At 37.7% G+C, this 144,179-nt stretch overlaps 1 protein-coding gene, 1 long non-coding RNA gene and 1 pseudogene across 2 annotated transcripts; 1 reads left to right on the top strand and 2 right to left on the bottom strand.

Annotated features, from left to right (window-relative positions):
- Positions 1 to 19,971: 19,971 nt before the first annotated feature.
- LOC145688737 (large subunit ribosomal RNA) lies at positions 19,972 to 20,954 on the top strand (annotated as a pseudogene).
- A 13,107-nt stretch (positions 20,955 to 34,061) lies between these two features.
- On the bottom strand, positions 34,062 to 34,799 carry LOC145687535 (uncharacterized). The gene has a single exon (XM_081760994.1). The coding sequence runs from the start codon at positions 34,797 to 34,799 to the stop codon at positions 34,062 to 34,064; it is 738 nt and encodes a 245-aa protein (XP_081617120.1).
- Positions 34,800 to 35,310: 511 nt separating this feature from the next.
- LOC145687785 (uncharacterized) lies at positions 35,311 to 132,839 on the bottom strand. Its single transcript, XR_014131763.1, has 2 exons — positions 132,355 to 132,839; positions 35,311 to 35,947 (listed from the first exon to the last, which is right to left on the bottom strand). It is a non-coding gene; the product is annotated as an uncharacterized LOC145687785 (long non-coding RNA).
- Positions 132,840 to 144,179: the final 11,340 nt, after the last annotated feature.

Below are 144,179 nucleotides of genomic sequence, written 5' to 3'. Positions count from 1 at the left end.
ATTTCTTCCCGAAATACATTTTTAAATGGTTTCTTTGGGATGATTTCTGTCGAGTATTAAAAAAAAAGACAACTGAGTTGTTTCATACTTGTAGAACTCCTTACCAGACTTGAAACTGCTATATATATTTCCTCCTTGAATTGTTAACGTCTCTCGACCTCAATCCATTGTTTCAGAGGGTTTATTAATTGTAGTGCTATACGTTCAAATTTTAATTTTAACTAACTCAGAATTTTTGTCCATTCAAGGAAAATTTTGTACCATTTAAATAAACGACGGAAGGCCATTTCAAAATTTGGGCCACTTCGATCACCTGTCGTACGACATCTCCAAATTCAAATTTTAACTAGCTCAGAATTTTGTCCGGTTTTTGTACATTGGTGAACCACGAAGAAAATTTTTTTACAATTGAAATAAACGAGAGAGGGCCATTTGAAATTTTGGCCACATCGATCACTTGTAGTGCGACATCTTCAAATTCTAATTTTAACAAACTTAGAATTTTTTCCAATTTCTTACATTCTTGAACCACCATAAAAAATATATACCATCCAAATGAACGAGAGAGGTTCATTTGAAAATTTGGCCACTTCGATCACCTGTAGTGACACATTTGAAATTTGAATTTTAACTAGCTTGATGGTACAAAACTCTACAAGAAACAGTGAAAATTCTAAGCTAGTTAGAATTAGAATTTAAAGATGTTACACTACTGGTGAACCAAGTGGCCAAAATTTTGAAATGACCCTGCTTTCTTAATTTGAGCATTCAGATTTTTTCTTGGTGGTACAAAAATGTACAAAAATTGACAAAATCCTAAGCTAATTAAAATTCGAATTTGAAAATGTCACACTACAGGTGATCGAAATAGACAAATTTTGAAATGATCTTCCTCGTTTATTTGGATGGTACAAAATGTTTTGTTTGTGGTACAATAATTGAACAAAATTCTAAGCTTGTTAAAACGCGAATTTGAGCATGTCATACTAATCAATGTGGCCAAAATTTCAAATGGCCCTCCCTCGTTTATTTCAATTTTACATAATTTTTCTTGGTGGTACAAAAAGGTACTAAAACCAGAAAATTATGAGCTATTTAAAATTCAGATTTTGAAAACGTCGCACTACAGGTGATTGAAGTGGCCAAATCTTGAAGTAGGCCTTCCTCGTTTATTTGAATGGTACACAAAATTTTCTTGGGTGGACAAAAATAGACGAAAATTGGACAAAATTGTGAGCTAGTTAAATTTCAAATTTGAAGATCTTTCACTGCAGGTGATCGAAGTGGCCAAATTTTGAAATGGTCCTCTCTCTTTTACTTGAATTTTACATTTTTTTTCTTAGGTGGACAAAAATGGACAAAATTCTGATGTAGTTAAATTTCAGATTTGAAGATGTCACACTACAGGTCATCAAAGTGGCCTAAACTTCCGAGATGGGTGACGTGGAAATTTTGTTGTTAGTGATTTGACATCGTTATATATATATATATATATATATATATATATATATATATATATATAAAAGGTGTAAATCATGCATCATTGCCGGGAGGATGAATCACTCACCCCTTTTTTATTATCCTTTTACATGACCTTGGAAGATATTCCTAACCGACAACAATGAACCATTTCAGGGTCTTGAGTATTTACATTAGAAACTTGGAATTCCATTTATGACGAAAGTTATTGTACATTAAAAATTATCAATTTGGTCGTTTCTTTAAATATGCATTTATATGCAATAACGACATAAACATGCACTAACGTCCGAAATATGCAAATATATGCACTATAAAACTCTATTATTTTACCCCAAAACAGCTGAAACGGATTTCTGTTTAAAGAGCATATCAATATCACACCAGGAAAAAAACATGCAAATATGCAAAAACCCGAAGTCTACTTATTACAACCAGGTTGGTTAAACAATAATTACTTCAACATATATTCTAAAAGTATGAATCAGCCAAAGTATGAACAATTAAAATAACAATTTGAAAAAGAAGAACTAAAGTTCAAGAAGCAAATAGCAACGTTCTTAAGCAGTAAAGATTGTATTGTACCTATTGATGAATGTGAAAAATACTCTGTCGTTGTGTTTGATGATTACATTTTAGAGAAGCAAGATACTGTTAGAAATTACTTTACGAGAGGTAGACATAGACATTTAGACTGTTTCTATCTTGCACAGATATATTTAAAAGTACCTAAACAGCTTATAAGAGATAATGTTGACTTCCTATGCGTATTTAGACAAGATTATATTAATCTTAAACATATGTATAACGAATTTGTTGAAGGAGATATGTCTTATGATAAATTTAGAGAGATATGTTCAAAATGTTGGCGAGAAATTATGCTTTTATAGTAATTGATACGACAAGGAAGGTAAACAATGGAAAGTATAGGAACAAGATAAAACACTACATAAACGTTTGACGTTTTTTGACGTATTTGACGTTTGTTCGTTTTCTATATAATAAATTTATGAGAAAGAAATTAATAAGAATATTAAGTTGAAGAAGTTCTTGATAAAGTGCGTCAAATCTTCGAAGAAAGAAAGAAAAGGTATATATGATAAATTTAAGACAAAAACAACCTGTAATTGATGCTATCCAAAATTTAGGAAGTGAGATCAAAGAAGTAGCAGAACAAAATAAAAATCTAATAACTGAACTTGTTCCAGCTGTACATAAGACGGCTTCAATAGATCCTAGTCTACTAGAAACACCTAAAAAGATAACTTATGATAGTCCTCCAAGTAGTACTGGTACACCTATAACAGGAGAAATAAAGCAAATAAGAAAACAAATTAAAGACAAAGTCGAAGGAGTAGAACATTTAACAACAGCACAATCATTTGGTAAGATTGTAACAAAATATTATAGTGGAACAAATGATCGCGTATTTGGAATAAGAGCTTTTGCAGAAGATGGAAGAATAATAAATAAAATTGTAATGGAACATTACAATTTAATGTAATGATATTTTGATGGGAGGATCCCAGAAATTTTTGCACCGACTGTACTTCCTATTTAGCAAAAATTTCTTTCGATCCATATAAGTTATCTAATTGTTCGTTATTTTATTCCAAATTAACATGGAAGACGGTAAAAAAAATCTTTAGAAATCATACTTTTGGGGATTCATATCTTTATTTATATATTAAATAATTATAAATCTCATATATACATATTTTAAATGGACGATTACAAATCTCACGGTGTCAGTGCTATTCGGAAATATAGTCCCACCATTGGATGGAAGTTTTAGAATAAATAACCAATCTAAATTTTGGCACAATATTTTAGACTCTCCTCACCCCTCTTTTGGTACCAATTTTCCTCTACAGATCCGGTTCAATCCAGATTTTACCATTTTTTATTCGTTTTAAATACTCCACCGCCAAAAAAGCTTTACTTTGATTGGTGCAGTTACCCACGCTACATATTAAGGCGCAATCGTCTTCACTCTACATCGCCCAGCAGAATAGTCAAGATGCGTGTCTGATCCGCCAGCGAATTGAGAGGATTTGTAGCAGAATAGCCGAATAAAACAGGTCAATTGTATCTCAAGGTTGAAACTACACTACCCGGAAGCACAGGAGCTAAAATTTAGAAAATCTCCATAGTTAAAACAGACTAAAATTCAGTAAAATGTAGCTGTCAACACAGGACTCCAGGCTGGACGTAAACAATTAGTGTGGACAGGTTCGGCATTTAGGTGCATTAAATTTGGTGTTATAAACTTTTCATTTGCTTTGACTAAGAAATTTCAATACAGTGAGTATCCCTTTCACCCGAGTAATGTTTCTTGCGTGTCGGTCGGGACGCGATTTATAGATTTTTTAAAATATATGATGAAATGAATGTATAGTTCGGGCATAGATAGAAGAAACAGGGTGTCTAAAAAGAATACTGCGTTGTCAGAAATGAATAAATATATGAATAAAATGATAATATTAGTGAAATATAAATGTAGTGTAGTAAAAGAGAATAGATGATAGGACACCCGTATAGTGTATACATGGGCCCAGTGTATTTTAGCCATATGTTGATATATAGATGAAACGTAAATGCGTGGTGAGAAACGTTTCGAGTTCTGACCCCCACGCTGAGACATCACTCGACAAGGTAGGCGAGTTATATGTCAGATTATATTATTGCTTCGTAGTTGAGTATGCTATAACAGTAGTATTTATTTATGACAATCTCGTCTGACAGCAGGGTAGGGATAGCATCATATAATGGCTAACTAAATGTAATTGCTCATCGATCATGATACCAAATAGTTGGTGTTTTGGGCTGTTGTAAATTATGTTTACAGTCGGTTATGAAAGAGAAGATCCTATGACAGATTTTTTTCTTCACATTACGCTACCATACAATGTTTGTAGAGTGAGTAGGACAGACGGGGCAAATCAAATTAATATCTAGGTCAATCGCGTACCCGGACGTCGACCAATGATCCTCTTAAGTATTTCGTTTCTTTTCTTAGTTTAATTAGTTGATGGAAATTAACGACGTCCCAGACTTTGGCATGTCTGCGCAGGGTAGCCATCGGTGATGTTTGGTCACTGAAATCATCGATCCAAAATTCAATTTATTTACTTTTTTTTATTTTGGCAAATTACTAATTAGGGACATCTTAGCTATTTTTTCCCCTCTAATTTCATTACTATTCTGGATTCTTTTACTTTCCGAGAGGTCGGATGATTTTTTTTTCCTTTTTGAAATCCTAAATTAGCGCCTTCTCTAACCTTCCGGTGGATTTCTGGATCTGCAAGCGCGTTGACCGGATATGGTGCGTGGTGGGATTTTACTAAAGCCTTTGTCTTTCCGAAAATCCCATCGAAGACACAGACTCCTCTCGACTTTGCAGACATCTTGTTTTTCGGATATTTATTTGGTAAGCCGAATCCCTTTTGGCATAAAAGAGAATATTTGGTTATAGTATGTTGTATACGCAAATTCGACCACTTATCTTTCGTAGTTGTAGTGTTCTGTCTCCTCTCTTTTACCTATTCTTTCTACTCGTTCTCTAAAGTTTTTTCTTTTTAAATTTTCAACCTTCCCCCCGATTTTTAAAGTATTATATATCAATGAATTAATGTATAATATATATTTTTTAACCGAAATGACCAGCTGAGACATCTCGGGACACGATTCGTTTGATGAAATAGTTAGGGACTGGGTTTACATTATATTTGACCCATCGCCGAAGTGAGTAACGATTCGGTACACCGTAATTTTCACACTTTCATTCCTTCACCATTGTCCGTCTGGGATTCTCTTTTGATCCAGTGGTCACTTTCCATTTATTTTATTTCCGTGAATGTTGTTGTAATATTGGGCCCAAAGTTAAGATAAAAATTCTTTCGTTTATACATGTTCATGTATTTAAGAATGTTCTGTGTTACGTGCCTGCCTCACATTTTTTTCTTTCTTTGTTCTACCCTCCAATTAGATATGTGAGAATTTAAAATTAATAGATGTGCGGTATAAAGGAAAATAATGTTTTATTATGATATGTCGGAAGTTTTGTTTCTTGGTGTAATGTTGCAACCTTCTTCTTGGACAAATTATTGTTGGGGTTATGTAATTAAATGTGTGCGCGTGTATTAAATATATATATATATATATATATATATATATATATATATATATATATATATATATAGAGAGAGAGAGAGAGAGAGAGAGAGACGTCGAAATGTAAATATGTATGAAATATAGAATATTAAAGTGAAATGTAAAATGTTAAATTTATAATATGGATATATGTAAGAGCACCACATCTGCCCCATACGTTTATTGGTTGCCATGGGTTTTTAAGTAACGTTTTCCGACGAATGGAATGATGTAGCCTAATTTTTCTTTTTTAAGAATACCGCCGCGAATTTAAAAGATTTTCTTTGTTCTGAATAAATGTAACTAGTGATCAGTAATGTAAACAGTTTCAATGGCATGCATTTCAAAATAACGGCAGGTCTAAAACGTAATCCAATCCCTCAATAAATATTATCCTTTAGTGATCTATCAAAAATTTCTTTTTTTGGAAAGTGTACCTAGATTCCCCCCTGTTTTCCAGTGTGTATCCTATGACTTAACCAGTGTTTGCCACGATATAAATCACCATAATCCTTCCAACTATTAACGATCTTCTCAAATATGAATACTATGAGTAGCAGTTATACGTAATTCACGAGTAAAGTGTTATGATGTGTCCCAGTGATGAATGACTACCTAGTAACCTGAAGTTATTAAATAACGAATTCAAAAATGGACTGAACCGAGAGGAGAATCCTCCTCTGACCAAATGTTGTTGTTGAAATACCTAGATGGGTGGAACTTCCAGTACGTAAATATAGCAACAAACAGGGTAGTTCGTGTATACTTGACAAATGGTTATTCTAAATCAATATATATATGCGTATAAATATAAACTAAATTAAATCGAGCGAAATGTGTTGGACACTACCTTTAGTGCATTAACAGTGATCTTGAATGCTCGAGTTTGATATACGCTACAGGACGTATAAGGATACTTTTTTTAATGTCTCGACATGAGATAGAGACTCGTAAAGATTTTCATTATATATAAAAGTTTGTTTTTTGCTTTCCTCTTTGTTCAATTTTTTTAACTATAAATATGAATGTCTTCTTCGTTTATGTTGTGAATTATAAATTTGATTTAGCATGCCTAAAACGTGGTATATGTAATTATATTAACATTTTTTCTTTCTTTCGTCAATGTAATTAAATATATGAAGCTAAATTCCAAGAAATGACTTATTAAAGTATAACTTTATGTATTCCGTTGACACATAAGTAAGAAATTGTTCTTTCAATAACTTGTTTTTTATTCTTTATTCTTTTCCTCCTTTAATGTAATAAATATTATGTAAAATTGTAGCTAGATGTTTTTTTTGCGATATATACACTGTCCTGTGTGAGTGAGCGTGTGAATGTATGATAGAATTTTGTTTAAGTTATACTGTCTTGTCGTATTAACGTTTATAACGTATTTGTCATGATTTAATATGTGTGTTAAGGTAAATAACCGAGGTCATGAAAGACTGCTAATAACAAATTTAAAGTCGGCTCTAGGAGTGAAACTAAAATAACAGGATGCGCCAGAAAACGACATCTTTCTTTCAGAGAAATTGAAACTCCTATTTATGCAATATATACATATATTGATTTGATAACTTTGATTTTTTTTCTTCGGCTAATTCATATGTGGGGTCGATCTCAGATCATGGAGTTCAGATATTGGATAGTTATAAATTATTGTTTGAGATTAAATTACAAAGAATTAAATTTCATTTTTCTCCACACCTGGACTGGGTTTGGGCAACCGATCGGAGCGGTTGCTTGGATCCAGGTCGTGGTTGTATGTATGAACATGTGTCTCTTCCAAATCACTTCAAAATTGATTCTCCACTAATAGTATTTGGAATGATTTACCGGATAATAACCATTCGAGTTCATTACTATATCTCCTAAATCATCCCGTAATCCATCCTCCTTTAAAATCCTCTATCTTTCCTTTTCTTTTCTTTTCTTCTTCTTCCTACTTCCTTCCCCTCCTTTTCCTTCTCACTCTTTCTTTTCTTATTTCTAGCAAAACTGAAAACGGGGTCGTGACTGGTAGTAGTCGCTAACAGCACGGTGAATAAATTTGTTTCGATAAGTTTCTTCGGAAGTCCGATGTAGGATAATTACCTCTAAAATGAATATATACAGAACGACTAAGAATAATAATATAATTTATTCAAAATTTACTTTACTAGAAAATATTTATAGTTTCAATTAGTAGCAGATATTTCATTATCACTCTTTTGCTAAGTTCAGGCGACTCCTCCTTCAACCACGATGTTAGTTATCACGCCCAAGCCGTTTACAATATAGGAAATTCTGAAGTTAAAGTGAGTGGCGATGATTTGATAATTAATGGTAAAACTTATAAAGGAACAGAAGGTCTATGGGAATTGTTAACGATGAGTACTAATAAAACCATTGAAGATTATGATGATGACGATTTTGAACAGTACAAGGAAATAATAACAATCAGATGCTGCCTTCCAAAAATATAATCGAGATAAAAAAAGTAGCATCTAATAGAGGTTTTAAGTACATTAATATTATCAAGCCTATTTGGGATGATTATATTTAGCCATATTTACCTCCAACTCCAACAAGAAAGAAAACACCAAAATCTGGGGAAGGAATAAAAATATACAACGAATTACCTAAAGAATATACATGGATGGATGATGTGAGAAAGTTAATTGATCGGTTAATAGTTATAGATGGAGAAGAAAAGGCTGGTAATTATAACTTTTATAATGAGAAAGTAGGTATAGTGAATATGATTAATAATAAACTTTCGCAATTTATTCATAATGATCCGAGAGGTTATAGGTTATTTGATGAAGATCTTAAATACATTACTACTACGATTCTGGAATGATGAGAAGCTTGCAAAATGATTAGTAAATGACTTAATTAATAAATTACCGTTTGAGCTAATATTCCTAGTATGTCGTTTTGTGGTCCGGGCACTAAGCTTCAAGAAAGATTAGAAAGAGGTGATAAAGGTATTAACCCATTAGATGAGGCTTGTAAAGAACACGATATATACTACAGAGACAAAGATACAGAGTCAAGGCATGTTGCAGATAAGGAACTAGGAACTAAAGCATGGAAAAGAGCATTTAGTAGTGATGCATCAATTGGTGGATGCATCAATTAGCTGCTTTTGGAGTTGGTACTACTATGAATGATAAGGTTAAGTTAGGATGAGGATTATACGTTTTTAAATGTTATTATATATAATTATTTTATGTGTACATCCCATAAAAGCGCTGTTTCAAGATTTTCTTTATAATAAATGGATAGTATTGAGAGTTATGAGTTACAGAGTTTTAAACCTAACACAACAACATTTTATAATTTGAATGAAGCTAACAAATATATTGAGTTTGATTTCGATGTGGGGGATGGGTTTATACATCCACACAAAGCAGATTGTTATATGATTTTGAAGTTGTTGGTGCATCAGCTGGAGGAACATTTGGTACGAATGATACTATTAAACTTGTAGATAACTTGTTACCATTCTTCTTTTCTCAAATTTAGGTTAGAAAGCATGGAGTTGTTATAGATTAGATTGAACTACCTGGAATAACATCTACAGCTATTGGAAATTTAATATTTCCAAACCAGAAGTTGAATATCTAAAACAAGCAGGATTTGAAACAGAGAATAAACTTAGTCTACGAAAGGACTTTAGCGTTTTGTATCCATTAAGATTAATTCTAGGCTTTGTAAGTGATTATAAAGAGGTTATGTGGAAAGGTGGATTGAGAATAACATATACAAAAGCTAATAACAATAACGATGTATTGTACAAATGGGCTGGAACAGAAGCAGGTGCAACAGCTCCTTATGATGGAAAAATAGCAATAAAGAATATAGAGATAAGAATGCCTATTATTTAATACGAATCTAATTACGAAAACCAGTTAAAGTTGAATATTCTTAAAGAACCTAAAATCATGTTTTCATTCCATACTTATCAGTGTGTTCAGAAAACTGTCGTAGGTTCTATCTTGGAATTCGATGTTACTACTCAATTTAATTCTAGACAATTTGATATGCCTGATTTCGTAGTTGTAATGTTCCAAACTGATAGAAGTGGAAAACAAACAGCAGATCCAAGTAAGCTCGATCATTGTAAGGTAAAGAGTATCTATCTTAAGAATGGAAGGAATGAGGTATTTCCAAAAGAATCAAGAAACTTAGATATTGCTAACAGGGATTATTTTAAGATGTATGAAGATTATACTGCATTTAAGAGAATAACGTGTGGTAATACCGAAATGTACTATGATCTTAAAGATTTTATAAATTACAGACCAATGTATGTGATTAATTGTAGTAAGAGAAACAATGTATCGGTAAATGAGAGAACAAACAAAGATTGTAGTAGACTTTGCAGAAGATGTAGCTAATCATACTATATGTTATGCGGTTTTAATTGGACAAAAGAACTTTATATGACCCTAAGAATGAGAAAGTAGTAGAGTTTTAGATAGTTAAATATATTTTTGTAATGTTTATGGAGGTTTTCCATAAACGTTATTCTAAAATTAACAAAAAAGATTAAGAAGTTTTTGTTTAAGATAAAAATTGAAGAGTGATCATTGAAGAGCTACCACCAGCGGTGTTTGCAGGTCTTGACCTTAAGCGTGGGCTCTGTTTCCCGTCAAATTTTAACTTTCTAGAACAATTCACAGTCTCTTTTCTTTTAGAAGAGTGGAAATACAATAGTTCTTTATACCTACTCGAACGCACAATATCCAGGTAAATTCGTGTAGAAATTGCACTTCACAGTTTTGTATAGTTTCCTTAAAGTAGTGCAAAGCTCAGTTTCGAATAAAAGCGACCACAAGGGTAGAGAGAGATGTAAAATTTCTCTAATTTACTTTCTTACTCTATTATTGTTCACCCATTGAAAGAGTGAAGTATATGATTAAATAAAATTTATGTTATTTTTTCCGCTTATCACTATTTTTCTTCTTTCCACTTTTCCGCAAAATGTCTACACATCTTCGTGGACAGGTACACCTGTCTTCGTCGAAAACTTTTCAAACCTTCGGTAAAAGACAAACTGAATTTTCTTTCTTATATATATATATATATATATATATATATATATATATATATATATATATATATATATATATATATATATATATATACTGTTGGTTAGCTTGGAGCTTCGCCCACAAAGCCCCTCCTTTTGAAGGTATTTCGGCCTTGCACCTCTTAATCTCACAATTCTAAGGTGTTTCAAGTTTACTTTCCTATTTCAACTACTTAAAAGATAAGACTTTGGATCCCAAGAAAACGCCTATTTAAATAACATGGGGATTACTTCATCCCCTTTAGACCCGTTAAACATTAAAAATATTCACTTTTGGCAATTTTGCTGTAGGTTAGGCCCGAAAGGCTACAGTCGTGCCAAATTTCATCATTTTAATCCTGTTGGAAGTACCTAAACATTTTGGGGTGAAAAAGACGTCCCATATAAATGACATGGGAAAGACTTTTCCCTTACCCATAAGACCACTCTAAACTTGGAAATATATAATTATACTTATCCAATTAGGTAAGACTAACGAAAACATACAAGCATACCGTAATTCAAAGTTTTATTCAAACTCCAAGTACCTAAAATTTCAGATTATAGGTCCGCAAAACCATCCATTTAAATATCATGGGAAATTTCATCGCCCCTTTAGACCAACTAAAAATTAAAAATATTCACTTTTAAAAATTGTTCTGTGAGTTAATTCCAAACAACTACAGTTAATTGAAATTTAACCATTATAACTTTAGTGGAAGTGCCTCATAATTTGGGGGTGTGAAAGGTGTATAAATAAAGCCTTCGTTGCTTTTTTCTTATCACATTTAGTAATCTTCTAAATTATGGCGGCATGTATGAGAATTTTGACATCAAGAGTGAGAAGTTTGATGGCTAGCGTGAACCATCTGACGGCAACTGTGAGCCCTATGTCAGCAATTAGGAACGAAAAGCCGGTAACTATGAGCGATTTGACGGCCAGTGTGAGCTTTTTTACGGCTTGCGTAAGGATTCTGACGCCAACTGTGAGAATTTTGACGGCAACCATGAACCATTATGCTGGCGACTATGAGCATTTTGACGGTAAGTGTGAGCATTTTGGCGGCTCGTGTGAGGAATCTGACGGCAACTGTTAGAATTCTTATGCGATGATTCCTTCCACCTACTTCGGTGAAAAAAGTTTGCGAACATTCTCGGTAGAAATTTTTGTACTCTAGTTTCACTGATTTTCTTTCCGTAGTGAACCGAAAAAAAGTGATATCAAATTCTCACCTACTATCACCGGCGGTGTTCGCAGGTTATGACTTTAAGCGTGGGCTATGTTTGCCGTTAAATTTTCAACTTTCTACAACAATTTACAGTATTTTCTTTTAGATAATTGGAAATATAATAATTCGTTATACGTGTTCGAATGCACAATATCCAGGTACACATCGTATAGAAATTGCACTTTTCTGCTTTGAATACTTTTTTGACAATAATGCAAACACGTAATTTGAAGACAACCATGACCACAAATGTGAGTAAAATCTAAAATTGTCAAATTTCTTTCTTACTCTGTTACTTCTCGCGTATTGACACAAATAGTATAAGTAAAATAAATATTTGAGTTGATTGTTTTTTTTTATCATTTTTTTTATTTTTCCCCTATAATATCCACACATCTACGCGGGAGCGAATCCTGTCTTAGGCGGCAGAATTTCGACCCTTCGGTAAAAGTTAAACTGAATATTATTTCCTAGAAATTTATATATATCTATTAAAATGTTACAATAGCAACTAAAAGCGCCTGAGCTCCAGCCTATAACATTGGCTTTCATATCTTTCATTTACAGTTATGTGTGATTTCACGTTTAACAGAGACAAACATTTTAAGTATTTGTACTTCAAATATTCTAAATTAGTTAACTATATCTTTTTCATAAAGTTCATGATATAAAATTATTGTTCATACCCTTTGTATTTTAATAAGCCTTCTCTAAAGTCAATGCATGTGAATTGTGCTTCCGTCTTCCGAGTTCTTTAAACTATGTTTATATGTTTGTGGTCAATCCTTTCGACAATGAAATCTCGGAGACTAAGGCTCTAGAAAGATGACGTTTTCACTGATCGATTGGAAATTTTGCGTAGATTGTCCAGTTCTAATTCAATATTTAAAAAAAAAAAAAACATGGCCATTATTTCTTTATTACATTTTTTAGGGTACACTGGAAACGTTGTAATGAAAAAAAACTAAAGCATCATATCCTATGCGTTACACATTCCAAAACCACAATGTTGTATAATGGGGTTGTATATGTCTCATGCGTTTGTTCCACTGCCAAATAATAGTGAAAAAGGAAGGATAATCATTTCTCGAGTCTAAGATAAATCTTTATTTTTTGTGTGTTTTGTTCAATGAACACCATATATAACTGACATTATAATTAATTGTGTATGTAATGTATTTGCTTATCACATACTACATGGAAGTAGAAAGAAAACACTGGACATACATGAATTAGAAACTCCAACCGGAAGTAGGCTCAAATCATGCAAACGGCGCGAGATATTGACAAAAAATGATTTAAAATATCGGCAAGGGGTATCATAAAGAGGAGCTTTTTTCGATCAAGACATCTTTCATTTGTGTCTGTAAAGAGACATGTTCATATGTTGTGAGGAATGAGGAGGAGTTTTATCCTCATTGCGAATGATGCGCTAAGAAGTGGCATACCATAAAGAAGAGGCGCTGTGAAAAAATCGGCAAGGAGTATCAAAGTTTTCTCAATATCTCGCACCGTTTCCAAGATTTGAGCCTACTTCCGGTTGGAGTTTCTAATTCATGTATGACCAGTGTTTTCTTTCTTCTTGCATGCGTATGTAATAAGCAAATACATCACATATACAATTAATTATAATGTCAGTTATATATGGTGTTCATTGGCCAAAACACTCCAAAAATAAAGATTTATCTTAGACTCGAGAAATGTTTATCCTTCCTTTTCCATTATTATTTGGCCATGAAGCAAATGCCTGAGACATATACAACCCCAATATACAACAATGTATTGTTGAAATGTATAATACGTAGAATATGATGCATAAGATTTTTTTTTTTAAATTTCAACACTTCCAGTGTACCCGTAAAAAAAATAAATAATTAATTGAATTGTTTCTTTAATATTGAGTTAGAACTGGACAATCTACGCAAAATTTGCAATCTATCAGTGGAAACGTCATCTTTCTAGAGCCTGTTATTTCCGAGATCTCACTGTGGAAAGGATTTGCCACAAACATATAAACGCCCACAAACGTATAGTTTAAAATACTCCAGAGATGGCAGAAAAAAATATTTGCATTTATTTCGGAGAAGGCTTATTAAAAAGCAAAGGCTCTGAACACTAATTTAAAAAGATAAACTTTGTGAAAAATCTCTCTTTAAGTACACCTTTTAAAGTACACCTTTTAAGAAGTACACCTTTTAAAAAAAATTGTTTTTGTAATAAACGTGAATTCACTTATAACCGTAAATCAAAGTTTTGAAAGATAAAGCTACCGGTTGGAGCTCGGACACTCTTAATTGATATTGTTGCATTTTAATAGATAGATGGCAAGTATGAGCGCTTTGAGAGCAAGTGTGACCACTCTGACGGCTTGTGTGAGGATTCTGAAACCAACTGTGAGCCTTTTGACAAGAACAATGAGCCATTTTGTCATCCACTATGAGCCGTATGTCCGTAATTACGAACGTAAAGTCAGCAACTATGAGCATTGTGATAGCGAGTGTGAGTAATTTGAAGGCTAGTGTAAACTTTTTGAAGGTAACTGTGGGTACTTTGAAGATAAAAATAAACAAGATAAACATTATATAGGTGGGAAAAAAGTAGCCAAATGCCTCTTCATCTAATTATTGACGCTCATGAATGAATTAACGTGATTCCCACTGTCCCAATCTACCGGCGGAAGAAGACCAGAAGTCTTCGTCTCCTAAGAAAAGAGCAGGTATTGTAAGCGGGTGGGGTGTATGTTTCGCACTGCCCAACGAAGGTTCTTGTGCATGGGTGTATAGAGCGATTAGCTTACACCAATCTTTAGAAGGAGTAGTACTTCATTGGGTGTGGGTTTAGCACCGCCTAATCTGGTGAATCCTTGATAATGGACGAGACTACAGCACGCTAGTCCACGTCGGTTTCTCCGGGCAACAGCTGTAGGCCACAGCTGGCAGAGTGATTAGCGTCCCAGTTGGGATATTTTACGTAGATGGGTGCGGGAATCAATGCACGAGAGGGAAGTCCTAGAAGTTCAACTATGGCACCCTCAAAGGGGAAGCCAGAAGATAAGGGAAAGAAGATCCGAGTCACTGGCAAAGAGTCCCCCAAACCGAATCCGAAGGCTAACCAGGCTGCTAACGAAAGTGGCAGCACCAGTGCTCCAGACGAAGGAAATCTGGAGAGCAAGCCAATGGCTACAAGGCAGCCAACGAGCAGGCGACCTGAACCACCCCTCAACGACAGGGATGTCAGCGAGAGTGACTCGGAGGTAAGCACTTCCTCGTCGGGTTCTCAACCGTAGGAAGTGGAAAGGGTACTAAATACCCACAGTCTGCTAATGGAGAGTGCGTATTTACTTGATTCCACTCTCAAAGTGGGATAGCGGGTAACTGAAAAGGCAATGCGTCGCCTAAAAAAAGGCTGATACAATAGGCCATTGAGCGGGGCAAGCTCCTGGGGAAGATTGAGCAATTGCAAATCACGAACCAGGAGCTAACGCTGAAATTGGTTACCACAACGAAGGAGAACCAACCACAGCCTGTGTCTTTTGCACAGGTAGCCGCCGGGGCTGTCTCGACCATGCAGAGACAGACCGCCACTGAGAAAACAGTTGCGCAGCCTCGACATGAGGTCTTCATCAAGCCAAAACTGGTGAAACTCCCAAGGACATAAGGAAAGCCCTGACGCAGGTCCTTAATCCTGCAAAAGACGCAATTAAGATCGGAGCGGTGAGGAACGCAGAAAACAGCGTGGTGATAGAGACTCAATCGGCGTCAGACCTGAGGAAAATCCAAGACAATCAGCAATTCTCGGCGAAGCTTAGGGTTGAGCTTCCGCGCAAACGGGATCCACTGGTCATCATCATGATGTACCGGAGGGCAAAAGTTCTGAGGAGCCCATTGAAGAGGTACACAACTAAAACTTCGGTGATGACTTGCCCCACTCTAAGTTTAAAAGGCACTTCAGGCCGAGGTTCAAAGCTGGAACAAAGGGAAAGTCAACAGTCCATCACGTGGTCGAGGTTTCGGCCAAAATGCGCCACCATCTACTGGTCCTAAAACACATTTATATGTTTTCAGTCCATGGCAGTCAAGGACTACCTTGTCGCGCCTCAGTGTTACAAGTGTCGAGACCTAGGTATCGTCACAAAACACTGAATTTCGGAGCAGGTGTGCTCCCACTGTGGAGATAAGACCACAAAAAGGAAGCATGATCTCGCAAGGACCGTGAAGCTACTTGCATCCCTTGTAAGAAGCGTAACCGAACTTGCTCCGGAAACGACAAGGACTGCGCCACGTAGAAAGTCTTGTTGCACAAGACAGTCGATCACACCGACTATGGGCTGTAATTTGGCTAACAAGGCAACACAACTGGTAAATCGAGTGGTCGGAGCATGTAATACCTACAAGGCTTTACAATTGAAGGCAATGCGATCGAGATCAGTTATGTATGAGGTCCGTAAACTTCCGGAAAAATGTCGCTAGACTTCGTCGCTCTGCAAGAACCCTATACAGAGTATGGGAAATTGCAAGACTTGCCTCTCATGGCACAGGTAATGATAAAAGGACAGCAGCCAAACGCTTCACTCGTGCTGCTGAACCGAAATCTTCGGATGAATGTATTCTCACAATTGTCGGATGAGCACGCTATCTGTGCAGAGGTACAGAACCTGCAAGGGACGATTATTCTACTGTGCATGTACTTCCAGTTCAGCCATCCCATTGAACCTTTCTTAGACAGGGTGCGGGAGATACTAGTTTTATTCCCCAGAAGACAGGTAGTCACATGTCTGGTGACAATGCCAAGTCCCCCCTCTGGTACCCTCGAGTGCCGGACAACAAGGGTTAGTTGGTAGAAGAGCTCATTCACGAGTTTCGGCTGGCTGTGGAAAACATGCTTTGTCATGTTCCCACGTATTCTAATAGAGTGGGGGCTACTGGGAACATAGACGTTACTCTAGTCAATGAACCAACCCATTGGCGTGGTACAGGACTGGAAAGTGCATGACGCTATCACGGATAGCACCCACAATGTGGTTACTTTAGCACTGACAATTGAAAGGAATGGAGTCCAAGGGGCAGAAGTTCCCGAGAGACCAAAATACAACCCTAGGCTCCTGAACTGGGAAATGCTTAGAGATGTACTGAATCTGACTCACGTCATCGCACCAACGCTTGAAGAGTCAGCTCGTAGACTACAAGAAACCATTGTGAATGCTATCGAACACAGCCAGCAGCTGCCTCGCCCGCTGGATGTAGCTTCCATGCCCTACTGGACGCGACGCCTTTCAAGGCTACAAGCGAACAGCAGAAGGGAAAGGAGGCTGTACTAGTCTACACCAGACCCGGACGTCCGTTGGGACAGATTTGTTAGGTACAAGGTAGCGAAGGGAACTTTTGAAAAGACTCTCGACGCTGCTAGGGCTCCCTCATGGGAGAGTAACGTCCAGACCAGTATGGAAACCGATCTCGGGGGTGCATCTTACAAAATTGTCAGCAAAAAGATTGGAGCGCCGGACGTTATGCAAACCGCTCACGGAGGGAGGGCAGTAGACTGGCGAGCTCCTGCTTAATGTTTTCCTCCCGGATGATAATCCGGAGGAGGATGATGCAGACAAGATAAGAATGCGTGATGAAATCACCAATGACTATGATGCAGAAGAGGACATCCCCGTGTTCTCGGAAGCAGAAATAAAGGAGGAGATCTCAGGACTGCGGTCCGGAATGGCTGCAGGTTCGGATGGGATAAGGCCCGAAGTCGTAAAGCAATGTTCTAACGAACTTGCTGAAACGCTGAGAGCTCTGTACAACGCGTGTCTGGAACAGAGAAGAGTGCCTGCTATCTGGAAGAACGCAGAAATGGTCGTCTTGAGCAAAGGCGAGGATAAGGGTTCAAAGATCCGAAATCGTACATACCAACTTCCCCTACTGAATGTCTTGGGCAAAGTACATAAAACTTACTTATCCGCAGGTTGACTCTCCAATACCAGAGAACTGGGATGGTTGCCAATTATTATGGTTTCCGTCCGCGGAAGTCAACTGAGGACGCAGCTAACCATGCGCTCAGCGTGATCAAGGAGTCTCCAACGAAATATACCATAGGTATTTTCGTTGACATTTCTGGGGCGTTCGATAATCTCTGGTGGCCAACCCTCTTTGGGCGCCTCAGTGAGATGCGATGCCCTAGAAACTTGTATGAGATATTCCTCCATTACTGCAGGGACAGGAACGTATGTTTCCAGACAGAAAGTGATCGCATCTCTAAAACCTGCACCAAGGGCTGTCCCCAGGGATGTGTGCGGACCAACATTTTGGGATGTGGCGACTGAACTACTCCTAACGGAGTTACTGGGAATGCCGCAGACACTTGATCTCGTGGCATTCGCGGACGACTTGCTTCGGTGGTGGACTCCCACAGAAAAAAAGGCAAAGGGGAATGTTATTTTAGCACGACTCGATGCCTGGTGCAGCAGATATAAGTTGACTGTTTCAGTCAACAAAACGGTCTAAACGCTGTTCGGGGATAGGCTCCAAGGTATCCAACCCTTAAACTTGGTAGACAGATCATCAAGAAGGTTAGGCATACAAAATATCTCGTAGTGTTTCTAGATGAATCACTCAATATGCAAAGCATATTGAGTATTCCTGCAACCGAGCAAGTAGCATAGAACAGAGGATCCTCTCTCTACGAGGAAGGAAGTTCCAACTCAGACCCGGCCACGTCAAAGTGTACAATGACAGTTTGTGGACCTCAGTGTTGGCCTATTGCGCTAGCACTTGAGCACAAAGGCTTGTCGTGCGCGATGACAATATCCGGAAGGTGTGCAGAGTGCAATGCTCGATCCTACTGCGGTTGAGTGGAGCATACAGGGAATTCTGTAATCAGGGAAGGACTTCTCGGACACCCTGTATGTCACTTACTTTCTTCAATATCTGAGTGACTTTTCGTAAATTTCGATCTTCCAAATTACTAATGAGTACTTTCCTTAATTAAAAAAAACGATTGAAAGACGATCTCTGGAAACGCACTATGTGCAATTCTGGGAATAGTATCTGTACATCTGAAGATTCTTGAACGAGCTGCTAACTACTGGATTAGGAAGGGAATTCCTGAAAAGACAGTGGATATACTCGGACGTCTGTGCCTAACCAAAGCAGAGACGAAAACCCGCAAAGTGAGCAGGTGGCAAGCGGAATGGGATGATTCCGAAAAGGGGAAGGAGGACCCATGACGTTCTCCCGGATATGGCTGAAAGGCTGCAAATGGGGTATTTGCACGCAGGGAAAGGTCTAGTACACTTTGTAACAGGGCACGGCCCGTATAATGCTAAGCTCCACTCTCCGTGCTTAACTAGAGTGCCACATTGTGACTGTGGGGACGCTCCTGGCTCAACTAAACACACTGTCCTCGATTGCGCGCTTCTTGAGAAGGTTCACCAGGCTGAGCAAGCAACGTTGCCGCATATACCGCTAAGGCATGAACTGCATACTAAAGCCTATGCGGCGATCTGTTTAGGCTCACCACCGTAGTGTCTAACTTTTATAAAGAAATATACTGCGAGATTCTGAGACAGAGGCGTGGGGTACTCCCACAGGAACATAATGGAATTGACGAACGTCTGCAGTAGGAGTGAACCCTTAGTGTAAATATCGTGTACCAACGAACTCCAACTCGAAGGGATCCGGATGACGAGCTCCAATTCACAGGAGGACAATTGACAAGGAATGAATGCATGCCGCTGAGGGAAGGACTTCGAGTCTTCTTTCTCCCCCAACCCTGCCAGGAAACGAAGGATTCTCATGGGTCTCCCGCTAGCAGGACCGCATCCACCAGTAGGTTAACTATTAGGCACTCAGGACTTCCGTCTGGTCGCGCAGTGAGAGTATCCCACTCCCTCAGAGAATGGGGGTTACACACTTAGGTGCCAAGATTAAGGGACAACTCCTGGCGGTGCACTTGTGTACGAAGACTTAAATACAAGCACGAGCAACCACGTGCGGGGTGCAACACTTTGGAGCGGTACCCGTCCATCAAATAAACGGAACGGTCGCGGGCATGCTCTCCATGCATGCAATTAAGCGAGGATTACTAAACCACTAGCATCAACCTGTCCCTATCTACTATCTAGCGAAACCACAGCCAAGAGAACGGGCTTGGAAAAAAATAGTTGGGAAAAAAGACTCTGTTGAGCTTGACTCTAGTCTGATACTGTGAGGAGACATGAGAGATGCAGCGGAAGTGGGAGACTCTTTACGGGGTTGCCGGTGAAATACCACGACTTTCATCGTTTCCTTACTTACTCGGTGAGGCGTAGCGCTTGCATTGTTCTTCGTGTTTGGCGTACGGTATTCCTGAACCAAGTCCGGCAAGTTTCTTTTCTCGCACGATCCGAGTCGAGGAAACTATCACGAGGGGAATTTGACTGAGGCAGTAAATCTGTCAAAGCATAACGCAGAAATCCTAACGCCAGCTCAGCGAAGACAAACCTCGCGTAGAGCAAAAGGGCAAAAGCTCGCTTGATCCCGATGTTCAGTAAGCACAGGGACTGCGATAGCACGGTCTATCGATCCTTTTGGCTTGGAGAGTCTCCAACGAGAGGTGTCAGAAAAGTTACAGCCAGGGATTACTGGCTTGTGCTGGCCAAGCGTTCATAGCGACGTCGCGTCTTGATCCTTTGATATCGACTCTTTCCAGCATTGCGAAACAGACTACGCCAAGCGTTGGATTGTTCACAAACTAAGAGGGAAAGTGAGCTGAGTTTAAACCGTCGTGAGACAGGTTAGTTTTACCCTACTGATGCGCGATCGTTGTCATAGTAATCCTGCTCAGTACGTGATAGTAGTAGAAAATGGATTGATCTGGAACATACTATGCCATACTGGAACATATTAGGCCAACTCAGGAGCCACTGGGAAATCGAGCACCTTGAACTGTGAAACCAAGGTCTTTTACGACCTCCATTTTAAGGGTGTATTTGTTCCCTTTTATGAGCACTTTTTAGGGAGCGTACTCGTTCTCTTTTATGAGCACTTTTTAGGGGTGAACTCGTTCCCTTTTATGAGCATATTTTCTAACCCCTATTTTAATTACGAACACATAGCAGAGCAGATAACACATAAGACTCGTTCCACCACTATTTGAACATAGCACAGCTAATAAGAGTATGGCTCATTTTTCAACTATTATTTTATCATAACACAGACTACGAAACATAGCGAAGATTAAACATAGTTCATTTTAGGGGTGTACTCATTCCCTTTTATGATCACTTTTCAACCCTATTTTAACAAAGCAGATAATACATAAGACTACGTACTTTTTCACCCCTTATTTTACCATAGCAGAGAATGCATGGAGACTACGAAACAGCAGGGGTGTACTCATTCCAGAAATAGCAGACAATGAGCGCATTATAGCAAAGACTACCAACATTAACACTTCGTTCCCTTTTATGAGCCCATTTTAGGTGTATATTCCTTCTCTTTTATGAACACTTTTTTCAACCCCTATCTTCCAACGGTCTATTTAACATAGCACATATTACATAAGACTAAGGGGGTGTATTCATTCCCTTTTATCAGCATTTAAATTGCACCGAGACTAAGAACGCAATACTCCTATGTAACATAGCAGTTGGCATATTTTTCCAGCCCTATTTAAACATAGTCCATTTTAGCGGGGTGGACTCTTTCTCTTTTACGAGCATATTTTCCATCCTCTATTTTAACATAACGAACATAGCATCGTTTCCAATCCCTATTTTAACATAGCAGGTGTGTATTCATTTCCTTTTATGAGCATTTTTCAACCCCTGTTTTTAACTATTAACAGCAGAAATGACACAGAGACTACGAACACACAACTATGTAACATAGCAAAGACTACTAAGACAATAATGAGGGTGTACTCGTTAACTTAGCACATAGCAGAAGTGTATTCATTCCACTCCTATTTTAACATACCACTGATTTCGTTCCCAACCCTTAATTTAACATAGCGGAAATGACACAAGCATGTCCCCAAACTACTGACCATCGAGAACAGAGGTCAAACTCTTAAACGGAGCAACGTATTGAGGTGGTGTTTCCAAATCTAGTAATTGGTCACCAACAACTACAAGTTCCAAAATAATGACCATCGAAATCAAAGGTCAAAATACTTAAAACCTAATACCTCGAAAACGGAGCCGCACATTGAGGTGGTATTTCCACATTTAGTAATAGGTCATCAAAGACCACATGTCGCAAAAGTGTTGACCATCGTAGTCAAAGGTCAAAATACTTAAAACATAATAACTCGAAAATGGATCCGCATATTGAGGTGCTGTTTGCACATTTAGTAATTGGTCACCAACTACTACAAGTTCCAAAATAATGACCATCGAGGTCAAAGGTCAAAATACTTAAAACCTAATAATTCGAAAACGGAGCCACATATTGAGATGGTCTTTCCACATTTAGTAATTGGTCATCAACTACTACAAGTTTCAAAAATAATGACTATCGAGGTCAAAGGTCAATCTCGTAAACGAAGTCACATATTGAGATGACGTTTCCTCGTTTAGTAAATTTGTGTTATCTATTCAATTTTGTACCAAACAGAAAAAAAGTGAAGAAGGAATAAATTTGAGTGGCTTATTTACTTTTGTATTAATGAGAAAGAAATCAAAGAAACACAATTTTAACTAGCGCAGAATTTCTGTACCTTTTTGAGCTATTCAAATAAGCAAAAATTAATTTGGATGGACTAACAAGAAAGAAAGCAAAGATATGCCATATTAACTAGCTGAGAATTTTATATCACCTTTTATTATTTAAACAAAACGAAGGGCTAAATTTGAGAAAGCGAACATGGGCCATTTTACTCAAATTTGGATGGAATATTTAGCTTTGTATGAACCAGAAAAAAAGTGAAGAAGGTTCATTTTAACTAGTTCAATATTTCTATACAATTTTGTACTACCCAAATAAACGAAATTTTTTTGTACCAATCAGAAGAAAATCAAAGAAGGATCATTTTAACTAGCTCAGCATTTTATACCTTTTTGTGCTATTCAAGTAACAGAGGGAAAAAATTTCAGTGGTCTATTTTACTTTTGTACCAACCAGAAGAAAAGCAAAGTTATGCCATTTTAACTATTTACACAAACGAAAAGATAAATTTGAATGACCCATACAATTTTGTACCAACGAAAAATGCCATTTTATCTAGCTCAGAATTTTATACCATTTTGTACTACTCCAATAAACGAAGGAATAGAGTATTTAGCTTTATACCAACCAGGAAAAAGAAGTAAAGATTAGGTGGATTATTTTCTTCTGTACCAACTGGAAAAGAGAAGAAGAGCTACTTTAACTAGCTTGTAATTTTATACCATTATGTACTGTTTAAACCCTTTTAACTAGCTCAGAATTTATGTAACTTTTGAACTACTGAAATGTTCTATTTTTGTATCAATCAGAAAAAGCGAAAAAAATACCATTTTAACAAGCTCAGAATTTATATATATTTTGTACTAATCAAATATACGAAAGAATAAATTTAAGTGACCTATTCAATTTTGTGCCAATGAGAAATGCTATTTTAACTAGCTCAGAATTTTACTACTCAAATAAACAATGGAGTATTTAGTTTTATACCACCGAGAAAAACAAGTAAATTGTACCATTTTGGAGTATTCAATTAAACAAAGGACTTATAATGTGTGTCAACTCTAAAAAGGGCCATCTTAACTAGCTGAGTATTTTATACAATTCTGTATTATTTCAACAAACAAAAGGAAAAAGCAAAAAAGGACAATTTTAAACTAGTCTTATAACCGAAGGCATAAATATGAGTGAGACCAGAGAAAAAACCGAAGAAGGTCCATTTTAACTAGTTCAATATTTCTGTACAATTTTGTACTACAGAAATAAACGAAAGAAGGGCCATTTTATACTTTTTGTACCATTAAATAAATGAGGATAACTTGAGTAATCTAAGTTTTTGTACTCCTTCGAAGAAAAGTAAAGATGATACATTTTAGCTAGCTCAGCTTTTTCATACCTAATGTTGCCATTTAAATATGGGTGTTCTAACCATTTATAACATGCTTAGATTTTTATGCCTTTTTGTAATATGTATACCAAACAGAGAAAAAAGCTACACAAATAAACAAAGGAATAAATTTGTAATAACCACAAAAGGCAAAGAAAGACCATTTGAGTGGCCTATTGAATTTTTATACCAACGAGAAATCTCATTTCCAGGCCATGTTTTACTATTTAAACAAACGAAGGGATAAATTTGAGAAAGCGAACATGGACTCAGAATTTTATATCATTTTGTAATACTCAAATTTGAATGGATTATTTATTTTTATACCAAGCAGAAAAAGGAAACAAAGGTATAAATTTGTACTGACCAGAAAAGCGAAAACATTTTTTAAAAAATCATTTTAACTGGCTTAGAATTTTATACCTTTTTGTAATATTTGTACCAAACAGAAAAAGGCGAGGAAATACCACTTAACTAAATAATAATTTTTGTGCTAACCAAAAAAAGGAAGAAAGACCATTTTAAATAGCTCAGCATATTATAACTTTTTGTGCTTTTGGTCTACCCAATTTCTTGACCGTGTTGTACTATTTAAACAAACAAAGGAATAAATTTGTGAGACCTATTCACTTTTGCAACAAGCAGAAAAAAGAAAGAACTAACATTTTGTACTAATCAAATTTGGGTGGCCTATTTAGTATTGTCGATTCTTTAACTAGCTCAAACAAACGAAATAATAAATTTCAGTGGCTTAAGCAAAGAAGTTTAATTTATACCTTTTTGTGCTATTAAATTTGATTGACCTATTCAATTTTGTACCGAGTAGAAAAAAATGAAGAATGAATAAATTTTCTCGGCAATTAAAAAAGCAGAGAAGGTATATTTATGTACATTTTGTACTACTCAAATCCTACTTTCTGTACCAACCAGAGAAAAACAAAGAAAGGCCATATTCTGCTATTCAAACAAACGAAGGAATAATCTCAGAATTTCTATACCTTTTTGTGCTATTCAAATAAACGAAAAAACGAAGAAGGATAATTTTATATATTTTCGTACTAATCAAATTTGTGTAACCTATTCACTTTTATAGCAAGCAGAAAAAGCCCCTTTTAGTTTTGTACCAACCACGAAAAAAGGGAAAAGGCCCATTATAACAAGCTCGGTATTTTTATACCATTTTGTATTACTCTAATAAATTTGGGTTGAAAAATGAGCCATAGTCTTATTAGCTGTGCTATGTTCAAATAGGGGTGGAACGAGTCTTATGTATTATCTGCTCTGCTATGTGTTCGTAATTAAAATAAAGGTTGGAAATTATGCTCATAAAAGGGAACGAGTTCACCCCTAAAAAGTGCTCATAAAAGAGAACGAATACACCCCCTAAAAAGTGTTCATAAAAGGGAACAAAGACACCCCTAAAATGGAGGTCGTAAAAGACCGTGGTTTCACGGTTCAAGGTGCCCGATTTCACAGGGGTTCCTGAGTTGGCCTAATATGTTCTAGTATGGCATAGTATGTTCCAGATCGATCCATTTTCTACTACTCGAGAGGAGCCGCAGGTTCGGACAATTGGTTCATACACTCGGTCGAGCGGCCGGTAATGTGACGCTACCATCCGCTGGATTATACCTGAACGCCTCTAAGGTAGAATCCGATCTAGGCAAATCAACGGTATCTGGAGTCCGTCATTTGAAAGTGTATTTACTACGCGAAGCGTAGGGGTAGGCTCGTCCTACTTTACAAGACTCACGGTTTGCAGCAGATGTATTGTAAGGACAATATTGGTCCTTCGAATCTCTGCCGTGAGTTACACCAGGAACATGTTCAATCTTGGGACGTGAAAATCTCTGTAAACGATTTCGCTATTTTTATGTCGCTAATTAACCACCCTGGGTGGTAATGGGAGATTAATTGGACTTTAAGGTAGAACTATTACCTAAGCGACCACGAAACTATGGATTCGATACTAATATCAGTTCTTTTCTAGCACTCTTGATATGTATCCCCACAGTACTCTTTTCCAGATTGTAAGAAATATTGTTAAAAATTGTTCTAGACATATTAGACTTATGTTGAAACACACACATTCATCCACTTTATATATATATGTATATATATATATATACAGAGGGAGCAAGCGAGAGAGAGAGAGTGACCCACGCATCACCACTGCCACATTGCAAAAACATATCAGGAATTGGAATGAAAATATATGTAAAGACTTTCTGCTGTGGCATGCCTCATAAGGACAATTCCAGTCTGCTCACGTGACCTTTGGTGTTCATGAATTTTTTTGCGAGCGTTCCGACTTTGGATTCTCTGTTTATACCCTCTTTTCATGCCTCGGATAATTTTTCGAGAACATCAATGACATGCTGTAATACGAATGTTGAGAAGTAACCTCTATGACAAATAGCTGCAAATAAATACACTACATAATTTATTTATTGCTATTAAACGATTTTCTTAATTTGTATTTAACATTCTGATAAATAATACCGACGTACTGTGAAAATCTCAGATGTTATATTTTAACCATAATAATTACTATACAAAGATTATGTTATATATATATATATATATATATATATATATATATATATATATATATATATATATATACATCCTCGCGGCATTGTCAAGGCTCTATATTGGTATTTTACATTTAAAATTGCAACCGGATGTTCCCTGCTGCCGTATACGGTTGTCCGATCATCACCCTTGTTCTTCGCGCGCACAGTCATTCGAGGAACTGAAAACGTACTCTGTACACAAATAGTTTATGGTTGTGAACTCAAAAAGCCTGGTACTTCTACTTGTCAAGGTAAAAAGTAGGGGAAAAGGATGTGTAGAATGTAAAGAGGGTGCAACAGTGACTGATACTTGTAAGCAAGGATGTTATAAATACAGGATCTGCCCATATGTATCTTCATCCTATTAAGTAGATGAAGCCGAAAAGCAACCGAGCACCGGCACGTCTGATTGGCTACTTTCGTTTCCGCCATGATTGTTGGCTCAAAACATTGCGATCCTATTGGGCGGAGTGGGCAGAGTAGGGGTGGCGAATCTGTGACGTATGGCTTCAAGATTTTGTTGAAAGGGCACATCCTCTATTTTATAAGATCTTTGTTTGTAAGAAACATATTCATTTGTAGTTCGTGCACATTCCGCCTGTAGCGCTACTGTGGCACAACGTATATTAAAATTGTATAACTCTTCTATACCGCTTGTAGGTCTATTGGCGTAAGTCACGACCGAAACTATGTTGTCAGCTCTGACTGCGATAACGCACTGCTGTGCTGCTTTTTTTCTTTTCTTTTTTGTCATTTGTGAGACGCCAAACATGTTGTTTTTGCTTGTTGCACGCGCTGAACGGGTTCCTGCGGTGCGAAGTATTTAAGATGTTGACTACATATTCTTGTTTACGATAGAAATAAGATAAGTACTTTGAATTATGATACAGTTTTAAATTAGTTAACTGTTGAAAAAATACGAAAATAAAGCTGTACTTGTAAATGTGTATTAGTTGAGGACGTAGATACTGACAGTGTTGATTACAGATTTTCTCCTGGAAGAATTTCATTACACTAGAGGTGAAAAGCAGACGTCCATTATGAGAGCCCGCCCCCTCCTTTTCAGACTTAATCGGAAATGGTCTCAATCGTTTGTACAGAAATATCCAGGCGAAATTTTTGTTTGTACATAACTAGGGGCGCCGCCAGAACGAAAACAAAGTGGAGTCTGTCTAAATGGTGGCCCCCCACCATGTCCAATTCAATCACAAATGGTAGCAATCGTTTGTACATTTAAAATCGTTGTACATCGTTTGTAAGTACTGGCGGCGAATTTATACATGTCCATTACTGGGGTGTTTAAAAATTACAATATAGATGAAACTAACTTTACAATAGTAACGAATAAATTATATTGTTTTCCAGATTGGAAAATGGAAATTATTAATGTTTTAATGATACTATTCAATGCGCACATGTGTATTGGAATAGTAAGTAAGAATTAAGTAACAAATGAACAACTTGGGATTACGGTGACAGAGTATTCATTTGCTGCGCACAATGCGTGTACAAAAATTTCATGCGGCAATGTGGAGAATCTACGAGTGTTAATATTTAGAAAATATTAGTAAAGGAATGCAAAACAATGAGATTTTGTTTCAAAATAAGATTAGAGATTTGATTTCTTGTGCATGTCAATATGTAAATTTTTCAGTACACTTCCAACATTCAGTTCGATAAAGAAGATATATCTTCTCGTGGATTTTAGGATTAAGTTCCATAGGATCATCAATCATCATTTAATTTTGTTCAACAACAGAAATTAAAAAAAAAATCGAATTGTGCACTGGAAGGACATGATGAAATTTTAACATTTGAAATTGAAAGGTTAAAGAAAAAACATGAAGAATGAAATTTGAATAGTGAAAAATGGAAGTGTTAAAATATTTTAGCACACTATAAAATTAAACTTGAGTTCGCTTTTTGTAAATTGCAACATTCACAACAGTAGTTGTTATCTAAATTTCTAATGCACGAAAGCCAACAAAACATATTGGAAATGAGGGCCGCGGTGGTTCAGGGACAAAGTGTTCTCCTCTGGTTCGTGTGATCAATGGTTCGATCCCAGTTCTCGCCAAGTGAAGTTCGTGGTGAAAAAACGTGTGCGTTAGTTTCCTTGGTGTTCTCCCATTTTCTTCCACTTCCTTCATTCCACCACTTCATTCATTTCTCATCATTACCGTCTTCTTTATTCTAAATACCGTAATCGTGGGAAATGATTAATAATATGATGACTGAGGGTCCACCTCATATAAGTAATAATCGCGGATTACAATCTTTGGATGGTCATATTATTTTGAACATCGCTGTTTATAAGAGCGACATAGATTTATTTTACAAATTATGACCAGCGTATTTAATTAAATTTAATTTCGATACGAATAATATCGATCATTTGTTAAAAATAGCAATTGTGTATGAAAATAGTACTTCGAAAAAGTAGGAAGTAAAATAATTAGCATTCTTGCCACGAACTAGAAGGTGGTGGTATGATTTACCGAAAATTGAATATTTGTCAGAACGAAAAATCTACAATATTGACTAAGATTTATCTCTGAAAGTAATTATTGCATTTTTGTTACTCATCGACAATAAATGACTGAACAGTCATTGTCTTCATAACATTGTATATTTAAGAAAACACTAAAAAGTCGCATCGTACTTCCAGAAAAAAAGGAGAATTTTATATTTGAATATACGGATTCCGGTATTTTGCATTCATCAAAATTTTCAGGTTTCGATTGATTGATTGAAAGGGATTATATGGGCGCGTCGACATCGAGGTCTTTGCACCCTTCTCTGACAGGAAAAATGAAGTACCCAAGAACAAAAAAAGCATAGTATCACAGATATAATAAAGTAAAAGCAAAGTCTGGAGTACGTAAAAGTGTTCGGTCATTTGTGAATTAAAATGTCATAGCATTCAAGAAATGTGCAAACTCGATACACAAACACGAGGACGGGTTAGTACACAACAGCATGTTAATCTTCTCTGCCGGGGCAGCTCGGCAATAGGTGCACACACGTGGGGCAGCCCATAATTAGTAATGGATATGACAGTGCAGTAAAGAAGATAAAAGCAAGGAAATGCTATGACAAGCTTAAAAACACCATGAGAAAACACAAACGGTAGATAAAAGCAGAAATAAATTAATTAAAAGACATGTGAGAAATGCACTCACAAATCACGCAAGACGTGCAAACGCTGCAAGTACGTGAAAACTCGCTGGTTCATCTGGACATCGTCTCCAAGCAAGGTAGACAGATCAGCTGGTAAGCCAAGGCGGGCTCGCTCAGGAGCAAGAGGAAAACATTCCACAAGAAGGTGGCGGATGGTCAGGAATGCACTACAAGGGTGCAGGAAGGCGGGTTCTGACGACGTAACAGGTAGCCATGGGTCAGATATCTGTGCCTGATACGTAATCGTGCCAATCGTCGTTCTTCCAGTCTTGAAGGACGAGAACTCGTGGCCCAAACACCAAGTCCCGGCTTGACAGCATGCAATTTATTCTGAAGTTGCTCATCCCAGTTTGTCTGCCAGCGCTGAAGGAGAAGACGGTTGATTACAGGGCGATTATCAGAGCTGGGGAGCGGTGACGGATACTCAGGTCATGTAACGGCAGCTTCTTTGGCAACACGGTCAGCACGCTCGTTCCCTGGAATACCAGCATGGCCAGGCACCCAACAAAATTGGACATCGCAACCTGCAAGTCATAAGGAATTGCAAGAGAGTAGACTGCTGAACTATAGGGTGCACAGTTGACACATCCGTGAGACTATGTAAAGCGCTGCTGGAGTCAGAGCACAGGAGAACATGTCGGAGATGGCGTCGACGAATATAATGCAGAGACTCCAGAATAGCAACCAATTCAGCAGTGAACACAGTGGAAGTAGGATGGAGCTTCAAGCCAGCGCTATGATCATCCGTGACGAAGGCGCAGCCAACAAAATCTTCATGCTTCGAATCATCCGTGTAGAAGACAGCGTAGGTACGATACGCATCCAGAAAAGAGAAGAACTCCTGACCAAATTGTTGATTGCTGGTAACAGACTTCTTAAATTGCGTTAGATGAAAGCTGACAACTGGTGGAAGAGCTGTCCATGGAGGAATGGGCAGGAGGCCTAATGAATAGATGGCAGACATATCGAAGCCAAGAAAAGCCCCAAGGTCTCTAACACGAATGCCAAAAGGCCGGGTAGCAGTAGGTCGTGCTTGATATGTCGTAGCGAGCACCAGCCTCAAGGGCAAAGGCCGAAGGATGGTCAGGTACGGCACGGATATGAATGTAATAGCGCAGGAGCAGGCAGTCCCGACGGTGGGAAAGAGATGGTTCATGAGCCTCGACATAGAGACTAGGAATAGGGCTAGTTCGGAAAGCTCCAAGCGCCAAACGAAGGCCAAGATGATGAACAGAATCCAGATGACGTAGGATGGAAGGTCGAGCAGAACCATATGCAACACAGCCATAATCCAATTGGGAGCGGATGAGGCTACGATATAGTCGCAACATCACCACACGGTAAGCACCCCACGGAAGATGGGACACTAAACGTAGTAAGTTCATGGAGCGGAGACAGCGGTACTTCAGGTCTCGAACGTGAACAGCCCAGGTAAGTCGTCGGTCAAACTCCAAGCCCAGAAAACGAACATGATCCGCATAGGACAATCGAGAACAGCCAAGGAACAGCTCAGGATCATAGGCACAGTGACGAAGGCGACAAAAATGTACGCAGTGTGTTTTGGTGAGAGAAAAGCTGAAACCAGTAGTGGTAGATCATCGGTGAAGGCGGTTGAGCGCTAACTGCAACTGGCGAGTAACTGTACGGAGATCACGTGAGCGACAGTAGATAGTAAAGTCTCCACATAAAGCAACCCATGAACACAAGGGGAGAGCTGCGACGTCAAACTGTTCACTGCAACAGCAAACAATGTGACACTCAACACACTACCCTGTGGAACTCCATTCTGTTGTGGAAACGGAGCAGAGAGAGTAGCTCCAAGCTTGACTCTAAAAGAACGTTGTTGGAGAAAATTCTGGATGAAGAGAGGCAAGTGGCCACGTAAGCCCCAGAGATGGAGTTGCCGCAAAATGCCATATCGCCAAGCGGTGTCAAAGGCCTTTTCAAGGTCAAAGATGGCTATTAGATGTTCTTGATGACGAAATGCATCCTGAATAGTACTTTCAAGATGCGCCAAATGATCAGTAGTGGAACGGAAGCGCCAAAAGCCGCACTGAAGATTGGAAATTAGGTCATGGTGTTCAAGAAACCAGACTAAGCGGGTATTGATTATCTTCTCCAAAAGTTTACACAAAGAGCTAATCAAGGCGATCCGGCGGTAGCTTCCACTGAACGTACAATCCCATCTGGCATCAAAATAGGAATAATGTATGCTTCACGCCAGGCATCAGGGAAGGAGTCTTCAGGCCAGATGGGATTGTACAGGTCAAGATGATGTTGCTTGCCATCGTCAGGCAGGTGCCTGAGCATAGCATAACAGATGCCATCAGGACCAGGTGCCGTGTTCTACGTAGAATCCAAAAAAGCAGCAAGTTCAGCAGTAGTAAAAGGCAGATTATAAGCTTCAGCGGTTGCAGAGCGGAACTGAAGTGGCGTACGTTCGGTGCGTTGTTTATAAGTGAGGAATCCAGCTGAGTAGTGAGTAGAACTGGATACATCCGCAAATTGACGACCTAATGCAGCAGTAATTCTGTCCTGATCAGTGACCATTACACCATTGATAATAAGGGATGGAACCGTAACGGAGGAAACATGTCCCTGTAAACGGCGAATTTGCGACCAGACCGCTGTCATGGAGCTGCCAGCAGTAAGAGAAGAAACATAAGTGCGCCAGCTATGACGCTTAGCTTGCTTAATCAGATAGCGGGCTCGAGCACGAAGAAGACGAAATTGAGCCAAATTATCAGCTGTAGGAGCACGATGAAAAGTACGTAGTGCTCGACGTCGGGCCAGAATAGCGTCACGAATCTCCTCAGACCACCAGGGAACGGTGCGTTTACACCGGGAACCAGCATAGATAGGAATAGAGTCGTGTGCAGCTGCCAGGATACTCTGCTGAAAGGCCTCACAATGACCATCAACAGTAAAACGAGGTTCTAAAGTTAAATGAAAAGTAGCGGAAAAATGATCCCAGTCTGCTCGACGTAGATTATATGCAGTGAACGGAGCAGAATGGATGAGCGGAAGACCATGCATAAGAATAGGAAAGTGGTCACTGTCACAGAGATCATCATTCACGCGCCAAGTAAGATGGGCACCAAGTTGAGGACTGCAAATGAAGAGGTCCAAATAAGAGTGGGTACCAGTAGCAGAATGTGTGGGACTGCCATCATTGAGGAGTAATGAGTTTGTGTTGCCAAGAAAAGTGGCAATCTCTTGACCTCGCGGCTCAGTACGAGGAGAGCCCCATAGTGCATGGTAGGTGTTAAAGTCACCCACAAACAGAAATGGGGATGGAAGCTGTCGGGCAATCTGTTCAAGATCGACAGCAGTAAATACGTCATGACGCGTAAGGTAGATACAACAAAAAGTAACAGGTCGACTTAAGAAGACACGAACAGCTATAAGCTGGAAAGCACTATTCACATGGAAGAGAGCAGAATGGTAAGCATCGGTGACCCCGATTGCCACACCACCTGCTGCACGACCTGCAGTAAGCTGATCATGACGATATACAGTGTAATCAGAGAGAACTGAGTTGCCAGTAGAGGTAAAATGCGTTTCCTAAAGACAGAATATGGTAGGATGAAACAATGTCAATAACTGCTTAAATTCCTCGTAGTGAGTGGAATAGCCATTTAAATTCCATTGAAGAAGAGACATGTTAAACGAGCATCGAGAACAAGAAGCGAGGTACTGCGCTTGCCTTTTTCACGGCCTTCCACAAGGGTAAAATTATCGAGATCCTCCGCCACCATACCATCCATAAGAGACTCTTCATCACTAGGTGGACTACGTGACGTGTGCTTCTGTTTCTTCGCTTCAGGTGGGCTAGAAGACTGGGTGCGTGAAGATTTCTTCGATGCCTTGGTAGAAGAAGCTGTGGAGGAGGGAGAGGCAGCCTTGAAAGCTTGAGCCTGGAGCTGTTTTTTTTCCGTTACTTCTTCGTGAGAAGTTTGGTAAAAGGCTGGCTGTTTGACTGCTTCAAAAACTGGGTTATGGAGTGATTAGAGGCAGACGAGATAGAGCCAGCTTCCGGAGCGGCAGGACGCTGAGAAGCAGGAATGGGCTTAACGATTCGTGGAGGCGAATGATCATTCAATGGAAGCTTAGGCTGCGAAGCGGATGATGATCGGTGCTTCGTGCGGGATAGTCCTGGGTTCACAGAAGAAGCAGTGGTACGGGACGCCTTGGAAGAGACTGGCGAACTGGGAACCTCAACGTCAGTCTGTGTAGCAGAATTGACTGTCTCAGTACCCTGTGATCTGCTGGTCTTTAGAAGGGAAGAGAAACTGGTGCCGAAGGTAACTTTTGGCTGTAGCCTTCGTTTAGCCTCAGCTGCGGAGATCTTCTCGATTACCATCAGTTCACGGTCTTCTTCTCAGCCATAAAATTAGGACAGTCACGTGACCAAGCTGGGTGGCCACCTTTACAACTACCGCACTTCGATGGGGCCACACATGGGGCCGGACCATGAGCTGCGGAACTACAATTGCCACAGATGGCAGAGGCATGACAAGAAGAAACTGTGTGGCCAAAATGTTGGCAGTTAAAGCACCGTGAGGGTAGTGGTATGTGCGGGCGGACCTTCAAACGGTGGTAAGCAACGTTCAAATGCGTTGGAAGGTCAGGTAGAGCGAAAGTATTGATATAGGAATCCGTAGGCTGTACTGTACCATTTCTCTTCGTAGTAATTCGATTGATATCTGTCACATGGCTATCCGTAAGTTCGGTACATATTTCCGCCTCTGGTAACTCTCTCAAATCGAAGCATATGATGACTCCTTTGCTAGTATTTAACTGCCTATGAGGCTCAACCAGAATAGGAACAGGTCCTAGCTCAGTACTAGCTAAAAGTAATTGAGATTGTTTTTCTGATGTCGTTTGAACAAGTAGCGTCCCATTCCGTAATTTACGAATATGTCCAGGAGGAAACTTTTCTGTGGCTATATGGTGAAGCTGACGAACTATAAAGGGTGACAATTTACTTAAGGCTCGAACTGTGTCAGTTGATCTGTCTTTGATAATTAAATATCTTGGTGCAAGACCAAGCTTTTCCTCTCTCACTCTATCCTGGGTGGGTGGTTGATGCGAAGCCATAACTGAAGAAAGCCCAAAATCCTCTCAGCTTCCCCGTCGTGGTTCGAAGCGGCCAACGAGGCTGGCAGGTCCTACCTGCATGACCCTTGTCAACAAGCTAAGCTGTGACACCAAGTCAAAATGACAAGGAGGCAGAGCCACTTGCACCGCCGACTGATGGGTACTTTTGAGGGGACCCACGTCCCACCGTGTAAGGGGAGGGACCAATGGTTCGTTGGAGATTCCCGCACCGCAGACTCCCAGCATTCCCTTTCAAGGCATCACTCCTTCCGGTCCTGGTGGGTGCGCATGCGCTGCACTCCTCCGTCCCATGGCCCTGGGTCCAGCGTCATCCAAGAAAATCCAAAATGAAAACCAGTCATTACAAGGTTGTCTTCTAGAAAGAGCAGTCGATATCCGAGGCTTATATTTTAACGACGCTCGATCTCAGGTTTTAAATGCCGGGTGATCGGCCCGGCACAACCCACAACCTGGAGGACCAGTGGCTGATTGCAGTTCCGAAGAACTTGGCGATGAGGGCGCCACATCCCGACGCCGTGTTTTCAGGTTTCGAATCGTTATTAGACAGCGATAATGTGCTACTACCAAAGCAATGGCTTGTTAGTAAAAATGGATAAAATTTTATTGCATATTAAAATTTCACGCATGTAACCTTTGCTGATACAGCGCTATCGACGAGGGAAATAATATTGGTAAATGGTTCGAACAAAATGCTACATTTTCTACGGGACTAGCAACAATTTTAACAAATTATACCCAAACATTAGATAAATTTAAGAAAAATCTAATGAAGATTCATATTTCAGACAAAATCAAATCGTTACGTAAACAAAGATTTTATAACATTCATTGTTAGTTCAATCATAGTTGTAATAATAGTAGTGCTGTTAGGGTATATGAAAACAAAGAAACGCATATTGAAAAAAAAAATAAAAAAATACTTGTACTCACCAATTAGAAGAACAACAAAGTCAGAATCTTTAACGGAATATCAAAGTAAATTTGTGTTGAATGTAAGTAGTAGTAATTTAATATACTGGCAGTATAAACGAAACAGACGTTATGCTGGTCAACGCCAACAATTATAATGTATAAATAAACCTCTTGTAGGATATTTTAGTAAGTCCAAGTACATATGCAACACTTACCTAAAAGATAAACGAGAAGAAAACACCAATTAATATTTTGCTTAGCTTTGTGTACATTAAACTGTACTATTATTTTGTTGATTAGATCTTAAGGAGAATTTCACTTATTACTATACCATATGCGGTTTTCATCAAGGAAAATGACCAAATGAACATTGCAAAATGTATCGTGATTTACTAATATAGATCGGTGTGGTCTAAGTTCTCAAAGGTCCTCTGTGTCCAAGTTCTTAGAAAATGATTGGTTGATGAAACAATTAAGTCAAGGAAAAATCGTTATATATCAACATATTGGGCAATGTGAACTATAAGAAATAATACTAATAATACTAACAATAATTTCTTAATAAGTAGAACATTACCTACGATCTTAAGAACACATGATAATAGTAATAACATAAGGTAAATACATGAAGGATATATGATACTATCAGGATATAGGTTAATTGTTATAAAATAAGAAAGAATGGAAAAGGGAATAGTCCTTGCTTCTATTTTACTATCATTATCATGTCATTCTTAATGTATGAAGCATACACTTGAAACGAAGTGCATTATTATATTAATAAAGAAATTACTTGAAATGCAATAAAACTGAAGGCTTGAGTGTTTTAGTAGTTTTAGTTTAGACTAGGAAAATTCAATGTGGATTTTTAAAAAAAATGTGAAAAGCTATTTTTAACTGTCAATATTAACTGTAAGAATGTAAACACTAATATGATTATAGAATTTAGTCAAATATAAAAATAGTACATAATATCAAGATGAGTTTGCTGTGATGGCGAAATATAGAGAATTAGGTGTCGTGGGGAATATCTACGAGTCGAGTGCATGCATTGCAACATCGAGTGTGCCGTAGCGGACACGTACTGTATCCCTCTGAACTGTATAGAGTGTTAAAAGCCCGATATAATATTCTACGTACTTTTGAAGTTTAGGAATTTGACTTGGTTGGCTCTGAGGAGGATAATTCGAATAGTCTGTTCGGGACTTACGTGAACTTGTCTTTTCAAATGATGCAGAAGGTTTCCGGTTTACCTCCTTGATGTCAAGCGAAGAAGAGAGGGGAAAATATAGCATCGAGTATTATGGGTTTGAAGGGATTCTGTTAAATCATGGGAACATCAGGAAGTACTGGGGCCTAGGGGTGAAAATATTCCTCAAGGTACTTTTTTTTTTTTTTAAGGAAAACTAAGTCAAAGAACTGATCTAGCACAGTCAAAAGTTGTTGATATTCCGAAAGGTTTTCGGCTATCTACTGTCACCGTCATATAAGGAACAGAGAGAGACATATGTTCACCACCGCTAGCTCTTAACTACGTACAATGGCATCGAACAAAAAAAAAAAAAAAAAAAAAAAAAAAGTACTGGAATGTATTTACAAAATTGCAATCAGAGTTTGCTCAGCAATCGAAACGCTAGAAGTCATGCACAGACTTCGGCTTCACGAACTGCTTACGACTGTAGAATCCTAAGCAATATTGTACTTGGAAATAGACATTATGGTGTATGTATCATGGGGGCAAAATTGCTTTATCAGTTAATGGCAACTGCTTTGAAACAAAATGCAGAGTATCAGAATTAAATCTCTCATATCTGTAGTTTGGTTTGAAGAAAAAATAAAATTGTGAACCACCGGCTGAAGAACAAGTTATTAATATAAATTACACCAAAGATTGACAGAGCATGAAAAGGAAATACAAAATAAGTTTTGGAGCGAATAAAAATAACGTAGATCTTTGTAAGTGGAGACCAAGAAACCAACATAAACACACTAAAGATGAATCATTTAGCGCGTAGTGATCGTAGTTCATTCGTCAAGGCGCTCGACCAGTAATCTGGATGTCCTGGGAACTACAGTGAAATATATATTTTACTTTACTTTAGAATTTTTGGTGGAAATTGATTGCCAATGAGAGACGTTTTATTATCTTTCGATGTTTAATATATGGATCAGGCCTATCTAATATCATCATCTTGTAAAATTAGGAGCTCACTATCACTCAGGTATCAGCATTACAAACAGAAACGTGACATTTGACAAGAACACAGGAACACATTGTGATCAAATTTGAACCGACAATTTGAGGGCCTGTTTATATGCCCTGTCCAAATACAGTAATAGATGGTACAATCCGCGGCAAAAAACCTGCAACATGAGGATGTAAGTTTATTGTGAAACTACGCCTAACAGCACAGGGAATGAACATAACGTCTAAGTGGAATGAATCACGCCAGCATTAACCTCGGCCTCCTCCCGTGCACACTTATTTTGGAACAAAAGACTTCGTCATTTCACAATAAACTTATATGCTCATGTTGCAGGTTTTTTGCCGCGCATTGTACATTCTATCGAAATTTTGTTCACGTTTTTGAAGTTTTCGCGGTCTGAAATTTTCAACACTATTTGGGACCTCAAGAATGCATTGTGATCAAATTTGAACCGAAAATCCGCGGGCCCGTTTACCTACCCTGCCCACATGTGCAGGGGCGTCATTTAGGGGGGCAGGGAGGGGCAATTGCCCCCCCTGAGTTTAAGATTTCTATAGATTTTATGAATTAAATAGTAGTAAATCAGTGAAATACGCGAAATTTTACTTATATCAAGGGGTCTTGCCCCTCCCCCCAAGCAAAATCTGAAATGACGTTCCTGCACATGTGGCAAATTATAATATAACGTATTTTTTTTCGCCTTTTTGAAGTATCGGAGGTCTGAAGTTTTCTGAAAACACTATATGGGACCTCATGAACACATTATGATCAGATTTCAACCGAAAATCTGAGGGCCTGTTTATCTAGTCTCCTACCAAAAAAAAAAAAAAAAAAAAAAAAAAAAAAAAAAGTTGCAGTAGCGTAAAGTAAATTCGATGTTACATCTTTTTCCTTGTTGACTTCTAATTTTGCGTATTTTTAATTTTAAATAGCAATTTAAGAACCTGACCATGACCAAGTAGACAATATTACTGATCTGTAGACTTTCGAACATATATTCTTGATATATTCACTATACTGTATCTAACTCACTCCTCACTCTATGGCCTATGGAACCCGGAGGTTCAACGCCACGTTCACAAAAGCTCTCCACTGACTTTTGAGTTGATTTGAGTTGATTTTAGTTTAGCGTCCCTTTCAGCAGCGAGGCTATATGAGACGTGGACCTACTGATTAACGTGGAATCCAAACCACATGAGCTCCCGCCGGGAATCGAACCCGGGTCTCCCACGCCAAAGGCGCGTTCGCTAACCGCTTAGCCACGAAGGAGCTCTCCCACTGACTTTTATCCTTAACTAACTACATCCAGTTTCTACTTTGTATTCCAATCTCTGCAAGATCCATCTTAATATTGTCCTCCCATCTGCGCCTAGGTCTTCCTAATGGTCGTTTTCCGATGAGTCTTCCAGTCAAGACTTTGAAAGTGTTTCTACTTTCTTCCATTCTAGCTACATGACCTGCCCACCTAGACTTGCCGACCCTAACAATGTTGGGTAAACCGTATAAATTATGTAGTTCCTCGTTATGAAATTTCCGCCATTAACTATTCCCATTCCTCTTGGGTCCGAATATTCGTCTCACGATCTTGTTCTCAAATACTTTTTATCTATGTTCTTCCCTCAGAGTAAGCGACCATGTTTCGCAACCATACAAAACAACAGATATGATTATCGTTTTGTATATTTTAAGCTTTAAATTCCTTGACAGAATTCGCGACGACAAAAGATATTGAACTGAATAGTAACACGAATTCCCTGCTTTTAGTCTGCATTTAATTTCTTCGTGAATATGATTTTCATCTATTAATATTGATCCTAAATATTTTAAAGTATCCAATTTATCAAAAGTATTATTTAACATTTTAACGCATCCATAATTTGCTGTATTACGGTCCCGAAGCACTTCCATGTATTTAGTTTTCTCTGCATTTACTTCTAAACCCATGCCCCTGCAAGCGTTTAATAATATATCTGCATTTCTTTCTATTCTTCCTATATCATCCCCTATTAAATTTACATCATCATCATATGCCATAACCTGGTGAATACCGTTCAACTCTAGGCCCTGGTTGCTATCTTTGATTTTCCTTATAGCGTATTCCAGAACGAAGTTGAATAATAATGGCGAAAACGCATCTCCTTGTTTCAGGCCATTTTCGACGTGAAAGCTCGTGGACAAAAATTTTCCTAATCGTACTTTACTATGGGATTCATTTAAACATATCTTAATTAATCTAATTAGCTTTCTCGGTATTCCAAGTTCTGTAAGAGCGCTGTATAATGTTTCTCTCCTAACCGAGTCGTACGCCTTTCTAAAATCAATAAACAGTTGATGTACAAGGGTATTGTATTCCCATTTTTTTTCGATTATTTGGCGAATGGTAAATATTTGGTCGATAGTTGATTGATTTAGTCTAGATCCGCACTGATAATCTCCTATAATTTCATCTGCGTATGGGGTCAATCTTGCTAATAAAATATTTGAAATTATTTATATGATGTCGACAGAAGAGAAATGCCTCGATAATTATTAGTCAGTTTTGTCGTCTTTCTTGTGAATTGGAACAATGATTCTTTCCACTCTTGTGGCAATTCTTCCTTGTTCCAGATAAGGAGAATGAGTTTGTGTATCTTGTTCCACAATTTTTGTCTCCAGCTAAAATTAACTCAGCCGGAATTGCATTTACATCCTGAGATTTGTGTTTCTTTAATTTCTTTATAGCGGTTTCTACTTCTATTCGGTTGGGTTTTGGAATATACGGTTCTGCGGTGTGTATCTCTTTTTCTCCACGCTCACTAGTTTTTAGATGCATGGTAAGCAAATCGTCAAAGAAATCTTTGCATCTATTTAAGATGCTATCCGTATCAGTGAGAACTGTTCCGTCAGCTTTCTTTAATATATAAGCACGAGGTTGATAGCCTTTCTTAAATTCGTTGATTCCCTTATACATGTCCCGGATGTTTTTATTTTTACTATTATCTTCAACTTCCTTAATTTTAGCTTTCAGAAAATCGCGTTTCTTTGTTCTAAAAGTTTTGGAAATTTCCCGCCTGATATCTGCGAAATTTTGTGTAGTTATTTCATTCGGATTTTGTAGCCAGCGTAATTTTGCCTGTTTTCTCTTCTCTGCTAGTTTTATGCATTCCTGGTCGAACCATGGTTTGTTGCTACGTATTTCCGCGTGTTTCAATTTTTTCTTTTGCTGAAATTTTAATACTATCTCTAATTTCAATCCAGGTGTCCTCAACACTAGTGCACTCCGAATCTTCTAAAGGCGAGAATCTACTCGAAACTTCAATCTGGTATTTCACTCTTACCTGGCTCTCTTCTAATTTCTTTAAATTTAATCTCTCCGTTTTCGGACCATGAATATTACCTTTATTCAACGATAACCTCTTTCGTATTATCGGTGCTACCAGGTAGTGGTCAGTGTCACAATCAGCCCCTCTAAACGACCGAACATCAATTATGCTAGATTCCTTGTTCCGCGCTTGAATGGTCACAGGAATGAAGCTAAATGTTTAATAGTAGATGCATAAAATCTGCTATCTGTAATGAACATCATGGTAGCCATATTGAAAGTGGCCATCTTGAATTTGGATTCACAGTATAAACGAAAAAGTGGGTCATGTAGCATATGAAATAGCACTGAAATTTCACCAGGGATACATTGGTGTTAACCATTCTGTAGTAACTATCGTGAGTTCAGAAGTAACATGGAAGAAGGACGCATATGAACTGTGATATAGACTCATTAGTATGACGTAAAAGCTAGAGCTTGGAGAACGCTAGTTTGTATACAGACCAAAGGAAAAGTGTGTTTACGTGCAGAATAGTTGCGAGTAAGGGAAAGATGGTCATTGACAGTCGAGATAGAAGAGACCAAAGGTGAGTTCGTGCCACCTACTATGTGTCCAGTTTGCATACAAAAATACGCGAGAACGCTCATTAGCTATTATCTGCGTTATCAGTGAAGTAGTCAAGTAAGATAGAGTGGTTGGTTTGAAGGTTAATGTACCCTTGGTCGGTGAGCCACTGTTGAGGAAGTGCTAGAAAAAGACAAGGCATATTGTAATTCATGATACGGAAAAGTTATTTCTTCTTGTGAGCATGAATATGAATCTCCAGGTAGTTGTGTCATCATCAGTGTTTAAGTTTGGGAAGCGCAACAATAATCCTTGCGCAGTAGATCAGAAATATAGTTTTTATTGAATATTGATATAGTGGTTGAAGAATATCAAACGTTAGAGATAGATGGTAGCGTGTCAGGTGAGAACAGCTCTTGTGTTATCCTCACAACCCTATACTCTTCACATCAACTGTCCTTCAAAGACTAGTATGTGTCTACCTTTATCAATATACTTGCTTATGTGATCATATATGTTATTTTCTTTTAGAATAACAATGCCGTAATTGCATCTGTAATTCCCAGCCCTTCTTTTTGTCGGGTGTTTTAACGTGACAACAGCCATACGTGACAACAATCTTTAAGACTGCACTATTACTAGCTCTTTGCACGTACAAATGCTCTTTGTAAATTTGTTCTAGATGTGCATCATGTGCCAACATTATTTCGACAGGTTATTCCACAGTTTGTTCAAATATCCCCCCACGACTTTCTTGCACATTACTTCTCAACTCACAATAAAGTTACTACAAAATGGTTAATTGCAATGAATTCCTCGTAAAATTTCGGTGCTACTTCATATGCCACATGACCCACTTTCCCTTTTACATTGTAAATCTAAATTCAAGTTGGCCACTCAATATGGCGGCCATGATGTTAATTACAAATATAGCAGATTTTATCATGCATCTACTACTAAACATTTGACCTTAATTTCTGTGGCCATTCAAGCGTAGAACGAGTGATTTCTTAGCTTTCTCTGTTGCTGGGTGCTACGCTCGGAGATATTTTCTCCGGCTCTCCTGCTTTTCCATGTTGCCCTCAGCCGCTATAAATTTGCATATGTACATAGTTTCACACCCTCTTTCATATCTGATACATGTCGTTCGGCAACTCGAGTGCCCCACTCGGATGCTTCCCTGGAAAGTTATCAACCCTAAATTAATCTTTTAGTCAGTGACATCGTCATTGCTGTGCTTTACGAATTGCTCCTGTTTTATAATGATGTCGAATAAAACATTTTATTTGTTTATTTATTTATTTTTATACAAAACCAGAATAAGGTGCTGGTATAATTTAAGCGCACCATATTTTGAAAGATATGCAGGTAAAATACGAAACCAGACATATGACCTGACCTATAAAGAGAACATAATATAAAAAATATATATATAAATGCAGTACTATTTACACTGATAAAGATTTTTGGTTTGTACCATATTCTCTGCAGAATGAAGAACCGTTTAAATAGCAACTGTGCTATAGTTGTATTGAGATAAACCCACGTTATACACCAATAACCCCACCCATGCCCTTTTGTTCTCTATTCCGTTCTTACGGTGTCATATATATTCTCCTTTGTTTTGGGGATATAACTCCTATCTAGTATTTTTCAAGCTACATTTTGATTGTGTACTCCTACCAGTATGTGACTTACCAGGAGGATGAGAGGGAAATCCCACTCTGAAGAATTGGATGTCTCCCATAGTTTTGAACTTATCCATGTTAAATTTCTCGGATGTGCACTTTACCTCCCCCATAAAATGTCCTTTAATTCGCACACTGATTCCTACCATCTTCCATGTCGGTTTAGGGGACACACAACTTCACAACAGAGTTATTTTGGAGGACATTTTTGTGTATTATCACTAATTCCCCTCTTCACATATCACGGAACAATATTTATGATAACTATTGATACACTTGCTTCATTCTGCAGAAAATTTGATACAACTCTTGATATCAGGATAAATAGTACTGCGTTTATACTTTTATATTATAATTTATTTATATGTCAGGTCATAGGTTCGGTTTTTTATGTACAGAGCGTATTGGTATACAACCTTTTCCTTCAAATCTATTCCGTTTATCAAAACGAAACTTCGTACACTCATTTCCTAGCCCATGAAGTATTTTTTGAGACACAGTTGGGTTGTGTACTTACATTTGGATTATGTGCTTTTACCACTGTTGGGAGTTAAGGTAACGCAAGTAACGCGTTACTTTTTCAGTAACGTTTCCTAGTAACGCGTTACTTTTTTCCAAAGTAACTGTAACGGTAACGCGTTACAAATTTTTGAGTAACGTATCTAGTTTGCGTAACATTTTCGAGTTACATTTCGGGAGAGTAACTACAATATATGTATATTATTTTTCGGAAACAAACGTTTCTTTTCTGTAAGTGAATTTTTCGGAATGGGGCAATGGAGCATGAACGATGTCACTGACCGACAGTCAGTCACGCACTCAAAGGATCAGATAAGATCATAGTACCACTTGCTGTTTTTGGAAGATGAGGACAGCCTCAGAGAAATCACGTGTACTGATTGCAAGCATCTGGAAAGTTTTGTCAGATTTTGACAGCTCCAATCCATTCACTGAGTGAACTACAAGTGTATTTGTACCGATAGTCTATTTTACTTTGATTGGTGTTGTTTTTATAAAGATGGAGACAAAAATATTTTACCGTTCGAACATTTGAAAGGTACTTTTTCTTAAAAGCTGAAGATGGTGTAATACGCATAATTATATATATATATTAACTACATTCATTGCAAAATTATATATATTATTTAAGTACATTCATTAAGGTTAACAAAGTATAAAGAAACAAAACGGCTGCTTACATCCATTTTTTTTCTCCTTTAAAAAAAGACCGAAGATAGTCCTTATTATTTTACGGCCACACACGAGAAAAAAATAGGGGACAAGCTTGTAAGTTTCGTGGTTTATTCCATGAAATTTTAAATTGTAGCGTCTTTACCACCCCGGAGAGGAATTTTAACATAGATAAACCAGTGACTGATACGAAACAGACCCCTTGTCTAATCTATTTTAAGATTGTTACTTGTAGCTTGTCACCAAGGCACTTTCAAGAAAATGACCATAGATATAACAGACGAACTGCGGTTTTAAACCGTGGGTGAACCATTTCCCGAAAGTAGCTAACATGCACACAGTTCAGACTAACTGGGGACAATACTAACAGGAACAGAAGTGTAGAAAACGTTGTCACATTAATAAGAGCAATAAGCACGCGAAATTTTAATGTATAAATAAAGCTTCGCTACTAAGAGCATATAATGGAATAGATAACATTGCCGCGAGAGGGATAATACAATTTAGTAATGAGACGAACGAGAATAATGAGCTATATAATGGATTATTAGAATTAGACGCGTAGAGATGTGGCAACAGTTAAACACATGTTAGAAAGAAGCTGCCCCAACGCTATGAATCTGACACTTCGCTTCAGAAAAGAAGAGAAACCAACACAAAATCGGCTACGTAAGGGGTCCAGAATGGCTTCCCATGACGCTAGAAAAATATTTTAATTATTCGACACATAAGCGGAAAACACAAACCGCATGGTGACAGAAAGTAACACGACTAAGTTTTGTGGTCATTTTAAGAAATTTTCTCAACACTCTCCGGCGTCTCTCAATATTTATTAAGACAAGTAACATGTACCACAAGAAGACATAGTCCCCAAGAGCGGTCAGTCTGCTGCCGCAAGAGAGAGGGAAAAAGAAAAGAAAAGGTCTTTGAAAAGCAACCCTAAGAAAAAAAAATCACAGAACAAGGAACGTAGAGAAGAGGTGGTAAAAAAATACAGAGGAAGAAAAGTGGGGTAATTTTCTTAACTAAAATTACTGTAATACGTAACAATGATCGAAATTGAGTGTATTTTATACGCAAATCTAAACAAATAAATGGAGCACTATTTCTTTGAAAGGATTTCCCTACGTCTGTCTGTCTGTCTCTCTCTCTCTCTCTATCTATCTCTATGTATATGAGATCTATATATTACGTATAATCATATAAGTATTAACAGTATCAATTTAGTGCTAGGCAAAAGATCATTCCTAAACTAGTTAAAAGCTGTACATAATCGGTAAAAATATTAAGAATAAAATATGATTATTATTATTATTATTATTATTATTATTACTGGTAACTAGTATTTGCATAAAGAATTAGTAAAAAGGAGGATCATTTTAATTGTGTATAACATATTCAAGTAGATATAGACATTTTATAGGGATACCATAATTATCATTAGTCTTATTTAACCAACAAATATTATAATTATTAACACTATCAAAGATAGAAATATTGTTTTATTCAACATTATTAATACCACCACTATTATATCAAGATAAGATTGTCATAGAAATATAAATATTCGTATTCCAATAAGTAACATTTGAGAAAATCTAATTAAATTGTCACAAAAGAATATAATATGTAATAAATCGGGTTCAATGCATAGTAAAATCTATATTTGAAAATAAGATAATATCGTAAGGCATTCACATTTGTCACTGGAGGTTCATTCAAAATTGGTAGCGCGGCAACCTCAGCGAGGTGTCTCTGGCTAAAGAGGGTGACTTTGAAAAAAAGAAAAGGGGAGGTCTTTCTTAAGAAACAGAAGAAAAACCAATGAAAAGAGAAGGTGGTCAAGAAAAAGGAGAGAAACCAATAAGGCAGAAAATGAAACTTACCGAAACAAAATGAAAAGAAAAAAATATTGGTTAGATTAGACAAGGGGTGTGTCAAAATGAAAAAAAAATGGTCAGAATGTGTAAAGGACAAATAGGAAAGGAGAAACAAAAATGAATAAGTAATTAGTGTGAAATGATAAAAGAAGAGGACAGAAAGAGGACAAAAAAGTTTTTTGGTTAGGTTGAGAGAGTCAAGTTGTCGAGATCATCGAATCGCGAAGTCCAGGAATTCAGGGGTAACAACCCGCCGAATAAGACATCTTCGTGCCCTGAGCGTTGAAAGACAGTTTTAGTGGGGCAACTAGCGGTAGATATGCGGGAGGCCGCAAGAGTACGCTATTTTCGGGCTGTCACAAAAGAACAGTATTGCAATTCTTTCTTATACCAGAAGACCGTATAATAAGTATAATATTTTAATCAACGTTTTATGTAAGTGCAACATCGCCCGTAGAGATAAAACGCAGTAAATGTAGTAAGCATTTGGAACTCTGAGGACTTTCCAGGAGTGTGACCCGTCTGAAAACTTTCCGGGGAACGAAACAACAAAGCAACACGGAAACCTTCCACGGAGAAACAGCGGAGCTACCTTGCTAGAAGAAAAGGAAGATGTTCAATGGACAGAAATCAAAAGGAGGTAAAGTGGCAAACATTTCATTAACTGAATTTTGAGTGCAGTGCGCGATAAAGCTAAAATTCCAAATGACACACCCTCGAATTAAGGTCATTTATAATTTGAGTAAAATTAAATTTCCTCCCTCTTGTTTTGCAAAATAAATGTAATTATTGGTGTTAAAGAAAATGCCAACTTATATTTTGTGTTAGGTGAAGTATAAAATAATGTCAACCAACCTGTAAATTTAATAAGACTTAGACGCAATTCTGCAATTAATATAAAGTTGATATTCTACAAGTAACATTTATCATTCAACAACGTGATAACTGTATTTATATTTGTAACTCTTATTTTATTTTTCATTTCAAGTATTAAAATAGCTAAATGAACAATAGAGTTTTCATTAACCAAAATTTATTGTTGAACAAATAAACAGTTATGGTACAGGTAACTTTAGATGGAAGGCTAGAAGCAAACGGAGGCTCGACAGAAGCCCGAGGCCACGAAACCCTGAGATAAGAGTAAGTAATATTTTAACTTTAAAGTTTCAGAAATATTTCCACTTTTATTACACAGTCCGCTTCCAGTGCGTGCCCCCCTTTTTTTATTACACATGGAGCTTCCATCTTTGGAGCCAATGAGCTTCTGTGCAGAGTGTTTGCTATTAGTTTTCCCTCTTAATCATGTTGGCCTAAGTTGTTAAAAAAAACTGGTCCTTTTCTTTAGCAAAAGTCACTTCTCAACGTCCAGTACCCCGTGTGTAGGATTTTGCTCGTAATTTATTAAATAAGTAGCATGATTTCTGATAACTTTGGTATTGATGCAAAGTTGATTTTCTCAGATGTACTTACTATTTAAGTGTTATTTAAGTGCTATTTAAGTTTTATGAGTGATTTACGAATTTGAATTTTGTCATTTTTTCTCATTTTTCTCTGCTCTTTTAAAGAGATTATTCGTTTATTTGTTTATTGTTTATTTTGTTGAACTTGATTAGAACGAAATGTTGCGTAAGCCTAGAAAAGTACGTGAACGGCGAACTCAGAGACGGTCAGCTAAGAAAACTAGTTTGTGAAGGAAGGAATGAACTACACAACATGGATCAGGCAAATAGTAGTCAGGGAAGTAGTGGTCTCAGGTTCGAAGCTAGTGGTTGTGTGGAGAATAATAACGTTACGTTAGATAATTCGGTTGGCCAGGGATTGACTTTATTTGATTTAGCGAAAAATTTTCGACAAGGTATTGCTAGATTGGAGAAAAAATTGGATGACGCTGTACAAAACCTAGATTGTAAAATAAATAGTGTGCAGATAGAATCGAGGGAATTAGTAGAGACTCAAGGGGTCGAGTTACGGGAGTTTTGTTGTATGCAAACAGAAGGGCTACGAGAAGAGCTAATTGAACGTTTCGACACCATAGTTCGCGAAAATACAAGCGCTATGAGAGAAGAGCAAAATTCGTTAAACACGCAAATTAGTTCCGTAAAAGAGCAAGTAGAAACTTTGCAAAGAGATTGTTTTTCCGTACGATCTGAAATCAGGAGTTTGAACGTATTACCAGTCATACGCGCGGACGATTCAAATCTTGGTAACCATAGTAATAACATAACACAAACGGTTGGTAATCCGCCTTCATTATGTCAAGATAACAGCGCGAGTATTTTCTTACATAGAGACCTCAAACTCCCTATATTTTATGGTTGCGGACACGAAGTGCAGGCCTTTACCTTCATTCACGAATTAGAAACATACCTGCATTTAACGCAGACACCGCCTGAACAAATGGTCAGTGTCAGTGCACACTCATTACGAAAGGACGCAACTTCTTGGTACAGAATAGTGAAACAAAATATTTCGTCTTGTAAGGAATTCAAGGCAGCATTTATTTCGGAATATTTGGGGGAGGACAAAATGATCGATTTACGAGCGGAAATATTAACATCTCGGTACCAACCTAACTCCTGAAAGAAATTAACGGAGTATTTTACGGAGATCTTACAAAAGAATAGTGTTTTAGAAACACCGCTGGATGACAGGACACTTATAAAAGTGGTCAGTAGGAAAATGCCGTATAATATAAGGCGGGTATTGATAAGTGTTCAACCACAAACCAAAAGTGAATTACTAAGACTACTCCGTGAATTGCAAGAAATTCCCACCAATGGGGGAGGGGGGAGTAATCAAAACAATGCGCCTCGACAAAGAGGACATATAAATCACGTACAATATCAGAGAACTAACAGAGAGAATGGGATGAACTCAAATAATTCTCGTGACTTACCGCGCTCCGCTAATGTCAACAACAATTACAGAAGACAACCGCGTAGGGTGGACGATTATCAGACAGGGCATAGCAGGAATGAACGAAGAAATATCAGGAATGGGGGAGAGAAAACCAGTCGCAGCATAATAATCAAAATCGGTTTTCAAATAATGGCCGAGGCCCTGAGGTCAATCATGTACAATATGGAAGACAAGAAAGCAGGGACTATGATCGCGATCCAAATAGTAGAGAGAACGTATCACGCGAAGAAAATGCCCAGGGAAGATTTGCGGGAATCGATCCGGGACCGCCGCAAAACACAAACAGAGCGTGACTAACGAGACCGCAACAGCAAAATACACCTGGGGGAGAAATTAATCGAACCGTGATATTATATAAAAAGGAATCGAACCAAGAAAACAAAATTGATACCGAAGAAGATAGGGAAACTTGTTTGAAAACAAGGGAGCAAATAACTTCAATCTTTGATGAACTCATTACCGAGAATGCGGAAATTCCCAGGCAACAAAATGTTTCAGTGTTGCCAGAATTAAAAGGGGAAATTAGAGAAATAGCTGTAAAAATTCTCTGACACGGGCGCCAGCATTTCTTGTTTAAGTGAAACCCTATGGTCACAAATATTAGAAAAGGATCCTAATGTACCACATTTAAAACCCAGTGCCTTAAAGATTCTTTCTGCTTTTGGTAAGAGAGCTGCAAAAGTTATAGCACAGACGTTTTTGTCAGTTAATATAGGAGAACATTTTGATGTTGTAGCGCTAGTAGTGCGTTCTTTGGTTAGGCCATTCATTTTAGGGGGGACTTTCTTTGAAGAATATAAGGCTGTGATGGATTATCAGCATGGTTTGTTGAAATTAGAGAATGGAGAAAAGGAAGTTACTGTCCCTCTCGTTCAGGAGGATACGTCTGAAGTGGTAAATATTTTAAATGAACTTACCTTTGTGTTCGAAGAAATACAAGAAGAAGCGAGATTATTGCCCCTTAGAAATATAGAGGGATTCGATCCCTGGACCTCAAAGGGAATGGAATCCATAACATTAATGACAAACATAAGCGAAATGGGAAGTTATTATAATAACATGGACCAAAATAATGGTAGAGAAATTAAATGTAGTATGATTGAAAATGTAAAGGGGGGAGGAAAGAACACTGTTGCCAACCCCTATTTACCGTTAGAATACGCGCAAAATATGGGAAAAGGAAGAGAAATTAACGTAATAATGAACTCCTCCTATACACATGAGTATAGTGAGTATAATAAGTTGTGTTTACATAATACGTCTTTACCCAGCCAAGAGGTGGGAGTAGTTAGTAGTAGAATGTTGCGTTTCAACGAGTTAGAAAGTGATGTTTGTCCCACCGGATCGTGTATTCCTGTCTTGGCAACTTCTGTTACTAGTAGTATCAATTGGTCCAAAGTTCCCACAAAGGCTACCCCTGAACAAATTCGCGAACACGTTATGCAGGCGGAAAATTTAACTGCGGAACAAAGGCAGCAGTTGGAAACACTGCTGTTGTCACATCAGAAAGTTTTCGACAATAAACCGGGATTATTAAAGGGATATGAACACCAAATAGAGCTCACAGACCACAAGCCATTTCAAGCAAAATTCTACCCATACCCTTTTAAATATAGGAAGCAAGTGAATGAGGAAGTGAAAAAATTATTAGCTTGGGATATAATAGAAAAACAAAGTACTGAATATACGTCACCTCTTGTGATTGTCCCAAAGAAAAACTCTGAAGATATACGAACTTGTTTGGATATGCGTAATCTAAATGGGCGAATACGCGGTATGAGCGATATTCCCCCTCAGCCTTTTGAAGTACTACAAAAGTTTGAAGGAAAGAAGATTATTAGTAGATTTGATCTTTCGTGTTTTTTCAATCAAATTTCAGTGCGAAAAGAAGATAGAAAATTCTTAGTTTTTTTGCATGGTGGTCAATCGTACGTATATAAAAGATTGTGTTTCGGATTAAAGACAGCCGTATCCTCGAGTATTAGAGCACTAAAGACATTATTAACAAATGAAATTGATGAGTTTTGCGAGGCGTACATAGATGATGTCATATGTGGGTCGGATTCGTTTGAAAACCATTTAAGACACTTAGACATTGTGCTGGGAAAATTAGAAAAGGCAGGCCTAACAATAAAGCTATCCAAATGCAAATTTGCCAGGCACACGGTGCCTATATTGGGTTATGTTCTGACTCCTTCTGGAATCGAAAAGGATCCTCAGAAAATACAGACAATACACGAGTTCACTCCTCCCAGAAATGTAAAACAGCTGAGGTCTTATCTGGGATTCCTAAATTTCTACAGGGCGTTCCAAAATAAATATGCAGATTTAGTCTCGCCACTTTTGCCACTTTTGCGCAAAGGAACGCCGTTCCGCTGGACTCCTGAATGTCAAACGGCATTTGAAAACGTTAAAAGAGCATTTTCAGAGGAGGTCACACTACATCGTCCTATGATGGATAGTGTGTTTTATTTAGCAGTTGATTCAAGCAGTGTTGCCATCGGAGCGCAATGTTTCCAGTATGACGATAATGGGGACATTAGAATAATAGGATCTGCGAGTCGAACGTTGAATAAGCATGAGATTCACTATACAATTACCGAGCTCGAATTTTTATCACTGATATATGACATATCGAAATTCAGAGTGTACCTAGTTTCATCAAAATTTATTATGTTGTCTGACCACGCGGCGCTTAAATTTATTTTAAAGTGTAAGCTAGGAAATGCTAGGCTCTCTAGGTAGATATTAGCCATCCAAGACCTGAATTTTGAATTTCGGTTTGTGCCTTCAAATCAAAATATGTCAGATTATCTTTCGAGATACCCAATCAATTCTGATTCTGAAAGTTATAAACTAAATCAGAATCCAATTTCACCTGAGGTGGAGGCTGAGTTAACATGTCGGATACCAGGCGAGTTACGCAGGCAGTTAGCTAATTTGTCGACACTGCAACAAAACGACGAGGTCCTAAGTGAAATATTAAATGAGATAAAAGACGGAAAGAAACAACAGAGCAAGTACTATAGATATTTTGTACAAAATGGGTTGTTATGTAAAGAAGATAATAGGGGGACGCGAGTTTGTTTGCCCAAAGAAATTAGACTTCCTGTGATGGAATATTTTCACAATTTAGGACATTTTGCATACGAGAAAACGTTGGCTTCAATTAGTGAGTATTTTGTATGGCCGGGGATGAGGAGAGAAGTCAAACAGTTTGCCGCTTCGTGTGACATATGTCAGAAATCAAGGTACCCTCAGAAATACAAAGCGGGTCCATTAAAGCCCATCATCACAACAGGCGTGGCCCAATGTGTAAGTTTGAATTTCATAGGGCCATTGCCGCATGGAAGAGGAGGTGTTCAGTACTGTGCAGTGTTTTGCGATCTCTTTAGCAAATATGTAGTAATATACCCTTTAAAAAGGGCAACTACAGAAACTGTATTAAACAGGCTGAAAAATGAATATTTGCTCGTCAACCCAGGGGTGCAAATCATTCTCACGGATCGGGGGACACAGTTCCTAAGTAGGACATGGAAAAATGGATTAGCGGAACTAGGAATCGGAACACAGAACTACTACACCTTATCATCCTGCTGGAAACCCAGTAGAAATTTGCAACAAGACTGTAGGACGAATTTTAAGAATTCTGTGTCACGAGAAACATAGCAAATGGCCGTTGTGTGTTAACTTTGCAGCCAATTGCATAAATTTAGTTGTTCATAGTTCCACGGGGTGCACGCCCTTTGAGTTGCATTTTAACAGAAAACCAACAAACGAGCTTTACAAAATTCTAGGGTTGGAACCGCCCCCTCAGGACACACAAATGAGAATAGAACTAGCACGCGCCAAACTGAGGAAGAAGGCAGAGCAACGTAAGCGTGACTTTGACCAATCACACGCTCTTGTGTCTTATAAGTTGGGACAGAAGGTTCTTTTGCGAAACTTTCACCACTCAGATGCCTTAAAAGGCGTGAAAAAGAAACTCATATTAGTTTACATAGGACCGTACCGCATTTCCAGAGTCGTAAATCCCAACGCATACGAACTCACAGAGGTCAATTCTGGCAAAGTAGTAGGCGTATACAATGCCATTCACTTGAAAGAATATGTTGAGAGGCGAGAACCATAAAAAATAGAGAGAACAGACGAGGAAAATAAACAGAGTATACATGTATGTAGAAAAAACAAATAGAGTACCCAAGTTATTTACGATTTTGTATCATTTCTTAAGTGTAGATAGAGAAGGGATGTAGATGATTAGAAGTAGGACCAGTGTTACAAAATCACGTTTTCACATTTTCGCCCATTTTCTAAAGTGATGAAAAACTAAAAACGTAAGGGGGGAAATATGTTATACGCATAATTATATATATATATTAATTAACTACATTCATTGCTAAATTATATATATTATTTAAGTACATTCATTAAGGTTAACAAAGTATAAAGAAACAAGACGGCTGCATACAACCAATTCTTTTCTCCTTATATAAAAAAAAAAACAAGACCGAAGATAGTCCTCATTATTTTACGGCCACAAACGAGAAAAAAATAGGGAAGAAGCTTGTAAGTTTCGTGGTTTATTCCATGAAATTTTAGACTGTAGCATCTTTACCACCCCGGAGAGGAATTTTAACATAGACAATCCACTGACTGATACGAAACAGACCATTTATTTATTTTAAGATTGTTACTTGTAGCTTGTCACCAAGGCACTTTCAAGAAAATGACCATAGATATAACAGACGAACTGCGGTTTTAAACCATGGGTGAACCATTTCCCAAAAGTAGCTAACATGCACATAGTTCAGACTAACTGGGGACAATACTAACAGGAACAGAAGTGTCCAAAACGTTGTCACATTCATAAGAGCAATAAGCACGCGAAATTTTAATGTATAAATAAAGCTTCGCTACTAAGAGCATATAATGGAATAGATAACATTGCCGCGAGAGGAATAATACTATTTAGTAATGAGACGAGCGAGAATAATGAGCTATATAATGGATTATTAGAATTAGACGCGTAGAGATGTGGCAACAGTTAAACACATGTTAGAAAGAAGCTGCCCCAACGCTATGAATCTGATTATTCGCTTCGGAAAAGAAGAGAAAACAACACAAAATCGGCTACGTAAGGGGTCCAGAATGGCTTCCCATGACGCTAGAAAAATATTTTAATTATTCGACACATAACAGGGACCCTCGAATTAAGGTCATTTATAATTTGAGTAAAATTAAATTTCCTCCCTCTTGTTTTGCAAAATAAATGTAATTATTGGTGTTAAAGAAAATGCCAACTTATATTTTGTGTTAGGTGAAGTATAAAATAATTTCAACCAACCTGTAAATTTAATAAGACTTAGACGCAATTCTGCAATTAATATAAAGTTGATATTCTACAAGTAACATTTATCATTCAACAACGTGATAACTGTATTTATATTTCTAACTCTTATTTTATTTCTCATTTCAAGTATCAAAATAGCTAAATAAACAATAGAGTTTTCATTAACCAAAATTTATTGTTGAACAAATAAACAGTTATGGTACAGGTAACTTTAGATGGAAGGCTAGCAGCAAACGGAGGCTCGACAGAAGCCCGAGGCCACGAAACCCTGAGATAAGAGTAAGTAATATTTTAACTTTAAAGTTTCAGAAATATTTCCACTTTTATTACACAGTCCGCTTCCAGTGCGTGCCCCCCCTTTTTTTATTACAATGGTGGACAGAATTAAAAGTAAAGTGGTGTACCGGCGGGAAATTTTGTCAACAACTAGAGTACCATAATTAACGATATAGAGTAAGGGGTTAATGTAAATAATCTCTGTTCTGATGAGCAGGCCTACTTTATTACGAGAAAATAGTTTGTTGATGGTTTGTAATATTGGAGTTCTTTCAGATCAGTTTGCGCATCTTAGAGTCCCGTGGATTATAGAGTTTGGAACAACTAGCTTTAAAAAGCATGTATCGATTTTAGAATTACTGGCAAGTTTTGATTCGCCTTCAGTTAATGTGTTATCATTGTATTAGTTGTAGTGTAATGTTTGTTAATATTCTGTATTTTCAATATTACATAACATTATTATTATTATTATTATTATTATATAATTAGTTTAACAAAACACTAATAAGCAATCATTTTTTCTAACGCATATTGATGGACAAGAGTCGAGCTAAAACTCGACTCAGATTCAAGTCGAGTTTTGGAGCTCCTCCGTGGCTAAGCGGTTAGCGTACGCGCCTTTGGCATGGGAGGTCCGGGTTCGATTTCCGGCGGGAGCTCATGTGGTTCGGATTCCACGTTAATCAGTAGGTCCACGTCTCATATAGCCTCGCTGCTGAACGGGACGTTAAACTCAAAATCAACTCAACTCAACTCAAGTAGAGTTTTGAGTTGAGTCGAAGGTAATATTGTCGAGTCTAGTTCCGAGCCGACTCACTGTTTTTGGCGTCTAGTTTCGACTCGAGTTGAGTTTGATAAATGGCACACTCGTTTTAACTCGTTTTGAAATAATGGGCTGATTACACTGGAAAGCGAAAGCGATGATATATGTAAGCTAAGCAGTAATATGGAATAGTTTTAGTGTTGCTCACGAGAAGGGACACTGCTCGCATCTCTTCTCGCCTCAATATCGAGACCGGCTCGGTTCAACTGAGCCGATAGCTCGAGCCGGCTCTCTTGGGCTGAACTATCGGCTCGAGCTGGCTTGGTTGGGATGAGCCATTTGCTCGGTTCGGCTCATCTGGGCCGAAGGCTCTAGCCGACTCGGTTGGGTGAGCTGTTGACTCGGCTCTCTTCTCGGCTTGGGTCGATAGTGAATGAGCTGTGAGCCGAGCTGCTCAAGTCGTTGACAATTCTAAACCTGGGCAGAGCAGTTTTGAAGATATTTGGCCAATGCCCTATAACTTTAAACAATGTTTGACTCGAGGCCTAATACTCAACCTAGACCCTCAACCCAAATTCAGAAGCTCGTAAACAATGTCCTTCACTCTTAAGACTTCACGACTACCGAGGTTGGCAATCAACTAGCTTTTTAGTATTCAAATACAAACCGCCTACCTTTCATGGTTAAACACAGTGTTATTAAAATATTATTATTATTATTAATAATAATAATAATAATAATAATAATAATAATATCATTAATAACCTATATTGTCTATGCAAGATACTTGAAGAGAGTACTCGAAACTACACACCAGATTTGTTTCGATTCCCCTTGAAACTCGACCCGAATTCGAGTCGAGCTGGAATAAATTTCTCGAGGCGAGTTCTCAAGTCGAGCTCAAAAATCTCTGTTTCTAGTCAAATCGAATTAAAAAAATCGCCCATTCTAGAGTGACCAGATTCTAACAAACGAAAAGTAGGACACAGGTATAATAGTATATGGTAGTTTACTGCGTCGGCAATACGCATATCCTTGTTTCATTTAATGTTAACCTTAAGTTAATCAACATTGTTTTAAAATGAAGCACTGAACTAAAGTATTCCAGGAATACAACACAACTCCAAATGCTTTGATGAATGACAAAATGGTTTATTTTTATGAATATACAGTGAAACTTCGTGTTGGGCTAAAAAAATGATTTTCGAAGCGTGGTGTTATTTTAATAAATGAGAGAAAATTTAGACCGGCACAAGGAAACTTCTACAGGTACTTAACTTGATCATCACTAACATAAGTTGAAAAATAAACTTTTCCTACTTTACCGATATATCAACAAGCCTTTCTTAGTAAAAACAATGAATGTATTGTAAAAAAAAATGGTTTGTCGATTATTTTCCATCCCTAGTCTTTTGAGGAGTGTTTAAAAAATGGTTCATCATTCAGGAAAAGAGTGCCTTTGATTCAAAATGTGAATAAAGAATGAAATATTAAGATATTGCAAATAAATTAACTTTGGACATTTCGCAGAACATTTAAAAGAAGGATATTTCTCGACTTTCTAGGCGTCTTCGCAACACGCAGAACATCTCTTTGAAAAGCAGTACTGTACTGCGGAAATCAGTACGTCTCATCACCGTAGCCCATCCCTATGAGTAACGCAGTATGGCATTTTAGTCAATGTTACATTATATGAAAATATTCATATAGCTGTCAAGTAAAAATTTGTCCTTGCATTTACATAAAGCAATTCATAATGTGCAATAATAATAAAGTAGCGGTAGTAATAGTAGTACGGAAAATTGAAGTAATAAGATTTTTTTACATATTCAAAGTTTCCGACCTAAAAGTAACGCGTTACTTTCGAAGTAGAGTAACAGTTACTTTCGTGGGGCAAGTAACGCGTTAGTAACGCGTTACATTTTAAGAGAAAGTAAAGTAACTTGTAACGCGTTACATTTTTACAACTAAATTACCGAACACTGGCTTTTAGCCGGGGCCACTCCAGAGGGGACGAAAGTTGATGAGAGGGATTTTTGGGTAGAATTTTCCCAACATTATACCCATTTTCCTTGTTCAAGTACGTTATACGACCCAATACATAGCACCTCTGGAAAGCTTCTTTCATGTGGAAGAGAACGAACTAAAAAATATGAATTTCCAATGAATAGTGTTCATGCAACAGCTATTTCACTGTGAGTCTACGATTTTCTTTATACTAACAAGGTTAATGGGCCCCAAAGACTTACTCCATTGTCCATGTCATCTTTTTTTTTTTTTTTTTTTTTTTTTTTTGCGTGAATATATCTTTATCATGTTTATCGAATGGACTAGGTTTGAGTCAGACGTCTGGATGATATGTAAATGCTCTTTCCTTGTTAGATGCTGCTGTTCGTTATACACATTTGTAAGATAAATAGCATCTTGTATAGATGTTCTATACTTCTTATAGTAACTGTACTTATTTTGTTATATGATCAAATAAATCAAATTGTATCTATGAATGTATTTGCAAGCCTACCAACAAAGTTCGTAAGACGGAACAGGAAAATGCACACTGAGATTTCCCGTTCCTCCTTACATCAAGATGGAAAGTAATAGGTTTTACATGTAAATTTCATTGCTAGAGGTCGTAAGGCGAAACGAGAAAAGACGAACAGTGCAGGAATCAAGCTTAAGTTTGGGATTTACGTTTTAATGTAGTCTTAAAAAAAGTAGTTTTGTTTTCTATCACAATTCTTTCTTGCAATTGCCAAGCTTTTCATAAACAGAATAACTTAAAAATTAGTTGTGTCCAGATCCTAAAAGTACAATTGTGTTGTATTGTAATACTCACTGCTGTTCTCTGTATACTATGAAACGTTCTATTACATATATGTAATTTGTTCTTGTGCTACATAAGTCGAGAACAGATTACACTCCAGTCGGGACCCCTTTAGGTGTAAGGTTGAATTCGGAGCAATCGCTATAATTGACTTGCTCGGTACCTCTGCCTAATGCTAATGTTCAGACTTTTGAACGCGCTATGGATGTACCAAAAAATGAAATATTTGAGTTTTATGTCGCCGGCTAGACTAACGGGGACCGTGATGATGAGAAACGAATGAAGTGGTGGAATGAAAAAAGTGGGATAAAACTGGAGAACCCCGACGAAATGCACGTACACGGTGTTTGTGGGTGGCATAAAAGCCAAGCACTGAAAATTCCCGTACACTTGGGCGAAATTCCCACTATCGTCTACAGCTTCATTTCTCCAAATGAAATGAATCTACTTCTTATGGCAAACATATTACTTGATATTTGTTCTACTTGTGGAGATAAATTGAAACAAAAAAAATTGAAGTCCAATCCTGTTGCTGTTGGAATGAACACTCTTGTGTAGTTTGATCTGAAATGACTTTGCCGAGTCTGAATAAATATTCTGCCACTTCAGGAGCGTAGGAGGAGCAGATACCCCCCTCCATCAGTGTGAAAACACATACATTTAATCAAATGCTTAGTGAGAGTGAGCCTATTGGTATAGCATTTTTATGATTTCAATCTTTGCTCTCAAGTCATCTTATGTCATAGCTGATGATCTTGGAAAACGAAAGATGCAAATATGATTAAAGAGACACAGTCACATGCGCAAATTTAGAATTTGAGACAAAATGATCGGATAGCATCCATATTTTGTCGAAAATTTTGATTTGGTAAGTAGACATGTAAAAGCTCACCCAAACCTGAGAGCATCCCACTACCAATTGTTGAATTCAAGTGGAGAACTCAGTTGAGAGCATCAGATGATTACGGAGGGGGAGAAACATCTTCCGATATGGAAAACATATATTAAAAAAATTGGACTACTCTGAGCAGGACTCGAACCATGAAACTTATGATTACTAAGCAACAACTCTACTCACTCATCCACGGAGCTACACTGAACGTTAGACAGTCATACGTCAGACACAGAACGTTTGTTACTTACAAAAAGTTTTTGTAAGAGGGAAAGCTAAGGAAATTCCCCGTCTCTAGTTTTTCTTTCCCTGGCACTAACTTAATTACTGTTCTCCCAACCTGGGAAGAAAATTTTCCACCCCTCCATAAACTTTCCTAACAATTTTCATACATTTATATATATAGCAGCACAAAACATTTATCCATGGCTGTTCTGCACAATCATACATACACAAATTAATTCTTTCCAATTCTATTAATCCCAGTACCAAGTAAACAGAAATACGGAATATGAAATTCTATACTTTTGCAATAGTCTTGCAGAAAATATAAAAAAATATATCAATTTTTATATTGGGAACAGGGGGACCATACACGCAAGTTGCGCCCATGAGATTTGTTTCGCGGAGGAGGAGACAGAAATTTACATTGAAAATCGCACGTTTAGTTATAACAATTTTATTTTTAAGAATGCCAAATGCGAAGGAGAACGAATGTATTCTCTTTGGCTTGAAATAATTAAATTATGGCTGAAATGAGAAGTGAACAGAGACTGATGAAGTTTAGGAAAAATGCATGATACCAATCAGTGGCGCAGCCACGAGGTCTGGAACATCCGGACATTTGCACAAGTTGTTCAAATAAGACCCAAGGGTAGAAAGATACTGAAGAGACCTCGCGATCGAGGTTGAGGTGTCACTCTCGATACTGGCACAAACACTTAGATTCAAATGGGTATGCACATGCGGGTACGCTACATTGCGATCCAGAGGTCGACCGCGAGGGTTAATCAGTGTTCGCGATAATAAACAACCGAGTTTGTTTTTCGAAGTCCGAAAAAGTGAGCCTAGATCCGTCACAATTTCCGCAGATCTATACACAGGGAATTGCATGTTCCCGCCGTCCTTTATATAGACACTAGCTACAAATCGTACTGTCATCCGAGCGATGTGAAAATATAAAAACAAAATCAAACTACTTTTTTTAAGATTAATATTGATTGCACACCTCATGCACAGTTCCAATATGTAAAACCAACCATTATCTTAAGCAGAAATTGCTGAAAACGACTGAAAATGGATATTTAAACATCCAAGTGGAAACCTGTGCTGGAGCATTTCTATTATCAATATTATAATACAAGCTCTTGCAAGTTGAGTCTGTGGTCAAGCGGGTTTAGTACTACTATTGACATTTCTGAAACGAAGGGCGACGGTTCGAGCCTTCGTGCGGAAAGTTTTTTCTTCCTTTTTTTAAAAAGATGAGAACTTTTTATAAACATAAATTTCTACTGTGAAATGGTTGGAAACACATTATCCGACAAACTGTCACTTTTCAAATCCCTGTCCCATTTACTAGCCCGCCATGTCCATAATTCACATACGAAAACGCTAGAAATGATAAATGTGAACATAGTTGAATGCCTAAAACCACACTTCCAAAACGAAAATTATTCATAAATATATTTCGGGGGTTTTGCTAACTTCATTCTTGGAAATGTGAACATTCTACAAGATATTTCATTCACTTTACAATATTTTATTTCAATAAACAAAATTTGCGGTGATCAAGCCCTGAAGTCCCCTAAAATACACCTATATATATATCTATACGCATATATATATATATATATATATATATATATATATATATATATATATATATATATTCATCCTCACGGCATTGTCAAGGCTCTATATTTGTATTTTACATTTATTATTGCAACCGGGTGTTACTGACTTCCGTATACGGTAGCCCGATCATCACCCCTGTTCTTCGCGCGCACAGTCATTCGAAGAACTGAAAACGTACTCTGTACACAAGCAGTTTATGGTTGTGAACTCGGAAAGCCTGGTACTTCTGCTTGTCAAGGTCAAAAAGTGGGAGAAAAAAGGATGTGTAGAATGTAAAGAGGGTGCAACAGTGACTGATGCTTGTAAGGGAACATATTCATTTGTAGTTCGTGCACATTCCGCCTGTAGCGCTACTGTGGCACGACGTATATTGTAACTGTATAACTCTTGTACACCGCTAGTAGGTCTATTCGCGTTAGTGACGACCGAAACTATGTTGTCAGCTCTGACTGCGATAAGGCACTGCCGTGCTGCTTTTCCTTCTCTTTTTTCCCCCTTTTCCATTTGTGAGACGCCAAACATGTTGTTTTTGCTTGTTGCACGCGCTGAACGGGTTTCGGCGAGCGAAGTATTTAAGAAGTTGACTACACATTCTTGTTTGCGATAGTTTTAAATTGGTTAACTGTTGAAAAATATACGAAAATAAAGCTGTACTTGTTAAGGTATATTAGTCGAGGACGTAGCTACTGACAGTGTTGATTACAGATTTTCTCGAGGAAGAATTTAATTACAGTAGAGGTGAAAAGGAGACGTCCATTTAGACAGCCTTCCCCCCTTATCAGACTCAATCGGAAATGGTCTCAATCGTTTGTACACAAATGTGCAGGCGAAATTTTCGTTTGTACACAATTAAGGGCGCCGTCAGAACGAAAACAAAGTGGGGGCTGTCTAAATGGTAGCCCCCCAACAACATGTCCTATTCAAGCACAAATTGTCGCAATCATTTGTACATCGTTTCTACAGAAATGTGAAGGCGAAATTTTCGTTTGTACACAATTAGGGGCGGAGTCAGAACGAAACCAAAGTGGGGGCTGTCCAAATGGTAGCCCCCCACCATGTCCACTTCAATCACAAATTGTCGCAATCGTTTTGTACATCGTTTGTACAGAAATGTGCAGGCAAAATTTTTGTTTTACACAATTAGGGGCGTCGCCAGAACGAAATCAAAGTGTGGCTGTCTAAGTGATACCCCCCACCATGTCCAATTCAATGACAAATTGTCGCAATCGTTCCTACATCGTTTCTACAGAAATGTGATGGCTAAATTTTCGTTTGTACACAATTAGAGGCGCCGCCAGAACGAAAACAAAGTCGGGGATGCCTAAGTGGTAGCCCCTCCCACCATGTCCAGTTGAATCACAAATTGTCGCAATCGTGTGTACTTCGTTTGTACAGAAATGTGCAGGCGAAATTTTCGTTTGTACACAATTAGGGGCGCCGCCAGAACAGAAAAAATGGGGGCTGTCTAAGTGGTAGCCCCCCACCATGTCCAATTGAATCACAAATTGTCGCAATTGTTTGTATTTCGTTTGTACAGAAATGTGCAGGCGAAATGTATGTTCGCACGCAATTAGGGGCGCCGCCAGAACGAAAACAAATTGGGGGCTGTCTAAGTGGTAGCCCCCGACCATGTCCTATTCAATCACAAATTGTCGCAATAGTTTGTACTTCGTTTGTACAGAAATGTGCACGCGAAATTTTCGTTTGTACATAATTAAGGGCGCCGCCAGAACAGAAAAAAATGGGGGCTGTCTAAGTGGTAGCCCCCCACCATGTCCAATTCAATCACAAGTTGTCGCATTCGTTTGTGCATCGTTTGTACAGAAATGTGCAGGCGAAATGTTTGTTTGAACAAACTTAGGGGCTCCGCCAGAACGAAAACAAAGTGGGGAGCTGTCTGAGTGGTAGCTCCCCCCACGATGTCCAATTGAATCACAAAGTATCGCAATCGTTTGTACATTGTTTGTACAGAAATGTGCAGGCCAAATTTTCGTTTGTACACTATTAGGGGCACCGCCAGAGCGAAAACAAAGTGGGGGCTTTCTAAGTGATAGCCCAATCACCATGTTCAATTCAATCACAAATTGTCGCAATCGTTTGTACATCGTTTGTACAGAAATATGCAGGCAAAATTTTCGTTTGTACACAATTAGGGGCGAGCTCAGAACGAAAACAAAGGGGGTGGGCTGTCTAAGTGGTAGCCCCCCACCATGTCCAATTCAATCACAAATTGTCACAATCGTTTCTATATCGTTTGTACAGAAATGTGCAGGCTAAATTATTGTTTGTACATAATTAAGGGCGCCGCCAGAACGAAAACAAAGTTGGGGCTGTTTAAGTGATAGCCCCCCACCATGTCCAATTCAATCACAAATTGTCGCAATCGTTTCTACATCGTTTGTACAGAAATGTGCATGCAAAATTTTCGTTTGTACATAATTAGGGGCGCCGCCAGGGCGAAAACAAAGTGGGGGGCTTTCTAAGTGACAGCCCAATCACCATGTTCAAATCAATCACAAATTGTCGCAATCGTTTGTACATCGTTTGTACAGAAATATGCAGGCAAAATTTTCGTTTGTACACAATTAGGGGCGACCTCAGAACGAAAACAAAGGGGGGGCTGTCTAAATGATAGCCCTCCCACCATGTGCAATTGAATCACAAATTGTCGCAATCGTTTGAATATAGTTATAAAGAAATGTGCAGGCGAGATTTTCGTTTGTACACAATTAGGGGCGCCGCCAGAACGAAAACAAATTGGGGGGCTATCTAAATGTTAGCCCTCCCACCATGTTCAATTCAACCACAAACTGTCGCACTTGTTTGTACGCCTTTGTACATAAATGTGCAGCTGAAATTTTCGTTTGCAAATAAATGTGTCCCCGCCAAAACGATAACAAACTATGGGCTCTCTAATTGATAGGCCTCCCACCATGTCGAATTCAACCACAAACTGTCGCACTTGTTTGTTACGGTTTTGTACAGAAATTTGCAGGCGAAATTTTCGTTTGTACACAATTGCGGGCGCGCCAAAACGATAACAAAGTATAGGCTACCTAATTGGTAGCACCCCCTACGTCCGATTCAAAATAAAATCATCTCAATTGTTTGCACATCGTTTGAGCAGTAATGCGCAGGCGAAATTTTTTTTCTAAGCTATCAGATGCGTGGACAGAACGAAAAAAAAGGGGAGTTGTCTAAGTGTTCGATTGAACCACAAATTGTCGCGATCGTTTATACATCGTTTGTGCAGAAATGTGCAGGTAAAATTTTCGTTTGTATTAAATAATATACGGATGTGAGTATTTTTAATATCTGCGATCAACATTAACCGGTTTGAATAACGGTTTATGAGTTTGAAAATGGTTCCTATTGCACTAGTTGAAAAAAAATCTTTTTCTCTGGCACACGGAAGAAAATGCCTGATTCTAATAGAACTTTTCACGTAGAATTCGAATCTGCAATCAGTTTTTCTCCATCACCCTCAGTTTTCCCGTGACAGAGGTGTTTTCGGAAAATTTCCCCTCAAATTTCTGTTCTTTTTCTTTTTTTCTTTTTTTAAAACCATTTTCATACTTGTTGCTTGGGTACCTTAGGTATATAAACGCACAAATTATATTGTATGTTAGCCTGATTTATACTTAGTAAGCCCTCTAAGTTTCATAAGAATAGCATTATTCTATCTAGAGAAATAAACATATTTATATAAAAAATATGCTATGTGTACTGTTCATTTTACAATATTCATTAGTGCAGATAAAATCACATATAACTTCCACGAAAATTACAATATAAGCACGGTTTACATCTTATTGGATTTGAAATAAAACATATTTTCAATGATGTATACACCGTGTCACCATTTTATATCTACTTAATAAATAATACAAAAGAAGTGAGTGGTATCTTCTTAATAAATGGACACTTACTTACCTCAACTAATATGTTTTAGTTGTCGACTTTCTTCTGTGTTTGGTTTCTGGAACATCTCTTTTAAGTGTCCAACAGTAATCAGCTAGCATTTTTGAACTACACTGTCACTGGTACCTCTTCTCCATGGAGGAAATGTCCTGATGAAAATGTTCCCCATACTCATCACTAACAGCACCAAGCTTCTCAGGAAAGAAATGCAGGTGGGAGTCTAGAAAGTGAACTTTAAGGGACATGTTGCAACCCATTTCATTGAATGATTGCCGGAAATCACTCACAATTTCACGGTAATTTGGGGCTTTCTTGTTTCCTAAAAAAATCTCTGTTAAACATTTAAATGGACACCAAGCTGCTTTCTCAACCAGAGTTAAGAGATCCTCAAATTTTTGGTCACGAATCAAACATTTTATTTGGGGGTCTACAAAAATCCCTAGCGTCACTAACCCGAGGAATTTTTTCCTTGAGGTAACAAGATCCTGCATTACTTTTGTCCATTGTCCTAACAAAGTTTTTGAAGAGCCCCAACTTTATGTGAAGAGGAGGTAGAATTATCTAATCAGGGCTCACCAGTGAGGAATAAACAGCATTCTTCTGTCCAGGAGTTAATACATGCGTTGGCCATTCCTTCTTGATGTCATGTTCCGCTTTGTTCCTGCTGTCCCATTCGCAGAGGAAACAACAATATTTCGTATAACCAAGCTGCAAACCCATTAACAAAGAAATGACTTGTAAATCACAGCAAACGGTCCACTTGTATTTCTCATACTGAATTTTTTCTAACACTATTTCGATGTTTTCATAGGTTTCCTTCATATTAGTTGCATAAGCCAAAGGCACTGAAGGAAATTTGTTGCTATTGTGCAAAAGGACAGCCTTAAAACTAGTTTTCAAAGAGTCAATAAGCAATCTCCACTCTGTACTTATATGTGCATGTCCAAGTCTATCCATCACAGCACAGACATTATTACAATACACTAAATCATTTTCTTGAGAATAGTAGTTTTGAAACTCTGTATGAAGGTTTCGAAAAATACACTTTAGTGTCACGATGGAGCAGATTCCAGCCTTAAGTTTAGAATCAAGAAGTTCTGTATGTGTATTGGAGAGTTTTAAATCCCGTATGAGGTCATTTAGTTCACCCGGAGTTATCAGATGGGAATCCAATGTAGATGTGCTTCCTACATAAGTAGGATCATCATCTTCATTTGGAACTTCAATAGTTGCCTCAAGTACGTAATCCTCATTTACCGTAAGATGAGGAGGAGGTACCGGTACAGGTAATTCTGCACTGTGTGGAACTGGCCTAATTGCTGATGCAAATTAGGGTACTGTACTGTGTGGTTAGATTTACTGCTTATTTCTTTTATCTGTGTCATACAAAAGTAGCAGTCTGAAGAATGACCTTTTGGTTCCCTCCAGATCATCGGTACTGCGAAGTTCATGTTTCGTCCACCATTTGCCCACCCAGTCAGACGTTTCACGCAAGTACAACAAATGTAGTGAGGAACCCAGTTCTTTTCCTGGTCTCCTACACAGCAACCAAAATATAACTGATAACACTTCCTCACAAGTGGAGTAAAACATCGACGTTGTGATTTAAATATCAGCTCCCCACATACATAACAGAAATTGTCCGGTTTATTTACACACTTCCTCGACATCTTGTATCCTGTAAGGTATCACACACACACATACATACATACATACATACATACATACATACATACACACACACACACACACACACACACACACACACAGGAATCTACACTCCATCAAATTCCCACAAAATCCCTCTAGACATTCCCTCATACAAAAATGGTGACATGGTGTACACATCATTGAAAACGTTTTATTGGAAGTCCAATGAGGTATAAACCGTGGTATATTGTAATTTTCGTGGAAATTATATGTGTTGAAGACCGACCCGACCCCACCCGTGACCCAAATTGACTGACCCGACCCGACAACCCGACCCGAGCTGACCCGATTCGCCGGACCCAAAGTGACCCGAGTGAACCAACCCGAGGTGACTTAACCCGACAACCGACCCGAGTGACTTGACCTTACAATCTAACCAGTTTGAGAGAGCTAGAACTTTACAAAACTGCCACCAGAAAAAAAATGCTGACCAATTCTTATGCATAAACCATTGTTTTGGCTTTTTTTACTTGTAGTATAATTATCCTCCTCCTCCTCCTCAGTGTTCTCCCATTAATAAACAGGCCAGTTTCCGTGAATTAGGTAAGAAGCTTCCATTTTTGCGATTTCCCGCTAATATCTGCCTCGCAACCCAACATAAAGTACCACCCTCCTTATTACAATCTATCAATTCCAACCTTCTTACACACTCTCGCTCTCCTGATATCACCCCCTTTACTACATCCCTCAGAATGCAATCCCTTAGCAAGATCAAAACTTGTGATCCGTCCATTTTTCGCTTCCTTATATCGTCTAATATTGCTCTCGTCTCTTGCATTTTTTCAGCATTTCCTTATTTGTTTTCCTCTCTACGCTGCTAACCTTCTTTATTTTACTCCACATCCAAATTTCCAAGGTTAAAATTTAGGCAATCAAGTTCAAAAGTCAAAATAAAATTTGACTGAGTTCTGAAGACAAGTTCTGAAGGTTAAAAGAATAAAAGTTCTGAAGACAACATTATTTTCTAGTAACGAATGTATATAGAACTTCTTTTAATATTTTTTGCTGTGTAACAAACAACAATTTCATCACGTTAACATTCCGATTTTTCTATTTAAAAACAGCGTTGCTGTCTGATAGAATCATAAGGAACTAATTGCACTGAAATATCATTCTGTAGGGAATTACCTTTTATTTTTTCTTGATTAATTTATCTAGAAGATATTTGCAACGTTATATAAAATTAGCAAGTATTTTATTGCGGAGAAAGTCAAATCACTACCCCAGCAATAATAATAATAATAATAATAATAATAATAATAATAATAATAATAATAATAATAATAATAATAATAATAATAATCTGAAGGTGACCAAGAAAGTTCTGTCTCTTTGTGGAGGTCTGTGTTCAATTGGCCCTCACACCGTGAGTTGAATGCGAATGGATATAAGGTGAAGGTCAGTTGTTGGACGAGACGAGACGAGACAGAATTTTCATGAAAGGGTACGAGATGAGACAGAGCTCTTTCAATAGAAACATATGCACTTTTCCAGACGAGACTACCTTCACGACACATTTTCGAAACGAGAATGCCCCAAACCAGGTCTCGTGAGCAACACTAGTAAGTATATCCAACATACTACTTGGTTGTGGCTGTTTAGATACACCGTGAACGTGCGTAAGGACTGAGTGAACATGGGGCCTTCACAGAGCGTCATAAGGGCTTGTTTGCTGTACGAGTTCAAATTGCTGCTCCGCGGAGCGGAAGATATGACAGGCCTTTGGTGAGGGTGTCGTGACTACGCGGAGAGTGCAGTGGTATGACGGTTTAAGGACGGTGACGAAACACTCGAAGACGCACCACGTGCCGGAAGACAAACAGATGTTCAAAATAAAGATCTTCGGGCAGCAATTGAGGCGAAGACAGACATGTGAGGAACTGGTACTACCTTTCAGTGTAAGTGGAGAAACCATTCGGCACCACCACCATCAACTTGGGAAGCACTGCAAGTTGGGTTGATAGGTCCTACATGGTTTGACTTGGAGCCAGAAAGCAACGCGAGCAGACACCTGTGTTTCTTTGGTGTCTCGTCTGAGGAAGGAGCAATTTCTGAACAGGGTGTTGACATGTGATGGGAAGTGGGTCCTGTACGAAGCTCCACGGCGCCGTCATTGTTGGTTAGCATCCCATGAACCGGTTCAAAAACAGCCCAAGCCAGCACTACGCCAGAATAAGGTTCTCCTGTGCATTTTGTGGACTGCTCGAGGCATCGTCCATCGGGAACTGCTACCAGCTGGTCAGATCATCAATGCAACTGTGTACTGTCATTGTGTACTGTCTGGATTCAGCAGTTCTGAATCGCAAAGGGGTCCTCTTGTTACAAGGCAACGCTAAGCCCCACGTGGCTAAAATGACCCAGTACATCATTCTACGCCTTGGATGGAAAACACTATTGGATCCGCCATACTTCACGGACATTGTACCGTCCGATTATAACCTGTTCCATTCCTTGGACAATCACCTTAGAGAACGCCAATTCAAACAGCTAGTAGAGGTACAATATGCACTTGATACCTTCTTCACTTCACGTCCCACCAAGTTCGACTGCGATGGAATCCATGGCCTTCCAGAACGTTTTCAGAAGGTCGTCGAGGCTGATGGAGACGATTTTTGATATTCCAGGTACGTCTTAGGTTACATACCAATGTTCGAAGGTGTTGGTGAAAAGGCGGCGGAACTTTCTTGGGCACTCTTAAAGTTATAATAATAATAATAATAATAATAATAATAATAATAATAATAATAATAATAATAATAATAATAATAATAATAATAATGTGTCCTGCCCAAAGGCAGATGTTTGACCCGAAGGTCCATGGGTATTGATTGATTCCAGCTCGTACCAAGTAAGTTTTCTGGTGGACAAAACCCATGTGCATGGGTTTTCTCGGTGTTCTCCCATTTCCTCCCACTTTCTTCATTCAACCACTTCAATTATTTCTCATCATCACTGTCTCTCTTAGCGTTGGTGCATAACGTGGGACGTTAACTAGATATTTCCTTTCAATTTCACTTAATGTGACATTTAACTTGACATAGAAACGCAGAAAGGAAAAAAGTCAGTAGTAATATTAATTACAATTACAATACCAATTAGTTAATATAGGGTAAAATTAAAATTTTATTACTATTTCACCTTCAATTAGTCACATTTATCATTCATTCACCAACTTCGAATTGAGTTCCACAACAAAGCTCTTTATAGTATTCCGTATAGAAAATAAGTGAAGAATGTGACGACCCGACCCGAGTGACCCGACACGAGCTAACCCGACTGACCCGACCCGACAACCCGACCCGTTTGAGAGCACTATCAGAGGGGTACTATTTACAGTACAATTTATTTTGTATGGTTTAGCATACTTTAAGGCTACCATACTTTTTGAAAACAGAAAAAACGGGACATCTTACAAATTAGTAGTAAATATTGCATTTTGTATTAATTTTATCTTTCGAATTTTACTACAGTATCGCACTAGTTATACAACTTAAAATAATGTATTAATATAGTCCATACTCAGTGGCGTATATAGGGGGAGGGCTTCCGGGCTCAAGCCCCCCACCGAAATCTTACTTACTATAGTAAAGTATATGAAATATCTTGCAGAATTTTCATATTTTCAGGCAAAGCACCCCCGGAAGTTAGCAAAGCCCCTCCCGAAACAAAATCGTAAATACGCCACTGTCCATACTTAATCAACAGTGCTAAAAATTATTATAGAAGCTAGAAGCTGTTATACAATATAAACGCAATCAGTGAACATACAATATTTAGGCAAAAATTATATTTTCAATATTATTACGCATACCACCTTTACATGCTCTACATGTCTATAAAGAAAAATATCCAGATTTATGAAGTTGTTTCAAAATTTCAATAGGCTGATTTATTTTTGTTAACCTAAAATGCGAACTAAAAGAAAGCAATTTGCATAATTGTTTTTCTGAAGCAGAAAAAAAAATGTGTTTTCGGGGCTGGTCTGCAACGTCACAAGAATTTGTTGCCACCTCGGGGTATACATTCTTACTTTTAGTGATAAGAGTGCTACTTAGGAGGATTTAAACATTGCATGTTATATCCGGGGAAGCAGCGATTGCAATAATAATAAAGATTAGAATGAAATTGTTCCTATAGTATTGTCGGAATTGAAAGCAAAAGGAATAAGTCGATTTTATTATCTTTTCAGAAATTTTGATATGTAATTAATAATAATAATAAAGAAAAAAACAGGACAAGAAGGAAAATTTCTGCACACCGGGACAAATTTTAAGAAACCGGGGCGTATGGTAGCCTTACATACTTATTTGCATGCGGAGTGTCAGTACGGAGCCACTACGTAGCAGAGTTGAAACAAAACCTCGTAAATAGGTTGCCAACTCAGGAAAACAAAATTACCGGCATACCCTCAAAATTCTCTGTACAAATGAGAAACTGAAGACTGTATTGATCGTTATTGTATTTACCAGCAATTGCCACTTGTTTAAAATTATCGAAACAGATGAATAATACTGGATATTAATCTTTATGTAACAATAGTTGATTCATAAAATGAAATTTATTCTATAAACTTCACTTCAAACAAAGGAAATTGCTTTAAAAAGTCATTTTCTACTCTCAATAAATGAATAAAATTCTTTTACAATAAAATATAAGTGTTATCAAATTTGTTATGTTAAATAAATAAAAAAAACTGCCATACGTTAAATAAATATCGATAATGTATAATACAACGGAAATTTGTGTTTGTAAAGACACTGTTGAAAAATTTCGATGTTCAATGTTATATTCTGGATTGCAGATTCCAAAATACTGGTCAGAAGGGGTCTAATAAGAAGTTTGTACCGGTCACCGGCCTTAATCAAAATTACAGCAAATACCGGCCAGTTAGCAACTCTACTCGTAAATCAGAATGCTGAATGCACCAAAATACTTCACCATGCATTCTATAGTTTCTGCAAAATGAGTTTAATGAAGATGATCAAATAAAACAAAATACTGTGTTATAATTTTCCCTTTAACAGTCTACTTTGTGAATTTGTTATATCTTCCACTTATCAATTTCCTGTACGAGATGAGAATAACGGTTTCTGCGCAAGATAGAAAGAAAAAAATACATTTTTCTCATAAAAATTCAGTTCACGTAAGAAATAATGAATAAGTTTAATAATAAGAGCCGAGGAGTGAAAAACTAACTCAGCAATAATGATTGTAAGTATAAATATAAATATAAAAAACAAAAAAAAAAAACATTTAATTCCATCATCGTTAGGATAAGATCAATATAGTGAATCACACGATAGTGTGAACAAACCAAACCACACAATAGTGTGAACAAAGTCCTGTTAGAAAAATACTCCATAAATGTGACACATTTTTTTTAATGCTTCTACCATTTATACAAACTCTCACATTGTTTTCGTTCTGGCGGCGCCCCTAATAGAGTACAAACGAAAATTTCGCCTGCATATTTCTGTGCAAATGATGTACAAGCGATTGATATAATTTGTGATTGAATTGGATATGGTGGGGGCTACCATTTAGACAGCCCCACTTTGTTTTCGTTCTGGCGGCGCCATTAATTGTGTACAAACGAAAATTACGCATGCATATTTCTGTACAAACGATGTACAAACGATTACGAAAATTTGTGATTCAATTGGACATATAGGTGGGAAGCTACCACTTAGAGAGCCCCCAGTTTGTTTTCGTTCTGGCGGCGCCCCTAATTGTGTACAAACGAAAATTTTGCCTGAACATTTATGTACAAACGACGTACAAACGAATGCGACTATTTCTGATTGAATTGGACATGGTCGGGGGCAACCACTTAGACAGCCACCACTTTGTTTTCGTTCTGGCGGCGCCCCTAAGTTTGTTCAAACAAACATTTCGCCTGCACATTTCTGTACAAACGATGCACAAACGAATGCGACTACTTGTGATTGAATTGGACATGGTGGGGGGCTACCACTTAGACAGCCCCCATTTTTTTCTGTTCTGGCGGCGCCCTTAATTATGTACAAACGAAAATTTCGCGTGCACATTTCTGTACAAACGAAGTACAAACGATTGCGACAATTTGTGATTGAATAGGACATGGTCGGGGGCTACCACTTAGACAGCCCCCAATTTTTTTCGTTCTGGCGGCGCCCCTAATTGCGTGCGAACATACATTTCGCCTGCACATTTCTGTACAAATGAAGTACAAACAATTGCGACAATTTGTGATTTAATTGGACATGGTGGGGGGGGGGGCTACCACTTAGACAGCCCCCATTTTTTTCTGTTCTGGCGGCGCCCCTAATTGTGTACAAACAAAAATTTCGCCTACACGTTTCTGTACAAACGAAGTACAAACGATTGCTATAATTTGTGATTGAATAGGACATGTTGGTGGGGGGCTACCAGCTAGACAGCGCCCAATTTGTTTTCGTTCTGGCGGCGCCCCTAATTGTGTACAAACGAAAATTTTGCCTGAACATTTATGTACAAACGACGTACAAACGAATGCGACTATTTCTGATTGAATTGGACATTGTCGGGGGCTACCACTCAGACAGCTCCCCACTTTGTTTTCGTTCTGGCGGCGCCCCTAAGTTTGTTCAAACAAACATTTCGCCTGCACATTTCTGTACAAACGATGCACAAACGAATGCGACAACTTGTGATTGAATTGGTTTGGGGGGGGGGCTACAACTTAGACAGCCCCCATTTTTTCTGTTCTGGCGGCGCCCTTATTTATGTACAAACGAAAATTTAGGGTGCACATTTCTGTACAAACGAAGTACAAACGATTGCGATAATTAGTGATTGAATAGAACATGTTGGTGGGGGGTACCAGTTAAACAGCCCCAATTTGTTTTCGTTCTGGCGGCGCCCCTAATAGTGTACAAACGAAAATTTGGCCTGTACATTTCTGTACAAACAATGTACAAACGATTGCGGCAATTTGTGATTTAATTGGACATGGTAGGGGCTACCATTTAGGGGAACTCCCTCGAGAGGAATCACTCTACTTATTTATTGCAAAAAGCAGAATTTAAAAATTCGCATTCGTCCAAAGTTATCGTGTGAAGTAACAGCCGTTTGTATGTACGTACTAATATTGATAAGTTCCACTACGCGATCCCAATTAATAGTTCATATACCCGCGCCACACACACACACACACTAGCATTTGTACACACGAAAGTATACCTGGTAGTATCCACACGCTTACGCCGGAAACTAGAAACAAACACACACACACACACACACACACACAGACACACACAGGGACAAAGAGAGAGAAAGAGAATATCTTGTTGTACCTTTATACTGAATGCACCATTACTCACAAAATCAGTTAAAAAAGAAAAAAGAAAAAAAGTTGTAAATGAAACTTTCAAATATTGGTACCACTGCTGCGTGTCACACATGAGATTGTTCCATAATGATTGATTCGTAATATGATGTATATGGGTTTCTTAATGGTAGTATAACAAAATGCCTTCAAATTGACCACTAAATAAAAAGTGAAATTTATATCTCAAATTTTGTAAAATCGAAGTCGGTGGGCATTATGGGAACAGTCTACAATAACAATATATGCAAATAAATATTAATATACTTCACGTTTTCCAGTGGGTGCAAGAAAGCTTCGAATAGTATTTGTTGCCAGAAGCATTAGCTGATGTAAATATATATATATATATATATATATATATATATATATATATATATATATATATATATATATATATATACGCATATATATATATATATATACGCATATATATATATATATATATATATATATATATACGCATATATATATATATATATATATATATACGCATATATATATATATATATATATATATATACGCATATATATATATATATATATATATACGCATATATATATATATATATATATATATATACGCATATATATATATATATATATATATACGCATATATATATATATATATATATATATATATATACGCATATATATATATATATATATATATATATATACGCATATATATATATATATATATATATATATATACGCATATATATATATATATATATATATATATACGCATATATATATATATATACGCATATATATATATATATACGCATATATATATATATATACGCATATATATATATATATACGCATATATATATATATATACGCATATATATATATATATACGCATATATATATATATATACGCATATATATATATATATACGCATATATATATATATATACGCATATATATATATATATACGCATATATATATATATATACGCATATATATATATATATATATATATATATATATATATATATATACGCATATATATATATATATATATATATATATATATATATATATACGCATATATATATATATATATATATATATATATATATATACGCATATATATATATATATATATATATATATATATATACGCATATATATATATATATATATATATATATATATATACGCATATATATATATATATATATATATATATATATATATATATATATATATATATATATATATATACAGACTGTCCCATAATTCGTGTGTAAACTTTAATTTCATAGTACTCAGAACTGGTAAAAGTTAGAACTGTGAAATTTGCAGGCAATTTAGAAGAAGGTCAGAAGATTTGTTTGATAGCAAAACGAGATAGCGTGTATTATTGTTTGCGGAGTTACAGGGTCAAAGGTCAAAATGCAAATTTTTCCTTATGGGATTTTAATGTTAAATAGTAGTCTCACATGCCATTTTTTTGAATATCTATCTCCGGTAGCAAAAATTGGTATATCGACATAAATTCTGATCCGAAACAATGTGATAACGAGAAATTTGGGCAATCGTGACCCGGTGACCTCTAGCAGGTCATCTGTGACCTTTGAAGAAAAAGCTCCCTTTTCAACAACTTATTGTACACAACTAATTCAGTTGAGGATAATATTAAAAACACATATGCATAAAGGATCTACTGAACATCTTTTTTAGCAAAACGAAGAGGTCAGCAATATCATCAGAGGTCAAAGGTCACGTAGTTAAAATGTCATATTTGATGTGTTAACAAATAAGAAACTGAGACATTGAAAATAATGCTTTGAAGTGCCACAGAACACATGCATAAAGATCCTTCCAACGAGTGTGTATGGGCATAGGGAAAAGGTCATCATAAGAGGTCAAAGGTCACGCAGTTAAAATTTCATGTTTGACGTGTTAGCAACTATGAAACTGTGACGTTTGAAAAATGATTTGAGCTACCATGGAACACATGCATAAGGGGTCCTTCAAATTGGTGTATATGGGCATAGCAAAAAGGTCAACAACGTCATAAAAGGTCAAAGGTCACGCAGTTAAAAAATTCATGTTTGAAGTGCTAACAAGTATGAAACTGCAATGTTGGAAATAAGGATTTGAGTTTCCACTGGACACATGCAGAAAGGATCTTCGAATTGGTGTGTGTGAGGTCAACAATGTCATAAAAGGTCAAAGGTCACACAGTTAAAATTTCATGTTTGATGTGTTAGCAAGTATAAAACTGTGACGTTTTAAATACGGATTTGAGCTTCCATGGAACACATGCAGAGAGGTCCTTCCAAGGGGTGCACATGACCATAATGAAAAGGTCAATATTGTCATAAGGTGAAGAAGCCTAGTTTTGTAATTCAGATGCTGCAGGCAATGGTAAATATGTTTCGGTGATGTTTAAAACAATGAATTGAACATGGTATGAATCCCACCTTGTGTTAATTACTTAGCCTTGCAAAACTGCATTCGAAATGTTTTTTTTTTTTATTGAAACATATTAATAGCTATTTATTGCACAGAAATATTTGAAATATTGTCTTACCTCTACGACACACACTGACGTCCTTGTAGACTGTAAATCTTTTTAGTACTTTGCAATTTATTCCACGTGATCTCCGTGATGTGCTAAACTTAAGTTCACTCTGTGTATAAGTGTCTTCGTGAAGATTTTTTTAAGAGTATCTGGAGTTATCTGTTCAACGGCACGCTGTATCGATCGTCGAAGTTCTTCAAGTGTTACTGAAGGAGTTTTATAAACTTGTTGCTTAAGAAAGCTCCATAGAAAGAAGTCGCATGGGGTTAGATCAGGACCTCCAGCTGGCCACTCAATATCAGAAACTATACTTATTAAACGGTTTCCAAACCTTCCTCTTAAAATTTGCAATGCTGCCCTAGTACGATGTGCTGGAGCACCATCCTGTTGAAACCACATATCATTGTGTGGATCAAGATTTAAGGGATCAAGTTCATGGAAAAGAAATTCTCGCAACATATTTTGGTACGTAAGTTGATTAACGTTTCCTTCGAAGAAAAACGGTCCTATTACACCAGTTGTTGTTAGTCCCATCCACACCATAATACCCTTTTGATCTGCACATCGTTCAATTCTTTTCGCCGGTGGACTGGGTCCCAAGAACCGTTCATGTGACGAAGACAGCGTTCCATTAAAAAAAAAAAAAAACTTCATCTGACATTATATGGGATTTTCATTTAATTTGTCTATCAACCAGTTACAAAATAAAATTCTGGCACTGAAATCATCATGTTATTTATGTACAATCTTCATACTGTACGCCTTAACCTCAAGCACCCGCAATATCCTACTCAGCGAACTTCTTTTAACGTTGGGTACAACACTCAAGCGATGGATTGATTTTCTTGGTGAACTAAGCACAGAACGAACCACTTTGCGTTTAGTATCCTCTGTAGAGATCCTTACAGGTGGTCCTGCCTTTCGTTGTCGCTGAAAAAGATGTTCCTTGCTAAAACAGTTATTCCGAAACTGTTTGTAAAGATGAAGAATTTGGGTATTGCTTATTTTCACACCCCACTGTCCAAACGTCATTCTCCGCGTTTTTGTAACCTACTTCCTACTAAGAACTGAGGCAAATCGGCACGTTGTTCCTTTGTTAGAGTATCCATTGTGACTTACACAATTACACACACACACTTCCAAGGACGTAGGCCTATGAGTATAGGGAAAATAAGAAATATAACAGTTTTTATTTTCTTACAAAGTCACAAGACACACAAGATTCACAAACTCGTTTAATTTTAAGCTCAACTCCACACTCTACTGCCACACTGTCTCTGTCCAACCAGATTATCATTATAGTAACACCAAGCCACCCTTGTGAACGAAACAGACTGATTATTTGACGTGAGTCCAAAACATAAACAGATCGTGTTTATGCTTCAGTCACAAAAGGGTATAAATAAACGATAAGAGTGCGTCCCTTCCTACATATGGGGAAGCAATTTATTTCTAGTGGAATTATTTTTATTTTCTCAATTTCCTGGGTAACCATCAAGGAAATATTAAGGCTGCCCTATTTATTTTTCATGAGAATACGGGACATCTTTGTTCTCCCCTCAAACTTCACAACACAATGCATTGCTTGGAAACAGTTTATTTTCAATGCATTATCATTTTGATATGGATACAAAGAAATAACGAACAATCTGTAGTACAGTCTGTTCTCAGGATTTTTTAATTTTTATTTTTGGAGAATTCCTGAGTGATTTGCATTTACATGTGATATTTTCATTGGAAAATGCTACCCAAATAATATGTATTTTTAGAATCTAGACGAAAGAAAATCTTACACCCACTATGCCCTAGAATGTCCTGCACACGATAGTGCGCATTCTATAATGACTTCCTAAAATTAAGTATTCTTGTTATTTAAAGGAAAAGATTTCCGAGAGCCCAAATAAATATTCTTAATTTTATATACCATACCAACTAAATAGTTCTCAAACATTGCCATCTCATACTTGCCAATATACGTACTATAAACTTCTTATTTCGTGACCATTGACCTTTTATGACACTTTTGACCATTAATTATGCATGTATTCCATGGCCGCCTCTTTGCATGTATTCTATGGCAAGTCAAATCACTTTTCAAACGTTACACTTTCATATTTGCTAATACAAACTATCATGTTTTAACTGCGTGACCTTTGACCTTTTATGACATTGTTAACCTTTTTCTAAGCCCATGCACTCCCCTTGAAAGGACCTTTCTGCATGTGTTCTATGCGAGCTCCAATTATTCTTTCTAACGTCACAGTTTCATACTTGTTAACACATCAAACACGACATTTTAACTGTGTGACCTTTGACCTTTTATGACATTGTTGACCTTTTTCCTATGCATATACATACCAATTGGAAAGACCTTTATGCATATTTTCTATGGCAGCTCAAATCCTTATTTCCAACATCACAGTTTCAAACTTGCTAATACATCAAACATGAAATTTTAACTGTGTGACCTTTGACCTTTAAAGACCTTCTTGATCTTTTTCCTGTGCCCATACACATCCGTTGGAAGGACCTTTCTGTATGTATTCCATGGAACGTCAAATCATTTTTCAAACGTCGCCGTTCCATATTTTCTAACACATCAAACGTGATATTTTAACTACGTGACCTTTTATGACATTGTTGACCTTTTTGTTATGCCCATATACACCAATTCGAAGGACCTTTATGCATGTGTTCCATGGTAGCTCAAATCATTTTTCAAACGTCACAGTTTCATCGTTGCTAACACGTCAAACATGAAATTTTAACTGCGTGACCTTTGACCTCTTATGATGACCTTTTCCCTATGCCCATACACACTCGTTGGAAGGATCTTTATGCATGTGTTCTATGGCACTTCAAAGCATTGTTTCCAATGTCACAGTTTCTTATTTGTTAACACATCAAATATGACATTTTAACTACGTGACCTTTGACCTCTGATGATATTGCTGACCTCTTCGTTTTGCTAAAAAAGATGTTCAGTAGATCCTTTGTGCATATGTGTTTTTAATATTATCCTCAACTGAATTAGTTGTGTACAATAAGTTGTTGAAAAGGGAGCTTTTTCTTCAAAGGTCACAGATGACCTGCTAGAGGTCACCGGGTCACGATTGCCCAAATTTCTCGTTATCACATTGTTTTGGATCAGAATTTATGTCGATATACCAATTTTTGATACCGGAGATGGATATTCAAAAAAATGGCATGTGAGACTACTATTTAACATTGAAATCCCATAAGGAAAAATTTGCATTTTGACCTTTGACCCTGTAACTCCGCAAACAATAATGCACGCTATCTCGTTTTGCTATCAAACAAATCTTCTCACCTTCCTCTAAATTGCCTGCAAATTTCACAGTTCTAACTTTTACCAGTTCTGAGTACTATGAAATTAAAGTTTACACACGAATTATGGGACAGTCTATATATATATATATATATATATATATATATATATATATATTCATCCTCACGGCATTGTCAAGGCTCTATATTTGTATTTTACATTTATTATTGCAACCGGGTGTTTCTGACTTCCGCATTCGGTAGCCCGATCATCACCCCTGTTCTTCGAGCGCAGAGTCATTCGAAGAACTGAAAACGTACTCTGTACACAAACAGTTTATGGTTGTGAACTCGGAAAGCCTGGTAGTTCTGCTTGTCAAGGTCAAAAAGTGGGAGAAAAAAGAATGTGTAGAATGTAAAGAGGGTGCAACAGTGACTGATGCTTGTAAGGGAACATATTCGTTTGTAGTTCGTGCACATTCCGCCTGTAGCGCTACTGTGGCACAACGTATATTGTAACTGTATAACTCTTGTACACCGCTTGTAGGACTATTGGCGTATGTGACGACCGAAACTATGTTGTTAGCTCTGAATGCGATAAGGCACTGCCGTGCTGGTTTTGCTTTTCTTTTTTCCCCTTTTTCATTTGTGATACGCCAAACATGTTGTTTTTGCTTGTTGCACGCGCTGAACGGGTTCCTGCGAGCGAAGTATTTAAGAAGTTGACTACATATTCTTGTTTGCGATAGTTTTAAATTGGTTAACTGTTGAAAAATATACGAAAATAAAGCTGTACTTATTAAGGTATATTAGTCGAGGACGTAGCTACTGACAGTGTTGATTACGATTTTCTCGAGGAAGAATTTAATTACAGTAAAGATGAAAAGGAGACGTCCATTTAGACAGCTCTCCCCCCTTATCAGACTCAATCGGAAATGGTCTCAATCGCTTGTACACAAATCTGCAGGCGAAATTTTCGTTTGTACACAATTAGGGGCGCCATCAGAACGAAAACAAAGTGGGGGCTGTCTAAATGGTAGCCCCCCACCTACATGTCCTATTCAAGCACAAATTGTCACAATCATTTGTACATCGTTTGTACAGAAATGTGCAGAGGAAATTTTCGATTGTACACAGGTAGGGGCGCCACCAGGACGACAATAAAAGGGGGGCTGTCTAAATGGTAGCCCCCACCAACATGTCCAATTCAATCAGAAATTGTCCCAATCGTTTTTACATCGTTTGTACAGAAATGTGAAGGCGAAATTTTCCTTTGTACACAATTAGGGGCGCCATCAGAACGAAAACAAAGTGGGGGCTGTCTAAATGGTAGCCCCCCACCTACATGTCCTATTCAATCACAAATTATCGCAATCGTTTTGTACATCGTTTGTACAGAAATGTGCAGGTGAAATTTTTGTTTTACACAATTAGGGGCGCCGCCAGAACGAAAACAAAAATTCAAGCGAAAAATTCTACGGGTGCTGAACGCCTATCAAAAATCCTCTATAAATGTTTGATCCTAGAAGCACCCATCTAATTGTTAATTATTAGTGTTTAGCGTTTCTTTCCAGCACCGAGGCTATATATAACTTGGACCTACAGTTTGAGATGGGATCCGAACCACCGCAATGCGCTTAAACTTAAAATCTCTCCCACTGGGAATCGAACCCAGGACTTCCTGTGTGGCAGATATATCCTAGGCACTAGACCTGTCTCAAATCCAGTCTCATGTGTAATTATAATATGCGCTTATCCTAGACACTTTTGTCTGATTATCAAATGAAAACCACCGGTTAAGTTGAAAATTACGTATATGTATACAGTTACTGTAAGCAGTAATGAAAGTAATGTTTAATTTTGTATAGGTGAAAATTCTTTGTATCTCCTTAACATGAACAACGATATGTTCAAAAAATATTTCTAACGTTAAATAAACCACCTGTAGACCTTGTAAACATATTTTATATTTAACTCAATAGTCGTAACAAGGTACAACACTTTTTAGTAAAAACACTGTATAAGATGTGAAGTTTCAATACTATAACAGTATCTTCATCAGACTTAAACAAAGTTATCTAGTGTTATTTTTTTTGGATGGGGAAGACCCTGCTATGATCCAAGCTTCCAGCAAGTGCGCCTTGTGGACAAACATCGTGTAGTTTTCTCTAGTTATTTCCGGCTCCTCTCACTTTCTTCATTTCACTATTATCGTTTTTTTTCTTAAATTTATTACATAATCACTGGAAAAAAATCAAAATGTTGTTTCTACTCTTTCTACATCCCGTGGTGTAGGCCAATGTTGTGGTTGCAATGAGGTACCTAAAAGAACACCAAAAGCGATTCTACTAATGTAATGTCGTATAATGCATTGCCCTTCTTCCTAAGATGTCTCTATTGGCAATCAATAGATTGTAATAACTTTATCAAGAACGTGGTATGTATAATCTTTAATGTATGACATTTTAACGAACATACGTAAGACGCTATAATATTTATACATGCCATTAAATTGTGTAATTGTGACTCTATATTATGTTTGCAATTGTAAAAAAAAAAAGTACATTATATATCTAAAACAAGGTGACTGAATGAGAAATGGAAGAAGAATACATGTTGATTTCGAAGTTACGACTACTTAGTTTATAAATTTATAGTTTATATCTATTCTCAGGTTGTCGAAATGACTAATGAAAAATATATAACTACAGTAGTTATGCAAATCAAAGAAATATGAGTCGAAATGTTAAGTTTTGTGTAAATAAGATTATAGTTATAAATAAATAAATTTATAAGTACAGAAAAAGGAACATGTCATACGAATCGTTATTTTAGAGAACCTAACCTATTCATTGAAAACCATAAAGTGAAAATTGTAAGAGAATAACACTTACCTGAATAATAAGAAAATATATATACTTTATTATAAGTAGGCAACTTGTGATACTTTTATTGAAGTTATAGCATTTGTTCCAAAGGACGAAACTGAACATGCCCATGAATATATTATAATGAAAGAAACACAAGAGAGTATGAAGATAAATATGTGAGTAATGTTCGTCGGCCACATGGCAGAGGGGCGTAATTTGCATTTTTAATTTTTTACAAGGGAGAAAAAAAAAATGCTTGATTTGAATCTCTCGGTACTCTCTCAGATTAGAAGCAAACACAAATATTTTTTGTTATTTTGATATTTGAGGTCAAAGTTTATTTATTATGCCTTTTATCATGTGCATTTTCATACATAACATTTTTATTGAATTTCTACATGTTAGTGTCGTACATACGCCCTTATGTCATAAACAATTTATTTCCAACAAAGTACTTAAATGAATTTCTACATACCGCTGTTGTTTACTTACGCAATAATAAAACAGTATACACAATGATACAGTATACACAATGAATTAAAAACACAATTATAACAGTAGTCCTTTCCGGCAGTACTTTTTTCTATCAGAGGAATAGTAATTTTTCTAGATTGGACTTTACCACGTTCTGCTTACACAATCAAGATAACGAAAGAGAATATTCAATACTTTTTTTCATACATAGAGATGTAATAGTGAGATTTAATAGTGCTGATTAATTTTTACCCATAACAAGATTAATTCCAATCTTCATTAGCTATTTCAGATTATGCACAAGTACTTTTACTGAGTGCCCGAGTAGGAAATCTCTAAGTAGTCCTTAGCGTAATCGAATGTAACAGGATTTATGGAAAAGCTGTGATACTCTTACAGGATTACTTTAGTGTTACAGAGTTTCATTAAATCATTCTTCATTTCCTTGGAAATTGGTAGCAGTCCTGAGTACAGATGAAAAGGATTGTATTTCTTTCTAGGTGTTCGGAAGGATCTTGAATGTGAGGATTCTCTGAAAGGCTCGGTCATCCTTTCCTTGAAGAGAATCTTATTTTCGTATTTTGTGAATCTCAGCCATCTTAACTTTTGCTATGGAAAAGTAACACCGTTCTGATCTTCGAATGTAGCTAATTTATAATAGCTTTTTGCTGCATCAAAATTATAGAAATATTCTGTTGTCATCGAATGTTCCGTGAATGGCTACAGCTTTCGTCTTGCCATCTTAGCAACTGTGCACCAATCAGAAGGTGTATAATTATCTATGTTCTTCTTTGCGCGTTCTATGACTATGCATGGAATCAGCTTCCATCTGAGTGTTCTGGTTCAAGAAACTTGTGGTCAATACAGGTTACACTTGTATTATGGCTGCATACATACACATTGCTGCATTTTCCTTGTTTAAATTCTGTCCACTACAACAGTCTGAATACATCGTCACTTGTTTACTCCAGGAGGTAAATTTCGCAAGTAGAGTAGAATGCAGGAGGCAATTTCATCAGGGCCTCTCTTACCCCTTGTTTCATCCCATATGTAACAAACCCCTTCGCGCGTGGCTAGATTGTAGATGGTGAGGTTGTAAACATTAAGTTTACGAACATAATACATAACACCCATTTTACGTGAAGGCGTTGTCAAGACTTGTCTAGATCAAAACAGATAGCTATATGAGTATCGTCCTTTGTTGCTTTTTCTTTGTCTTTTTGCTCTTCTTACCTTGCTTCTTTTCTTTTCAAATGTTATTCATAAACCAATTTCTCTCTTTCTTTTTCCTCAGAAGACAAATTTTAAAAACTGACAAGTTTTAGATTGATCTTTCTTCGGCTTGTGTATCTTGATATTCATTTCTTTCAGAATTTTCCAGTATGAAGTAAGCCCCATCACATTTCCAGGTGGGACTTTCTTCTCCTTGCAGTATTCCTTATAAAGGTTGTAAAGCTTCAGATACGACAGTCCTGCCTCAACATAATAATAGCAGGTTGAAGATCGAAAATAATGAGAGTCAACTCGGGATATCGATAGCACATGCTCTTTTACAATATTTTTGACTGTTGATGTTAAACTGTGTTTCGGTTTGTGTTTCCCTCGAAGTTTGTGACCTGTACTTCCCGAAGAAAGCCCTTTCTGCAAAACGAAACGACACACTTTATCACTAACGTCAAGAGTACAAAGAAAAAACTGCTTCCAAACTTGTATCATTTTCCCATCGATAGTTAAATAATAGTCAACTGTGTATTGCCTTCTGGAAGTGGTGTTATGTTTTCCGCGTAACTTTAACCTTCGCTTCATGTTACGCAGAAGATAATCTCTGTCTATGTATGTCTCCTAGTTTCCAGTATAAACGATGCACAAATTTCCAGGTTTTTTTCTTTGATAATTTGTTACCAACTGTACACGCATCTACATGAAAAATTGGGTACTCTGCGCGAATCACGAATTTTGCCAGCACTGGTAACATATTTCTTACACAAATTACGATTAAGTTTGGCTTTCTTCTTCTTCCAGTTCATGGGATTCGTATGTCCCTTGCTTTGGATGCATGTGATGATTTTGTGGCCACATTTATTTTTATTAGCATTTCATCATTTGAAGTACTTTCACCTTTGTCCACCTCAAAATCCAAGTCGGCATCGCTATCGTACGATAGTCTAATATCAGTAACGGAGTGTCCAGAGTCGTCTGTCTCCAAAAGCCTGGATATTTCCTAATCCGATAGCGAAACACCGTTCATCCTGATCGCTCTCTTCATCTCAACTACAAGATCCATACACACTGTAAAACTTAAGAAAGGCCAATAATCCCATAAACTGCAACATTATTTAGTTTACTTATTCACCGCCTACAATAAAGCATTGGAGAAAAAATATATAACGTAATGTGGCTTATTTTGAAGTCGCAATTGCTTTAATACGGATCTGAATTCAACTTACGCCCATCCATTGTACTTACGCTCAGATATACGTTTCCTGCAATGTGAATATTATATTTCTGACATAAATTCGTAAGTGAACATAAACCTTCCTGTCATGAACAACTTTGTGAAACATGTCTTCCAAACTTTGAACTGAAAATCCGTTTTTATTGGGAATTAACTTACATCAATTTGCCAGGTGCAAGAATGTAGCTTAAGTGATTCAATGAGCGAAAAAAAATGCATTTTTTAAAAAAATGTCACGGTAGAGACGATTATTTAATCTTAAAAAGAATGCAAATGTATGTCGAGGAAATATTATCTTGTAAAGGACAAACTGCGTTTCTTTACTAATATGACCACAAAGGGTGTAACCATAGCAAATATTGTTGGACAATTCTTTTGGGAGCCAGTTTATTTCTTTTCTTTATTTTGTTTATTCAGTTATGAGTATTTCAAGTTTGAAGTTACCGACGAAGTGCCTGTGGTGCACCATCATGTAAGTAGCCCACTATGAGAGAGATACACTTTGCACAAAAGCTCTTTCAATTTTCAAAGTACCTGTGACACTTCCATAATGTATCTGGGTCACAACAACCGATTTTGATGAATCTTGGTAGACTAATAGAACACTTTGCAAAACTACTGTAACTAGCAGGAATTTGTCGAAAAAACTGTAGTTTCTGAGATACAGTCGATTCATTAAAGACCAAATTTGTCGTGATATCTCGAGAACGAATCCACAGAAAACAAGAAAACTTTGCAAGCCATAGTAGATACATGATAGCTTTAAAAAAATTAAAACTAATTGTTTGCACCTGCGCAAAACTGCACATTCGCATATCTCGAAAACGTGAAGACTGCGATATATTTTCTCTTGCTTAATTTGAATTACCTGACAAGTATTACATAATGCAAGAAAAAAACTAGACTCAAAGGTGAGCGTTTTCAACCAATTCAGGTGAGAAGATGTTAGGGTGGTCTGGCCCCGGACACCCGTGTCTACTTACGCACTTTGTCTGGCTTCTCAGTCGTACATTTCCATTACACCTGTGTAGAAGTCATATAGTTAACATTAATAGTCGCCATATTCGGGTGTAGTGATATCAAGTACTGTATGTCTTCAATGTTACACAACAGTAACACAGTATTAAGAGAGCGTAATGAAACACTATCAGGCCTATAGACACAGTCTATTCGAACACATCAGTGTGATGCAGGCATCTATGCTTCAAAGAAAAGTGTCAAAATCATAGGTCATAGTGTTTACTTATATATAGTTAGTGTGGCCATGAGACGAAACCTTTGATGTTGTCTCATCTCGTCGCGTGAAACAGTCTCGTCGCAAACATGAGATGCTAGTGTCGTCTCGTGTCTTTGTCTCGAAGCCTGTGCCTGGTGTCGTGTCGTCTCGTAGAACATTACGAGACAAAACTCATGATAAAATTGAAGGGAAAACCGACTATATGCTAGTCGTGACCCGAACAAGCCTCGTAACTACCGTCGCGGATCTCTTACGTCAGAATTTGCTTTATACAACTGGGTAGTATTGCTACGAGACGAGGCGGGATATTGGGGCTGTCACATTTTGTCTCCTTACAACACTGTCGCGTGTCTCGTCTTGCAAATAATAGACAGATTTCGTCTCGAAGTGTTTGCTCGTTGTCGAGACGAGACGAGACATGAAAAAGGTTTCGTTTCGTGGCAACACTAACTATATATAGGTAACCCTATGGGCTATGATTTTGGCATGTTTCTTTGATGCATAGATGCCCGCATCATCCTGATGTCTTCCAATAGACCGCGATCATAGGCCTGAAAGTGTATCCTTACGCTCTGCGTAGGTGCAGACAATTCGTTTTAATTTCGTTTCAAAGGTATCATGTATCTACTATGGCTTGCAAATTTTGCTTGTTCTCGGTGGAACCGTTCCCGAGATATCACGACAAATGTCATTTTTAATGAGTCGACTGGCTCTGAATCGAATCTCAGAAACTACAGCTTTTTCGACAAATTCCTGCTAGTTACATTAGTTTTGCAAAGTGTCCTATTAATCTACCAAGTTTCATCAAAATCGAGAGTTGTGGCCCAGACACCTTATGAATGTGTCATAGGCCCTTTAAAAGTAGTGGTAGAAATAATAAAAAAGGACTTGAACCATAAAAATATTGTTAATTTACTATTTCAACAAAAACAAAGTTACAACTGTGCTTACGACCTTTACGGGGATGGAGATTTCACAAGTTTGGTTGGACCTCTCATAGAATTTGTGTAAAAGACCATAAAATCTACGAGCAGCTCTGTCTATGGCTGACCTAATTCATTAAGCGGATGTCAGCTTCTTTTTTATATTTTCGAAATAAACCAATATCTGTATTCCTTATTATAATAGAAGAATGCAGCTGGTAATCAGTTAATAATAAAAAGTCTTCAATAAGAAGCTACAATCTTTAACAGAAAATGGATAAGGAAAGTAAGAAGAAATGTAATTATTATAGCAATAATAACATCGCTAATAAGTAAGCAGTAGTTAGTATAATCATGACTTGTTTACAAACACGTATCTTGAAATCTTTTTGAGTACTATATTTAGAAAGTTTAGAATATTTAGTTATTTTTCATATACATTGTAAAAAATTTAGCCTTAAATTTACTGACCGATTACCGTCAACTCTCGCTTCCATCCGATTACCCTAAATTTTACGGACCACCGTTTTTTCATAAAAACGGCAGACCGTATATTTAGAAGCAAAATAATATTGACCGTGTTTAGAAACAAATTTAGTACCGTATATTTTACGGTAATTTACCGTAAAATTTAGGGATCGTTTTTTTTTTTAAAAAAAAAGCACAGGTGTGTTATTACCGTCCAAGATTTACGGTAATTATCACACCGATTCCCTATCTAGAGGTCCTTGCCGGTCCAGCGTGCCCTCTTGCTAGATCCAGTAAGAATTCTTGCTGGGCAATATATATTGACCCAAGTTTCATCGAATTGCTGGAAACTGTATCAGTACACACACTAGCTAGCAATATTTTTTCCTGGATGGATGCAACTAGAGTGCATGCTGGTCCACTGGCGTTAAAGACTACTTAACTAAAGAAAACACAAAAGTGAATGAAAGAAGCGTTGCACCTACGACGTGCATAGTATCCATAAGAATAAAATTGAAATTAATTCTTAGTTTGTAATATCGAACCCTTGTTCTGATATCATCTTGAACATACACTGCTTTTTCTTTTCAAAATTACCAATTTTGTCATGTATTGAACAAAACACCAGAAGAGGATTCGATATTACATACAAAAAAAAAAAAAAAAAAAAAAAAAAAAAACAACTACTTGAATTTTATAGCTGAGTTTTCGCTCGCTTTGAAAATGAAGTTGGAACAAACATCCATGTCCTTTTAAGATATTCATAAATCGATATTCTGTTGCAGTGCTAAGACTAGCTTTATCGCAGTATTTTCGCTATGAGTACCAGTAGACTAATAGACCTCAAATATTCTAATCAGCGATTCATTCGATTAGTCGCATTATTACGGTTTCAGATAACCAAGCAGGCACCCGACAACATAGCTTAGAATGGCCAGAACCATGACTAAACAAGTGTAAAACCATATGACTTCTCACAACATTGCCTACAGTATCCAGTATCCGCTATCCCAAATTAATAAATACTTGTTTGCATAATTATGTAACAGTGGCATCAATGCTAAAAAAAAAAAGTCACCAAACTTCCAGAGTATCGAATTTTTGCATGTTTATTAAACGCTCAAATGTATTAACAAGACACCAGATCAGATTATAGGTACTCAGAACAAAATTAAAGATAAAAATATTTACAGAAATATTTTTCAAATCTAACAATTCATTTTCCAGAAAAAAGAATGACAGCATGGGCGCCCGATGAAAATTTTCTGGGGAACTCGTCTCCCTGGTTACTATATACCCTATTACATTAGATATTTTTTATTTGTATTAAGAAATTTAATACGTTTTCGTTAACAAGGGGAGCGACCCCCTGCCCCTCCTTCGGGCACACATGAGTGACAGTATACTTTTATTTCTGTAACATGAAAAATTCCAGTTGATGTAACACAATTTATGTAATGCTGTACTAAGTACGGTAAACTACGAAGCACTTTTCCTAATTTTTTTCTTTTTTAAAAAAAAAAGAAGAAAGAATTTCAACATTGTGATTCTAATTCTAGCTTCACCACCACTCGTAGTGGGCTACATTATCATAAGACGTTAGTTTATACATCCAGCAGCTTGTATAGTTCACTGAGAGTCAGCTTTGCTGGGTTCTTAGACTGTAGGAACTTTGTCCATGTTACAAGTAACTGTTGTCCTCTTGACCTGATTTACAGTCGTGAAATTTAAAACCGAAAGTTATAATAGAAGAAATTGTTTTACAACTATAAATTTTGGTATTTATTTTTTGTACGACCTTGTACTTAGTGAGAAATTCTAATTTGTAATTGTGAAAGTTGTGAATATTTGAAAGAATGTGAATAAATATTTTTATAGCCTTGTAAATAATAAATAAAGTAAATATTTTAAGTAAACACTTTTGTAATTTTCTTCAAAAAGATTCTAAAGTGACGGCTTATATTTTGATGTCCCTATTCAAATTAACCGTCCCAAAAACAGGTTCGGATTCATTTTAACCAATTTGAAAATACTTATTACCAAGACTTCTTAATTAACTTGATTGTTATTACCTACGATTACAACTAGCATGTTGGAAAACGTGTATGTGTGTCACCTTACGAAAAGACAAGCAAGCTGCTAGTTCGCTACTGAAAGGACAATGAATGAAAGCTGTCACTGATTATCGGCAACGAAAGATTCAGTTGTTAGTGCAGCACATTTTTTTAAAATAAAAACTAAACATGTAAACGTGTACTCGAGCATCTCATTTTAATTGGTTCGATGTTATTTATTGATTTATACATATATAATGTGTTTGACATACACCGATATATATATTATTTTTAAAGGAAGAAAATCAATCAACATTCTGGACTATATTTCATTAACTGAGTAATGTAGTCTTAGAATTGGTGTAATAAAGATCTTAATGACAGAGACGACGACTTCTATATAACTTTGGGGAGGCATTAAAATATGTGTAGTTCCTTGTCACAAATTCGAATAAAGATATCTACATCCAGGGAGGCCGATCCCCAAGATCAGCGCGCATGGTTAATGACGATATAATTCAGTTTCACTTTTATATCAGTAAGTAGCTGTAACAAAGCATCAATTTTCATATCTAAGAATAGGATGTTTTAGTACATGTTCTAGAAAAGTTTACACGGGTTTTTACATGGCATTTTGTTCACCTCAATATTATCAATGGAATGATATATGTCTCGTCATTGGAAGACTGTTAGGACTACGCGTATCATTCTTGGAAATATGTGTGTCAGTGTTGAGAGAAATCAAGCAACAAAAATTACAATCCGATTGTTAACAGTTAATATTTTTCACTTTAGGAATCTGTTATCAAGATCACAAAATTATTTTATGCACTAAGCATACAAGTTACAAAACACTAGTTGCTAATGTGGATTTACTAATAGATGAAAAGTTAACTCAATTATACTAATTTTCCTTTTATATCAACTAATCTTGGATCATATTTAATCCACATTAAACGTATTAACTACATAAAGAGAAACTTGCTCTGAAAACACTGGTCAACAGTGAAAATGCTTCGGAGATAAAACTAATCAATTCTCACTAATTTTAGGGTGCTGATAACGAATATGAAATTCGTTTTTGAAGATTGGTTCGGGTTTCAAAGAAATACGTTATCATCCAATGTGCTCTGCTGGGCAAATTAAGGGTTCGTAGCAACAGAAGCTGTCTACTTATTTCAATAAACTTCCATTGTTTGACGGTTAGTTTCATTGCTACCCTCAGGGACATACGCAGGGGTGGGTCCTGTGGGTCTTGACACCCTGACTTGTTTGTAAATTTAGTCTATTTCAGGTTAAATTTTACAAATTTTAATATAATTTAGCTTCAAATTGTATTTGGACCCCCGAAAAGCTTAGGGCCCCTCCCCAAATAAATTCCTGTGTAGTCTCTGCCTATTCATATTGCTCGCACTTCATCGCTGACAAAGAAATATCAACCACTTCACGGTTTAGTTTGTATTGAAGAGTTTGACAGAGAAAACATGTTGTGTAACGTTATTTTGTAGTTACAATTTGCCATCTCGGACGTAGTGGTGGTGGTATATTGGGCGGGTGGGTGGGTGCTGCTATTATTATTATTATTTATCTTTCTATGACTATACTAAGCAGAAACATGTCGCGTAAATGTGTTTGCAGTGAAGAGCAAATTGTTGTTTTAACGAAGTGAAGCGAAAAGTGGTATTTCGCTCCTATCATAAAGAAAGCCTATCACTTGTACTTTGGCTGTAAAGTGGAAGATGTGGACAAGAACTGAGCACCACATATATGTTGTAATACTTGTTCTACAAATTTGCGGGACTGGCCATACGGGAAAAGGCCATGCGTGCCATTTGCAGTTCCAATGATATGGAGAGAACAGACAGATCATACTTCAACTGCTATTTTTGCATAGTTCTTCCAATTAAAGGTATATCCAAAAAAGAAAAAAAGTGGACTGCTACTTATTCAATTCAAATATTCCTTGAAATGTTCATCACTGCTACACTCTGAAGAACTAAAGGTTCCACAACTTCTCGTATCTTACTCCAGTGTTTTACCCAATGAAGAACAAAAGGTGAACAATGTAGACCCACATTGTCAAATTCAGCTGCAGATTCATCGTCTTCCAACGATTCTAACCTCACAAAACCAAAATATCATTATCTATTCACCATATGATACTCAACCTGAATTAAATTACCTGGGGTTTTCAAAAAGTGGCGCAGAACTGCTGGCATCCAAACTCAAGAAGTGGGGAGCTTATTCTGGAGATCTAAAAGTGTTCGTGTTTTGAACAGGTCAGAATCTCCAAACAGTATTTTCAGTGGAAAGTGACATATTACGTTGTAACTATGTAGGCCTAACTGGTCTTATGAATAAACTTAACATAGACGATAATCTCAATGAATGGCGGCTATTCATAGACGCATCAAAACATTCTTCAAATATATTCTACGTAAACTTCCACAAATTGCTTAAACTAAAATCAGGTATGAATCCTTACTGGCACTCAAATTCGCCTTCTCAATTCAACTCCTCAATGATCCTGAATTTGATGCAGTGTTAGAAAATGAAGAGAGGATTGCATGAGATTCTTTCCGAAAAGTGGTGACGAATGTTTTGGAAAACGAGCGGTCTCAGAACTATAAGAAAGTAGAGTTGCACCTAATACCTTCTACCGAGGAATAGGGTGTAATGTATCACTAAAAATACATATGTTCCACTCCCACATAGATTTATTCCCAGAAAATTGCGGAGCAGTCATTGATGAACATGGGAAACATTTCTACCAAGTTATATATATGATGGAGAAACGATATGAGGGCTACTGGAGCAACTCTGCTCTTGCCGATTGTTGTTGGACGGAAAATTCTCAATTTTACCCTAATTTCCCCTTTTCTCGTACAACACACACACACACACACACACATATTATCATGATATCATTTGAAAGCCTGTTTTATTCTGAAGAGAATGACGTATAAGTCATGATACTCAAATAAATAATAGGGCCGCGGTGGCTCAGTGGTGGAGCGTTCACCTCTGGTGCTTGGGGTCCCAGGTTCGATCCCAGTCCCCGCCAAGTGAACTTTGTGGTGGACAAACACCGTGTGCGTGAGTTTCCTCGGGTTTCTCCCGTTTCCTCAAACTTTCTTCATTCTACCATTTTTTCATTACTCATCATCGCCGTCTCCTTTAGCCTTACCGCCATAACCGTTGGACGTAAAACTCAGATTTCATTTCATTTCAAATAAATAATACTGTTCAGACTAGTTTGATTTTATAGTTATCTCACTTTCTTTCTATATGAAATTTGGTATTGTCTAGCAGAACTGAGAAATATTTTTTCCGTCACAACTATTGTAGGTATTACAATGAAAGTTGGCACATATATTATTTATAAACTACAGTAGTTTTAAAGGTATATTATATTTGAGTGCCTTTAGTTGGGGCCGTACCAGGGGGTGCTATATTTGAACAAAGGGACTTTTGGACGGGAAATTCCCAATTTTACCTTGAATTTCCTTTTTCTTATACATCATGTACACATGCGCATAGTACCATTTGCAAGCTTGGTTTATTCTGAAGTGAATGGCATATGAACCAAGATAATCGGATGAACAGAATTGAAGCAATAGCTACTTAAGTGAAAGACCAAATAGGCTTGTTGGCTATCCAATAATTACAACAAACATCAATCTTTTCGGGTTCGATTCCCAGTGAGAGGGCATTAAAATTCAAACGTGTTACGTTACGTCTCATATAACCTAAGTACAGCAAGGGGATACTAAACTCCAAAAACCAACATCAGTAAACATTCATTTTGAAACATAATTGCGAATTTATAAAAGTAACACACATTAAAATTAAAATACCCTTTTCCGCTCTTTCATAAATTCTCCTTCCTCTTCTTCTTTGTAATATTGTGGGACGATGATTGAAGAATACATCTAAAGTAAAATGATAGTTCGGTGACTTATCCATTGGCAGATTTGTCCATTGGCAGATTTGGTAATTGGCAGATTTGTCAATTGGCAGATTTGTCAATTGGCAGATTTGTCCATTTTCACAATTGGCGCATTTGGTAATTGGCAGATTTGGTAATTGGCGGATTTGTCAATTGGCAGATTTGTCAATTGGCAGATTTGTCAATTGGCAGATTTGTCCATTCTCACGATTGGCGCATTTGGTCATTTTCGCGTTTGGCGCATTTGGTAATTGGCAGATTTGGTAATTGGCAGATATGGTAATTTGCAGATATGGTAGTTGGCAGATTTGGTAATTGGCAGATTTGGTAATTGGCAGATTTGTCAATTGGCTGATTTGTCCATTTTCGCAATTGGCGCATTTGGTCATTTTTGCGTTTGGCGCATTTGGTAATTGGCAGATTTGTCCATTTTCACAATTGGCGCATTTGGTCATTGGCAGATTTGTCCATTGGCGGATTTGTCAATTGGCAGATTTGTCCATTTTCACGATTGGCGCATTTGGTCATTGGCAGATTTGTCCTAGGCCCGTAAAAATTAGATATTTCATTTCATTTTTCTTTTATAACTGTATATCACTTTTTCTGTGACGAGAGCAACATCTAAGCGAGTATTCAGTAAATTAAACTACTAAAACCTATATTCATTGCACAATAGTGCAGATGAAGTTTAGCCCTTTGGCAATCTTCAGCATGGGCAGCAAAAAAGCCAATACATTGATATTGAAACAGTAGTTAAAGAATTCCTCTGCGAAAAAGATCAAGCGTACTGTTGTGTTTCAGATGATAATTTATAATTATACTTAGTTGGTTGAAATTTCTCCATAGTTGTGGGGGCGAGATACTGAAAAAATCCCTACCAAGAGGTGAAGGTGGCATGTAAAAGTAGTCAAATACGAACGAAATTAGTGTCGAATTCATATGCAAAGATGAAAAGTGACACTGTGGATGCTGCGTAAGTCCAAAATAAGCCTTGGTTTGCTTCGAGTTGACAATGGGAGGGTGACAGGAATAAAGAATCGAAAATATCCTATATTTGTGTCGAATGGATAGTTTTTGGGATCACTGACATAAAAGGTGATATTTCAGATGTGTATATGTCCATGGTTGGCCATATTGAAATGGGGTCATAGGGAGAACCAGTAAATACTTCAGAACAGTTCCTTTTTGGTGCGTTTCAAGACACAGAGTGAAAAGTGATCATGTACAAATCACATTCTGAATTATCGAAGATATGACTTCTGGAGAAGTGTCGTTGCTCCCGGGAGGCATTACTAACTGATCACTCCCTAAAATCGTCACTGTTTTGCAGGGCCGTAGACAGAAATTTATTTCAGCGATCGAAAGCTTGACAGGAATTTATTTCAGCGATTGAGGGCACATTTTACTAAAATGTCTATCATCCAGGGGCGGATCCAGGATGATTGTTTGGGAGGGGCGGTCATTCGAAGTGAAATCAAGGTAAGAGCGGATTGCAAAAGAAGAAAAGAAAAAGAAAGAAAGAAAAGAAAAGAAAAGAAAGAAAAGAAAAAAATAGAAAATAAGAAAAAGCTCTTCTGTAGAATTAACTTTCTTAAGAAAGTAAGGCCTATCTACTTCAGGTTTTAATTTACGTTTATAATACAAAGATGAAAAATACTTAGGATATGTTTTATTTTTAAAATAAAACGTATAAAAAGTTCCCTATTTTGGGGGATGCGATCACCCCAAACACACTCCCCTGGATCCGCCCCTGCTATCACGATCTATAAAATTAGATATATATATACAAACAAAAAAGTAGTGATTTCGTAGGGGCAAAAGCTCTGGATTTCCAAGGCCTGCATCCTGTGTATGTCCCTGCTGCTCTGAATTGTCAAAAGCTCCTCTACAAAGGTAAGACATAAAATGTAAATAATAAACGTGTAACATAGAATACAATATAAATAGAAAATATGTTATAATTAAGAAATAGAAAATAATTATAAGTTGAAGGACAATTTAAAAAAAATCAATAATACTTGAAAGTAAAATATACTTTTAAAACAATTTTGCAATTATGCAGGGCTACAAACAAGTGAGGAGTGCCATGTAAATTTAGTAACAAATATAATATTGGAAAATTATTTCGAATTAAACTAGCTGTGACTACATTACTTCAAACTTGAACTTGTGGAATATACAGTATGAGCGTAGCTCAAATCAAATAATCAATAAGAATGGTCTTGATTGGAAGCTCGGACCATCCACGTAAAATAACTTACATTAACCATTCACCTAACAGACAATGACGCACAGGGCTTGGCACTACTTTATCAGATGGTTCTATCAAATGTCACTTAATTAAAGCAATAGTAACAAATTTTAAAGCTTTAAAAAGTGTCCTGAAGAAGAGGAAGTTCATTTTGCACATTGTAACTAAGTTACAAGAGGTTTACGTCCTAACTGAACGGCGCATCTACCGAGTCAACTTTTGGAATATCCCCTTAAGGTAGCTTTCAACGCAGCTAAGGGAAACGTATGTGAACGAGTAATAGAATCCTCCGTAGCAGAATGGATAAAGTCATGGTTGGATGACCACAAGGTTCGTGGTTCGAAACCCGTCGCCGAAACCAGATTTTTTTTAAATCTTAATTCCTCAGTTCTGAAGATCTCTCTCTCCTTTCGTAATCATCTGATGCTCTAAAAAGAGTTCTCCACATTAATTCGACAACTGCCTAATGCGATCCTCGCAGTTCGAAAACTTCCCTTCTTATCTTTCACAAAATCAGAATTTTCGTCATAATACGAATGCTGTCCGATCATTTTTTCCCAATTCTAAATCTGTGTATACAAATCATCCCTCTCTGTCTCCATACTTGAATCTCTCTCTCTCTCTCTCTCTCTCTCAATGTCACCCAGGAAGTTATATGGCTTGAGATCAAACCTTCCAACTATTGCGGGAATGCATAAGAAAACTGGGCAAGAGTTTGTTATTCATTTGGAATTAGAATTTTTGTAAAAAAATTTATGCCGCGGACTGTACCATCCAGAAGTGTCCCTCGCTGTACCATTCAATGCAGAGCTCTGTACTGACAATTTCAAAGTAAATTACTTTCATGTAGTCTGTAGAATGAGAAAGTTAGTACAATATGAAAAACATTCACTTTCTCCAATTTACATTACTACACATGACAAAAACATTTTTTTTCCGACGTTCACGTAAAATAAAATAAAGAATTGTCCACTCCACTGAGAAGAGAATTGTAAACCAAAAAGATATAAACATGTGACCACGAACCATCAAACATAATAGTCAAATATACGTGCAACACCACATCATTGAAACTACAACGATATTTTTAAACAAAAGGTTTGATACAAATATGAGTTGCCATGTGTTTTGTGATTCCATGATACAAATATAAAATCTTTAATACGCATCAGCCACAAAAATGGAGATTAATATCGTTTAATATAGCCTAACGTCCTAAACCCTTTCATCCCACCTCATGATATCTTACAAAACGCCATATTGTGAATAGTATTGTGAAGGCCTGAAAAAAAAAAAAAAAAACACGGAAATTTTGGGTAAAAAAAGGCAGGTTGTTACCGTTTTCTCCGAGCTTGGAAAAAACCGAAAATTTGGAGAAAAGTTAAATTTTCGAATACTTAACTACATTATGTTATTAAAATGAAAATTATTTTATACTTACTAGTTTACAGTTAAGATCATTGAGTACGTATGTTTCTTGTATTAGAATAGGGAAAATCTGTGCCTACAAATATACATATATGCACCACTTCTTTAAAGTTAGCACCGTGATAGAATGGAGTTATGGCTACTAAATATACTAAAATATAATCATAGTTAATTAGGTCTAATTAATATAGACGAATTTAAATTATCTTAAGCAATCTTATGAAGTTCCTGCTTTGTGGCAGATGAGTGTTAAAATAACAGTTCCAGAATCATTTTAATTAATACCGGTATGTTAAAATCAAATATATATTTTTTGGAGATACGTATATTTCTTGTGCTTTGTAAAATTTCCGGAAATTTTGAACCCAGGGCAAAAAAAATCTTTCGTTCAGAAATACTGGCAAAAACCGGGAAATATAATTTAAAACCTTATTCTTCGCTTGATGCTAATCTTATTTGCTGTAACCTGTCTATAGCATATATACCATGTAAGTATTTCGCTAGCAAGAAAATACTTAAAGCAATAGGCTCTAATTTTACTTTTTAGTTTTCTGATTCTAAAAAATCACCCTTTATTATCTTTATATCTTTCGAACAACTCAAAAAGACAGATGGTTTTATTTACATATACACATATACACCGCACAAGTGCGTAAATTTGAAACGAAATGAAATGAAATCTTTAAGTTTTACGTCCCACAGATATAGCAGTTAGGCTAAAGGAGACGGTGATTGCTGAGATGTGAATGAAGAAAGTGGGAGGAAACGGAAGAACCCCGAGAATCCTCACGAGCACGGGTGTATGTCCACCACAAAGTCCACAGGGCGCAAGCTGGGATCGAACTAGGGACCCCAGGCAACGGCGGTGAACGTTCTATCACTGAGCCACCGCGCCCCTTGCGTAAATTTGAGAAGCGAGAGATATATTAAATAATTTAACATGTGAAATTTCCGTTCTTTATTATTAAAGAATGCCAGAAAACCCGTGCTTCGCACGGGGAGAATAAGTTTCATTTTATGCATAAAAGGCACCAAAACGGTCACCAATGACCTTAGGGACCTCAAAAAATATGAATTCAACACTAGTATCGATCATTTTCATTTTTTTTTACATGTCACCCTCCCCCTTTGGGAGTACAGATATGGACTGATTTTGGATTTAAACGGCATCGGAAGTGTCACTATGGATTCGACTCAGCACCCCCAAAACTATGGATTCGACACTAATATCGGTCATTTTCGATCATTTTTTATATATCAGCCCCTTCCTCTTCCTGAAGTTATGGCTCTGAATTTGGATTTAACCCTTTAATTGGCAAGCGTTGATAATATTATCATTAAAATATTTAGCTTGCCTTTATGCTTGAACCACGTATTCCTGATCATAATTTCGTAATTTCTAAAGTACTTTTGTACTTTGGTTACAAACTACAGGATGTTTATTTCAAAGCGACATTGCCATAAAATAGATATTGTTGTATCGAGCATAGAAAATTATATTTAAATGTATTTTGCGTATTTATATTTTTTGCTAATTTGCATATATGGTAATGATATAATTTACATATAGATATTTTTATAGGCATATGTATTTAAAATAGAGGATTAGTTGTGGAAGCAATAATTTAGATTTAGGTTGATTTATGTATGTGCTATTTTGTTTTTATGTATATGGTAATTTTGTGAAGGATGTAAATAAGCCAATGCTTTATTAATGATAAATATTAATCCCAATATAGATTCGATGTTAAAGTGATACGCTAACTAACTAACTAACTCTATGGCCTATGGAACCCGGAGGTTCAGTGCCGTGTTCACAAAAGCTCTCCACTGACTTCTATCCTTAGCTAATTGGATCCAGTTTCTACTTTGTATTCCTATCTCTGCGAGATCCATCTTAATATTATCCTCCCATCTGCGCCTAGGTCTTCCTAATGGTCGTTTTCCTATGGGTCTACCAGTCAAGACTTTAAAAGCTTTTCTACTTTCTTCCATTCTAGCTACATGACCTGCCCACCTAAGCCTCCTAGACTTGACGACCCTAACAATGTTGGGTAAACCGTATAAACTATGTAGTTCCTCGTTATGAAGCTTCCGACATTCCCCATTCTCGTTCCTCTTGGGTCCGAATATTCTTCTCAGGATCCTGTTCTCAAATACTTTCAGTCTATGTTCTTCCCTCAGAGTAAGCGACCATGTTTCCCAACCATACAGAACAACAGGCATGATTATCGTTTTATATATTTTAAGCTTCAAATTCCAAGACAGAATTCGCGACGACAAGAGATTTTGAACCGAATAGTAACACGAATTCCCTGCTTTTAGTCGACATTTAATTTCTTCGTGAATATGATTTTCATCTGTTAATATTGATCCTAAATATTTGAAAGTATCCACTTTATCAAAAGTATTATTTAATATTTTAACGCCTCCGCAATTTGCCGTATTACGGTCCCGACGCACTTCCATGTGTTTAGTTTTCTCTGCTTTTACTTCTAAACCCATGTCCCTGCAAGCGTTTAATAAGACCTCTGCATTTATTTCTACTGTTCTCCTATCATCCCCTATTAAATTTACATCATCAGCATATGCCATAACCTGGTGAATGCCGTTCAACTCTAGGCCCTGGTTGCTATCTTTGATTTTCCTTATGGCGTATTCCAGCACAAAGTTAAATAATAATGGCGACAACGCATCTCCTTGTTTCAGGCCATTTTCGACGTGGAAGCTCGTGGACAAAAATTTTCCTACCCGGACTTTAATTTGGGATTCACTTAAACATATCTTAATTAATCTAATTAGCTTTCTCGGTATTCCAAGCTCTGTAAGAACGTTGTATAATGTTTCTCTCCTAACGCTATTAGATGTTAAATTGAAACCATATATGAAGTTTGAAAACTCAAAGCGCAGCGTAGAAAAGAAAAAAAAAAAGATAATTTTAAAGTCAGAGTCTTTTTCACTGCGAGAAACGTACTCTTGGATCGAAACACATGGACCATAGTTGCTAACCGTATCAACCGATTTATAGGTACTTATGGCTGCATAATGGATACATAAAGCAACATAAAAAGGATGGTTGACAATATTGCTATGGTAGGAAACATTGTAACGTGGAGACCCGATGTCGCGTGCAGCTATTGTCACACGAGCACTACAGAAATTCATGGATACATGCGAAATTTCTTAATACAAGAAAGTGTGAAAAAGAAAGGAACTGTTCATTTCTCGCACCCTGATAGGCGGTAGCATCACTTGGTAACGTTTGCAATCGCCAGCAAGAGCTGATCTATAACTTTGAACTACCAGGTTGTTTTGTATCCGAGTTGTAGAGAGGGAGCTATTCCTTCTAGAATCCTTCACCCCTGTTTGTAAATATGCTTCCGCAAATAATTCTTTACTGATGTAAAAACTTTCTTGAATTTCTCGTTGTAGTGTCTAGTAGTATAGGTTAAGTCATATCTTGTTATATTTTTAGAAATGATGAGAAAAAAAAAAAGCTTAATTCAATCTGTGGTAACGCTCCAACAGTTTTACATAGGGGAAGAAGCATGATGCTCGTAAAAGCGACGGATATCGTGCCTTAGCTGATGATGTCCTGGGTAGAAAACCGGCACTGAATACAAAAAATTATATATAATTTGTAAACGACGCAATGACAGCACTCCATATCATCATAATTTGTGTATATATGTATGTAATTACTTTTATTAATGTGTTTCATGCAAAGCAACGTTTAGTTTACTGAAAAACATTAAAAAAAACTGGTAAGAACGACAAACTACAAAACCCCTCATGCAGGTGAAAACCTTACGAATACCCTCACCAGTAGGCAGCACAGGCTAAGCCTGGAGAGTGGGGGCGGAAAATGTAGTTAAAAGTTTTGTATATAGCGTTTCTATTTAATTTCTGTGTTTATTTTAATAAGAATTATGAAGGGTTGCATATCATTAGAAAAGTTAATCCTTTCAAACAACAGTGGAAGTGCTAAAACGCAAATCCGAATTCGCAGTTTTTGATATTAACACAAAGTGTACAAAGTGTAAAAAGTAGGTCAAACAATACAGCGACCGGTGGTGAAAACCTCTTCTCACTGAAACACCCCCGTCGTAAGAAAAGAGCCAGCTTTGAGGCGAGCCCAAACATTCGAGACAAGTGTTCTTTTTCTTTTTTAAAAAAAAAAACAACGACAGAGACTCGATGGGATTCGTTACTGTGACTTCGAGACACGAGGTTGTACGCTTCATTCCCGGTGAACAAAGTTATATTGTTAACTAAAGCTATTATGTGCTGTGTATCAGTTCGTGCTTCGGCTAACTGATAGATTCAGTTTATCTGTATTATTTTGTGTTAGATGTTGGTGATGTGAGCATCAAAACAACAACCAGGGGTGTAGCCAGCAGGTTTGTGTAGAGGGGCGTCGTTTTTGAGGGGGGCAGCTACAATGTACAAAGCCAAAAAAAATGTGTTGCTGCTAGTGTTTTTGAGGCCTGAAAAAAAAGGAAAATTTTGGTTTCCTTCTGGAAAACTAAAAACACTATTTTAGCTTCTTTTTCTCATTATTATTATTATTATTATTATTATTATTATTATTATTATTATTATTATTATTATTATTATCCATAAATTATATTCAAGATACTTTTTATTATGCTTAATCAAGAACTACTGCCCGGGACCAAACGCTATACTTTTTTGCATAACTATAAAGGTAACCAAGAAAGTTCTGTCCCTTTTCTTGGAGGTATGTGTTCAATTGGGCCTCACACCGTGAGTTGAATGCGAGTGGAAATAAGGCGAACGTAAGTTGTTGGTGTGGGTATATCCAACATACTACCTGGTTGTGGTAATTCAGACACCGTGAACTTGCGTAAAGACAGAGTAAACATGGGACATCCACAGAGCCTCATAAGAGCATGTATGCTGAACGAGTTCAAATGGAGGTCAAACGCCGCTGTAGCGGGACAGAAGATATGCCAGGTCTTTGGTGAGGGTGTAGTGACGACGCGGACATTCCAGCGATGGTTTAACAAGTTTAAGGACTATGACGGAACAGCCGAAAACACCACGTGCGAAAATACCAACACATGTACAAAGAGGAACTGGGACTACAATTCAGTGTGTGGAGAAACCATTCGGCAACACATCCATCAACTTGTGAAGCACTACAAGTTGGGTCGATAGGTCTCACATATTTTGACTCCGGGCCAGAAGGCAACGCGGCAGTCGCCTGTGTTTATTTACTGTTTCGGAGCCATTTCTGGACAGGCCGTTGACCTGTAATAAAAAGTGTGTCCTATACGAAGCTCCACGGCGCCATCATCATTGGTTAGCATCCCATGAACCGTTTTCAAAACAGCCGAAACCAGCACTCTACCAGAAGAAGGTCCATCTGTGTGTTTAGTACAAAAGTTATCGCCGTTCGTCATTTATAAACAGATTTGCCATATTGCCATGGGTACTTTCCCGGATGGCCACATCAAGAAACTACGCAATGGTTCCTTGTTAGTACACACCACTAATGATAAGCAATCCACTCTTCTTTTGAAGTGTCAACAGCTTGGATCAGTGCCTGTTGTTGTTCAACCCCAGCGCCAATTGAATGTTAGTAAAGGAGTGATTACCTGCAGAGATTTACACGATGTGCCGGTGGCGGACATCCTTGAAGAGCTACGCGACTCAAACGTTATTGACGTGCATCGTATATCTGTGAAACGGGATGGGTAACTGGTAGCCACCCATTCCTACGTTTTGACCTTCGATTTACCTACATTGCCGCCTACTCTACGTGTTGGCTACCTACAACTGAAGATTCGACCATATATACCGTTGCCATTGAGATGTTTTAAGTGTCAACGCTTTGGTCATTCCGCCCCCACTTGTAATGGATCCGCCACTTGTGGTAACTGTGGTGAACCTTCACATGGATCCGAGAAGTGCAACGCATCTTCTAAATGAGTAAATTGTAATGGTGCCCATCCTGCCTGGTCACGGGACTGCCCAAAGTTTACAGAGGAGAAAGCGATTAAAGAACTTATAGTCACTGAGATCTCTGCTGGTGAGGCTCGCCGTCGCGTGATGCCCAAGCTGCCTGCTGGTGGCAGTTATGCTTCCAGAGTATCCTTGACCACGACTGGCACCCAAACCTGTAATGTAAGCACCCAGACCACCTTTGCTGCTGCTTCTGCCGCTGGCTGTATTTGTGGAGCATCTCAACCATCTAGTGCAAGCAAGTCTACGGGTACCATGACTCGTTCGCGGCCTTCTCCGTCGCCAGCCTCTCCTGCAGTACCTACCTCACCTCGCTCTCGACGCGAGAAATTTCTAAAAACTACGCCAACCGCTACTTCTACACCTCCGAAGGACAAGAAGAAAGGTTCTCAGTCAACGCCTGTTTCCACCGGCTCTTTGAAAGCGGCTCGTCAGCCCTCTGTTAGTTCTCCTAACTCGAAGAAACCTACACCATCTTGCAGTCCCTCTGCTGATGATGCCTCTTCTATGGATGGTGTGGAAGAAGACGCCTGCGAAGCTTTTCACGAGGTGACTCCGCGACGCCGTAAGAAAGCCAGTGGCAAATTTCTTCTTGTCGATTCTGTTTAAATCATGGCCCTGCTTCAATGGAACCTCAACGGCTCTTCCACTCACCACGAAGAATTTCGACAGCTTCTCTCGCTCCTGGATCCGATTATCTTCTGTTTACAAGAAACTCATTTCACACCCACCACCAACTGTCTTCTTCGTGGCTATACTGTCTATCGCCAGGATAAGATGACTGACGGTCGTGCTGCTGGCGGTGTCGCCATTGGTGTCTCTGGGCTCTATTATTCTACACTGCTCCACCTAACTACGACCCTTGAGACGGTTGCAGCACGAGTGTTTCTCCCGCAGCCTGTTACCATCTGCTGCGTCTATCTCCCGCGTTCCACGGCCTTCACTGCCGCTGATCTGGACAACCTCTACAGCCAGCTTCCAGCTCCTGTCATTCTGGTTGGTGATTTCAACGCCTACAATGTCTTGTGGGGATCTATCCGGACCGACCCTCGTGGCCGAGTACTGTCCACATTCATCACGAACCAGCCCTTGATTCATTTGAATGATGGCAGCCCAACACACTTTTCCGCTGCCACAGGGACCTTTTCACATACTGACCTGTCTTTGTGTAGCCCAGCCTTAGGAGCTCAACTGAAGTGGCGCGTACATCCAGATCTTTGTAGCAGCGACCACTTTCCCATTGTACTTACTGGACTACAGCTCCCTCTACCGGGAACGTCGTCTCGCTACAACCTGCGTCAGGCTGACTGGACACACTTTGCTGTGGCCTTTGATTTTACACCGGATCCTAGGTGGTCTGTGGATACATACTGTGCAGCTCTTCACTGCAGCATCCAGATGGCAGCTGTTGCGGCTATTCCTGTCCATCATGGTCTTCCTCGTCGTCGTGTTGTTCCTTGGTGGTACGCAGAAATTCGCCAAGCTATCCCTGCCCGCCGACGAGCCTTGCGTGCCTTTCGACGTGCCCCTAGTGAAGTCAAGTTAGCTGCGTTTCGCAACCTCCGTGCTCGAGCACGGTATTTGATCAAGCAGGCTAAACGCCGCAGCTGGCGTGTGTATGTCTCATCGCTTTCTGTGCAGAGCACCATCTCCGAAGTGTGGTCTAAGGTTCGCCGTATCCAAGGGCAATCCTCATCTACTGCTGTTCCGGCCTTGCTTATTGATGGTCATCTTGTAACGGAGCAGGATCGAATTGTGGCGGATTTGGGTCGCCATTTTGCTGATGTCTCCAGTTCTGGAAACTATCCTCCTGCCTTCCTGCCTGTGAAACAGCGTGCGGAGCGTATGCCCCTTGCCTTTCGCTCTGATAACAGCGAGAGCTACAATGCACCTTTTAGTGCTGATGAATTGTCTTCTGTTCTACGCTCTACGAAGGATACTGCCCCAGGTCCGGATAATATTCACTATGCTATGCTTCGGCATCTCCCTCCTGAGGGACTCCACCATCTTCTTACCCTCTATAACCGGATCTGGACTGAAGAGGTTTTTCCTACTGCCCGGCGTGAAGCCTATATCATCCCGATCCTGAAACCGGGCAAGCTTGCAACGTCTTCTGCCAACTATCGGCCGATTGCTCTTACCAGCTGTCTTTGTAAAGTCCTCGAAAAGATGATCAACGCCAGGTTGGTTTGGTTTCTGGAGCATCATGGCCACCTCTCAAATTTTCAGTGTGAATTTCGGCGGTATCGTTAAACGACCGATCATCTTGTTCATCTTGAGACTGCCATCCAGGACGCCTTTCGCCATCAGGATCATCTTGTCGCCATCTTTTTCGACCTGGAGAAGGCCTATGATACGGTCTGGCGTTATGGTATCTTGCGGCAATTGCACGCCTGGGGCGTACGTGGACATATGGGATTTTTTCTCCAGCATTTCCTTCGCGAGCGCTCCTTTAGAGTGAAGCTTGGATCCACACTGTCTCGGTCTTTTTCTCAGGCCACTGGTGTCCCGCAAGGCAGTGTGCTCAGTGTGACTTTATTTGCTGTGGCTGTGAACAGTGTTATGGCCAAACTTTCACCTTTTGTACATGCGCTGCTGTATGTGGACGACTTCATCTACTGTCGGTCACATGACCTTCGCAAAATCGTTCGCCAGCTACAACTGACGCTTAAACAACTTCACCATTGGTCTTCCCACACAGGCTTTCAGTTCTCCTCACTAAAGAAGAAATGTGTCCACTTCTGTCGTCTGAAGACCTGTGCTTTCAATCCGGATCTTTATTTGGGCGCTATTCGTCTGTCCTATGTGGAGAGTGTTCGCTTTCTGGGCCTTGAGTTTGATCGCCGCCTTGCATGGACTGCCCATATTCGCCAGCTGAAGTGTAGTTGTCTCCATGCGATGAATTTGCTGCGCCTGGTTTCCCATACCACTTGGGGTGCTGACCGAGTTGTGCTGCTTCGACTGTATCGGAGCCTCATCCGCTCTAAGATGGATTATGGTTGTGTGGCGTATGGCTCTGCCCGTTTGTCTGTCCTCCGTCACCTGGACACTGTTCACCATCTGGGCCTTCGCATTGCGATTGGTGCTTATCGCACAAGTCCGATCCTCACCTTATACGTCGAAGCCAACGAACCATCTTTGGATCATCGTCGCCAGTTGTTGCAGCTGAGATTCTTGCTTCACCTGCGAGCTTCTATTGATCACCCGTCTAGTTTCACCCTGGATGCTGGTGCTCGTCTTCAACGCTATCAAGCCCGACCCACCTGCACCCGGCCTTTTGGCATTCGTGCCCTTGAGCTTTTAGCTGACATTGACGTCGATCTCCCTGCGCTTTCTCCGCTGGGTTTCCTGCCTCTTCTACCTTGGCAGCTTTTGAAGCCTGTGATCAATCTCCACTTGTTGCGGTTCAAGAAGGCGACTACTACCGATTTGGAATTTCGGCAACAGTTTTTGTGCCTCCTCGACTCTTATCGAGGCCACCGTCTTATCTTCACTGATGGGTCCAAGCAGCCTGATGGTGTAGGAAGTGCTTTTGTCCTGGATGCCCAACGTTTCAGGTTCCAGCTTCATCCATTCCGCACAGTCTTCACTGCAGAGCTGGTTGCCATCTTGGAGAGTCTCCACCATATCCGCCGTCGCCATCTTCGCCGTGTTATAATCTGCTCTGATTCCAGCAGCGCCTTACATAGCCTAACCGATGTCACTTCTACGCATCCGCTGGTCCAGCAAGTCTTCCTTACTTGTCATGCACTACTTGCTGAGGGCTATGATGTAACGTTCGGTTGGGTGCCTGGTCATGTTGGCATCCCTGGCAATGCGTTTGCTGATGCTGCTGCGAAGGAGGCTGCTGTTGCTGGTCGACGCTGTCTTCTTCCTGTTCCTAGCTCTGATGTCTGCTCGGTGTTTGCTCACGTTCTTCGTCAACGCTGGCAATCCTCCTGGGATGAGCAGATTCACAATAAGCTGCATGCAGTGAAGCCCCGCCTTGGAGTCTGGTCGACGAGCTCCCGATCGTCTTGCCTGGAAGAGCGGACTTTGGCCCGTCTTCGGATTGGACATAGTCATCTCACTCATGCACATCTTCTGCAACGTACACCTCCGCCTGTGTGTCGTCATTGTGGTCAGCCCATGAGTATTCGTCACCTCTTAGTGGTATGTGTGCCTCTTGCTGCTGACAGACTTTTGTTTGGACTGCCAGCTGACCTCGCTACTGTTCTCGGCGATGATGAAGCCACTGTGTTGAAGCTGTTCCAGTTTTTGCGGCATTTGCATGTTTTGACGGCGGTTTGACTTTCTTCTGTGTTCCAGTGCTTCAGACCTCCGATCTGTGTACCATCTTCCTTTTAGTGCTGGCGAGTGACAGTTTTAATATATGACCTTCACTACATTCAGTGACTAGTCTGTGTTTTCGTCGTTTGTATGACTTTCTTTTACGACCAGTGACGGGTGTAAAAGATCTTTGTTGTCGAGGCACCCTCCCCAACCGCCTTTTCCATTTCCATTTCTGTGTGTTTAGTGCATCGTGCATCGGAAACTGCTACCAGCTGGTCAGAGTATCAATGCAATTGTGTAGTGTCAGCACTTGAGCTGTGCTCAAGAAAAACTCAAAACTCTGGAGCCATCACTTCTGAATTGCAAATGGGTCCTCATTTACGGGACAACGCTAAGTCCCACGTGGCTAGGATGACTCAGGACACCATTTTCCGCCTTGAATGGGAAACAATATTGCAACCACTATATTCCCCGGGTATTGCACCGTCCGATTATCACCTGTTCCATTCTTTGGACAATCACTTAGAGGACGCTAGTTCAAACCCTTAGTAAAAGTCCAAAATGCACCTGATACTTTGTTCGTTTCACGGCCCACCAAGTTCTACCGCAATGGATTCCATGGCCTTCCAGAACGTTTTCAGAAGTTCGTCGATTCTGATGGGGACTTTTTTAATCTTCCAGGTTAGGTGACATATCGATGTTCGAAGGTGGTTGGTGAAAAAGCAACAAAACTTTTCTTGGTTACCTTTATATTTAAATTTAAGACCTTGTATACGAAACTTATCTACACAAGATTGATTTTCTTTGAAATTTCACTTAATTTCTTTATGGTTTCCTGACAAAATATTTATTTATTATTCATTACTAAAGAAACAATTTTATTACACTGAGTAGAAATAAAAGAGAGCGAATGAAATCCAAATTGAATAAAAGCATTGTTTTTCACCAAATTTTCCACCCTATATGTCCCTTAAAACACTTGTTAAAGCATATAAAATATACTGTACTTACAAATCAGTTTAGTACCTTTGTTTTATGGCTGTATTTGTAGTACTTTGTCTTGAAACTGTCAAATATAAATCGCAGTAAATTGTCTAATCTGCTGTCACAAAAAAGTATCCTATTTTTCGATCGGTATAAGGAAGAGATACTATACTATTTTTCGATCGGTATGGAAAAACAGTATTTCTCCATACTATTTTAGCATAAATTATTAATTGTCAATAAACTTTGTTACTTTTAAATGAATGAAGCGAGATAATTTTTCTATGATGTTATAAAAGCTGGTCATTTGGGGGGCAGCAAACCATTTGGGGGGATTTGGCTCCAATGGACCCTCCTTGGCTACACCCCTGACAACAACAAACACATTAACACAAATACATCAGTGTCGTGATACTTGTGTTAACGCTTAAAATAACCAACAGAAACTGCAAGTAAAATGCCACATCGGTGCTAGTTGGTGGTAAAACACCTAAGACATTCACAACAGTTCCGCAGTTAACGAACGAAGACAATACCAGATATGTCTCGTTAAAGGGAAGAGATGAGGCCAACGTTGGAACATGTCTCGTTAACGGGAAGAGACGAGGCCAACGAGGAAACGTAGGATATGTAATCATCACGGAAGCGGGAAGGAACCAGGAAGAACTACGAATGGTGACTTCATAATTTCAGTAACGTGCACGAACATTCAAATAAAGGCCTCTATCAGAATTTCGGCGGTAACAGTTCTGAATTTTAACGGACATTTTCTCTCTCTCTCTCTCTCTCTCTCTCTCTCTCTCTCTCTCTCGTATACAAAAAGTGTATAAAATTTTTGAATTGTGCTTATGGAGTGCATTAAAGCTGTCCATCCAAATGAAACCTGTATCGTTCTTTCGACTCCATGAGATCTTGTCAGGTATGTAAACAAAGATTTAGTAACATGTTTCTCTTCCAGCTGTTTTTGGAGTTGTCATGAACCAGCAGGGCATAATTAACAATAACGATTATGTTGTTGTGTGTGAGTGATGGTATTGATTCAACTTACCTGGAGTAAAGTCACAGAGGATCCTGTAATTTAGTCTCTCAGCTAAATTTTCACATTTATAGTAAATTCATTTTGTTCAACTAATCGATTTATCACTTCTTTTATTTTTGCTCTACCGAATTCAATTTTCCCCTACCGATTTTGCAGAAGTAATACTGATATTTTACATAATATTCAAATAAACCAAGTATTTGCTTTCATTAATTATTCATATATTCATTATTTCTTCCTCCCTTCCTCCCCCTTTCATCTCTAGCTTCCACTAACATTGTGTGTTGCTACTGAGCAGCATTGTCCAATTATGGTCAAATATCGTAACAATATTTTAAGTAAATAGGAGCAGTTTCGTTCAAATATCTTTCTACAGAACAAGAAACCACAAATAAAGAACAAAAACAGAATTTTCCCGGAACGTAGGAGATAAAGCTACTACAATACTAAATCTGACTGTCCCCTGTTGAAGATTAGAAATATCTAAACAAGCTACCCGCAAATCATGTATATGAATATTGTATGAAAGCAATAATGCCAATTAAATGATCACTGAAGCTATGCAATAGAATGCAATGTTGCTTAAGAGCAACACTGACAAATAAAGGGTTAAACGACATCGGAAGTGTTATTGTTCATCTCATCGACACCAAAACCTACGGATTAGACACTAATATCGGTTATTTTCGATCATTTATATATATATATATATATATATATATATATATATATATATATATATATATATATATATATATATATATATCCCCTGTCCCCCGCCCCCATGTTGCGGAGGCGAATTTGGATTTAATCGGCACTGGAAATGTCACTGTTCATCTCAGCGACCTTGGAAACTACGGATTCGACACTAATATCGGCCATTTTCAATCATTTTTTATATCTTTTCCTTCCCAAGTTAAGGGTCTGAATCTGGATTTAAGGGACATAGGAAATATCACTGTTCATCTCATCGGCCTCGAAAACTATGGACTCGACACTAATATCGATCATTTTCCATTATCTTTACAGCTCCCGCTCCCCTCCCCAATTTGCGGGGATGAATTTGGATTTAAACAGCGGAATCGAAAGTGTAACTTAGTCTCAGCGACCCCGGAAACTATGGGTTCCATACTAATATCGGTCATTATATACAGGGTGTAGCATAAATACATGGCGAAAAGTTACGAGGTGACTGGGAACATTCAAATAAGTAAAAATGTTCCTATAAACATCGGTCCGATGCCGCTTCGTTTCTGAGATACAGGGTATTCAAATGTAGAGTCCCTTCAATAGCCCACTATGTGAAAGTGAATGGAACTGTTCAATATTACAGTAATAATACGATCATGTGGAATTATGCCTCTACAAATAGTTACACTAACATACAAAATGAAACTAATCAACATTTGAGGATATTGGGTTGTCAGTGTTGCCAACCTGGTACAAAGTGTTATGTTTTCAAATATCACTGGATGTCGACACGTTAGCAATGATTGCTGACTTTATAAAGTTACTAAACATGGGACATATTCCACTTCGTTTTCGAAAGACAAGGCGTCCAAAATGTGAAGTCGATTAACGGCGCACAATAGAAAACAACGGTTTATAGATTACAACTATTGCATGAAATTGTTATTGTGTCACTTCAGCATGTTACCCCAGCGCCAGACGTTGAAACTCTTCGCAATCGTATTCGTGCTGGTTGCGAAACAATCCGAAATACTGCTGGAATACACCAGCGCATCAGGCAATCAATGCAACGAAGAGTGGAAGTGTGTATACGCGCTGAAGATGGTCACTTCGATCATTTCTTGTAATACATTTCATCACTGTCTTCCGAAGTTTGTGTGTGTTATAAACGAACGCTGTGACCTTCATCGAATATCTTTCTCAATTACTTATCTTGGAAACATGCAACAGTTGTGATCTATGAACCGTTGTTTACTATTGTGAGCCGTTAATTGACTTTACATTTTGGACACCTTGTCTTTGAAACCGAAGCAGACTCTGCCTCATGTTTCGGAACGTTTTGATATCAGCAATCATACGCTAACGTCTGGACGTCTAGTGCTATTTGAAAACATAACACTTTGTACCAGATTGGCAACACTAACAACCCAATAACCTCAAACGTTGATTAGTTTCGTTCTCTATGTTAGTGTAAATGTATCTGTAGAAAGACAATTCCACTTGATTGTATTATTCCTATAATGTTGAACATTTCCATTCACTTTCAAATAATGAGCCATTTGAGAGACTCGACATTTGAACACCCTGTATCTCGGAAACGAAGCGACATCGGACCCATGTTTATAGAAAAAAAAAAATACTTATTTAGATGTCCGCATTCACCTCTTCACTTTTGGCCATGCAATTATGTTACACCCTGTATATATCCCCTCCCCTCACCCAAGTTGCAGTGCCGAATTTGGATTTAAGCGGCATTGGAGATGCCACTGTTCATCTCAACAACCCCGAAAACTACGGATTCGACACTAATATCGTTCATTTTGAATATATAATCCCCCCTTCTTTCCTTCATGTTGCACCTTCAAAGTGAAATAAAAAAAACATCCTAGGCCCGAACCTCGCCTATGTTGAAAATTTTGTCGAAATCCGTCTAGTAGCTAAAAAGTTAAGTCACAAATATAGTTACTTTCATTTTTATACAGAGATAATTTTTCGCATAAAAAATTTTGTACATAGTTTATGTAAAAGCCTATATTCGAATATTAAGTAATAGTAATTACATATTTTAGTGCATGAGTATTAGTAAAATTTGCCTACTGCTCTTTCTTTTAAGATATAATTTGGTTAAAATTAACAGAACTTCACCAGATCAAAGAACATATTAAGAACTAAGTTTCATTCAAGAGACCTATTTGTTGCAACAGAAATGTCTTACGATGATAGACGTGAAGGCAACTGTAAAAATTCCGTAATTAATGCACAACCACGAATAAACGAATAAACAGCACATAAAAGAAAATAGTCCAGATTATTAATTTTCGAGAATAATTACTGGTATAAGTTTTATTTTCGAATGCTACTGTTTTAAATATTCGCAGTATTGAAATTTCTCAATTTACATTTTTCACGCCTTCGAAAAGAAAAACTGTTCCATTACTTCCAAAATTATACTAATACAAAGACTTGTTATTTTCCCACTTTTTCCAGAAAGAAACCGGGGAAAAAAAAACTTTTTTACCAACAGGTTCAAAATTTCTGGAAATTTTACAACACTAGCTGTGAATATATAGCGAGGTACCCTCATTATCGATTATTATGTAACAGGGAAGTATCAAGAGGGAGGTTCTCCCTCCCCGAAAATTAAGGTCAAATGTAAGGTGAGAAGTACTACTTGAAGATTAAATACCGATTTTTACACTAACGTTTAAAAGTGGCAACAATTGGGCATCGCTCCACCTGGAAATGAAGTGTCTCGCCTCTTTCTTAATTGTACGTTTGTCAACAACGATCTTTGCTTTGGTTGACAGTCTTTGAAATAAAAATGTAAACTAAACAAAATTTTCTAAAGTAAATAGGAGATAACATCAATTTCAATGTGCTACTTTTTTTTTCTTTCTTTCTATTCGGAGGAAAATCTGAATTGTATCTATTTTTGTCGAATGTCTTGTTCAGTAATCGTCACAGCACTCACTGGAAATAACCACCGAATCAATAATAATAATAATAATAATAATAATAATAATAATAAAATAATAATAATAATAATATTAATAATAATAAAATAAAAAATAAGTAAATAATAATAATGGATTTTGGGATGACAAATGTCCGTTTTTGAAGGAAAAATAGTCTACAATTTCTTTATTTCAGAAAGGAATTACTATTTCAACACAGTGGTTCCTAAATAACTTGCTGTTGAGGTGTAATCTTTCAGTTTATGGTGGATAAACACCATGTGCGTGGGTTTTCTCGGGCTTCTCCCGTTTCCCCCCGCTTTCTTCATTGCACCATTTCACTCATTTCTCATCATCACAATCTCCTTTAGCCTAACCGGCATAATCGTGGAACGTAAAACAAAGATGCAATTTATTTTTTCCTTGAATTTAACGTCCCACGATTATACTGTTTAGGCTAAGAGATGCGAATGACTAAAGCAAGAGAATTATGTTTAAAGAATTGGTGGAGTGATAATGCGGAAGGAAATCTCGAGACAACCCATGGACACGATTGTCAATCACAAACTTACTTGGACGGGGATTGAACCAGGGATTCCACACAACAGAGATAAGCGTTCTCCACTGACCTGCCTTGTCCCCCGTTTGTTGAGGCTACAACAGTTAGGTAGCCAACGACATCCTGCAAAGTTGGGGCATGGCCTTTACTCTTTAGGAGGAGCCAGAAAAAATTTTGTTTTCTCTCTTTTTTCCCTCTTTTTTGTAAGTGGAAAGGGGAGTTTCATACTTTTTAACATACATTATAGCATATGTTGCCATCAGGGTTTGCTTCTCTGACATCCGTTTAACATTGAAGATTTAGAGATAAGAATTGATTATTTCGAAAGAAAGTGAAAAATTAAACGGTCTAACAAGGGAGGGTCACGCAGTGGCTCCGCTGAGATCCGAAAGAGATAATTGTGTTTGAAGTTTATATGTTATAACTAGATGAATCCCAAAGTTATACCTGCCACCGGGACGAACAGGGACGGCACCAGAAACACTTGATGGGGTGGGCGGAAAGAGGCGGACCTAGTTGCTGGGTGGGCGGACAATGGAAATGAGAACTGGGCAATAGAGACATTTTTTTGACAATAATTAAGTTTCAATTTTTACACTCTTTAGTTAGCTAAGGCTCAGACGGAAATAAGGGAGGAACAAGAATGTGAAAAACAGCTGTCTTGGCCTTATAGAAAGAAAATTCCGGCATTCGTCTGGTGAGACTGAAGAAATGCAGGACTTAGGATGGGCTGGGGGAGTTCGTGGCTATATACTCCACCTACCGAATTCCGTGTGGCAAACACACTATCTCGATTTCCAGTTTAAGCAATAATAACGGTGTGTACTGTGTAGTCCATGAGGTTCAAGACAGCTTTGCCTCCACTTCCTCCAAGAATGCACATGAATACATAGAAATAAAAGAAGGTTCAAACAACACAAACTAACAGATAATACTCTACCTTTCGTTAATAACATAAAATACACAATAAGTAGGTAAAGTAAAACAAGATTTTTTTGATGTGATCTCTATATGCAACAGCAAAGACCTATGTTACTAAAAGAATAGGGATATTCGACAGCATGATCGTTCGATCGTAGCTTACACAGATATCTTTGAAACTAACTCAAGTTAGCATATTATATATATATATATATATATATATATATATATATATATATATATATATATATATATAGGGTAAAGAAGAAATAGCAATTAACAAAACTTCATCATGATCCACATAAACAACAATGTACTTTAAACTATGAACGGCTGATCACATGGTACGAACAAGCTTACAATAAACTTTTATACCTGCAGTTTAATGAAGTGCAATGCGTCGATTTTTATGTCCAACATCGAATGCGTTTCCACATCATCTACAGTAATATTCATTACAAGTTTTTTTATGGTGAAGACTGCTTATCCCACATTGAATACTTGTATTTTCTGTAAAACGCCTGTCCATTTCTGCAAGTATTCTGTAAAGTACAGGAAGAAATATCCTGTCTGTAGTCTTCTTGGGATTGGATATCTTCTTCCTCAACCAATATTTGCTCAGTCATAATATACTGGCGTAAATAATGTGACAGTGATCCTGTTCTCGACATTGGACCCGTTAGAGATATACAGTTATTTTTAGCAAGACTCAAAGACTCATTCCAAATGTTTTCGAACTCCTCGACTGTGTTTCAAGTATCGGTAAAATAATCCACTACAACCTTCGCATGGTGGAAAGAATACAAGGTGGATGCAATGCAGTGCTACATTCTTGTCGCTCTGGCGCATGACGTCATTTTGGTCGCAGACGTGGCCAGCGAGAGTCAGATGAACTTTTAACAAGCGCTTGCTCGCTGGTATCTTACACTCAAACTTCTCTTCTATTTATAGTGATCTTCAACGAAGTAAAAATTTTTAGTACAAACAATAATTATATAAATGTAATGTAATCAATGCTTAAGCTAAGTGAATTCAAAGGAAACTGTTTACAATAGCAAAAGAAACAGCAATATCAGTTCATAAATTTATTAAACAACTTTGAAGCTTGAACAAGCCAACACTACTCACTACATTTTCTGATTTTTTTCTTTTTCTTTTCTTTCTTTATTTTATTTCTTTTTTAAACATGTGAAGTAATACACTCTAGTATGTATAGGCCTGAATAATCTATAACACAGTGTGTCGTTAATGCATTTCATTATTATATATTTATGTATGCTCAAGTATATTCTCGTAACACATTAATCGGTTTTGATTTACTATTATTATTATTTTGCTTGAAAGAGAATTCTTTACTGATGACCCCATATAAATTTTGAGAATATCTCAAGGGGGAATTCATGGTTTTCGTAAACTTAAATGCACGTACGTATATTTTCGTTATGCTTGGACAGTTTTTTAAAGAGGTTGCTCCCACGGAAGTTTCGTCAGAATCTCAGGGATGTTAAAAACTTTATTAAGCAGGGACGCACGTATTTAATATTTTAAACAGTTTTTATTTTTGATTTATAAAAAAAAATCTTATTTGAAGTCGCTGATCGCTTATTTATAGAATTTGTATTTAAACAAAAGGCTTGTTGAAACTGACAGTTCTCTGAATATTAGTGTCAAAATTTACGCCATAACAAACTGTATTATTAAACATTTGTACGGAATAAAGCGTTACATATACTATTGTGTTCTATAAATATATAGAAATAAATATGTATACCTATACAAAGCACTTCAAAGAAATTGCAACTTGACTATTTCAAGCAAGAAACAAAGTACTAGGCGTAGGTGAAGACGATGTAGGGGTGTTACAGCTAGACTAGAAAACATATAAACCATAAAATTACATAATTTTCTCAATTTTCCTGATAAGTTTTTTGTCCCGTGGACTAAAGAAGACAAAAGATAAATGCAAGTGAATTATTATGTGGAATTTGGTGGAATGAGAATGCGGAAGTACCCCGTGAAACTCACGGACACAATGTTGTCCGCCACAAACTCACTTCACCGAGAAGCGGGCCAGTATCCCTTGCACCAGAGGTGAGATTTCTGTCACTGAGCCACCGCGCTTCCTTGATTGGTTGAGAATCTATCATATTTTCAAATTTACTGCAGTCATTCTTAATTTTGTAATACTGGAGGGGGTCCCTAAATATGTATATGTAATTATCCAAAATTATGATTAAAATGAACAAAAATTTCAAAATCTGAGTGTAAAAATGTCCCGACAATGTCGCCCTGACATGGTAGGTAGATACTTTATTCTCTTGATCTAATACATTGTTATATATCTTTGTAACCGTTAATCGTTATTAAGAACCTTCCATTTATTAGTTAATTTGAAGTGCAACGTCCCGTTTTAGCACTGAGGCTACAGGGGATGCAGACCTCCAGAATGAAATGGGACCTGAACTACTTTAACGCGTTCAATGCTCTCCATTTGCGTAACTCGAGGGAGGTAAGCCTCCTAGATTATTGTGCCTCCCTTCTGGAGTTACTTGCTTGCCACTGTGGTGAAAATTTTGTCTCAATATCTTATGTAGAAGGAAATTATGATAGAAATGATAACCTCTGTCGGTTCCCCTCCCCCATGATTTTGAATCCGGCTCTTGCCTCAAAGTTCGTCTTTTTAAATCGTACTATTGGATTTTTGTATGCTGAATCAACACAAGCTACTGTAGCCCTATGTACTATTATTACATACTATTAATACTAAAAAGAAACTACACAATGAAATCGCTTTTTTATAATTTCATTTAACATTGCATTTATTTATTACTTTTATGTAAAACTTACCGTATTTTACGTTTATTTTGCCCTGTCGCCTGCAAGCTAAAATCCATGCTGGAGACATTCCCCCTCTTTTTGAGGAAATCTCGTTGTCTTAGTATTTTATATTAGTTCCCTTAGTTTTTTCTGTAATAATTACTACAGCCGTACACTGCACAGTTAGGTATTTTCGATATCATTTAAAAGAACAAAGTAACAAAGAATTTCCACTTGTCACTTAAAGCCGAGCCTCTTCACGTTGTCTTTTGCAAACCATATGACGTCACAGCCACGACAGCGCTCCAGGCGACATGCGCATGCAACAACCTTGTAGTCTTTCCACCATGACCCTTCGTAACTAAAACAGCTTCAGCCAGATTTATTAAGATCTAGTTCTAAGCTAAAACATGTACAGTGCCGTATATGTAGTTTAGCATTCACAAGTCATTTGAAATAGTCTTGTATTCAATGGAATGGGAAAGGGGTTGGGGAGGGTGCCTCGACGACAAAGATATTTTGCACCCGTCACTGGTCGTGGAAGAAACAAAGTCACACGAACGACAAAAATACAGACTAGTCACTGAATGTGTGTAAAGGTCACACATTAAAACTATCACTCACTAGCACCAAAAACAAGACAGAAAAAGTACCATACAATGAATAAAACGACGAATAAATAACTGGCAAGAGTCAAGATAGTGCACACAGGTCGTAGGTCGCAAGCACTGGAACACAGAAGAAAGTCAAAGTGCCGTCAAAACATGCAAATGCTGCAAAAACTGGAACAGCTTCAACACAGTGGCTTCAACATCTCCGAGAGCAGTAGCGAAGTCAGCCGTCAGTCGAAACAAAATTCTGGCAGCAGCAAGAGGCACACATTCCACTAAGAGGTGACGAATACTCAGGGGCTGACCACAATGACGACACACAGGCAGAGGCGTACGTGCATGTGTGAGATGACTATGTACAATCCGAAGGCGGGCCAAAGTCCGCTCTTCCAGGCGAGATGATCCGGAACTCGTCGACCAGACTCCAAGACGGGGCTTCACTGCATGCAGCTTATTGTGAATCTGTTCATGCCAGGAGGACTGCCAGCGCTGACGGAGAACGTGAGCAAACACCGAGCAGACATCAGAGCTAGGAACAGGAAGAAGACAGCGTCGACCAGCAACAGCAGCCTCCTTCGCAGCAGCATCAGCAAACTCATTGCCAGGGATGCCAACATAGCCAGGCACCCAACCGAACGTGACATCATAGCCCTCAGCAAGTAGTGCATGACAAGTAAGAAGGACGTGCTGGACCAGCGGATGCGTAGAAGTGACATCGGTTAGGCTATGTAAGGCGCTGCTGGAATCAGAGCAGATTACAACACGGCGAAAATGACAACCGCGGATATGATGGATACTCTCCAAGATGGCAACCAGCTCTGCAGTGAAGACTGTGCAGAATGGATGAAGCTGGAACCTGAAACGGTGGGTATCCAGGACAAAAGCATTGCCTACAGCATCAGCCTGCTTGGAGCCATCAGTGAAGATAAGACAGTGGTTTCGATAAGACAAAAACTCAAAAACTGTTGCCGAAACTCCAAATCGGTAGTAGTCGCCTTCGTGAACCGCAACAAGTGGAAGTTGACCACAGGCTTCAAAAGTTGCCAAGGTGGAAGAGGCAGGAAACCCAGCAGAGAAAGCGCAGGGAGATCGACATCAAGGTCAGGTAAAAGCTCAAGGGCATGAATGTCAAAAGATCGGGTGCAAGTGGGTCGGGCTTGATAGCGTTGAAGACGAGCACCAGCATCCTGTGTGAAACTAGACGTGTGGTCGTTGGAAGCTCTCAGGTGAAACAAGTAGCTCAGCTGCAACAACTGGCGACGATGGTCCAAAGATGGTTCGTTGGCTTCGACGTATAAGCTGAGGATCGGACTTGTGCGATAAGCACCTATCGCAATGCGAAGACCCAGATGGTGAACAGTGTCCAGGTGACGAAGGACAGACAAACGGGCAGAGCCATACGCCACACAACCATAGTCCATCTTAGAGCGAATGAGTCTCCGATACAGTCGAAGCAGCACAACACGGTCAGCACCCCAAGTGGTATGGGAAACCAGGCGCAGCAAATTCATCACACGGAGACAACTATACTTCAGCTGGCGAATATGGGCAGTTCAAACAAGGCGGCGATCAAACTCAAGGCCCAGAAAACGAACACTCTTCTCATAAGACAGCCGAATAGGGCACAAATAAAGATCCGGTTTAAAAGCACAGTTCTTAAGACGAGAGAAGTGTACACATTTTGTCTTCAGTGAGGAGAACTGAAAGCCTGTGTGGGAAGACCAATGGTGAAGGCGGTTAAGCGTCAGTTGTAGCTGGCGAAAAAATGGTGCGAAGGTCGTGTGACTGACAGTAGATGGTGAAGTCGTCCACATACAGCAGCCCATGCACAAAAGATGAAAGTTTGGCCATGACACTGTTAACAGCCACAGCAAATACAGTCACACTGAGCACACTGCCTTGCGGGACACCAGTGGCCTGAGAAAAAGACCGAGACAGTGTGGATCCAAGCTTCACTCTAAAGGAGCGCTCGCGGATGAAATGCTGGAGAAAAAATCCCTCTTGTATTCAAGCAAAGTGACCTGATCTACTCCAATAATTCACAACAACTGTTTCTGTTTGGGCAAAAAGTCTAAAAATATCAACCCCACCGGCTAAAATGAGCTCGAATAAAAGCAAGCCACCTATACTCATGTTCAATAGAACAAGCTAGCAATCATGTTTACACCATGCGAGCGGAAACAATATTAGCAAGTCTAACCATAGTAACTTTATTGGTCAACAGCAATTTGCGAATTATCTGGGAATTATGGGGAAACCCCCCTTTAAAACTAGATACATCATGTAATTTTTTTATTTTTTTTTCGTTTTATTTTCTCCTGGAGTAAAAACTGGAATTAGAAAAGAAGGTTTACATGGATTATGATGCCAAATAATGGAATTCAATGAATAATAAACACTTTTTCCTCCTACCAGTATGTTTGAGGAGGAGTCGGGGAGAAATCTTAGTTTTCTTTCCTAAAAGGAAATTTGCAATAACAACAATACTAATAATGCATAAAAGAATAAAAATCAAGTATACAAATAACTGGAATTCAAGTAGAGATATTAACTAACAAAAGTTTCTCTTTTGTTTCATGTGTCTGTGGCTATTGCGAGTCATTATTTTTACGTTTTTTTCAACCCTACGAAATCGGTTTAAATGGCTTCGTAGTTCACGAGGTGCTGGAATTTAAAGCCTGTGTAATTTCGACTTTGGTATCATTATATTACTACAAGTATCTGTATTAGAATCATTGTTCATTGCAGAGTTAAACAGAGTCCTAAAACCTAATACATTACAATTCAAAATAATACCTATTGTTTTTGAAGTACATGATGTCACCTTCATTACTCTACTTTTGTTGAGGTGGGCGAGGCCATCCATCCATCGTGTGGGCGGTCGCTCACCCTTCATGCCGTCCCTGGGGAGGAATATTACGTTACAACATACAGCGGTTGGACAAAAAATCTGAAACGTTTGCAAAAGTGTGAAAATCATACCTAGTATGGTGTGGGGCCTCCTCTTGTGTTCGAAACAGCTTGGATCGACGTAGAATGGACGTATACAGCTCCTGAATCATGGTGTGTGGAATTTTGTACCATTGTTCCTTGAAAACATGCTCCAGTTCCTTAAGGGATGCTGGTGGAGGGTAATGAGACTAAACACGCCTTTCTAACTCAGACCACAATGGCTCAATGGTGTTCAGATCTGGTGATTGTTGGACCCAGGGGAGGTGTGATAGCTCCTGGTCATGCTCCTCAAACCATGATTTCACCATTTTTGCAGCGTGAGAGGGTGACAAATCATCTTGGTAGATGCCATCACCAACAGGAATCAATACTTGGCCATGGATAGAACCTAGTCTCCTAAAATGGCCTCATTCGCCTTAGCATTAATCATTCCATGCAGGGCTATGATGGGACCTGCAGAAAACCACGATGTCAGTCCTCTTACTATAACAGAACTACCCCCATGCTTTACAGTTGGAAGCAGACAGTCTGTATCATAGGTCTGCGACGGTGTTCTCCATACGTAAACACGATCGGTTGTTGGAATCCAGGTGAAGGTCGATTCATGGGACCACATTACGCGTTTCCATTACTCATGAGTCTACGCCTTGTGGTCCTTGCACCAGTGGATACGCTTCTTCGCATTTACTGCTGTGACCAGGGGTTTGGCGATAGCGGCCCTGCTATGAATTTTCATTTTATGAAGTTCCCGTCGCACTGTTTTCAATGAAACCGGATTTTGTAGGCCGGAATTGAGTTCAGACGTAATTTTCATTGCAGTGGTCTTCTTTTTAGCTGCTACAATCCGTTTTAATGCCCTCCGGTCCCTATGTGACAGGATTATCTTTCGATCACTGTTGTGATTTGCAGTCGTCGTTTGCCCATAAATTGTGTATGCCCTCGTGAAATTGGACACAGTGCCTTTAGATACCCCCACATTGTTCGTCATTGTTGCCACTGAAGCTCCAACCAGACGGACACCAACGATCATGCCTCTTTGGAAGTGTCAGGTCGCCCATTTTGTCGCACCACTTTCACACCACGATATTCACAGGTGAACTGGTTACGGTTGACGGAAGAGGAAGGTCCACAAAATACATTGAAAACAAAAAAACGGTCGGCAACCGCAACACGTGTTGTACAGTGGAGGGCCAAACTTACGTGCCCTGTATGAAGTATTTTTAGATTTTTTTGTCTATCCCGTGTATTTTGTAATGTAAAAACTACCAAAAAAATACCTGACAATAGTTTGAACCGAATCATTTGTTTGGAAACGGTTAAGTAAGTGAAAAATTCGGGCAACATTTTCCATCATCCCAACATTTCCAAAGACACACTTTTCCGGACAAAAAAGTTTGCCCCAGGGTCCCAGACGGTGTCCAACTCAAACTTTTTCAAGTGGCAACGAGGGTTAAGTGGCACATCGCTTGAAAGCTGTTGTAGAATGAAAGAAAATGGAGCAAGTCTTGACTTTCTACAACAATCCTGTGCAAAATGGCAAATAAAATGTGGCTTTATTTACAAAGTACAACGGTTTAAGTTAAAACGTATTGTACCAGGGTCCCACATGGTCACAGGTGGGGTCCAACTAAAAATTTCCAAATGGCAAGGAGGGTTAAGTGGCACATCATTTGAAAGCTGTTGTCAGATGAAATAAGACAGAGCTAGTGTCGACTTTCTACGACAACCCTGTTCAAAATTGCAGTGGGTCAAAATGTAAACAAAAGTTTAATTGAAAATCTATAGCCATCTTGAATCCAAGATGGCTGCTAAAAACCTATATCGAAAGGATAGGCATACCAAACTACTGAAGCTAGGGAAACCAAATTTGGCACTAATGTTTATTAGTAGGTGACGAAAATATGCGAAATGTTCAAAAACGCGACACCTTGAGTTCAAAATGCCGCACTATGTATCGAACGCATGTCCAGTTCAAACCACTGGTGTTGCAGAAGCGAAATGTGGTATTTACGTTTACGGTTAATAGTAGATATCCACAAAATATCTGTGATCCAATATGACTGCCAGTGTGAAAAGTGAGTTTATATATAAATATGCTATCTCTTGGAATACAGTGACCAAACCGACAAAGTTTGACGGAGCTCGATGTACTAAAATGACTTACACGTGCACCAATCATGGAAATGAATGTTTATTTTTTGTATATTTGGTATTGAAATATTGCGATCAAACCAACAAATGTTATACAAATGTAACGATCACGAATACGTTACAATAGAGCCACCAACCTGACTGGTGCAGCAAGTCCTTTACGTATGAACTACGTATGACAAAATTAGAAAAAAAAAAACGAAGGTATTCAACTTTTGTTTAGCAGTATGAGTAGCAAGTTAGAGTTGTGTGTTCATCGCATATTCGTTATATTCACGTAAATGATGTCGAGAGAACCGTAACGAACGTGCATTAGTAACAAAACATATATGTGTTTGTACCGAATGAAATAATAGTTGAAGTGAATCGAAATTCAATTGCTCTTTAGTCTTCCTATTGTTTCTAAATACATAATAGATAAAATAGATATTTAGGTTTGTACTGTTATGAATGACAGGTTTTAAGCGGCCATTTTGGATTCAAGGTGGCCATAGATTTTCAATTAAGCTTTTATTTACATTTTGACCCGCTGCAATTTTGGACAGGATTGTCGTATAAAGTCGAGACTTGCTCCATCTTCCAATTTACAACAGCTTTCAAACAATGTGCTATTCAACCCCCCTTGTCATTCGAAAATTTTGATTGAACACTGTTTGGGACCCTGGGGCGAACATTTTTATCTGAACATGTGCGTCCTTGAAAATGATGCGATGCGTGTTGGCCGAATTTTCTACTTACTCAACCGTTTCCGAACAAATGACTAGGTTCAAACTATTCTACCAGCTTTGAAGCTTTTACATTAGAAAATGTGTTGTAACTCACGACATTCCGCCTGGTGGCACGTATAACTTTGGGATTCGTCTAGTTATAACATAGCAAATGCAAACACAATTGTCTCGTTCGGATCTCAGGGGAGCCACTGCGTGACCCTCCATTGTAAGTCGTAACAATCACGGCCACAAAAGGTTAAAAGTAGAACTGGGAGCATAATATGAAGCACCATTGATTATGTAAAGGCATACAATAAATATTTATCATGATTTTAAACGTTAAGAAAAAAGTAAAATAATGCTGAAAAAAACTAATTTACGAAAACTAATTTTATCCACTAAAAATTAGTAACGATAAACAAATGAAAGAAACTAAATTAGAAAATTTTGTTCAAACAGTTTTTAATTTGACCAATGTTGCTATTGATTAAGAAATGACATATCTTGTGTCATATTTATCTAGGAATTGTATATAAGAAACGGTTTCAACTATATTTTATCTTTACTGTCAGAGCGTTACTGCAGGATAATGGAAACGTGGAAATATTTCATGTATAATGGTAGACCCTGCCTGCAGTTATATCAAAAGGGAAATTCCTATAAATTTAAGTGAGCAAAAGTTTTGTTTTTACTTTCATGTTCTACGCAGCAGGACAACGAGACCTAGTCCATCCATATATATTATATATATATATAAAGTTCTGCATTTTATATTAATATTTCTTAACCATTCCATGGTCTCGATTCTATGAAATGAAATCTGAGTTTTGCGTCCACGTTAATGCCGGGTAGGCTAAAGGAGACGGTGATGAGAAATGAATGAAGTGTGGAATAAAGAAAGGAGGAGGAGACGGGAGAACCCCGAGAAAACTAACGATCACGGTGTTTGTCCACCACAAATTTCATTTGGCGGGGGCAGGGTTTGAACCCGGGACACCATGTAACAGAGGTGAACGCACTGAGCCACCGCGGTCCCCTAGAACGAAAGCTAGTATGCTATAATTAAAGGGATGGTAAAGATGATGGTCGAATGAGAGTTGACCTGCTACTGAAAGTACAATATCGTGGCCACAGATATTTCTTTTCATTGGCATCATTTGTTTTGTTGTGTGGTATTGATACCATTGTAGAATAGAAAATGAAATGAAATATGTGAGTTTTACGTCCCACGGTTATGCCGGTTAGGCTAAAGGAGACGGTGATGATAAGTAGTGAATGAAATGGTGGAATGATGAAAGTGGGAGGAAACGGGAGAACCCCGAGAAAACCCACGCACACGGTGTTTGTCCACCACAAAGTTCACTTGGCGGGGGCTGGGATCGAACCCGGGACCCCAAGCACCAGAGGTGAACGTTCTACCACTGAGCCACCGAGGCCCCCATTGTAGAATAGAATAGAATACTTTACTAGTCATTAGACAACATAGTTGCAATAGACTTCGTCCAGAATAGTATTTAAATTGTAAAAATTATTGAAATGTAACAAAAAATAAACTATGACTATAACTAACTGAAAGTTAGTAGCTAATTGAAACTATTACTTACAGTTAAACTGTAGGCAACACAATTTGCAATTTATACTTCATATTTACATTGATGGCACTGACACATGATAAACAAAAATCCCATTATTACCAGTATTAGGATTAAGGCTTCTGTTGAGTTACATCTTTTAAATTTGGGTGAAGTTCCATAGTAGCAAAAGCAATAGTAACAGTAGCGATAGTAGTAAAAGCAACAACTTCATAGAGTAATTAAGGGGACGATAAAGATGATGATCGCATGAGTTCTGGTCCGCTGTTTAACGTGCAAAAGCCTGGCGACATTTTTTTTTTTTTTTTTTTTTGTTAATTGGCAATGTTTCAAATGTTTCATTTATGTTGTGAAGTATCAATACGACTATAGTTCACAGTACCAAACATTGTATAGTAATTGACGGGATGGTAAGGATAGCGGCAGTTCTGACCCGCTATGAACGTTCAAGAGTCTAGCCACAAAAGTTCCTGTAAATTGGCAGCATTCGTTTTATGTTCTGCAGCAGAGATGGCATGGGTGAATGAAAACCTGACCCACTTATATGCCATGAACGACTGTGAAACATCAAAACCCATCGTTGTCAACTCTGGCCCACGAAGCACGCCTTCCTCTCCACTGACTAGAGAGTTTACACTTGTAATAAAACAAAGCTGTGAAATTGTCGCTAATTGGAGTTTGTTTCTATCGCTCAATCATTCAAGCACCGCTCTGTTTCAATAACAGTGGATCTGACATTTACGATATTAAATGGTCAAGTGTTTGTCATGGGCCATGTTACGATGAATTTCAATAATTATTTCATTGTTAAATTTCAGTTTTTTTTTTTTTTTTTGAAAATAAAATGAAATTTGGAAGTCTCAAATCAAGGTAAAATAGACTTACGTAAAGGGAAAAAAGTATAAAATTTTCCGTAAAATTTAGCATACCGTATAAACTTAAAATTTCCATGTAATGAAGAATACAGTACAAGTTTTGTCTGTGTATGTATATTTCACGCTCCATACAATAAACGCAAGTTTCACCAATTATTATAATAGAAAGCAGTCGATATAAAATGCGAAGCAATGTAGTTTGTTTCTCAATTAATAATTGATTCTCTACTAATGTCGATAGTTTTCGACCTTTTATTTTTCAAGTGAAACCACTACCAATTTTCTATATATAAAGTCCCCCCTCCCATAAAATAGAATTTTAAAAATTGATAGGTTACGTTCTGTTTATTTTTAATAAAGAGTTATTATTTTCAATTTAAGGTCCGTAAGTTGAACGGCTCGTGACATACTAAACTTTTCGAAAAAAATGAAAATAAAGAAAAGCAATATAACGTAATAGTTGTATTGAGGCCTAACTATATACCAAAAGTAATTTCATTTAGCTTTGCAATTTGGCCGTGATGACCATGCACACATAGTTATTCAATTTATATATGCCAATTCATATATTCAATTTATATATGCCAATTCATATATTACAAGTAATTCAAACATATTTTTTTTCTAGTAGTTAGCTCCTAAAAAAAAAAAAACGCACTGAAGATGCTGTTTGCTATACAATGAGCAGACTGGGTCGGTGGATCATGGTTGGTCGGTGAACCAGAATAGGTCAAAGGTGGGTGGTAGGTCGCAGTGCCTCACATCCTGCGGACCACGACTTACTGACCCACTCCATCTCTGTTCTGTGGTACTTATAGCCATTATATTTAACAGCACCAAACTTCGTACAGTAATTCAAGGGATAGTGAAGATGAACACAAGTCTTGACCCAATAGTGAACGTTCAAGACCCTCGCCACAAAAGTTTGTGTTATTCGGCACCATTTGTTGTTTTGTTTTGTTTTATGTTTTGTGGTAGAGATGCCAGTATAAACAACGGCAGGAGGGATAACTGTTCCTCCCTGATCCCCCTGAATCTCACCCTTTAACTGACTTATTTTTAGTTAAAGAATGGTATGTTTACTTTAACAATCGTAAAACACTTTTACGTCTGTTACTTCCGATGCGAGAAATGGGATTTAGGCGCTCTATTTCAAATAATGCAAGAACTGTACATTTTCATGAACTGAAGTCTGCTGACATCAGAGATCATATGGAATGATCGAAAGATCTTCCCTATCTTTCCTTTCCTATCTCAATCTGTGCTAGTGTTACCTACAGTACTAATATATAATATAGGACGAGAGTATAGTACCGTACTAAAATACAAACCTTTCTCCAACAGTTGACAATTTCATGTTCTGCCAAACAGCGTTAAGAAATACAGGGGTTATTGACTATTTGGTATTTTATCTTAGATGTTACATATTTAATATTTATATAGAATGGGTTTGCGTCATTTATACGTATACTGAGAGATCGGATTTCGTGTGCACGTGCACAGAAAGAAAAGCAAATAATTGGGTGAAGTAATTTCTACATTTTGTGACTGAAATTTTGGGAGTTTATCCGGGGGGAAATGAATTTTCTTCGGGGGCATCCCCCTGGCTACCCGTGAATTCATCCCTGCATCTAACATGGTACAAAAACAGCTCAACGCATTAGTAATTTTAAATTGTGTTCAACAACTTTTTGCAAGACTTTATTTTGATATTATTGGAGACGTACTTATAATGCGCAGCGAAATCCGCATGCAAACTTTTGCTATGAAAAAGTAGTTGTTCTTCGTTTGCTACCTGCGAACCTTAACCCAGATGGAAGAAAGTCAACTAAATACAAGTTTACATTAGCATCATATTCCGATTTAGTGAGAAATTTAAAATTTGGTAGTCATATCTTAATCTTACATCTATTTCACAAGCGAATATAGGCGAAGTAAGTCTTATTGTATCAAATGTTGGGAAATATTTATACACTGAAACCTCTCTTAACGAATATCACCATAATTCGACCAAACTATGTTTGTCCCTCCCAGGAGGGGTAAAAGTGGATCTGAAAATGTAGGGGGACGGTAGGTAGCGGAATGACGTCATGCCGTTCTCCCTGCCTATCATTGCCCGATGTATTTTTTTCAAGGAACTGGGGTACGCCGTACATACTTTTTCGAGGTAACAGTACAGCGTCTCCCAGCGTTCCCCCTCACTTTTACCCCTGCCTCCTATTAAAAATGTGTGTGCTGTTATGGGAGAAAACACTGCCTTTTAGGGACAAATAGTCCTTTCCCACCGATATCCGTTATTGAGAGGTTTTATTGTATTCAGAGAAATCAACTACCGCTATTGAGCGGTAAGAGGCTAAACAGTTTACTGGTTATACTAGTGAATTCTTATCCAGTGTAATTTCTGAATTATTGCAATTATATTGTTGAGTTGATTATCATTTAGCATATCTTTTGAGCAGCGATGCTATATGAGACGTAAAGCTACATTTTAATCCGACCCACTAGTGTTCAATGCTCTCCTACCGGGAATCAAACCCGGGACTCTATGCACCAACCACTAGACCAACGGAGAGGGCTGCAACTGCATTGTGTCAAGCTGTCAGTATCAGTAGTTAATTATTGACGCATAGAAACGCGGAACGTAAATACGGAGAAAACAAATTGAAACTGTTAACCAGAACGGGGGGGGGTATTAGGCTGTAGCATGTCTAAATCCACTACTGATTAAAGTCGTTTTTTTACCAACTAGCCCTACATCCCTTGTTCCTGATTACAGACAAGTCCCCCCCCCCATATTTTCTTCGTGTCGGCGCCTATGACTTCAGTAACATACATTCCTGCTTCAATGTGTGAACAATGATGCAGGTAGAAAGTAAATAATACTTTCACTTTTTTCCTCACATTTGAAATAACAGTAATTGAAAATACTGTTCTTCCACTATTATAACGAAACCATTGAAGCTAGAATGATTACATTTCTACCCTATCTGTACGTAGGCACTATGCCTTCGAATATGTATAAATAATATTTTTATTTCTATTAAAAGAAATGAAGAAATCTTAACTCGTACCAGAAAGTAGAAATTTTGCTCAACGTAGGACACGAATCACAGACTGCAACAGGAGACCAAACCCTGATCTCCCATGCCAGAGGCGAGTACAGTAACCGCTTAATCGTAAGATCGTTGACACAGGAAGAAAGCAAATTCTAATACTTTTACTTTTAGCTCATATTTGAAATTACCGTTATTGCAAAGAACGCTTTTAACAAAACCATTGAAACTACGAGACTGAAATTTCTACCCAAACTGTACCGGTACCTAATTCGTATGCATGGGAATAAAAATAAAACAATTTTACTTTTCTTTTATTTTTATGAAAAAAGGAAACTTCTTACTTTGACTACAATATTCACTAGAAACTGTTCATCTGACCCGGTTCCCGGAGCAGTCTAGGAATCGTTTAAAAAGAACGATCCAATGTATCAGAGCAGTCTAAGAATTCGTTCCTTTTACGAGGAACTCACTCCCACACTAACTACTTCGAGGAATAAAAACATCGTCGGCAAATATGTCCTAAAGTTCAACAGGAACCGGTTCAGTTGAATGAGTCGTTAAACAACCGTAATTTAGAGCTTCCGCAAAATGCGCATCAGAAAACCACTGATAAACCTAACCTAATCCAATACAAATATTGCAAACTGAGTTCCTTCGTGGCTAAGCGGTTAGCGTACGCGCCTTTGGCGTGGGAGACCTGGGTTTGATTCGCGGCGGGAGCTCGTGGGTTCGGATTCCACGTCAATCAGTAAATCCCATCTCATATAGCCTCGCTGCTGACAGGGGCTTTATACTCAAACCAACCAAATATTCCAAACTATCCATAATCTACAAATACAATATTTAATTCTCAACTAAAATTTAAAAAATAACATTAATAAAATGTACAAATAGGGGACTACTTTTGAAACTACATGGGGCTACCGTCCGCGAGCCTTCAAAAAAAAAAAAAAAACGGTTAAAATAGAACCTATCAAAACATTTCCTGGTCACCTATTAAACCACTTGATTCTGTAACTAGGGTTTCTAACCAAACCTCCCGACTAAACGTTGGCCAAAAGCAGTTTCAGGACGTAACGTCGTCGACACAGCAGAACACTCGTGAATAACAAACTCGTAATTACGAACCCCACATACGAAAATATAGAACACCAACAGTTGCACAATACTAAAGTTCACATTACTGAAAAATGTTCCTTTCCACATAGATGTAAAACAAAATTAAATTTTTGAGTTTTACGTCACACAATTATGCGGGAGAGGCTAAAGTAGACTGTGATGGTGAGCAATGAATGAAATGGTGGAATGAAGAAAGTGGGAGGAAACGAAAGAACCCGAGGAAACCCACGCACACGATATTTGTCAACCACAAGGTTCACTTGGCGGGAGCAGGGTTATAACCCGAGACCCTATGCACCAAAGCTGAACGCCCTACCACTGAGTAACAGACCGAAATATAATGGCAAAAACTACTACTTGCAATCAACACATGAGCGAAAGGAAGTGTTTCCCGTAATCGGCTAGCTCTGACGTATTTTATAGTGCAATTTAGGAAAAGATAAGTGAAAATTTCTATTTCTATTATAACGAACAAGAAAAAAATAATAAATGTCGACTCTTACCATAATGAAAGTAACTTCAGCCTAAGACCACATCCATCTCAGGTTTTCTCTTATTCAAATTTACTATACAATGCCACAAATCAATAACAATTAATGTCCGAATGTAATACAAACTTATTAAAAGAAACAACGAAAAAACAACAATTCAAACTCTTAGCATCAAATTCATTAAACGGTATTTTAATATCATTTACTAACCCTACAGTCGCCATAAAACAGAAATTGAAGTAAGCGCTTCCACAAACTTGACAACCAGCGCATAAGCCTAACACACTGACACACACCAGCTACAAGCAGAAACAGCTGACATCACAGTAGCCAAGTACCAAATGACTGTACATGATAGACAGAGGCACCTAATGGAGAAAAATGTAAATTACAACCAACACCCCTCACAACAGACATCGCACCAAAGCCACAAACAGTTTTAAGAAGGGATTGAACATACAAGACCGGTTGCACTCACTGTTCTAGTTAAAGTAAATCTTACTAAAAAAAGTTTAAAATGTATCGAAAGGTTTAAGGTGAACGCAGGTGGTTGAATCGAACACGGAACCTCGTATTGAAAAATAGCGCTTCATAGGCATCAGCAACGCTGATCTTAGCTTAAGTATTTAGAAGGGCACGGGAGAATCCTGTAAAATGAAATAAATATTGATGTGGATAAGAAGAGCGCCGATCCTGGAGTGCCGGGGTCCCGAGTCCCCCAAAGCTCTTGTGGGCCCCCATGTATTTTTTATGAATATGTATTTTTATTGTTATATGTATTTTGTTGTTATATGCATTGTTGTATGCATTTTTTTATGAATGGGCCCCCAAAGTTACAAAAAAATCGGCGCCGTTGGTGGATACTGGTGTGAACGAATATCAAAACTAGGACCTCTCTCAAGAAATGCGCGCGCTCAACCAATGAGCTAAGTGAATGATGGTAGAATTGGTGGAATGAGAATGTTGGTGTAGGGGAGAGACGGGTAGCCCCGGTCAGTTCGATATAGCGTGAAAAACTTGTAAATATAAGCAGATGATGGCGCCTTACTGGCAGCTGTCAGATAAAGTAATTTTGGGAGCGACGCCATTGTAGGAGTGATAGGTATTAAATGAAGGCGTGCTTTTTTTCGATGTGTTTGATGTAATATTAGGTAAAATATTCGATACTGTAAATATTATTCCATTTGATATTTTTTATTAAGTGACTTCTTAGGTAGACACTATGCTTCTATACTTCTAAAGCAATCTATAAATCAATGCATTCATTTGTTTGTATGTTGGTGTTGACCGTGTTTTACTCAAAACATACGTTTTGGGTAGCCCAGGTCAAACGGATGGGGTAATGGCAGTCGGTGACCGGGGCTTCCTGACATTAAAATAACGATAATAAATAAGTCTTTTCAGTCCACCTCCAAACAAAGCTCTTCAAGTGTAACCTAACTCAGAGGCCAGGGATGGTGAAGTTGAACAAGGAACTTCCACTGGGTCCAGACGTATATATTCATTTGATGATTTTTTCCAATACCAATAGATTTATATTTTAAATATATTAAGGTGTTGACGAATAATATATATAACTTCAATGAATAAGTAGGTTTTAAAAAAAATCTTTACACGAAACTGTCGTTTATTATCTGTCCCTGTAGATATCCAACTATTCTAAAGTTAATGAACAAATTTGAAATCTTAATGAAGGTTTTTTTTTTTCATATGTAAAGCATGGGGAAATCCCCGACTGCCATTACCCAACTGTGTGAGAAATAACGGTCAATTGAGTATGTTCATATTTTCGTTTTTAGCTTGGCAATAAAATAAAAAATGTATTTTGAAATTGGTCACAATAAACTAGACAGAATTACCTATAGGATCGATTTATCGCGGAAACCTTTAATGCTTAACGATTTTTTCTTAGGTGACCGCCATTCCTTCATTCTCCCCTATTGTTGTTCACCAGAGAGTCACATGGCAGGGGATTGATCATGAGACCTTTGGGGTGGATACGAGCATTGTTGCATTGTATTCAGTAAATGGAGAGGGAATTGGTAGAACAGGAATGTGGAAAAATGTACTGACACAATTGAAAACATGATATATCATTTGTAACCTAGGTATTTCATGAAAAATACTGCAAATTGTAAAGTTTGTGCCAATTTTAAGGTATTCTGAAAATTTTCTGTCTAATATCTAGAAGCAACAACATTTCCACTCAAGTATGATTATTAAAAAATTAAAAAAAAAAGTAGTTCTACAGAATTTGTATTTTCTTCATTTTTCCTTTGCAGGAAAGTAATAGATGAAAGAGCATAGTAAAATAAAGAACATTTGTATTTACGTTATTAAAGAAAGTTAAATAAAACATTATGCTCTTTACCGAAAAGTTGGAATTTTGCTTAATGGTGGGAAACAATTCACATGGGCTACAAGCTGGAAGTAGTAGTGACCCGCGTTGGCCCGAATGACTCATCCTCACTCTCTTTTAAGACCGGGATTTTTAAACTTCGTTCCCTTTTACGGCTAAGATGAAAAGGTCAATGACCTTGGCCCGGGGTCAATGACCTAGGGGTACCTAGGACCACCCCCTCTAAATTTTGGCAGGGGTACAATGGCCCACCCCCTAAATTTTGGCAGGGGTACATAGGACCACCCCCCTTAAATTTTGGAAATTGCCAAATCTAAAAATTTGGTATGGTAGGGTAGGACCATAGTATGTACATCTATCCGTATTGGGGGTCTATGTCGTTCCCTTTCATGGGTAAAAAATTGCCAAAAATTCAAATTTCGGGGGTTTTTGACCTAATTTATCCCCTTTGATGAGGTGTTATTACCTTATATAGTTATATAGGCGTATACAGGGGTCCATTCCCTTTCATAAGACATGGGTATATTGGTGCACCCCTTGAAAAATTTGGGAGGGGTACCTTGGCCCACCCCTTAAATTTTGGAAATTGACCAATTTCAACATTGGGTATTATAGTACAGGACCCTAATATGTATCATGATAAATTTGGGTGGTCCACCTCGTTCCCTTCTAGGGGTACAAAATTGCCAAAATATAAACGTAAGCAATACGTAGTACCACGTGTTTGGTTTTTGGTCGATTTTATCCCCTTTGATGAGGTGTTATTATCCTATATAGTTATATGGTTATGTATAGGGGTCCATTACCTTTCATAAGATATGGGTATATTTGTGCACTCCTTTAAACATTTGGGAGGGGTACTTTTGCCCACCCCTTAAATTTTGGAAATTGCTCATTTTACATATTTGGTATTATACTACAGGACCCTAATATGTATTATGATACATTTGGATGGTCCACTTCGTTCCCTTCTAGGGGTATCAAATTACCAAAATATAAAACGTAAGCAATACGTAGTACCACGTGTTTGGTTTCGACATAAGTTATCCCCTTGGATGAGGTCCTATTACCTTATATGGTTATATGGTCATGTATAGTGGTCCATTATCTATCATAAGACATGGGTACATTTGTGCACCCCTTTAAATTTTTGGGAAGGGTACCTTGGCCCACCCCTTAAATTTTGGAAATTGCCCAATTTAAACATTAGGTATTATACTACAGGACCCTAATATGTATCATGATAAATTTGGGTGGTCCACCTCGTTCCCTTCTAGGGGTACAAAATTGCCAAAAATATAAACGTAAGCAATACGTAGTACCACGTGTTTGGTTTTTGGTCGATTTTATCGCCTTTGATGAGGTGTTATTATCCTATATAGTTATATGGTCATGTATAGGGGTCCATTACCTTTCATAAGATATGGGTATATTTGTGCACTCCTTTAAAAATTTGGGAGGGGTACCTTGGCCCACCCCTTAAATTTTGGAAATTGCCCAATTTAAACATTTGGTATTATAGTACCGGACCCTAAATTGTATTATGATAAATTTGGGTGGTCCACCTCGTTCCCTTTTAGGGGTACAAAATTGCCAAAATATAAACGTAAGCAATACGTTGTACCACGTGTTTGGTTTTGACCTAAGTTATCCCCTTGGATGAGATCCTATTACCTTATATGGTTATATGTATAGGGGTCTATTCCCTATCATAAGACATAGGTACATTTGTGCACTCCTTTAAAAATTTGGGAGGGGTACCTTGGCCCACCCCTTCAATTTGGAAATTGCTCATTTTATATATTTGGTATTATAGTACTGGACCCTAATATGTATCATGATAAATTTGGGTGGTCCACCTCGTTCCCTTTTAGGGGTACAAAATTGTCAAATTTTAGTACAACCACGTGTTTGTTTTGGCTCAATTTATCCCCTTGGATGAGGTCCTATTACCTTATATGATTATATGGTTATGTATATTGGTCCATTCCCTATTATAAGACATGGGTATATTGATGCACCCCGGGAGGGGTACTTTGGCCCACCTCTTTATTTTGGAAATTGCCCAATTTAAACATTTGGTATAATAGTATAAGACCCTAATATATATTATGATAAATTTGGGTGGTCCACCTTGTTCCCTTTCATGAGTAAAAAAATGCCAAAATATAAACATAAGCAATATGTTGTATCACGTGTTTGGTTTTTGGCCCAATTTATCCCGTTTGATGCGGTTCTATTACCGTATATGGTCATATGGTCATGTATATAGGTTCATTTCCTATCATAAGACATGAGTACATTGATGCACCCTTTAAAAATTTGGGAGGGGTATCTTGACTCATCCACTCAGTTTTAGAAATTGTTTTAATATAAGCATTTGGTATCTTCGTACAGGTCTTCAATATGTACCACTATAAATTTGGATGGTCCACATCGTTCCCTTTCATGGGTAAAGAACTACCAAAAATCAAATTTCGGAGGTTATTGACCCCTATTTAGCACGTTATATGGTTTATTACCTTTATATGTTTATGTTCTCTTTTAAATTTGGGAACTATAAAATAACATAATTTGGTAAACGTTTTCTAGGACCCATTGGTGTTCCTCTTATGGCCAAATATTCAAAATTTAAAGGTTATTGAACGGCTTTATTATTGAATAACTACAGGATTTATTACTTTTTCATAAGACACAGGTGTATTTGTGTACCAATCTTAAATTTCGGGAGGGGTGCATTTCTTATTGTCATATCAATAATTGGTAATTGTTCTTATAGGGGTACAAAATTGTCAAATTTTAGTACAACCACGTGTTTGTTTTGGCTCAATTTATCCCCTTGGATGAGGTCCTATTACCTTATATGATTATATGGTTATGTATATTGGTCCATTCCCTATTATAAGACATGGGTATATTGATGCACCCCGGGAGGGGTACTTTGGCCCACCTCTTTATTTTGGAAATTGCCCAATTTAAACATTTGGTATAATAGTATAAGACCCTAATATATATTATGATAAATTTGGGTGGTCCATCTCGTTCCCTTTCATGGGTACGAAATTGCCAAATTTTAGTACAACCACGTGTTTCGTTTTCACCTAATTTATTCCCTTGGATGAGGTCCTATTACCTAATATGATTATATGGTCATGTATAGGGGTCCATTTTCTATCATAAGACATAGGTACATTGATGCACCCCGGGAGGGGTACTTTGTTCCACCTCTTTATTTTGGAAATTGCCCAATTTAAACATTTGGTATAATAGTATAAGACCTTAATATATATTATGATAAATTTGGGTGGTCCATCTCGTTCCCTTTCATGGGTACGAAATTGCCAAATTTTAGTACAACCACGTGTTTCGTTTTCACCTAATTTATTCCCTTGGATGAGGTCCTATTACCTAATATGATTATATGGTCATGTATAGGGGTCCATTTTCTATCATAAGACATAGGTACATTGATGCACCCCGGGAGGGGTACCATAGCCAATCCCTTAAATTTTGGATTTTTTTTTAATTTAAGCATTCGCTATCATAGTACATGACCTCAATATGTATCATGATAAATTTGGGTGGTCCACCTTGTTCCCTTTCATGAGTAAAAAAATGCCAAAATATAAACATAAGCAATATGTTGTATCACGTGTTTGGTTTTTGGCCCAATTTATCCCGTTTGATGCGGTTCTATTACCGTATATGGTCATATGGTCATGTATATAGGTTCATTTCCTATCATAAGACATGAGTACATTGATGCACCCTTTAAAAATTTGGGAGGGGTATCTTGACTCATCCACTCAGTTTTAGAAATTGTTTTAATATAAGCATTTGGTATCTTCGTACAGGTCTTCAATATGTACCACTATAAATTTGGATGGTCCACATCGTTCCCTTTCATGGGTAAAGAACTACCAAAAATCAAATTTCGGAGGTTATTGACCCCTATTTAGCACGTTATATGGTTTATTACCTTTATATGTTTATGTTCTCTTTTAAATTTGGGAACTATAAAATAACATAATTTGGTAAACGTTTTCTAGGACCCATTGGTGTTCCTCTTATGGCCAAATATTCAAAATTTAAAGGTTATTGAACGGCTTTATTATTGAATAACTACAGGATTTATTACTTTTTCATAAGACACAGGTGTATTTGTGTACCAATCTTAAATTTCGGGAGGGGTGCATTTCTTATTGTCATATCAATAATTGGTAATTGTTCTTAAAATTGGATAGTATTTCATTCATTGGGTAAATCATTATGATCACGTGATCAGTTATTGACCTATGATGGGATTAGGAGTCCAGGACATTGGTACATTTAAACTTTGTAGGATAATTTGAGAATGCGTCATTGGTATTGATTATTACAGCCAAATATAAACGTAAGCAATACGATGTACCACGTGATTGACCTTGATGAGGTACTGTACAGGGATACATAGCTAACCTTATTGAATCTTATGACTCATAGTCTTAAGGGAATACATGCTACAACACTGGCAAAGTTATTGTTGATGTAATTTGATTGGTTGATCACTATCTTTCGTGCAATCTGATTGGCTGATCACTATCTTTCGTGCAATCTGATTGGTTGCTGATTTTCAAATCTTTGCTGCATTCAGTTTTAAGTTTTGTTTAACATTTAAAAATCTTGGTTTCGTTCAACATTTTGCACTCACTGATAAATATGATCAAAACCGTTTATTTGTTAATCGAATAGTTAAAAACCGGATAAAGTTTGACGGTTAACCGTGAAACGTAAAATTTTTAGTTTGACATTTTTTGTTTGAAACTTTTTGTTTGAAAATTCTTGCTTTCAAATTTTTGTTTGAATTTTTTGTTTCAAAATTTTGACATTTTTTTTGACAACTTTTGTTTCAAAATTTTTTTGTTTAAAAATTTTTCGTTTGAAATTTTTGTTTGAAATTTTTCGTTTCCAAATTTTTTCGTTTAAAATTTTTTGTTTCAAATTTTTTTCGTTTGAAATTTTTTGTTTCAAAATTTTGTTTCAAAGATTTTTGTTCTAAATTTTTGTTTCAAAGTTTGGTTTGACATTTTTAAAAGTTTGTGCACTCATTAGTAAAGAACCGGAACTGTTTAGAGCAAAAACCTTTGACAACATTGTGGTGCAATAGTACACGTCAGAACCTGGGGTTGTACTTGAAATGAAAAAACACAATTCATTGAAATGGATCATTTTATTACACTCCACATACATCCATACCAGATAGTGGTTCTGGATATTGTCGATACAATGTATTTTGAACTTCTTGCACTAGTTTGTCTTTAGCATATAATTTTAATTCCAATTGAAGTCTTTTAAGATCTAATGCAATATCAATTGGTGGAAACTCAATGTCCATTTGATCACAAATAAACTGTTTATCAATACAGGTATGCACCCACGAACGATGTTGACAACCATCACAATATCTAGATACATGTTGTACAATATGCATAACACATTTTTCAAAATAGTACTTTTTCAGGAATATACTAGTTTTGTTGCACACTTCCACTGCATGTTTCACACACTGAAATACGCTGATGAATTTGTTCCATTCAGTTTGTGTTAGATACACCATATTGCGAGGGACATGGAATGTACTTTACGTAACAGCACCATCTTCTCTTCGAGGACTGTACGCAGCACCACTTCATGATTTGAGCCTAATGATTTGACTATGGTCACATTTAGCTCATCATGAAAATAATCGTTCATTTGGTCGATTCGTGAACATAATATTTGCCATTCTTCACAGGTCAGTTGTACACCAAATTGTTCTGCTTTGCCCAATCGAATCACAGGTTCAAATGTTCTAGCACTGATACCAATCATCACATGTTTTGTTTGAAATATATTTATTGGATAATAGCTTGCGAAGATGAACTCTTTATCGTTAGAAGTACACATCTTTCCTCCTGAAAAGCACTTGCTCAAATGATTTCATGAGCTGACACTGTATTTGCTGGTTTATAGTTATTGCTGACGTCATTGGAAAGGAATGTGCTGACGTTTGAATTCATGGTTTCATCACAGTTGCTGACGTCATGCTGACCAACCAAATTCATACAACTATGTCTGACGTTTGAATTCATGATTTCATCACAATGGCTGACGAATCCGGCTGTGTACTAAATTCAAGTTGATGACTTCGACCCAAGAATCCTTTGTAACATAAAGATACAGATCCAGTATTTAAGAAACGCAGCAGTTCTTCTTGTTTTGATGCTTCCATGGGTAAATATCTTGCTGGTAAAATTATATTCTTATCATTTTCAAGCTTCACTACGATTCTTAATCCAAACTTTGTAGGGATCATTTGGCTAGCTAAGATTCTATAAGGTACATTCTGTTGTAAATTAGTAATCTTGGTAAATGATTTCATCACATCACGTGTGTTTAGAAACTGCAGACAAGTAGCCATGATGACGTTATCATGAATACTAACTCCAACGATACTTATATATGATGCAAAACTGATGACGTTGCATGATCATGTTCTGACGTGTACTATTGCACCACAACGTTGCCAGATGTTTTTGTTCTAAACAGTTCCGGCTAGTGCATACCTGTATTGATAAACAGTTTATTTGTGATCAAATGGACATTGAGTTTCCACCAATTGATATTGCATTAGACCTTAAAAGACTTCAATTGGAATTAAAATTATATGCTAAAGACAAACTAGTGCAAGAAGTTCAAAATACATTGTATCGACAATATCCAGAACCACTATCTGGTATGGATGTATGTGGAGTGTAATAAAATGATCCATTTCAATGAATTGTGTTTTTTCATTTCAAGTACAACCCCAGGTTCTGACGTGTACTATTGCACCACAATGTTGTCAAAGGTTTTTGCTCTAAACAGTTCCGGTTCTTTACTAATGAGTGCACAAACTTTTAAAAATGTCAAACCAAACTTTGAAACAAAAATTTAGAACAAAAATCTTTGAAACAAAATTTTGAAACAAAAAATTTCAAACGAAAAAATTTTGAAACAAAAAATTTTAAACGAAAAAATTTGGAAACGAAAAATTTCAAACAAAAATTTCAAACGAAAAATTTTTAAACAAAAAAATTTTGAAACAAAAGTTGTCAAAAAAATGTCAAACAAAATTTTGAAACAAAAAATTCAAACAAAAATTTGAAAGCAAGAATTTTCAAACAAAAAGTTTCAAACAAAAAATGTCAAACTAAAAATTTTACGTTTCACGGTTAACCGTCAAACTTTATCCGGTTTTTAACTATTCGATTAACAAATAAACGGTTTTGATCATATTTATCAGTGAGTGCAAAATGTTGAACGAAACCAAGATTTTTAAATGTTAAACAAAACTTAAAACTGAATGCAGCAAAGATTTGAAAATCAGCAACCAATCAGATTGCACGAAAGATAGTGATCAGCCAATCAGATTGCACGAAAGATAGTGATCAACCAATCAAATTACATCAACAATAACTTTGCCAGTGTTGTAGCATGTATTCCCTTAAGACTATGAGTCATAAGATTCAATAAGGTTAGCTATGTATCCCTGTACAGTACCTCATCAAGGTCAATCACGTGGTACATCGTATTGCTTACGTTTATATTTGGCTGTAATAATCAATACCAATGACGCATTCTCAAATTATCCTACAAAGTTTAAATGTACCAATGTCCTGGACTCCTAATCCCATCATAGGTCAATAACTGATCACGTGATCATAATGATTTACCCAATGAATGAAATACTATCCAATTTTAAGAACAATTACCAATTATTGATATGACAATAAGAAATGCACCCCTCCCGAAATTTAAGATTGGTACACAAATACACCTGTGTCTTATGAAAAAGTAATAAATCCTGTAGTTATTCAATAATAAAGCCGTTCAATAACCTTTAAATTTTGAATATTTGGCCATAAGAGGAACACCAATGGGTCCTAGAAAACGTTTACCAAATTATGTTATTTTATAGTTTCCAAATTTAAAAGAGAACATAAACATATAAAGGTAATAAACCATATAACGTGCTAAATAGGGGTCAATAACCTCCGAAATTTGATTTTTGGTAGTTCTTTACCCATGAAAGGGAACGATGTGGACCATCCAAATTTATAGTGGTACATATTGAAGACCTGTACGAAGATACCAAATGCTTATATTAAAACAATTTCTAAAACTGAGTGGATGAGTCAAGATACCCCTCCCAAATTTTTAAAGGGTGCATCAATGTACTCATGTCTTATGATAGGAAATGAACCTATATACATGACCATATGACCATATACGGTAATAGAACCGCATCAAACGGGATAAATTGGGCCAAAAACCAAACACGTGATACAACATATTGCTTATGTTTATATTTTGGCATTTTTTTACTCATGAAAGGGAACAAGGTGGACCACCCAAATTTATCATGATACATATTGAGGTCATGTACTATGATAGCGAATGCTTAAATTAAAAAAAATCCAAAATTTAAGGGATTGGCTATGGTACCCCTCCCGGGGTGCATCAATGTACCTATGTCTTATGATAGAAAATGGACCCCTATACATGACCATATAATCATATTAGGTAATAGGACCTCATCCAAGGGAATAAATTAGGTGAAAACGAAACACGTGGTTGTACTAAAATTTGGCAATTTCGTACCCATGAAAGGGAACGAGATGGACCACCCAAATTTATCATAATATATATTAGGGTCTTATACTATTATACCAAATGTTTAAATTGGGCAATTTCCAAAATAAAGAGGTGGGCCAAAGTACCCCTCCCGGGGTGCATCAATGTACCTATGTCTTATGATAGAAAATGGACCCCTATACATGACCATATAATCATATTAGGTAATAGGACCTCATCCAAGGGAATAAATTAGGTGAAAACGAAACACGTGGTTGTACTAAAATTTGGCAATTTCGTACCCATGAAAGGGAACGAGATGGACCACCCAAATTTATCATAATATATATTAGGGTCTTATACTATTATACCAAATGTTTAAATTGGGCAATTTCCAAAATAAAGAGGTGGGCCAAAGTACCCCTCCCGGGGTGCATCAATATACCCATGTCTTATAATAGGGAATGGACCAATATACATAACCATATAATCATATAAGGTAATAGGACCTCATCCAAGGGGATAAATTGAGCCAAAACAAACACGTGGTTGTACTAAAATTTGACAATTTTGTACCCCTAAAAGGGAACGAGGTGGACCACCCAAATTTATCATGATACATATTAGGGTCTGCGGAACCGTTTCGAAAAGAATCGGAGCAGTTTAGGTAAGAAAAATCTGGCAACACTGTTTCCATTAATGAAGCGCTTACTGAGCAATAAATCGCTGAAACTCACAACAATGTGTTATAAGAAATCTACAAGCGACACCCCTCTTTCACCATTGTTACTTCCAGAGACATAGACTACTAATTCAAGGACAGGATCTCCATCAAGGTAAGAATCATCTTATCTGTCAAAGAGAACGATAATATTTAATGTAAACTTCAGTACAATATCATGATACCAAAAAAGGGTTATTTAAGGAGGAGGTTGAACCCTTCATGGGAACTTTACGCATAACCATTAAAAAAAATCCCGGTCTAGGATGGATCGCCGTCATATCGCTCTGTATTTCCCTCATGGACTGGGGGGGGGGTAAG

The sequence above is a fragment of the Thermobia domestica genome, chromosome 6 (assembly GCF_964235325.1).
Source record: "Thermobia domestica chromosome 6, izTheDome1.hap1.1, whole genome shotgun sequence".
NCBI classification, from domain to species: Eukaryota; Metazoa; Arthropoda; class Insecta; order Zygentoma; family Lepismatidae; genus Thermobia; species Thermobia domestica.
The sequence above is the reverse complement of the archived record's forward strand: the minus strand, read 5'-3'. Positions and strand labels throughout refer to the sequence as shown.

What these genes read in the sequence shown, in the direction of transcription:
- LOC145687535 (XM_081760994.1), bottom strand. Translation starts at nt 34,799, where the DNA reads ATGGCTTCGCATCAACCACCCACCCAGGATAGAGTGAGAGAGGAAAAG.